A 144,179-nucleotide genomic window follows, 5' to 3' on the forward strand; every position below is an offset into this window, starting at 1 on the left:
GGCAAATATCAAAGTTTGGGGGAGGGGACAGAGTTGTTTTGCTTTTGTTTTTTCTTTCTATTAAAAAAATCTGAAAAACAATTTCCAAAACTAAAATGGAAAATGTTTGCAGTACTTATTTTCTCTTTGTAAAAATCTAGTGGGTCCTTCCTCCCCTTATACTGATAAACGTGTGAGAATGAAATGTCTTATGGACAATTACGCAGGATGATAAAGGAAGGTATAACCTGAAAAAATCTCTTTGAATCATTTTGGAGGACATGTTTTAAAAAGTGAGAAAACCTAAGTTGAGGAAGGATAATAAAGTAGTAGATGACTTGTAAATAACAATAATAGAGCACTTGTAAGTACTAAGTTATCTTTATCCAACATTTCTCCAAACAGACTGAAAGTGCTTTCTCAAGGAGAGTGTGTTAATACAATGCCTTCCCTAGAGTGAGCTGTAGGTGTTGGTCTAAGGGAATCACTTGGCACTGAGATGGCTGAGCACCTGGTACCTTATTCAAGAGCAACTTCTGTTGCCAGTTGAGGGAACAACACTAAATCCACATGCAATGTGTAATGATGCATTTGTTACATAGTATTTTCAAACTAGAATAAGGGGATTGAAAAGGAGGAAATGAGAGACTCATCCAGAACCCACAAGTAGATTCTGTTATCTTTATTAATACTCCTTTTTAAGATAGAAGTTTGTAGTGAAAGAAAATGGAGGAGGAACCCAAAAATAAAAAGATTATGGTGCAAAGCTGTGATATAACACTGCTCTTGCAGTCCAAAGGGATACTTTTGTTAAATAAGTTTTTCTGTTATTTAAACATCCAGGACTCAGAAAGTACATTAAATTTTTGTGTATTTCAAAAAGATTTTTAATGTATTTTGTTATGTTTCTATCATCTGGTATAAAGTGACTGTCACATTAAAATGTATTATGTTAAATTTGCAAAGTAAGGAGTTACAAATGAATCCTGAGCTGTACGATTTTACGTTTTGTTTTCTTAGAATACAGGGTGTTTCTTTGTGTAGGTGATGTTGTTTTTCCCTTTTGTAAAATGTGTCATGTTTATTTATATTCTTTGGTTCTGTTTATTAAAAAGAGCATACTTTTTCTGTGTCTGTAATATTTTGCTATTAAAATATATTTTTAATATCTGTAATTTAAAAGCATTACAACTGATTAATATCATAAATAGCAGCGAAGAACCCATGTCGATTAGACCATGAGCAACAAAGGATTTGGAGTTAAAGTAGTAGTCTGGGTCCTCAAGGGTTTCTTAGTTCAATATGGAAAATATAATAATAAATACCTGATAATGTGCAGAAGTAAACAAGATAAATACTGCAGGTGAGGCACACAAAACTATATGCTGGAGAGTGTGCTGCAGTGGGATGAAGCCATGTTTCGGCGGGTTTGACATGAAAAGGGTGAGCTAACATATCCACCAGGTGATTAGCACTACGCTAGAGGCTTCACCGGCTCTCAGCCACCCTGAAGAGTGGTTGTGATTTCACCTGAGAGGAGCCTGGTGAAGGGCCCTCAGCCACTTCTCCAAGTCCAGGATGAGGGAGAATGTCTTGTGCCAATGCCAGATCTGAGTGGGATTATTTGGGGGAATCGCCTGTGGGGTGTCTGTGCCAGACCACGTCTCCTAACAGGTATGTGGTTATCTTTAAAGGAAGTACTTCTTAAGACACAGTCCAAGTATTAAGTTATAGTAGTCCACCGTTCTCCACGGGAGATACGATCCAAGAGCCCCAGTGGATGCCTGAAACCACAGATAGTAACGAACCCAATACATATTATGTATTTTTCGATACATACATACATATGATAAAGTTTAATTTATAAATTAGGCACAGTAAGAGACTAACAATAATAAAATAGAATAATTATAACAATATACTGTTGTGAAAGTTAGGTGATTGTGGTCTCTCTCAAAATATCTGGAATTTTCTATTTCATATTTTCAGAATGTGGTTGACTACAGGTAAAGGAAACCACGAAAAGCAAGACCACACATAAAGGGGGACTACTGTGTTCTCAGAATTCTGCCTAAGAATATCTTGCCCCCCAGAAGCACTGTTCCCTCTGGACCAAAGAGTCACCCCTGTGGTGGGGATGGCTATTCCTGCCTCTGAGGGAAACTGGCACCCCGTTCCAGGCACTGGACATTAGAACACTGAATGGGCTAGAGCCCTTTTCTTCACACCCGCGTGGCATGCGAGAGAGTGGGCTCTGAGATCGTCACCTCTCCCAAACACTAGGCCTGCAGGTCAGGTAGGTAAGCTGTGTCCATTTCAAGCAGAGAGCAAGAGAACAATAAGGTGATCATCCTACTTCCGTCCCCCTCTACTACTTTACGTCTGCTGCTGCAAACCCACGTTTGTCAAACTCTTCCCAGCCAAGCACAGTATGCAGCCGAGTTCCAGGCTTGAGCCTACACCGCTCACTACAAATTCAGGCTGTGTCGTGCTGAGCAGTGTTTCTTTAAATCATCTGTGGAGAAGGATCAGATTGCCTTTTCAAAAAATTTCAGACTGGGATTTTGCAAAATCCAACAAAACTAAGTTATTAGAAAAGTGAAATAAATAAAGCAAATATCACAATACCATTTTTTATTATCAGATTCTCCAGACGTGAAGTTACTGGGTCACATTGCGGTAAGATTTTAAACACTCGCTCTCCATTTCTGTACTTACCTGGTCACATACTGCTAATAGACAGAACGGCCCAGTTTGTGTGCCCCATTTTGAGGAGCGCTGATCTGACTGGCAGGTAAAAGGAACCAAGAGCCTTCTTGAGAAACAAGGTAGAGAGGGTTGAGGTGCATGTTTTATTGATACGGACATCCATTCTAGGGTGATTCTGAACACATTCTTCCGTGTCTCGGATGCTCAGCAAAACCCAAAGAAGTTGTTTCACTAGAGTCTCAAGGGACAGACACTGAGATTGTAAGTTGTGTCACATTTACAGCTGTGAAGATGGCCCCCTTCACCTTCAGCAGCTTCTAGGCACCCACATTCTCTGTCAGTGGCAGTAGCCATGGCCAGGGTTTGGGGGACAGAGTTCATTCTGGAGAATAGGAACAAGAGCAATTGAAATTGGCAGGTGCCATGTGGCCTCTGTGAAAACTGGTTTCAGAAGTAGAATATGTGTAAGGGGCTCTCTGGGGACTCCCAGAAATATCTGGAAGGTATTTGAGAGGGACTGGAGTTTCCACAGAAGAAGCAAGGATGGAACCCGAGAAGTAATCCAGGGGACTCCTGAACCTGTGGTCATTTCCCTAGTTCCAGAAAGCTGCAATATTGGTATAGACATACTCAACACTGGCAAAATACCCACATTGGTTTTCTGACCCGTGGAGTGAGGGCTATTACAGTAAGAAAGGACAAATGTAAACCAACGGAACCACCTCTACTGAGGATGATGATAAACCAAAAGCAATAGCACATTTCTGGAGGGATTTTGGAGATTAGTGCCAAAGACTGGATGGACGCAAGGATTGTGGTTCCCACCATACCATCATTCGGCCGACCTATTTGGCCTGTGCAGAAAATAGATGAATCCAGGAGAATAACAGTGGATTATCACAAATTTACCCCGATGGTGACCCCAATTGCAGCCACTGCTACAGATGTGATTCCATTGTTTAAACAAACTAACATTCCCTGATATCTGGTATGCTATTGATCTGGCAAAAAATTTTTTTCTTGGTAAGTATTAATAAAGTGCACCAGAGGCAGTTTATTTGGCAAGGCCAGGAAAACACCTTTCACTGTCCTACCTCAGAGGTACGGATGTATCAGTTCTCTAGCCCTATGTCATAATTTAGTCCTCACAGACCTTGATCACCTTTCCCTTCCACAGACAGTGTCACACTGGTCTATGCATCAATGCCATTATGCTGATTGGACAGAGTGAGCAACAAGTAGCAACTACTCTAGACTTATTTGTAAGACATTTGTATGTGTGAGGGTGGGAAATTCATCCAGCAAAAAATTAAGGGCCTTCCACCTCACTGGAATTCTAGGGGTTCAGTGATGTGGGACAGGTCAAGATATCTTTTCTAAAGTCACGGTTAACTTGTTGCATCTGGCTCCTCCCGCAACTAAAAAAGCAGCAGAATACCTAATGGGATTCTGGACTTTGGAGACAATGTATTTCTCACATTGCTCATGGAATTTTTTGGTTTTACCATGTTCTCCATCATCCCGAAGCATCTGGCCTGATAGAATGGTGGCATAGCCTTTTAAAGACTTGGTTTATAGCACCACCTAGGTGGCAATACTTTGCAGGGCTGAGGCAATGTTCTCCAGGAAGCTATATATGCTCTAAATCAGCATTCAATCTACGGTGCTATTTATTCCATAGCCAGGATTCATGGGCCCGAAAATCAAGGGGTGGAAGTGTGCATGACACCACCATTAATCCTAGTGAACTTCTGGCACAATTTTCCCTTTCTGTCTCTGTGGTCTTAATGCTGCACTGGTCTAGAGGTCTTTGTTCCAAAGGGAGAAATGGGGACACACCAGGGGACACAAAGATTTCATTAATCTGGCATCAAGGCTGCCAACGGGCCACTTTGAATCAAAAGGAATTACTGTACTGCTGGGATGATTGATCCTGATTACCAAGGGGGACTTGGGCTGCTATTGCACTACGGAGGTAAGGAAGAGCATGTCCAAAACACAGGAGCTCCCCCAGGGGACCTTAGTACCTCCAAGCCCTGTGACTCAAGTCAATGGGCAACTACAAAATTCAATTCAGGCAGGGCAACTAATGGCTCAAATTCTTCAGGAATTTGAAGGTTTGGATCACCCCACTAAGCAAAGAGCCACAACCAGCTGAGGTGCTTGCTGAGGGCAGAGGGAAAATGGGATGAGTAACGAAAGGTAATAAATCAGCTACAACCACATACCTGGTTGGAGAAACAAGCACTGCGATTGTATTTCTTATTTTGTTATGTACTTTGTGTACACGTATCAAATATGTACACACACACATATGAAGCAAATATCTTTTCTTATCCTCTAACATATCAAAAATAGTTAACATCACAGTATTTAAAGTGTATCAAGGAGAAAAGTGAACAGCTCCCACGGACTTTGCATCCTCTTCTGGAGAAAGGGTTAACATGTCCTCAGTTGTACTCAGAATAGTAGTACCATATTAAGAGAAGTACGACTTGGTTATTGTCTTTATTTGGAAATCAAATATGCTGTAAGATGTGTACATGTGCTGACAAAGGTAGACTGCGAAGGTTAGTTTTATGCGTCTTCTTGGCTAGGCCTCCCAGTCACTGATTTGGACATGAATCTAGATGCTGCTATAAAGGTATTTTGTAGATATGCTTAACATCTATAATCCAGTGAATTTAAGTAAGATATTATCTTCCATAATGTGGGTGGGCCTCGTCCAATCAACTGAAGGGCCTTAAGAGCAAAACGGAGGTTCCCAAGGGGAAGAAATTCTGCCGTAAGACTGAAGCCTCCACTCCTGAGATTTTCCGGGCCTTACAGATTTTGGACCTGCCAGTTCCTACAATCACATAAACCAGTTCCTTGAAATAAACCTTATACATATATATCCTACCGGTTGTTTCTTTGGCAAGCTCTGACTGATACATTCTTCCCCAAATATCTCATCATTTTATTAGAAATTTTGCTTGCTGAAATATTTTATTAATTTATTTAATATTATTTTTGAATAAAAATTCAAAAAGTATAAAGAAGTTTACAGTGAAAGGCTCACTCCTGGGATCCCTGCCCCCCATGAACGTAGTCCACTCCATGGGGGCTACCAACATGACCAGGTTCTGTGTATCTACAGAGATAGTTTATCATATACAAGCAAACATAAATACACAATATATTTTATCTTCTAATACATAATTGTAGCATACCACACCGTTTCACACCATGCTTTCCTCATTGAAGATTATGTCTTAGAGATCACTCCATCTCAGTACCTAAAGTCTTCATTCTTTTTTCCATTGGGCAAATGTAGTTATTCAATCCTTTATGATTAGGGTGACCATATAATTTACTTAAAAATGGGACACTTGAGAGTTGAAAGGAGCTCTAATAATTATACCAAGAAGAGCAGGTATAAACTGGTACCGTTTAAAAAACCAGAACATATGGTCACTCTATTTATGATGGATATTTTAGGTAGTTTACAATCTTTTGGTATTATCAAACTGCAATCAATAGTCTCATAAACATGTAATTTGCACATATCCAAATGCATCAGTAGGATAAATACCTAGAAGTGGAATTTTTGGGTGTGATGGTTAATTTTGTGTCAACTTGACTACCTAAATAAAATATTGTCTGTGGATTGTTTCTCTGGAGAATCCTAATACACTGGATCAAGGTTATATGCATTTGAAAGTTTGATAGGTTGCCCAATGTCCTTCATAAAGGGTATAACAATTTTCACTTCCACCCGCAGGGCATTAAAAAAACGCCTGCCCTACTTATTGAATAATCCTTTCCCTATTGACTTATGTTATCTTTATGTTTTAAGTCCTCATATGTATGTACTAAAGTCTGTTCCTGGGTTATTCCATTCCACTGATTTGTCTAATTGTGTACCTAGTTTTACACAATTTTTTAGAAAGAGTTAATCTAGTTCTATATTACCTTTTCAAAAATTTATTAATTTCACCTTATTTTTTCCTGATGAACTGTAGAATAATTCATTATACCGTCAAATAGAAATTTTAATAGCAGTATTCACCATGTAAAGGTTAAGATCCCCATTTATTAGTGTTCTTTCTTGGGGTTTTTAGCAACATAATTATTAATTACAATTCAAGTTTGGTCTCCTCGTTTATAAAAAACCTACTTCTTGATTCATGAACCATTGCATTGGCAAAAATTTCCTGGACGCTACTAAATAATCCTCCAGGTAATGGAAATCCTAGATTTTAATGGGTGTGTCTAATCTTCATTAGGTTTTAACAATTAACTATTTATACATCCCTGCAGGTAAAACATATCTCTTGCCCCTATTTCTTTGTAAAGGCTGTTGTTCTTGCCCAATTTAAATGCCCCCATTCTGTTTCTACAGCATCCTTTAGCACAGCATTTCATATACTTGTTTCATTTACTGAGCTTTAAATTCTTTTTAGTCTCCTATCATATAGGGTGGAAGGAGGGAGTGAGGGAGGGAAGAGAAAGCAAGCAGCAAACAGGCAGTGCCCGACTACCCGACTCCACAACTCCAGGGAGCTGCATTCGCACACACTGCACCTGACACACACACGCCGGTAGCACAGAAATGCCATGTGAGTTGTGCTCCTTAGAATTCTGCAATGCGGTAGCTCTGGTGAATGGCACACAGGAGGGATTCAATGTACGTGTATTGAACTGTACCAGTGACAACTGCCTGTCAAAGTAGCTAGGAGGAAATTAACAACCTCAAATGATGGGCTGCATGCTTGAATATAAAGGGCATATTCCAGAAGTGTGATACCAATTTCAGTGATTAAATTAGGCTCTTGAATGAGGTTTATTTTCCAACTGACACTTTATGCTAGGTAAAACCATCTCCAAACCAGTATTTACAAGATCCACTCATTACTTATTCATGTGGTTGAAAAGAGTGAATTAATTATATTCTTTAAACTTCTGAAAGAAGTCTGGGGGTTGGGGGAGAACTATATAGTGCTCAAACTACAAACTATACTTTTAAAAATACTATTTTATTTATACTCATGTATTAAAAAATGGCTGTATCATGTTTTACATACATACCAATATTGGAAACAGAGTTCGACAATGAATCAACCAACTCTAAATTTTATAAAGAACACACAAACATTAAAATACTGATTGGTTATAGAAAGCAGAGTGGGGGGAAAACCATTAGCTATCATTTTCCTTTTCATTAAACAGCAGCACCCTCTGAGAAGAATCAAATCAATTAGTAATATTCATCTATACTGCAAAATAATATACATAGAAAAGTTAGTGATTGTACTGATTTTATTACTTTTACTAAGCCATTTTACCTTCCTCACACTCAATGCAACAAATAAAACAATACGAAAAAAAATATGTCCTCATTATTATTCACAACAAAAAGGGTCTGCTCCATTCTGCAGACCTGGGCATATGGTACAATAGGGTCACGTCATGGCTCGAGTGGATCAAAGTACCATTTTGATTCTGACCCACCGAATAGAATCTCATGCAGATTTGATGGCTGGACTAACTCCATGGGAGCTGTGATAGAACCATTTCTGCGGTATCCCCAGATCTCAGTAAATAAGAGCCTGTACAAGAAAAGATAATCAATCTACCCATAAATTCTATCTATAGGCTCTTCCTTTAGTGTAAGGTGGAAGATGGGGCCCTTTCTTAAGTACATGGATACAAGTATTGTGGTCTAAAGATTGCTGGATTGATATTGTGCCTATTATAATGAAGATAAGGTAGACGTCAAAACCAAGTCAGATTAAGAAACTTCCACAACTTGTCTCAATTCTTCAAATAATGGAGCAAGTTCCTTTTCTAGGCTGACAATTAATCCTAAAACAAAGAGATTAAGAAAATTAGAACATTAGAAAACATGCTCCTGAAAAAAGTCTTTGACTTAAATTCCCTCTTGTTGAAATTTAGTTACTAAAAAGTAAATGAGATACAATTTATTCCCCATAACTAAAACAAAATATTCTATCTAAGTAACTAAAGACCCATATTCATTATGAAGTTTATGTATACTTACATGTTTAAAAGAAGCTCAATGATGAATCTGGAAGACAACCTAGCCTAGAAATTAGCATATCTAACTTCTTAGTTTACCAGAGTGAAGGGCTACATATCTTAGACACTGCTGGTTTTATATCCAAACAAATAAGGACCTTCCTCTCTCTCAAAGAATATAAAACAAACATCCGGGATTCTCAAGGAAATGTCCTAAGTACTAAAATATAATTCTGTATATTATCATAATTTAAAACATAAACTCATGATTTAGTATGTGATGGTGATTTATCACAATTGAGGTTTAATATACTTAAAATATTGACACCACTAGTACCCTATATAATTTACAAAGTGTTTTCACATATAGTATTTTACAGCTTCAAAACATTCAGAAATGCAAGACTTAACAGATCATCAAACCTAAAACCCTCATTTTAAAGATGAGTCTAAGGATTAGCTTCAGAGGCACAAGTGGAAATACAACTTGCTCAAAACACTTGAAAGAAAAAAAACACAGAAAAGGAATGTATAACAAACAGTTCTAAATAGCAGTCAAATCTGAAGGAGACAGATTTTTAAAGAAATTCCACTTTATCCAAACAGAATAAAAAAAGAAATTACAATTCAACTGAATATTACCATTTTACACATAAATACCCAGTGAAGGCTACTGAATATAATGGGATGTTACTCTTCTCTATAGCGAGTACAGCTTCCTAGTGTTTGTTCTCAAACTCTTCAACCCTTAAGAAGACATGGATATGTGAATCCCATTCACGCTCTTTAAATTCCCTGTCACATTCATCTTGCTCACTATAGTTCAAGGTTTAAAAAATTCTAATAGATTCGTCTAAATGGAATTTAACTCATCCTTGATCATTTTATGTGGTTTGTTTGGTTATCTTCTCTACTTTTTTTGTGTCTTAAGCTGTTTTAATGTGAGTTATGATGTAGTATTCAAGAGGTAAAGATAACATTTAATTTTCCTTTCTATCTCAAATGGTCACTTACCAAACACTGTTTCATATAAACTAGAAAATAACCCCATCAGATGGAGAAAGCAGACATTAGCTCCATTATACAGATATGGAAAACAGAATTCAGAGAAGTTACTTTTCCATAGAGCAAGGAATAGATGATGGAGCTGGGCCATGAATTCAGGTTTTCTGAGTTTAGATCTACTATTCCTATCACATTAAACTGCTCAGATATGGTATTACAAAGAATTCAAAGCTATATTTAAGGTAATTAAAACACACCTGTATTGGCATTGCTGCTGGCTATGAAACTCACCACCAAAGGTAAACGATTGAATTGAACCACCTACAAAGAAAACAGGATCTAAATAATATGTTGTATTATGAAAAGGTAGTATAATTCAAATGAAATATCTTAATCTTTCAAAAATTTGTAAATGGTCAATGTGTAACATACTAGCTCAACACAATGAAATATTTAAGAGCTGAAAATAAACATTTCCATAAAAGTTACTAATTTTCTCTTAGAGACATTACTACCACTTAGCCTGAAAAGTTTTTAAGGTGGGACTATGTCTTCTTCATGTTTTATCTCTAACGCCCAGCAGAGTGTCAATTACATAGTAGGAGTTCAATAAATATTTGATAATTAAATGGCTACAGGCAGTATTTCTTAGTCATTCAAATACATCTTCATGATTTTTCTGCCTCTTGTGTACCACTATAATTTAAATGAATTCAAATGAACTTTAAATCAACTATCTTTTGAAAAAAACTTAGCTTCAACCTAATCCTTATCAGTGAAATTAAAGGTTAGATAGGTTGGTTATCTTTTGCCTAATACACATTAAAATATGTAACTTTTAAAATAAAAAGATGTCACTTGTGTCATCAGTGGTACATAAATCTTACTCTGGGAAACATCGATTTAAAACAGAAGCAACTAATTTATTCTAGAGAAGAAAATGTAACTGGTGATCAAGAGGTGTGTAGCAACTAATTTTCTTCCCAAAATTAATAACCTCGATTATTGTATATATATTCCAAATCAAATGAAGGAATTAGAAGCAGTAACAAATTTAAATAACTTATCATTTAACTTTCAAGAGAAATTTTTTTTATCTGTCAACAACAACAAAAAAATGTGTGTCATTTAACAACTCAGTTGTTAAGCTAAGGGCACCATCTACTGGAAGTAATAATGACCTAATATACCCTTTTTAGGATAACACATATTTTATTATGAAATCTTTTAAAACTGTTTTTCCATATTAATTAATTCCTGGTGTAAAACATGAAAAAATTACTATAGCTTAACATAACCAATTTGAAGGCTAAGATTTTAAAATTCCATCCCCTTCAAAATTAAAATGTAGAATGACAACACAAGCTATTTTATATAGAAGACCTAATAAAAGTTGCAATCAGTAAACCATTCAATAGTTATGAACTCACCTGGTAAGTATTATAGTAACAGATGATACTTTTATTTTTTGAAAGTCCAAGTTTGCTCCCTTGGTCTGTTGCAAGGGCAAAAGTAGATAAGAAACCAGGTCTCAAAGCATGCTCTGGAGCATTGTCATTGGCCACTGAGAATACAAATGATTTAACAGGTGAAAATTACACAGTGGATATAGTAGGGAGAAGATTTACAGCACTTTTTAAAAATATATATATTTGTAAAAATATCAAGTACAAGCGTTCTGCTTCACAATACTGAAAATCGTATCACTAACTGGGTCTCATCAACTTAGGTGGGAAATACTGCTCAGTCAGAAGTTGAGTGATCATAACAAAGGGAAGAAATGATGATTCTCACAGTACTTTTTAATCTTTAAAAGAATACTAAATGTTTATATTTTCTTAATATTTACCTTAAAACACAGGTTAATCAGTATATTTAATAAATTTAATATTCTTCTAGATATTAATTCTGCAGCTGGCCGTCTATTTTCTTTCACTCATTAAAGTCACCTAGTTAGTTGCACCAGTGTGAGCTTAAGGCTTTAATACAGAGACCTCGGAAAGAACATTTGAGCTGGAAAATCTGAGATTATTTTGTTCAAAGCCCTCATTACAGAACTGAGAAAAGGCAAGTGACTTGCCATGGCTACCTATGTTTTCTGGCGGTTTAGAAAGCACACTGGACCACACATTACGAAATGATGGGTTCTAATATTATCTTGTCACTGACTCACATGTGCAACATTGGACCAACAATTACTCTTTGCATTTGATCATCTTCACTTATAAAACAAAAGAACTAAATCAAATGATTTCTAAACTTCCTTTTAATTCTAAAATCTAAAATTAGATGACATATATGATAACTACAGGTAGAAAATAAATTGGAAACAAAATGTACAGGACATTAATCTTTTTTTGAAAAAGCTATTACAGTCTCCCAGTATAACTATACATATCCATTCTGATAGTAGATAGAACAGTAAAAACGGTATTAATATATAGCAACTCTGTGACATGACACATACTAAAACAAAACAAAACAAAAAAAGCTGAAAATCAGGTGAAAAATTCTTAGATTCTGGTTAACTAAAGTAATTATAAAGTTAAAGTTTAAAAAAAATCTTATTTCCAGTTTAAACAAGTAGAAAAATCAAGAAAGATTAACCAATCAATCTATGCTGATGCAACTGTATGGATATTTATCTTAAAATTACTAGCAATATTGATTAAAAAAATAATATTGGGAGAGTCTGTGTGTGTAACATACCATGTTTCCCTGAAAATAAGACCTAGCTGGACAATCAGCTCTAATGTGTCTTCTGGAGCAAAAATTAATCTAAGACCAGGTCTTATTAAGACCCGATCTTATATAAGACTGGGTATTATATTATATTGTATTATAAACACTTGGTCTTATATTATAATAAAATAAGACTGGGTTTTATATTAATTTTTGCTCCAAAAGACGCAGTAGAGCTGATTGTCCAGCTAGGTTTTATTTTCAGGGAAACACGGCATCTAGCTGCATACATGTCCAACCTCGTCACTTAGGTTTACTAATGGTTTACATTATACCATAAAATGTCTTTCGTGGGAATCTGGGCCTGTTATAAATTAATGCTTAAACTCTTGATGGTAACATTTAACATGCAATAAGTTCCAACACAGCCTTAATACACAAAAGCAAACATTTTCCCCCAAATTAAGACTATCTCCTGAATTTACTGAAATAAGTTTTATATGTTTGCCTCTGTACTATTCTGATATAAATACTGTTCTTTCTAAAGCCAATATGACGCTGACATGTAAGTGCTCAGTTTTACCTTTAATAACAGGCACCCCATCTCTATCTGACACAACAATAGCATGGAGCCCTTCGACACTAGAAAGGAAAAGAAGTTAAAATATTATAAAACATTTCATTTTCTCAAAATATGTACCTTAAAGTCATAATGGTAATTTTCAAGCACATTTCTGAAAAACCACGGAAACTCAATTATTGATAGTATAAGCTCCTATGTTTACCAAAACTCTTCCAGAAATTGAATGAATCTGTATTATTGACATGTTCATAATCTTTACAAATTTATGTAGTTTATCAATGAAGATCCAACACACAGCTCATTCTCCATTAAAATTCCTAATTATCATTCTATGGTTTACAAAAGTATGACAGTTTATCAGTAATGGCTATAGTAAAAAAAAGACAGACTTTTTCTTTCTCTCATTTATTCCAATATCAAGTGTCCAGTATTTGTGGCACTTACTACTCATATAAAACCATGCTAAGCAAAAATAAGCACAGTCACTGCCTTCACGAAACTTAAAACTAAGAGGAGAGCAGCTATCAAATAATCTCATACTAACAAATATAAAATTATAACTGTAGCAAGTGCCATCGAGATCTGTGGGGACATGAGAGCCATTGGGGGGGGGGAGGGGCCGGCCTGACAGAGACAGGTGGGTCAGGAAAGGCTTCCCTGAGAAGTGGTAGCTCAGTTGGGAGGTTATGGTACTGATTAAGAGAAGTGGGGCAAAAAGCTCATTCTAGGCTAATGAACAGGACGGGGAGAATGAAGGTAATGCAGCAATCCTTCCAGCATGCCTACATTAAGCAGCAGTAAGTAGAATGGTCAGGACTACAGCTCTGAAATTACAAAGACATGGGTTCCATTCAGGCTCTCCTGATTACTACGTATTTATGCTACCTTGGGACAGTTAAGAAACCTGTCTAAGCCTCAGTTCACAATCTGAAAACTACTTATTTGGCTATTTGAAATTTAATAAAGTAATGCATGTAAAATAGAGGTAGGTACATAATTAACATTCAAAAATATTAATTATTACTAATTAACATGAGGCTGTCATTCTGTACACACTGATAATGATATAATTTATCAAGGCAGTTTTAATATTAAATTATTAGTGAGAATTCCTAAAGCACAAAAGTACAGAGTTAAAAATTATAATGGGAAACATTCTCAAACTTTCAACATTTACATAAAACCTATAGCCTTGTAACTATCTTACATCTGTAGATTGCAACTCAGAAATATGTTCAGTATTCCCACTACAACCAAGAACTAGCCATTCCTTATTGTGTTAACCTTCATATTTTAACTTAGGAATGAGGAAAATTCTTACTAACTCAAGATAATGAAATTTAAAAAATTCCACAGTCAAAACTTTCAAGTCAGAGAAGTGTTATTAAACTTTGAGGAGAAATGTTACAAAGCCATTTTATCTGCCTCACATTAAAAATAAGAATGATGAAACAAGTGTGTATAAATATTTACTGGTATTATTTTTCATTATCATTCAATTCTGAAGTTATCTATGGATTCAAACATGCTCTATAAAATTAATACATAAGATACATTTCTCTAAGTTAAAACTAGGTGATATAAAAATACATCCTACAGATACTTGCACACCCACAAATCACTTAGTGCAGTTATCGACAGCAATATCACTTAAAATAGAAAAACACTGGAAACCTAACTGTCCATCAAGAACAAGTTAAATCAGTTACAACACCCATATACAACGGAATACTCTGAAGACATAAAAAACAAAGCAGCAGCCCTTTATGTACTGGGAAGGACTGATCTCTAAGTTATACATATTGTTAAGTGAAAAAAAACACATGGTTTTGAAATTTGTACAAGCAACTTATGTAGTAACACATGTAGGCATATGTGTGCACATTGCAATGGACTAAATGTCTGTGTCACCCCCCCCTCAAAATTTGTATGTTGAAACCCTAATCCCAATGTGATGATATGTGGAGGTGGGGCCTTTGGGAGGTAATTAGGACATGAGGGTGGAACCCTCAGGAACGTGAGGATATGAGAAGTTTGCAATCTGCACCCCAGAAGAGGGCCTTCACCAGAACCCAACCATGCTGGCACCCTGATCTGACTTCCAGCCTCCAGAACTATGAGAAATAAATTTCAGTTGTTTATAAAAGAACCCAATCTACTGTATTTTGTGATAGCAACCTAAACTATGACCGCTCTGTATAGGTGTAAATATGTGTTTATTATGTACATGTTTGCTTTTAGGTGCATAAAATATCTCCAAAGGGTACAGTGGGTACTTATGAGAGGGGAACTGTGTGACTGGAATGGTGGATGGGAAGCTTCTCACTCTTATGTCCATCAGATAACTTATGTATTACTCAAAAAATAAACAAATTAAAAAACAGGTTTCCAGGGGCAGACGGGTGACTCAGTTGGTTCGAGTGTGAACTCTAGGCAACAGGGCTGCCGGTTTGATTCCCACATGGGCCAGTGAGCTGCGCCCTCCGCAACTAGAATGAAGTCAATGAGCTGCGGCTGAGCTCCCGGGTGGCCAGATGGCTCAGTTGGTTGGGGCGGGGGCTCTCAACCACAAGGTTGCTGGTTCGACTCCCGCAAGGAATAGTGGGCTGCACCCCCTGCAACTAACAGTGGTGACAGGACCTGGAGTTGAGCTGCGCCCTCCACAACTAAGATTGAAAGGACTACAACTTGACATGGATGGAGCTGATGAGTCCTGGGAAAAATACACTACTGTTCCCTAATAAAAAGTCCTCGAAATACACACTATTCCCCAATAAAGTCCTGTTCCCTTCCCCAATAAAATCTTTAAAAAAACAAAACAAAACAAAAAGAAACCGGTATCAAAAGAAGTCTAAAACACTAATTCGAAAAAAATATAAGCACCCCTATGTTTACTGCAGTGCTATTCACAATAGCCGAAATATGGAAACAACCGAAATGCCCATCAATAGATGACTGGATAAAGAAACTGGTACATTTATACAATGGAGTATTACTCGGCCATAAAAAAGAATGAAATCTTACCAGTTGCAACAACATGGATGGACCAAGAGAATATTATGCTAAGTAAAATAAATCAGACTGAGAAAGACAAATACCATATGATCTCACTTATACGCAGAATCTAAAGAACAGAATAAAATGAGCAAAACAACAAAAAAAAAACAGGTAAAGAGTACTACAAAAATGTTTAGAAATATTTGTGTCACCACAGGTAGCTTTTTTCTTCTCATAGTAATTAATTTACCAATAATTAATTAATGTCAACTAATGCACCAAAAGAGGAGGTAGAAATAAAAAGACTTTATTTTGAATGATTTCAAATTCACAGAGACAAATGTCCAACAAAAGCAGAAAAATTACTCACGTACTTAATGTACCCAATTAAAGAAATCAGGCCACAAATATAAAAAGTGTTTCCAATTCTACACATAGTCAATAAATAACATGAACAGATTTTCGTAGTAATTGAAAACAACTATGATGCATTAATAAGTACACTACACTTTTAGAAGACATAAATTTTATGAAATAGTCTGCAGAAATCTAAGCCTTAAGCTTACTAAAACAAACATCTTTATTCCAAAAAGGTAAATGTTACATTAGTAATCAGACATCATACTTAATTTTATTCATATAATGATGAAACATTTGGTTATTATAAAACACATAAAGTTATGACTATTAAAGCCTGAGACTGCTTTGGGTCATAACTAGATTTTGACATACAAATCCAAGAATTACATTTAACGAAGTATCAAAAAAGAAAAAAAAAACACACGTATCATTAACGCCTGTAGCTGTCGGACTTGGTTGGTGAGGCACAGCAGTACAACAATTAAATGCATGGACCCACAGCTCTGAAGCCAGGCTGCCTGTGTCCAATCCCGTAACTTTACATACATCTAGCAACAAATCAAAGTGCATGTTCTACTACTTTTCTTTGTAAGTGTTCAATATCATTATTTCTTTATCTTTCAGCTCTTAGGATGCAATAAGCCTACTTTCAAGAAATGGTCATGAATAGGACTCAAACTGGCCTCAGTCATTATGAAAAACAAAACCAAACCAAACCAAACATAGTACTAATCCCTTTCCTTCCATTATGAAAAGATTTTCATTATGTTTTTTACAAATATCCTTTTTACTAATATCAACTATGCTTCTGTTTCTGTATTTGTCACCAGCGTGGTATTTCCCACTCCCCAACATCACCAATTTTAGCATCTTTCAATATGCTAAGCCCAGCAAGGTAAATACAGATACAGAAGGCCCTCATTTTTGTGTAGTTCCAATCTGGATGCATTTTAGTTATCAGTTTAGTTAAAGTAACACCATTCCTCTCCAACAGCATGGGTCAAATTTCAGTAAGTATGGTATATTAACTGAATAACAGCATAAAGTACAAACGTGGCTAACTCTTCAGTTCAAAAATCACTATGTAAACAACAGACGCACTTCGTGATTAGTAATCAGTCACATCACTTCTTTCAAAGTGTGTTGGTGATTGGTCACTGAGCATCTGTTATTCAGTTAATGCAAGAGCAAAGTATGTAGTTTTATCTTGTCTTCCAGTAATAGTAAAAAAACAACAACTGAAATAAGGCCGATAAAATAAGCAAAGAAATGAAAAGTGATAATGCTGGAAGTGAAATTCGAATAGAAAGTAAACGGAGTTAACAAAGGAAGAGCTGGCGGAGGGAACGCTGACATTATCACTGTGTGCATGAGAGATGCAGCCAGCGGGACTGAGGGAGGGCGGGCTTATGACATAAATCAGGAAAAGTGGTGTGATGAAAAGGACGAAGATGTCCCAGAGGAAGTGACACTGGCAAAAAACTTCACATTAAAGAACTCTTAGAGATATTTCACAACATGGAAAGCACAAAGGACACAATGTTGGAGGCTGATACAAACTGAGAAAGGGGTATGCCACTTTGCCAAGGCACAGAAAAGATGCCTGCTCCTTATCTTACACATACCTTGAGGTATTTGAAAAGAAGTAGGCAAACGGTTCAAACTACTCTTTAAGTTTTTTGCAAAGAAATAAACACTCTAATTCTCAATGTTTCTACTGTGTTAAATTAAAGTGTATTAAACAAATACTAGTTTTAGTATTCATTTTCGTCCCTCTAAATATAACCAGCAGTAAGAGAGATTTTCATGTTTTGACAGAAACTTTTAAAGGTCAGAAAACAACTGTAAAATTCCCCACTGATTACTAAACCTGCCTTGGACAGTCTCAGCATGTGCGGTCATTTTTATAGCTCTGCAAGAATGTGCAAAGCTAGGGCTGCCTGTACTGCTAATCATTGGGATGAGAACAGAATCAGCAACTTGTCTTTAGTTTGCCAACACTAGGAGGAAAAGAGTAAAAATAAATTTAAGTATTACATTAACATAAAATGAATGGTAATTATTTAACACCTCAAAAGGTTTTCTTCCTGAATATGGAAGAAAAGTATAGATAAATCAAAACTAGAAGACAGTATCACTAAATTCTAGTGGTCTGTAATCAAAGTAAAGGCACAAGTCAACAAGGAAAGCCACACCAAACATTTCAAGAAAAAATCCAAACAAGAGGTTTCTTTCCCTACCTACAGAAATAAACTGACATCCAAAACCTTTTTACCTTCAAACTGATTTGGAAAACAAGAAATAAAAAAAGAAATTAAAAAAAGGATTTCGCCGTATATTCTGCTGTATTATCTCACAGGTTATTCAGTTATTCTGGAATGTGGAAATTGATATCTCAAGTTATATTTCTCTTATGTCCTGAACTCTAAGATATCATTTAACACCAAACACCATTTAACACCAAACTAAATGTGAATTTTAATTCAACTAGAGTGACAAAGTCATTCAATCAGTAAAATTTCTAATACGAAGTTTGCTGTCCTCAGTACAACAGCCTAATTTATAAAATGTTACATCAAATGACATGTGTGCAGGCAAAAGGAAACCTTTTGAGTTTTCCTAGTATGAAGTGCTATCTAGGTCGAGCATTTTTGGGTTATGGACTCAATAATTAGGTCTTAAAAGCAATATTAAAAGTAAAGACAACTTCTTCATTTCTTCCCCTTAAAATTACTCTACTTCAAAGTATAATCCAGTAAACTGCTATGATAATATATCTGGAAGAATTCTAAAGTGGCAAGAAATCTGAGTTCTAGCCCTGTGGCATCCACTAGTTGCTTAACCTTAAATAAGTCTTGTAACTTCTCTAGGTCCTGTGTTATTTATTTTCAAATTCAAATGATATCATTTATGCTACCTAGGGTTATGTTAAGTATTTAAAAGTGCTAAATAATAGCATAATATATACACAGTATTAGTCAAAATTAGCTAGAAACAAAATACTACATAAAATTAACATATATTATGCAGAACTTATGTAGTAACAAATTAGTAATTTTTTACCTTGGTAATTTTTTATACAGGAATCGCTTTAGGTCCTGAAAGAGAATATAAAAAAAAAAATCATATAATATGCCTTGTACTAGTTCTCTGTATCTTGTCCTATCCACATTTCAGATTACCTAAGTAATCATTCATAATCTTTCTTGCATGTATCTTCTCTTTCTCTTTCTGATTTTGACATTTACTAGTTATGTGACTTCGAGCAAATTAACCCTTTTCTCTAAGCCTCAGTTTCATTTTTTGTTGAGTACGGATAATAACAGAACCTACGTCATAATATTATTTTTAAAGTTTACTGAGAAGATGCATGTTAAGTGATTAGCATATCTGGAAATGGGAAACACAAATATGTATTAGCTGTAAAAGTAGATCACACTTTTCCTACTATTTCACATCCTGTTGCTACTGTTGTGTTCACTTACGAATGTATTATGAACATCTTTCCACATCTATATATAGTCTTTCTTATATCACTTCAACAATTCTGGGTAAATTGATTAACTTCTCTGAAATCAAATCTTCTCACATGACTAAAGATATGACAATGTTTGCCAAGTGTTTAGCATGTAACATAATTAGGACAACATAAATAGTAGACTATTTTATTTGATCTCTTTATACTCTCATCTGGGGGATTTCACTGACAATCCAAGTATCAGTTAAAGAGCTCTACATAAACAAATCAGGTATCTGTTGTTTTGAACCTCTAATCCCTACTATTCTCCAAACCTGAATATTCATTTTATTTCATATTATCACTACCAGTTTATCTTTGCTCTCATTTTAAACACACACAAAAAAACCTAAACTCATCATGTTTCATCTGAAACCCATATTTCCTCAATCTCTTTTCGTTTCCACTAATGGGACTACCAAGCCCATTAATTCAGGTTTGAAACTAAGAGTAATACCTAACCCTAACCTCACATTTGTCACTTTTAAATCACTTGTGAAGTCAAATGCTTTTAAACTGATCTCTTCTTCTCCTTTTCAACTGACATTACAGTTTATTTTCATTCTATTATTTACGACTTGCACTAGTTTCCCAGTTGGTATGCTGGTCTCCCACTTCTATTCCATACAGGTCTACACAGTGCCAATAATCCTATTAGTCTCCTTCTCTAAAACCATAATTGTAGGGATTCTCAACCTTGGCTATGGATAACACGTGAAAAGCTGCAAAAAAAAAGAGAAAAAAAAAGGCCACTGATGGCTAGGTTAGAGGTGCTCCCCAGATGACTACCTATTCAGCCACGGTTGAGAACAAGTATTGAAATGGCTCTCCACTGTTTACTGAATTATGTACAAACTCTTTAGACATTTGAGACTCTACAATATGGCCTACAACTAAGTTTACAGTTCTGCTTCCTACCACTCTCTCACACAGATCCTCAGCCCTAGCTAAATTGGACTACTCACAGCTCTTCCATACACACACCTCTCCCTTTCCTATGTAATTCTGTTCATGCTATTCATTCTACTAGCAATATTCTCCTTCTCAATCTTACTTTTTAAAACTGCTACTCATCATTTAGTTAATCTCAACCACCAAACACTCTAAATAGGTTTTCCTGACAGACACAAACCAGATGTAATCCGTCTCTCCTTTGAATTTTCACACAATAATGTATGCATATCTGATCATTTGCCTACTTTTTAAAACTGTAAAACCCGTAAGAGGAATTATACCATAATCCTCTTCATTTCACCCACAGTCCTTATTATAACCTTTTCGTTGCTCAATAGATATTTAGTGATTTGATTATGCCTGAAGAATAATGTCTCAAAAACATAATGGAAGACACCCAAAAACGGAGTGATAAAGGCATGAAAGTTGCTTAATGTTGAAACACATAATCTTGCAATGTAAAAAGAAAAATCAGATTCATATTAATGCTGAATGACTAGCGTAATGGTTAAGTGCACTGACTGGAGCCAAAATACCTGGGTTGGTATTCTCACTCTATGAGTCCTAGAGTAACCTGAGGCAAGTTACTTGATCTTTCTGTGCTTTAGCATCCTTATCTATGACACACGGATAATGATCATGCCTACCTCCTAAAGCTGAGAATGAGCGTATGTTCAATATTTATAACACTCAGGATGTACGTGAGCAAAGTAACATATGTAAAATATAAACATTAGCACTAGTATTAATTTCCCACTGTTTCTAGTAACTAGAACAATTAAGTTCCTTAAACTTAGAAGCTGGCTTTTATTGCTGTGCTCAAGACGTGTCAGTTGAAAATCATCTCAAATTGCTCCAATGAACCCAGAAAGGCATCATGACCACTTGCTGGGGAAAAAAAGGATTCCAAGCAGTAAAGCACCATTTAGAAATTCACATGGTAAATATTCGGAGCCTCTTATGCCCGCAGGGCTGTGGAGTGGGCACAGGCACCTAAGTGTCCTGCAGACCCATGCAAGGCAGAAACTCACGGCCCCGGGAAATCCATTCATATTAATCTCTAACTCCAGATCTTGGAGACAATAACTCAAGGTGTAGAGGGGCAAAAATAAAACAAATTTCTCTTTGGGAAGCACAATCTTTCCCCACCCAGTACGCTCCAAACTCCCCACCACTTGCTTCCTCTTGTGCGGGGGTGTTAACTCACATCCGCCATGACGAACCCCTTTCTCCCGCAGGTTCAATATCCACGCCTGAAAAAGAAACTCCTGGTGAGGAAATCTGGGTTTCAGCGGGCTCAGCTGTCATCAGGGTCAGGCAAGAATCCGCAGCTCTAGGACTGGGACCAGAGAGATCGCAGGGAGACACACTCCCCAGATACCCACAAGAACAGCCATCCGGGATGCCTTACCTCAGCCCACTCCGCCTCCCCAGCCCCCAAGGTCTAAGCCCGAAATAAAGCGGAAGGGGCATCCTCTGCTCTTCCAGCTCACCGCCCGTAACACCCGCGGGCCCAGGCCTGAACACCGAGCAACGTGGCTCCAGTTACCCGGTTTCTGGGCTGCCCGGTTCTTTGGGTCGCAGGGCTCTGGGCTGCCTGCTGTCCTTCAGGGACAGCGTCAAAGACAGGTCTTTCCGAAAGCTGCCGTCACATGACATACGACCTCCTCTCTGCTTCAGGCAGCACTTCCTACGCCTCCGACGCCGGGTACCATGGGATTTCCGGGGACGCGCGGCGGAAACCGGGAGCGCGCGACTGTGCGTCGCACCCCGCCCTCCTCCGGCTCGCCGCAGGCTGCCTCCTGCGCCTGCGCAGACACCAGGTGTTGGAGAGGTGTCCTATCAGGTTGCTGCGCTGTAAAGCTCCCCTGGAAAAGCATGTAAGACATTTTTGTGCGGAGAGTGTATAAATTGCCTCAGTATTTCAGAGTCCGTTATCTTAAAATCTGTTCTTTTAGATCAAAGACTTTGAAGCTGAACAGCAAGCACCAGATGACACGTGATTAGAAGTCCCAGCGCCAAAGATTCCAGACCCCGATTTCTCTCTTGGCTTTCCCGTTTGCCACCGACTCCCGTTTGTCACTGCTCTTTACTCAAGGCCTTGTGTAGATTCAATTGAGGAGCCATCGGGGGCTTTCTGGCGTTCTGTTATGTGTGAACTTCAACATATGCAGCTATTGGGTAACCTTTATTGGCTCTAATTAGAAGGCTGTGCCTGTAAAGACTGTCCATACTGTTTTCTGTTTGGTGCCTTGTGTGCACCTTTAACAAAAATCTACAGTAGGTGGCAGGTAAATGAGGTCTACAGGAACTTGTTCAACACTGATCTTCAACTCCAGCCCCTAACAGGAGTGCAAAATAAGTAACTCTAGCTCAAGACATGGTGAAAAGAATTGGATACTTACTTCCTCGTTATTCTTGAGAAGATGAAATGGTAAACTACAAAGCTCCCAAATATTACAAATAACTTGATTATTACAAGTGAATTTAACAGTTTTGTAGCAACTGACATCACTGAAGATCACTTCCTTTCCCTCATTTAACCCCTTCGATTTCTTAGCTTCTGGGACACTGCTCTTTCTTATTTTAAGTCTTCACTTACTCTAGTTTCCTAACTCTTAAATGATGGCATTTAAAGCTTGTCTAATTTCTCATCTATGTTTTTCTAATTCCACAGTGTCCTGAGAATGTGAGTTCTAACTCTGCACCTTTCTTCTGAGTTCTAGGTTCACATTTTCAGCTGCTTGTTGGATGCTGGATAAATATTTATACATACATACCTTACTGTCAACTCTAATTCAAAAGCTCTAAAGGTTCTCCAATAAATCTGTTTCTCCTGATGTATGTCTATATTGGTTTCATAATTCTAGTTAGGTATCATAGTTGCTTTCCATCATGTTCTCTTTTCTTTCCTAACCATGATGCTTACATCTCTATTTTTTCAATTCTTAGTTCAAAGCATTATTCTATTCCGCAAAACTGTATCAGTATCTACTTAACGGCCAGATAGACCTTCTTAGAATACACATTACTGCTGCTCAAAAAATCTTTAGTGATAGGCCATTGCAGACAATGATCAAGTTTACAATTTTTAATTTGGCACTAACATTCTATTTTACTTCTGAACACATTCTAATGTGAATCCCATACGCTAGCCGAATTACTTACCTCACCCTTCCATCAACATGACTTATTTTCCCACACTGATTCTGGAGGTTACTTTCATCTGAAGTGATTACTTTTCCTGTAGGGGAGGACAAAGTTCCTTCCACCCTCTTAGGTTCTGTGGCTGGGCCTAAGAATAAAACTGACGGATAACAGGAGGAAAATCACACAAATGTATATAGTATTTTTACGTGTACACGGGAGTCTTCAGAAGGAAAATGAAGAAACAAGTCATTAGACCGAAAGCTTATATACCTTTTTACACAGATAATAAATTGTGGGGATGTGACAAGACAAAGGGGCTTAGGCTAGGGGCAGTAAATTGTGGAACAGACACTATTAAATATATGGAGAAACAAATTGGAGGTAAGGGTTATTTTATTAGGTTTGTAGAAGTTCATTTGGATATCAATCCCCAGTCTCTGGTGATAGGAATGTTCTTCTCTTCCTGGTACAGGGAAGGCACCTTTCGTATAGGAAATTTAATGACCAGTTTTAGGTGAAAGAGGGAAGTCAGAAAGCCCTTCATGCATCTATTTCTTAGTGCCTTCATGTCAAAATAGTCAATATGCCAAAGTGGCATATTTGGGGTGGGATGTTCTGAAACCCTTCACTCCCTACTTTATTTAAATCTTGTTTCCCTGTAACTCCTTTTCACCCATCGAATTCTCTTGAATGCTACTATATACTACCAAGAATAACTGATAATTTATTTGTACATAGTTATGTCACAGTTTTGGTTTGTTTCACAAAGAGACCATAAAGTATAGAAGGCTGGGTCAGGTTTTACATTTTTCCAGTTTCTCATGTAAATTTCTTGCACTCAACAGGCACTCAGGCAACATCTGTGGAATAAAAGTGATTAAAAGAAATCATTAATCCTGGCCCTGACTAAAACTTCTTATTCCCCCGTCACTATTCCCCCACCCAAGTTTAGACACAAGTAAAGATATGAACTCTAGCAAGACCTTTTAATTTCTGGAAGTGCTACTTTTCATTTTTACAAAATTCACCATCTTAATGATCTTAATGAATGGTAGTTGACCTGGAAAATATTGACTTTTTTTCTTTGAGTGGCAAAAAGGTAGAGCATAGCTTTCCAAAATCTCCAAACACCACTATGTTCTCAAATGGAAAGAAATAATATTTCTGATTTCCAAGAATGGTGGTTTCTGATTATAGCATGTTAATGGAAGAGTTCCTTATGTACTCTGATTGATCTGTTTGCATTTACTCATTAATACCACTGCTGTTAGTTTAGGACTAGGGTAAATATTTACTGGCCTAAAAGATTATCAGCACGATGTGCCAGTTTTCCAAAGTGGGTGTACCAGATGATCCCTGAGGTTCAGGAAGAAACTAGTGGAAATGGAGCACATACACACACACAATTTTTATCTCATCATTCAAATTTTCTATTTTACTATGTACGAGGTCTGACAATTAAGTTCACGAACTCATCCTAGAAAAAGTGCTACACACCTCATTGTTGACTATCACTACAGTCACCTTTGAAGTACTCCCCTTGGGAAGCTATGCACCAATGCCAATGCCTAGTCCACCCTTCAAAGCAATTTTGGAACTCTTTCTAGAATAGCCATCAGAGCTGTCATAGTATTACCCTTGATGTTCTAAATGTCATCAAAATGTCTTCCTTTCAATATTTCCTTTATCTTCGGGTAAAGAAAGAAGTCATTGGGGGCCAGATCAGTGAGTAGGGAGGGTGTTTCAATACAGTTATTTGTTTCCTGGCTAAAATTTCCCTCCCAGACAGTGCTGTGTGAGCTGGTACATTGTCGTGATGCAAGAGCCATGAATTGTTGGCGAAAGTTCAGGTCATCTAACTTTTTCAGGCAGCCTTTTCAGCACTTCCAAATAAATAGTAAACTTGGTTAACTGTCCAGTTGGTACAAATTCATAATAAATAATCCCTGATATCAAAAAAGGTTAGCAACATCATTGCAACAAGTTCACGAACTTAATTGTCATCAGACTTTGTACACAGTATATTAGTATATAGTTAATAAATACTTATTAAAGTTAACTTTATTGGTTACATTAAAGCCTTTGTTTTTGCTTCTCTTCAGCTTCAATTTCTCTTAGCTGTTGCATACAGCAGAGATCTCTAATTTTTTTTCATTCTGCTTTCCTATCAAAAAATCAACAATTATCTGGATTTAGATTGTCTCTACTGACTGTGTGAAAATTCTAGTTGGTATTCAGACTCATGAGAAGTGTCTTGCTGATTCTCCAACATATAAAAATGAGTTTTATCACTTACACTGTTCAAGTTGTATGTCCAATTTTTATTCTGGCTGTGGTTTGGGATTTGGCCCAATGAGAACACAATTATAAATTCGTATGCAATAACTTTCTTGTCTATACTACCATCTATTGCCATCACACCCTGGACTTGCGCAGTCACCTTAGAAATCACTAATTCCCTCCATCTGTAGTTTACATCCAATAGTCAACCAGTGGAATCACTTAACTGTTAACATCTTAAATTCCCTTACCATCTTTAGTGCCTAACAGAGCCCCAAATTGGAATGAATTAAATGAGTAGTATTGCCCATGCTATGCCTAGACTGCTGGGTTAAGCTGGAGAAAATACAACTACGCAGATTATAAATTCTGTCAACAACCTGGAACTCATAGAAATCCTACTTTTCAACTAATCAGCTGACTCAGTGAAAATGATTCCTTCCAATTCTCTTCTTTCTAAGCCTCTGCTTATCATTCTCCCCCCTCCCCCACTTTACATAAACTGCCTATTTCATCAAGCAAATGCAAGCATAATATTGTCCCATTAACACTTCAAATCTACCTGCATCTGTACCCATCCTTTGTGCAGTCCTTTCTGAAAAAATGCTGGTGGTATCTAGTAGCTAAAGTAATTATTTTATCTTTCCAATGGATCCTATACTTTCTGGACATATTAAGTACTTAATGTTATTATCCCTTTTTCTCTGTCTTTACTCTTTCACTTTCTACTTTCAGCTTTCCATCAGAATTTAAGAAATTAGTAAGGTCTCTCCTGTAATAAATAGAAAGGTCTCATGCCGTAAGTAATAATGGAACAAAATAAAAGCCTTCTTTAGAAACCACACCATCTTACAGCTACCACCCTTTTTTCCTACTCCCTTTCTAGCCAAATTTAAAATTTTAATTGCTGCCCCCATTTAGCCCAAATGCAATCAACCAAATAATTCTCTTGATTCTGCCTCCTGGGTCTCTCTCAGAATCATTCACTTACCCATTCTCCTACTCTGGTCCAAGACGCGATCATCTCTCTTTTAACTTCCTATCCTTCCTACATTAACCTTTGCTTGTCCAGTCTTCTCCATACGGCAACTAAAATGATACTTTAAAAACTCAAATCTCATCACATAACGCCCTCCTTAAAAATCACAAAGGTTTTCTACTTATTTAGAATAAAGTCTAATTCTCATCATCATGGTTTATATATGGTCTTACAGGATTTGGCCCCTATCTTATTTTAACTCTCTAACTTATTACCCTGGCTTCCTTATGTCATAATCATACAAGTTTGTTTTCATCTCCCTAAAGTTTCTTCTATGACTTTATCAACTTAGCACACTCTGCCTGAAACATTTCACTAGCATTCATCTCACTCCTATGCTCATCTTTTGGGTTTCAGCTTCAGCTGACTTTCTTAGAGAAACCTTCCCTAGTCCTCCCAGGGTCAAATCTTCTACATATATGCTCACTATACCTTGTAATTTTCTTTACAGCATTCATCATTAATTATAATTAGTTATTTTGTTGGCATTTATCTTCTTTGCTAGATGTAAACTTCATATGGATTTTTGTCTTGTTCAGTGATTAATTCCCAGCACTCAGTTTACTGTCTGGGATATGGCAGGTACTCATACATTTATTGAATGGCTGAATGTATAAAAGGGCATATTAAGACTAGAAAACATGATAAAAACAAATCCTTTACAGTGAGAAGAGACCTTTTTATTCCTATATTGAGATAAACTGCAGAGACTGAAAGACAAAAATTCATAAATTATTCAGCAGAACATTCATTAAAAATCAAATTCATTTTCTTTAACAGAGTTCTCACACAGAAAATTTTATTTTATATAAGTCTGATATAACATTAAATATTTTACAAATCAGACATTTCATTTTTAAATCTAATTATATAATCTTGAATGCACTAGAGACAAATAAAGTTAAGATTTCCTTTACCAGTTTCACTGCATTTAACTTATACAAGGCTTCCATTAAAATTCCATCACAGCTTGAAAATTACCTGCAGCTTTGAAAAACACATGATTTAAACTTTAAATGGAAAGTCTTTATTTAGCAATCCAAAACCAAAAAACAAACAGAAAAACAAAACAAAAAATAGGTAAGAAGCATTTCTTAATACAAATAAATTATAAAATGTTAATGCGTGAGTTTCTTCTCATTGGCATAGTCACCCAACTCAAAAAGAATTCATTTTGAAATTGATTCTTAAAATACTCCAATGTTACTGAAAAATCCATATGTTAGTGACGCTCTGAAATGGCAAAATAGAATATCAGATTGGAATGTCCCAATTCCTGTGCTAAAGTGAATGAGACTTGTTCTCATTTATGCCGAGTGTCATCTGTTACACAGTTACTAGACAGTCTGGCAACCAGTAATTCCAATTTTCAATAGTAACATACCGTACTAAACTAAGACATTTCAATAAACACTTCTTACCCCTACATATTGCCAGATTGCTAGATACAGAAAGGTACAATTATATTTGAAGTATGGGCCTTATAATAGGAACCTCTGTTTTAAAATATGAAAAATATCAACAGGAAAAATTCACACCAATGAAATTCTGTGGACAGATTTTCAAAGTTAGAAATAAGAATATCCATTGCTGGGGTAGCCGGTTAGCACAGTCGGTTAGAGCGTGGTGCTAATAACACCAAGTTTGCCAGTTCAATCCCTGCATGGGCCACTGTGAGCTGCGCCCTCCTTACAAAACAAAATAAAAAAACCCCATATACATGTATATATCTTCACTGCTAATGGAAGCCCTGCTCTGTGCAAACATAGTGTCGTGTATATTAAACAATCACACATTTGAGGTAATAGCTGGAAAAAAAATATATATGTACAGCTATACATGGACACATCCACAGAATATTCACAAATCTATTGGCCCCAAAACCAGCAGATATTAAAATTAAATAAGGGATCACGTACCAACAGGAAAAAGTGACACACGGAATTTACAAAAAAATGTGGTTACACAATCCTTAATATAAGGAGTATGTTTTGAATAATGTTTTGAGGGAAAATGTTTCCACTTTTATGAAAGTATCTATTTAATAGTAATGAAACCAAAAAGAATGTCTGAATTCCAGGACTGTGTTGCCTGCCAGATTATTAAAAATTCCTTGAAGCTCTTCATTCTACCCACTTTTTCTTTGGAATTAAAAATTAGAATTAAAAATTTGGAAGTTATTATCAGATGACTGTTTTCTTTTGTACTGGTTTAGAGAATTTTATGGATTTTAACTAGGCAGTAGTACAATGTGGCCATTAGACACTTTTTTTTCACCTATTTAGTAAAGATTAAAATTCTGATTTATTGTTCATTTTTGGAAGTTTTTCTGTTCAGGTAAGAAAAAAGATTATGAATGTCCTTTTAGTTTACTCCACTCAGGATGTAGATAGTAATATGGGTAATACTAACCCTAAGCTTCATATGGGGAAGCTAAATAAATGCACAAATTCTCCTTCTGAACCATTTGGTCCTTTTATAAAATACTTATTTAAATGGAAAGATGGCTCATTTGGTCTTCAGGCCAATATCAAGAAATATTTCACTGCCTTAATACAGGCGGGAGATTAATTTGTTTTTTATGAATATGTAGGAATATACTATTAAATAATATTAATATGTCACATTTGTTAAGTAACAACTGCATTTAAAAAGATTACATGTCAACAAAGGGAAATCAAGATGTTAATCATTTCTCTTGGTAACTATTTTACATACTACTGTAACAAGATTTAACAGGATGAAAATGTAAATATGAAAGTGCAATTACAGTAAAGGGCTGGAATTCCACATTACTGTTCCTGTAACACCTGAGCTGACACAAAAGCAGAGTGGCTTAATGCACCGGCATATATATGCCTTAAGGACTTTCTTTTCTCTAGCAAATCCTTGCAAATCATAAATAAGCATTAACGATTATGAAACAAATACTTACTTAAGCATTCAAATGAAATCTGTTTCCAAAATATATTGTTTTCACTTATTAGATGGATTATAATTTGAAATTTTTCATTGATGAGAATTAAATTATCAGATTTGATCACAATAAATTCTGAAACTTAGTAGCACCAGTCTATTTGGGAACTAAGAAATCAAAAAAAGGAGAAGAAATGGTACTATTTTTCCCCAAATCCTCACAAGGACAATAATGTTTATGTGTATGTATAAAAAGGGATAAAAATGTAAAGCATTCATAAATGTAATTGCTGCCAAACTTCTAAAATACCTGTAAGAGAAACAAGTAAAGCAATACTTAAAAGAGTGAGGGCAATGATTAAAATGAACAGTACAAGTTTTCAATTGAAATTGCAAAGCTTATATAGCTAAAAATAAGGAGACAAAATGTTGGGATTTAGGAGTAGCAAACATGAAAATCTTACATCTTAAGATAGCTATAGTCTTCTTACTTTGTAGAATTAACCCAAAATTCTAACACACTTGTTGGCCTTTACAGCATAATATAGGTGACACTAAGAACTTAATCTTTACGTGAATACTCTATATGTAGCTTAAATTGTTAGGCACTCAATCAGTCATTTCCCACAAGTGTCTGAAATTTTTATTTTATCAAACACATTTCCCCGAACATTTTATAAAATGAAATGGAATGCAGCAATGCAACTGAAATATAATACTGTCCAAAAGCCATGTATGACTTTATAACATAACTTCACTTAATTTGGTAACTTCATCTATCCCCTTAAAGGCAGGGTTAAGGGAAAAAGAATCAGTCAGCAAGAGTTCAAGTCATGTAAGAATCAACCACAATCGTGTAAATTTCCCATTAAAATGGAAAAATGAATGGATGAAATTTTTCACTTAAATTTTTATAAGTTTTCTGATGAACATGGAAATTCAAAGTTAATTAGAAGGCTATGACCTTTTTAAAAAATTCGTTCCACAGGCTCAAGAGAATATTTAAAATTGTATTTTCTTTTAAGCACTGCTGTTTTTTTAAAGGTAGTATTTCTAAAAGAAAGTTGGTTAAGCTGTCCAGTTTTCCTAGGACAGGACGTTGTTTAGTTCAACCTACTAATTCAATCAGGTATTTCTACTGACTCGTCTGGAAAAGGGATACAAGAGAACATTTTTCAAAGAATGCTCATTTTAAGTTTCAACAGATGTTTAACTTAACTACATTCAGAAAAAAAATCTTTAAACAAACGAACACTGCCACTCTAGCATTCTCTCACACACAAAAAAACTACCAAAGATGTGTTCATGTCCCATTAACTGAGTATGAAACAAAAATCATTGAAATATTACAACTGTTGAACATAGAAGATTAGAAATAAAAGTTTCATACCCAATATACAGGCACCAAAAACTTCAATTTCCAGCGGACTTTTCAATTTTATATTATGGATTTAACTATAAAGAGCTTATTCCTACAGGATTAATTGAATTATTCAGTGGTGAACAGATTTTAGCTCAGAATTTTGTAAGAATAACTTGCTATAAATCACTATTCTACCTGTTGCTATATTTCTGCTCACTGTTGCATGTGGCCAAACAGATCATGCTTTGATCAAATAAGTGCTGTAATCTACTTACGTGTTTAAGAGTCGGCAATCAGGTTAAAAGGCACAAAGCAAAGTAGTAATTTTTCTTATTATGTATTTGTAGAAGAACCCATTTACTTTTGGATCCTGATTAAATGATTACTAAGAAGAAACAACAAATTTCCATGGGGGAAAAACAGGTAGGTCCTCTTCATAAATTTTAGCAGCCTTCAAAGACACATATATATGAACATTTGGGGGCGTTTTAATTATTGGAATTGCAAATGACGTAACTGCAATTTACTGCTGAAGACTCTTTAATATCTAACAGCCATTTCCTCATATTTTCTTTAAAATTTATCTGTATAGCATTTCATTTCTACACATGGCTTAGCCATTCATAAAACTAAATAAATAGCAAACTGATACTCTACACCAGTTCATTTATCTCGATATATAGTTTGGAATATAATGGCACTATTAAAAATATCAATCCCCTCTAAGCAGATAATGCTACAAGATTTTATACAAAGTTAAAGAGCTTTTGTTTTTTCTTTTCTTTTTGAAAAAGTTTCATTGTTTTAAACTCCACACATTCGATATCTGACAAGGAAAATGTAATTTTGTCATAGAACATTTATTCCATCAATTTAAACTGAAGTGTGTCTCATGGAGCTAAACACTAAAAGAATTTAAATAAAAAAGCAATAACCTGTATGTACACAAAGTGATCATTCCATAAATATTTACATGACAAGGGGAAAAATGGAGAATCACTAAAATTGGAAACCTCTATAGCTGTGATAATCCTTTCTCGAGACATTTTTAGTTAGTAATCATATGAGCTTTTAAACTGAAAATAATTGCAGAAGTATAACTAAAATATTAATTTTAGTTTTCAGTTTCTTACTATTTAAAGGAGTCAGTAGATCATAAACAGTCCAAGATTTCAGGGACCAAATATTCAGTTTAGTTTTTACGTCAAATCTTTTTCTTTAGCTCTCATGATGAAACTAAACTCACAGAAAAAATGAAGAGTATGCTAAAAGATACAAATAAAATTCCAGGTCATCCTCCTCTATAAATACTGGTCAGCCGCTCCAGTTCTTTACAGTTGTCCATGCTCAAGGCATCGGCCTTCCTTCGGAGTCGATCATCACGGTACACTTTGGCTGCATAGTGCATATCTCCTTCTATTAACAAACAAAAATATTTTGCTAAGTGAACAGTAATTTAGGTCACCTATTTGTTTAAACCCAAATGATGTTGTTTCATAGAAGCCTTTCAATATATTTACCTTACTGAACTTTTTTTAAGAAAGAAAGAAATCCAAATGCAACTCCTAAAAGCCATTTGGAAGCCTCGCATATAAACAAGCACAGAGCTGCTTCAGATCAGAAACAAGGATAGAGTCCTACAACTCCTTCCTTCCACTCATGTCTCCAATGGTTTAAAGACTACTGCTCTAAAGCGTCACCTTGACTCCTTATCCTAAAGATATCATATGCTCTTTACTACTGCTACTGATTGTGCTGTGACCCTTTGCTAAGGCTTCATATTATTTAATTATGCCAAGACTTAGAAGTAGAAAATTTTGAAATCTTGTTCTGAGTTTGCTTGAATTCAAAAGTTATATAATGGCCTTACTGAAGGAAAACAAATGAGAAAAAGAGCTTCCTCTACAATCATAGTAGTGACATTCAGCAAGCAAGTACTTCTGAGGCTTCTTCAGTATATGGAGAGCATCACTAAAGAAAAATAAATGAACTAGAAATCAAATATTCTTCAGGGAAGTTTTCGTTATTTTTTCCTGTTACTGTCAGCCACTTCACCGTTTGTTAACACTTCTAAGGGGTGGCATACTTAAAGAAGATGTAACCAAAAAGGAAAAATAATTGGTTACTTTCTGGAAAACAGTGACGAAAGTAGAGGACATCAGTCAGAACCACAAACAAAATATATTCAAAAATAAGAGTGTATTCTATTGGTAAAGATCTTTAGAAACGATCTTTATTCAGTCAATAAAAATCACTCCACCCCTTTTATTTACTAATGAAGCACTTCGATCTGATTCTTATACCAAATGAGGTAGATAAACCAAAGTTCACAGGCTTAGTGAATGGCAGAGTCTAGATTCCAATCCAAATCTCGAACTGCCAGCCTAATCGCCCTTCCATTACCTCAAATTACTATTTGTATTTTATAACACACCTATTTTACCAATCTGGATATAAGCATTAGAAGTGATTCCAAAACAGAAAAACCCTGGGAAAAGAGTATACATTGGCCAATAATCTTTTTAATGACATTTATAAAACAAGATGATCTTATTCTAATCAACCAGTGAAACATTCAATCAATGGATTGTTATACTGAGCTGAGTCCCTCGCACTTCCATCTTCATTCAAAACCACTAAGCTATAGATATGCTGAATTTGTTGAATTTCATTTTGAAAATTTCAACCTACACAAAAATGAAAACTACTACAATAAACACCCTAGAACCCTTTACCTTGATTGATCAATTCTTCACATTTAGTAAAATTTGCTTTAGCTCTCTCTACAAGGGCTGTTATTATTGTTGTGGTGGTTATTATTTTGCAGAACCATTTGAGAGTAAGTTACAGATCTCATGACCTTTCATTCTTAATTACTTCAGCATGTTTTTCTCAAGAACAAGTGCATTTTTATGTAACCACAACACAATTTTCAAATTCAGAAATTTAACAATGACATCTAATATGTAGTCCACATTCAAATTTCACCAATTGTCCCAATGATGGTATATTCTCTTATTCAACCAAATAGTTATTCATAACAATAACACAAATGCCATTTACTACCTTGCTATGTGTCAAATATTGTTATAGTATAGGCCACCTATACATTAAAATATACTTTCTCACTTAAGTATTGAGCTCCAATTATGTGCTAGGCAATTCTAGAACATTCCTTGAGTAGGGAAATGCACAGTAATTAATTTCCAAGACTCTGAATAAGTTTTTTAAATGTTAAACATTTTATAAACTTACTCTGTTGTCTTTCTTTCCAGCAGTTATTTCTAATGTTAGTCAAATAATCTTCTTCCACACTCTTTTCTACCTTTTGCAATAATATTCCTTTATATTCATTTTTAAAGTCCTTGTTGACATAATAAACGACACCCAAGTTTTCGGTCTGCATTTTAATAGTCTGCCCTGAACCACTGTAAAAGAAATGCTTGATCATTATTTTTTTAATTAAAATAGTACATTCTGATCTGCTACTATAGACCAAACTAACAAAAACAATTAAAAATAATTAAAAAGTTATTATTGGTAATCATTTATTTACATGGTCTCAAACTGCTGACCACTATCATTCGTGTCATAAAAAAGTAATCGTATTTTAATACACTATGTTCTTATAAGTTCTTGTAAGTTCTCTCAATTTCTAGTTAACAAAAATCTTATTTGGAAGAAATAAAAGTTATTTCTTAGTTTTAGACCAATATGTTTCTAATACTGGCAGTATGATTCTACAAAATTTCCTGGCAGTATGATTTTACAAAATTTCCTATATGTTCATTGTATTACACTAAAGTTTTCTACAATGGATGCTGCATTAAATTTATTTTATGTCCTGCCTTCTTATATATAAAGTATATAGTATATAGTGCAAAAATATATAGTGCAAAAATATAACAGAAAGAAATATTTGTTTTTATTTAGTCAATATTTTATAAACAGAAGAGTGACATAATAACATAAATCTATATAAATCAATGACAATTCTATTTTTGTCTTTTAAAGTATTTTTTTTGTCTTTAACACATTTTTGTGTTGACACATTTTTTGTCAACACATTACCTATTACATTAAATTGCTATCAAGTTCAAATATAGGACAGAATACTTCTGTCTTTATCCACAGTGGAACTGATATAAACTAACAATATAAATTTATCACTTGAGTAACTATTTTAAAAATTAGACATTTTAAAATCTGATACATTTGTAGTAATAGAAGATTTGGCACTTAAAAGTTTAGAACAGCACAAGACCCTTTAGAGAAAGCCAGATAAGAAACAACAACATTTCTTTTTTGCAAAACTTCACTTAGCTACTTACGATCTGGGATATAAGGAATATGGAGGATTAGAGACCATCAACTGGCTTAGTAATGACACGAGAATCAATACAATAATGGGCATCAGCTGGATAAACACAGAAAAACCTCCCTATAAAAAAATCACCAAAGAATAACAAATTGTAATATAAGTGTAGTTATCAATAAATTGTCATACATTTTTAGAGGCAGAAAGGACATTTGAGATCATTCAGTTCAGTGCTTTCAAATCTGCCTGAATACACCAACTTCCTGGGGTGACTCAAAAATACAGCTTTCCCAGTGCTTCACCTAATGATCCTGACTTAGAAAACACTGATACAACCTGATCTCATTTGACAGATGAGTTCTCCTTTTCTTACACACAGAGACTATCAATAGGCATCATGTTGCAGAACTTTTACTTTGGATTTGAGGGTGGAATATGGAAGCTGATGAGTGGCAGAGTGGTGGCCCAGTCCTTTTCATTTCCAGTCTAGTACTGTTTCCACTTACCTTTCTACTGTACATAATTTAATTGCTGTGTGCATTTAGGTATAACTGCATTAGAACAAGTTGAAAGTTACATCCTATTTAAGTTTTTAATATAAATTCTAAATTCTTTAGGACCAACAGTAAGAAGTTACCTTCAAAACATACTGTATAGGCTATTGTCACTAGAATCACAGAATACCAAATTTGAAGGTGTCATATTGCCCAAACTTCCCCCACTGTGACTTCTACCCCTGCTTCCCCAGTATCCCTAAGGGATATTCTAGTCTCTACTGAACAATTCTGTTAAGAGAAAACTCATTACTTCCTTTTAACACAGCTTGCCCTATTTTCAGACAATCTAATTGCTTTTCCTAAGCTGACATTTGCCATTATATCATTTCTAATCATATCATGAACATACATCTCCTCTTTCTTCTTCTCTCTCATGGCCACTGTGTCGATGTTGGTGCTGATGGCTGTAACCAGCTCGTCCATTAGAAAATGAATGTACATTACCTAAAATATTAAATGCAAGGTTAGATCAGGGAGGGCAGTTACGACTAAAAATTATACTTTCTTTTATAAATAAACTAGTTTTTCATTTTCTTTAATTTTTTTAATTACTAAAATAATGCATGTTTGAGAAGTGGATGCCTATTGCCTTCTCTTGTGATGGAAGGGTAGATGGAAACAGGAATGATCCTTCCCAGACTTTGCTTCCTTTAAAGCAAAGTAGAAGTTCTTTCTTTATGAAAACTTGAATATGCGTTCCTCCCTAATGCTGTATACATAGAGGACTTTTGTTGTGGTTCATTGCTTTTACAAACCTTGGATCATTACTCTGAAACTCTGCTTTCTTCATTTATCACTGTATCACATATATTTCGAAAAAATCAAAAGACAGTGATCTAATTTATTTTTGAAAAAACAGCTGTAGAATATACTATAGTATATGTGGACCACAATTTATTCAAATATTCTCTTGCTGATGGACACTGAAGTTTTTCAAATAAGGTGACCAACCAGAAATGGTTACCACTGACAAAACTATGCTATAAAAGCAAAAGAACTGTGAGTCAACTATCAGAAAATTCACTATTACCTGAAAGGTTTCTGATTGTTCCTAGCTTATCTGTAGTCAAAATTATTATTACTCTGAATAATTTTTCTGTGAGAGGTAATTGTGTAATCTAATAAGTCAAAATACAGATTATATTTTCAATCATTAATTTGTACTTATGCAATCTCTTTCGTTCAAGGATTCTTTACAAAACGCCCTATCAATGACCACAATCTTTCTCAATAATATTCATATGGGTCCACTCAGCCAAATTATATTGCTACGTTCATAAAGATTCTCCGTTTAACTTAGCATCTTAAGGAAATGTAAATGAGGTTGGAGCTATAATTTTAAACACCTTAAAGGAGCTGCTCTTAAAAAAAAAAAAAAAATTTCCATACGAACAACTCACAGTAAATGTAAGCAGAGTTTAATACTTATGCTGGTACTACAAAATCTATTCGCTAGTACCTCTACAGTATTTTACTTTGATAGCCTAGTTCAAGCAATTATTTTTATCTCAATGTAATTTTAAAAACTCACTTTTTATATAACCTATAAACCAGACATTTTAATATTTCAGTAGAAAGTACCTCCACATACATCATCCAAATCAGTAATCTACAATATTATTAATAGACTATCTACTAAGAACTCCAGAAAATCTATGTCAGATAGTCACCCATGGCTGTAATAGCACCTAACTGAGACATTGCCACTGGATTTCTAACATACACATCCTTTCTTCAGCTTTATACAAAATACAGAATGTCTGTACTGATCATTTCTTTTTATTTTCTTAATTAAAATATGTTCTAGGAAAAAGGCATACTTATAGTAAAAGTAGTAAGTCTAACATTTTTCTTCTACCTTCATAAAAAACCATCACAGGATAATAATACTATAAGAAATGAAAGGAAGAAGGTAGATAAAGCTCTAAATGAAGACCTAAATAGCCTAACCAGAGGTGAGAATCTCTAGTTTCATAAAATATTATATTTTATAATTAGTATTAAAATACCTGAAGGAAATCCACCACCAAAGAATATATTAAACAGGTCTTCTGGGGTTATATCAGCTTCACAACCTCTGTGGAAATTAAATCTACCATTGTTTTGGTGATTACACGCTTGTTCTTCACTGCCTGTCAGGTCATACTGTTTTCGTTTTTCTGGATTGCTCAAAACAGCATAAGCGTTTCCAATCTCTGAAAAAGTAATGAGTAAATAAAAGTTGGTAAGCAAAGTTTTACTATTATAAGACTGCCCCATATAAAAACTGCTGTCATGTTAACAACAACAAAAGAACTACTTGAGGCTAATCAAGAAAATAGTAAAACAGTAGCAATTTCTCTTAAAGGTATTATACTTGCTTGCAATTACACATACTACCTCCCAATACAATTTTTTATACTAGGCTAGTCTCCCTACTGTCTGTCTTAAACATAAAAGAATGTCCATCTTGCTTTCTGACACTTGTGCTGCATCTGCTATTATCCTGCTTCTTCATTTTTGAGTATCGTAATCTAGTCATTCATTAGTTCCATTCAAATCAATAATAGCAGTAACTACCAACTGCCAGGCTCTGAACCTAATACCTTATTATATTATCCATTATTATTTCCACTATAGAAATGAGCCCCCTGAGGCTCAAAAAGATTAGGAAACTTGCTCAAGGTCAATTTTATTTTTCAGTACAGCAAGTATACTCTATGCAACCTACATTATAAATCCTTTTTTTTTTTTTGCATACTCCAAACCAGAGTTAGCTACTCTTCATTCTATTCCTGAACAATTTATTCCTCTTAAAACTCTATGAGTGTAGGGACTGTGTCTTTTCATTGCATTATCCCGATGGCTCAGCATGAAGTCTGAATATGTTTTTTAATCAATCCAGATAGTCTCAATTTTCCATTCTCATTTTGCTACTTTTGTGATATTTATTTATAAAGAATTCTATTTTCCCTCTCATACTCCCATGTCCAAAAGAGGTAATGGTATTAGGGCGATCAGCGTGTAATCATTCTGTTGTACACCTGAAATTAATATAATATTGTATGTCAATTGCAATTGAAAAAAATTATATAAATAAAGAGACAATGGTACATTGGTTACCAAAATGTCTTCTTGAGGTAACTTACGAAAGCCTTGTAATGCTTTCATCTAAAAGCAGGAACTATCCTATTCTCATTCTGACACTTCCAATAATTAATCCTTTCATAAATACAGCTTGCTTTTGATCATAAGTCTTATGAAATATGGGCCATTTTAAAAATACTTTTTGTATCCCATGTGTGGTTGCCATAGGTACTGTGCAAGCAAATAGATGCTCATTAGGTAGTTGTTTTTGGTTGATGACATATCACACTTAAAATTAATTATATAGAGATATTCTGAAACTTTTCTTCTGATAGGGCTTCTTAAACCTGGAATTCAGAGATATGTCGCAGATGGTTTGTGAACCCTATTGGATGAAAAAGTAGGTGGATGGTCCATTTATCTGAGGAGATGGTCCAAACTGTCTTCAGATTCTCAAATAGATCTAATTGACTCAGAAATACAGCCATCATTTATAATGTTGCCCCAGTGGGAAAGCACAATCAGAGATCCAAACAATGTACTTACAAACAACACCAAGGTATTAACCCATATCTAGAAAGGAAGCATATCTATCAATATGTGCCAAATACTAATAATACCAACTACCAATAATATTATCAGTTTTAGGATTTAACCTCTATACACTAAAGGGACTATTTCAGGAAATTTCATAATGCTGTTACTTTTAAAAGTATTACTATATTGGCAATCCAATTCTACTTTTAAGGCTTTGCTTTTTTAAAACATAATTGCCAAACATTAAGATATTTTATATTTGTAAAATACTGTTTAATCCATAATTGTATATGTAAGACAATTTGTTCTTTCCATTGTGACTAGAGTAATTTTCTATTCATTTACTTTGTGCTACACCCACAAACAAGAATTTTTTCCTTATTATCTAGAGAATTAAATCCAAAATTTATTATGGTATTTAAAAGACTTATGAAATACATTTTCTACCTCAGTCTCCCTTATTTCACCAAAAGATACCTTCCACTTTATTCATTTTTCTTTACCTAAACTTTTCATTTTCAGGTAACTTTAGATTCACATGAAATTATAGGACATAATACAGAGATCCTCTGTACCTGATACCTGATTTCCTCCAATGGTAATATCTTAAAAATTACAGTACAGTATCACAGTTAGGACACTGACATTGATACAAGCAGGATACAGAACATCCTACCACCATCCTCATGCTGTCCTTTTATAACCACACCCATTTCCTCCTCCTCCATCCCCTCTTTAATCCCTGACAACTGCTTTAACCTATTCCTATAATTTTGGCATTTCAAAAATGTTACATAAATAACAGTATATAAATGGAACCTTTTGGGATTGGCTTTTTTCAGTCAGCATAATTCTTTGGAGATTGATCCAAGTTGTTATGTAAACCAATAGTACATTCACTTTTATTGCTGAGTAGTATTCCGTGGTATGGATATACTTCAGCTTGTTTCACCATTCACCCACTGAACAACATCAGGATTGTTTCTAGTTTGGGGCTATTAGGAATAAAATTGCTATATACATTCATATACAAGTTTATGTGTAAACACAAATTTCCATTTCTTTGTGATAAATGTCCAGGAATGCAACTGCTGGGTTGTACGGTAGCTGAATACTTTGGCTTTTGAGAAACTGCCAAACTGTTTTCCAGAGTGATTGTGTCATTTTATATCCCATCAACAATGTATGTGATTTGGTTTCTCTGCATCCATACCAGTAGTTGATATTGTCACTATTTTTTATTTTAGTCATTCTGATAGGTGTGTAGTGGTATTACTCTGGTTTTACTTTGCATTATCTCCGATGGCTAATGAATGGATGTTAAGAATATGCTTATTTGCCATTAGTATATCATCTTCAGTGGAATGTCTCTTCATGTCTCTTACCCATTTTCTTACTGGATTGTCTTTTTAAAAATTTTGAGTTTGGGGAGTTCTTTATATATTCTAAATGCTAGTTTTTTGTCAGCTATGTGCTTGGCCAGTATTTTCTCCCATCCTGTTGCTTATCTTTTCATTCTCTTCGTAGGGTCTTTGCAGAGCAAAGTTTAAACAAATTTTGATAAAATCCAACTTATCATTTTTTCCTTTTATAAATTGTGACTTTGGTGTTAATTCTAAGAAATCAATGCCTAGCCCAAGACCCTAAAGATTTGCTCCCATGATTCTTTGCTAACAGTTCAAAAAATGTTGTTCTACATTTACATTCATGATTCACTTTGAGTTCATTCTTGTATAAAGCATGAAATTTAGGTCAGGGTTTTTTGTTTTTGTTCCTATGAATATCCTCCAAACCCATTTGCTGAAAAGGTTATCTTTTTTCCATTTAATTGCTTTTGCACCTCTGTCAAAGGTGAAGAAATTAGGAAGTACAAATTGGCAGTTACAAAACAGTCATGGGGATGCAAAATAAAACATAGGGGACTATAGTCAATGATATGGTAATAATACCAGGTGGGTAGTAGACTTATCAGGGGATCCCTTTGTAAATTATATAAATGCCTAACCACTATGCTGTACACATGAAATAAAGATAATATTGAATGTAAACTGTAATTGAAAAAAAACAAAAAAAACAGTTGGGTATATCTGTAAGAATCTATATCTGTGTTCCCCATCCTGTTCCATAGATCTCTGTGTCTATGCCTCTAACAATATCACTCTGTTTTAATAAGTTTAATATACAAAGTAAATCCTAAAATCAGGTACACTGATTACTCCTACTCCATTCTTTTAATAAATCATTTTTATTTATTCAGGTTCTTTGTTGTTCCATATAAATTTCAGAATAAAATTGTGCTTATTTACAAAAAAGTTGTGCTAGGATATTAACAGGCATTGTGTTAAATATGTGTATCAGTTTGGAGAGATTTGACATCTTTACTATGCTGACTCTTCCAATCCATGAACATGATAAATCATTCCATTTATTTAGATCTTCTTTGATTCCTTTCATTAGTATAGTATAGCTTTCTGCATACAAATCCTACACAAGTTTTGTTAAATTTACAACTAAGTATTTCATGTGTGTGACTGTAAATAGTAATATATTTTTAATTTCAGTGTCTACATATTCACTGCTAATATATATACTATGTTTAAATATACTACATCTACTACTTTAAATCAATAGAAATTGATTTTTGTATGTTTATCTTACGTCCTGAAACTCTAAAGAATTCACTTATTAGTTCTAGAATTTTTTTGGGGGATACATTCCTTGGAATTTTATAAATAATCACGTCACTTACAAATATGGACAGTTTGATGTCTTCCTTTTCGTATAGTGCCTTTTATTTTATTTTCACCTTAATGCACTGACTAGAATTTCCAACACTATGTTAAGAGTGGTGAAAGGGGACACTCTGGCTTTGTTCCCAATCTTAGGAGGAAAGCATTCAGGCTTTCACCACTAACTATAATGTTACCCTAGGTTATCTGTATTTGCTCTTTTATCAATTTGAGGCAGTTCCCTTTAATTCTTATTTTCCTGTCAGTTTTTATCATAAATGAGTGGCGAAATGTTTCAAATGCTTTTACTGCACTGATTGATAAAATCATGAGATTTTTCTTCTTTAGCCTTTAATATAATAGATCACAATGACTGATATTCAAATAGTGAACCAGCTTTTTGCATCATTGGAATAAATTCCACTTGGTTAGGGTGTACGTATAATTTGTTTCATAGATTGCTGAATTCTGATATTTTGTTAAGGATATCTGGGCTTATTCCATGAAGAATACTAGTCTGTAGTTTTGTTTTCTTTTGTGTGTTTTTTTTTTTTGTAGTGTCTGATTTTAACAGGGTAATACTTACTTTGTAAAATAAATTGGGAAATATTTCCTCCCCTTGTATTTTCAGGAAGAGACTATGTACAACTGGTTTTAATTTTTCTTAGAAGTTTGAAAGAATTCTGCAGTAAAGGTAACTGAGCATGGAGATTTCCTTTAGGGAGTTTCTTAATTACAAATTTATCGCATTTCCCCGAAAATAAGACCTAGCCGGACACTCAGCTCTAATGCGTCCTTTGGAGCAAAAGTTAATATAAGATCCAGTCTTATTTTATTATAAGACCCAGTCTTTAATGTAATGTAATGTAATATAACATAATATAAATATAATAGCGGGTCTTATATTAAATTTTGCTCCAAAAGACGCACTAGAGCTGATTGTCCGGCTAGATCTTATTTTCGGGGAAACATGGTAATTTACTTATGTTACAGGGTTGTTCACATTATCAACCTCAGATTGAGTGAATTCTTACCATTTATATTTCTCAAAGAATTGGTCCATTTCATCTCATTTGTAAATTTCATAGTATTATCCTTTTAATGTTTGCAGGGTCTGTATCCTTGTTTCTGATACCATTTCTAACAAAGGTCATTTCTTTTTTTTTCCTTTGTCAGTCTGTCAAGTTCATTGATCTTTTCAAAGAACCAGTTCTTTTGTTTCATTAATTTTCACTATTGTTTTTGTTTTCAATTTTATTGATTTCTGCTCTCACCTTTATTTCCTTCCTTCTTCTTGCTTTGGGTTTATTTTGCTCATCTTCTTCTTGGTTCATGAGGTGGAAGCCTAGATGACTGATTTGAGGCTATTCCTCTATTTTAATATACACATTTAATGTTACAAGTTTCTTCTCAGCATTGCTTTAGCTGGTCCTTTCAAATTGTAATATGCTATACTTTAATTTAATGTATTTAAAAAAATTCTCTTGAGACTCCTTGACTCATAGATTATTTAGAAATGCGTTGTCCAGTTTCAAGTGAGTGAACATTTTGCAGTATCTTTCTGTTACTGATTTCTACTTTGATTTCACTGTGGTCAGAAAACACACTCTGTATGAACCCTGTCTTTTAACTTAGTGGCGGTGTATTTTATGACCCAGGATATGTTCTATCTTGGAGTATATTCCGTAAGCACTTGAATGTATAGTCTACAGTTACTGAGTGGAACATTTTATAAATGATGATTATATTTTGTTGGATAATGGTGGTGTTTAATTCTTCTATATTCTTTCTGATTTTCTGTCTAGTTGTTCTATCAATTGTTGAGAGAGAGATGTTGAAGTTTCCAGCTATAATTGTGAATTTGTCTATTTCTCCTTCCGATTTTATCAGTTTTTGAATTACATATTTTGCATTCCTGTTTTTTAGTGCATACAAATTTATATTGTTATGTCTTCTTGAAGGATTGACCCTTTATCATAATAAAACGTCTCTCTCTGGTAAATTTTTTAGTCTAAAGTCTATTTAATCTAATATTAACATAGCCACACCTGCTTTCTTTTGATCATTTGCATGATATATCTTTTCCTACCTCTTTACTTTCAGCCTGTATATATTGTTATAAATGAACTGAGTTTCTGTAGATAACACAAAGTTGAGTCATTTTTTAAATTTACTCTTCCAATCTGTCTTCTAATTGCTACACTTAGATCATTTACATTTAATGTAATTACTGATAAGTTAAGGCTTATGTCTACCACTTTGTTTTTTGTTTTCTGCTTCCTGACTTACTGTGAATTATTTGAACTTTTTATTAGAATTCCGTTTTGACTTATCTAGTGTTTTCTGTGTATCTCTTTGTACACCTTTTTGGTGGTTGCTCCAGATTTATATGTACACAACTTACAACAGCTCACTGGTGTCATTATTTTATTAGTTCAAGTATACTGTAAAAGCCTTACTTCTCTTTGCTTTCCTTTATTCTACCCCATTTATAATATAATTCCCTTATATATTTTCTCTGCATACATTTAAAACCATTTCAGACAATGTTAAATGTTTTTCTTCAAATGTAAAACATAATTTAGAAATTCAAGAGAAGCAAAATGTATTGTATTTACCCATATTTTTCTTACTGTGTTCTTTCTTCCTTTTTGATGTTTTAAGATTCCTTTTTTACTGTTTCCTTTTGTTTAGAGAACTTCCCTTAGCTATTCTTTTAGGGTATGTGTGCTAATGACAAATTCTCTTATTTTTCAAAACATCTGAAAGTGTCTTGATTTCTCCTTCATTCCTGAAGGATATTTTTACTGGGTATACAATTCTGGATTGACAGTTCTTTCAATATGTGAAAAATTTGCCATTTCCTCCTGGCCTACACAATTTCTAATGTGAATGTCACTGTCATTTGAATTCCTTTGCACCTATAGGTAGGGTGTCATTTCTCTTTTGTGGCTTTTAAGACTTTTTATCTTTAGTTTTCAAAAGTTTGACTATGATGCATTTTGGTGTGGATTTCTTTGGGTTTATCTGTTTGGAATTCATTCAACTTCTTGAATTATATAAGCTTGTATTTTTTGCCAAGTGTGCGTATGTGAAGTTTTCAACCTTTATTTTATCTTATTTTTTTTAGTACTTTTTCAGCTATGCCCTCTTTCTGCTTTCCTTCCAGGACCCCAATGATATGAATACCAAATCTTTTGGTATAGGCCCATTGGTTCCTGAGGCTATGTTCTCTTCCTCTTTCTCAGTCTATTTTCTCTGTTGTTCGGATTGGATAATGTCTATTTTTCTATTTTCCAGTTCACTGATTCTTTCCTCTGTCATTCAGCTTATTCTATTTACTGCTAGTTTTTATTTCAGTTTTTGTATTTTTAAGCTGTAAAATTCTCCATTTAATTCTTCATACCTTTTATTTGCTCAGGCTTTCTTTGCTAAGACTCTTATTTTTCTAAATTTGTTTCAAGCATAGCTGCAATTCATATTTTTATGAAGAATGCTTTACAAACTTTGTTAGCAAATATTTCCTGTCATCTCCATGTGGGTATCTACTGATGTTCTTTAAATTCAATTTGAGGTTTTCTGGTTCACAGCATGACAAGTGATTGCTGACTGAACTGTCATCACGTGGGGTATTATCTTATGAGACTTTGACCTTTATCTAAAACTTGTTTTAACTGTCTTCCTCTGACACTATTCTAGTATGAGAAGAGGGTATACCACCTGTTATTCCACGAGGCAACAGAAGTCGAGTTTTCTCCCTTGGTGTCTGATGACATCTGAAAAGAGGGGCTCCTCATTACTAATGGGCAGGGATGGGATAGAATTTCCAGTTCTCCATCAAGCCTCCATTCTTATCTCTTTGGCTAGAAAGATAGGAGTGCCTCATTATTGCTCTCCATAAGGATATGGCTTTGTTTGCCTCTGGTTGGTGGTGAAAGTCCTGACTCTCTACTAGGCTACTTATGACACTAACCCAATGGAGAGGGAAAGGGACACCTTGTTATTGACAGGTAGGAGTGGAAATATCATCTCCTACTCCATCTTCTAGGTTATCAACCTGGGGGAGAGGGTTTAGAGAATCTCATTACAGCCCAGAGAAGGTAGCAGGCTAGGTTCTCTACTCAGCCTTTGTGGGTGTGGGTGTGGGTAGGGCCATAGTTTTTTTGCTGATATTTGGCTGCAGCAGAAAAGTTTTCCTGTCTTGCTAGTTTACCCCTTTCCTGTTTACTTGGCTAGAGATCAGGCTTTTCCTGGGGACTGTTTGTCTGTGCTCGTTGGTGTTTGAGTTGTTTGCTTCTCTAGCACCCAGTCTGAGATATAAAAGGCAAAATGAAAACCCAAGCAACTCACTGCCATGTTGCTCTTTGGGTCCCAATGTTGCTGGCCAGTCTACCTTCTCTCAACCTTCAAGAGTTTTCTAATGTTTGTTTTGTTTTACATACAGTATTAAGTTGTACTTAGTATGAGGACAGGGAAAAGTACATCTCCTTCATCTTCTCAAAAATGGAAGTGCTCACTGATTTTTAAATCGCTTGCCTTATTCTCATACCCAAGTTTCTGCCATCTACTTTCTTCCCTAACCACAGAAATCACACTCATCTTGAGAAAAGCCTTAATTCTCACCTATAATATAAAGGCTTCTCCAATTACTCTGATTATAATGCTACTTTATTTTCCTCACTTTATTTTGGGTGTATTTATTCCATGTTTTGGCATTTAATTATATTCAGTCTTCTGAGAAATCCTGGGTAAATCAGTTAATCTCTCCGAGCCTCAATTTTATTTGTGAAAGGAGGATGACACTGGTCCCAACAATTTCACAAGATTTTTAATAACCATTAAATGAAAAATGGGAATGAAAAACTATAAAATGCTTGTTAAATGTTAGGTATTATTATTATTCCAAATGTTCTCTATGAGACTTGTCTCCCCTTTATAAATGGCAAATTCTTTGAGCAAAAGGATATTTCATATTCTCTTATTGTATTTCTCTATAAGAACTAGAACAAAGGGTAGAACTGACTTCTTCGTTCTTAGAGATACACTCTAGATATTAAGAATATTGAACTACCAGACCTAGCATAGGCAATAACATCTGATTCATTATTATTTACCAAGCAAACACATACACAGCTAATCCCTGTTCCTTGCTATTACATTCATGTATATGTCAACAAACACAGGTATTATTCAAATAGTATCTGAAATACTTGTGAGTCTTTGAAGATAACAGACTGTTTTGAAAACAATCATGTCAGAAGGAAAGGGATCCATTTCAATCAAATATTTTTTTAAAAGTATGTTTAAAAATACTCTCTAGATGTAAATAAAATATTCCCTGCTTTGAGAAACTTACAAACCTAACTGTAAAGAACAAACAGCTGCATGAACTTAAGAGTTCATTTAGTCTACCGTCCTTGATAGAAAGCTTTTATTTTCAAAGCTTTACAAAACACAGAAATGAAACTATCTCTTCTATCTTATTTAATTCCCTAAACCAATTACCTCTCTTTTTCTAAGAGGAAATAAAAAGCAAGTAGTTTCCATGTTCTGTAAAAAGTGTTTTGGTAATTACAGAGCAATCAATCTATACTTACCTTTTACACAAAAGAAAAAGCTATAGTCTTTGCTTAGAATAAACAGCTTAGTATCCCAAAATCAAAAGTTTAAAGCTGATTGGTTAAAATTAAAGTAAGATGACTCAGAAGGTAATGAAAACATCCTGTGTGCTAAATTAATGAAACCTGACATTTCTGTATGATGACACTACACGTAATATTTTCTAAATAACTACCTTTGCTCACCAAGCATCTGTGAATTACAACCTGGGTTTTCTATGTAGTTTACACTCAATGAAAAAGAGGCTCATCAACCAGCTCCCCATTCTGATCCTCTTTGGGATTAACAAATCGGCATTCCGATTGACAGATAACCCCTACATATTGAATAACGTGAGCCTCTCCTCTAGAAATGAATCACCTCCCGGCATGTTGATCAATATTAAGTTTCTAGTTTTACAAAGCAGAGCATTAAAACCTGAAATGTACTAAACCAAAGTGGAATCACCTTTGTAAAACCCCTTCTGAGTGTCTAGCTGGGGTGACATTTATGCTGCTTATCTCTTCAAAATGCAACACAGGCTGTAAAAATACTGGAAGATCCACTTACTGTTATTCCAAAACCAAAAATGCTAACGTGACTTCAGTGCAGAAGTGGGAGAAAGAAGCAGTTTAACATTCTTAACATCAATGATCAATTAATACTGACATCACCTAGCAGGTCATAAATATGCAAATAACTCACTGCCAAAATGTTTTTTAAACATTATAAAAACAATACAAATTTTAAATTAAATGCTTTTAATTCATAATATGAAAATTTATATTAATTTTGGGGGGAATATATGCTAAAGTTAGTGTGCTTTTTTCCATCTGAAATCGAGGTTTTATTTTATTATTATTTTTTTAATTAAAATTTATTGGGGTGACAATGGTTTAATAAAATTACATAGGTTTCAAGTGTACAATTCTGTAATACATCATGTATATGTCAAGAAACTTTTCCTGTACTATCAACAGGCCACTTTTAATTTAAGGATATAGAAGGCTCTGTCACTGTGGCATTTTGCTTTCACCAGGACCACACTGGAGGCTGCTTTTATTGGAATATATTAACAATCCCCAAACGCATTTTGCTTGGCAACTTCCCTCAAGAAATAAAACTGTTTGGAAACTGTTTCGTATGAAAGACCAATTGAGTCATCTATCTTTTAGGAACGTTTGAAAAATAAGTATCTCCTTGTTATTACAAGACCCCAGCATTTCACTGTAAACATACTTGGCTCTATGAGTGTCAAATTTACAACAACAAAAAAATCACAAATTGAATCATTTTCCTATGAATTAGAAGTTAACTATTATGAATAAACTGTATGTAACAAAATATATTATAAAATCAGTTCTTTGACACTTATTAACTAAATGCAAAAAACCGGAAATATTTTTGAGAAAGAAATAAAGACAAATGAATAACAGGCAAGAGAAATGAAACTAATTATTAAAAGGAAAAAAAAGTCACATTAGTTAGAACTACATATAAAAAACACAAAAATTGGCCAGAATTAATAGAAATAGAAGAACACTGAACAGATAGCAATTCCAAGTAATCTCCCAATTCTAGTATCTAATAAGTATCTCAATACCTTAAAAACCCTTAAAAATCTTAAATATCTTTAAAAACTGTATTTTGCTTTTAGTTCCCTTAGAATCACATGGTAATAATACACTAGAAGCTCGAGCATAATCATCACACTACTTGTGTATGGTAAACTAGAAAGCATGCATGGGTATCTATCTATAAGTTACTTAGGACTTTCCCAAAATTGGCATGTTGCTTTTATGAAGCCAAACTACATTTGTTTGGCTCTTGGTACAACAAGTTAATAGTGAAGTTTTAAAAGATTTTGAGGACTCTTGCTTATGCTGGCTTCTAAATGCACCACCAGTCTAAAGGCAGAATTTAATATTCTGAAACACTGTCAGTGGGTTCTAAAAAGAGCTTAGTAAAATTGCTTTAAAAGGTTTACTTTACTTTTAAAAGCATCTGTTGCTCCAGGTGCATGGTTTTTGTCTGGATGAAACTTCAAAGCAAGCTTTCTATAAGCTTTTTTCAAATCTTCATCACCAGCATCTTTGGTAACTCCCAGTACTTCATAGTAATTTTTACATTTGTTTATGCTGTGAACAAGAGAGTGTGTTATAATGTAAATTTCAAGGAAGAAGTTCATGTAACAGCTCACTTTTTTTATTTATTAGAATAATGTACAGAAATGTTTGTGGATTGTTTTCTCAATTTCAAATGATAGCTTATCCCGTTAAGGGTTACTGCTTCATTCTGGTTTTTGACCACAGTCCATTCCTCCAACATCTTCCCAATCTAAGGAGAGTCGGCCATGCGAATGTCCTTGGTACAATTTATCACAACTACAGAGAAACAAAGCAAAGTCCGTAACAACTGTGGATGAAGGACAGAGCATGCACTGTAACTAAAATGAGAGGATAAGGACAATTTTATAGTACTTTCATGAGCATAAAGAAATTCCAATATTCCTCACAAGTATGTAACAGCTAAAGATTAGTATGCATTGCACTCCAAGAGTTTTGTTGTTGCATAATGCAGACCTAACCAAATACCAAAGTAATAGCTTAGGACATGTAAAACAATTACAGTACACTATGGTTTAAATGGTAAGGCAAGTTAATTCAACTTGGCTATGCTAAAGAGAATTCATCTGTGTCACTCTCTGAAAAAGATAAAATCTCATAATAAAATGTATCATGGGACTCAAAAATGTTTGTTACTCCTTATTTTCATCGTGATAAGCACACCATTAAAGATTACAGTAAGTCCTCACTTAACGTCATAGATAGGTTCTACAACTTTAAGCAAAATTATAATCAAACCAATTTTACCGCAGGGGAATTGATATAAACAAGAGTTAAGTTCCTACAGCATCTCATCAACATTATAACAAAACAATTTTGAAACATCATTATTCGAGGACATACTGTACTTACATAGTTTATAACCCTAAAGATGTAACGGACTTAAGCCTGGAATCTTTAAAATATATTAGGAAAAGAAATACTCTAAATAGAGCAGAGAACATTAACATTGTCAGATGCTAACATTCTCCCACAACCTAACAGTTTTTCTCCACTAAAATCCATGTACATTTTACACATTATTTTGTGGCATACTTTATGACTTTGATATATTCCCTGTGCGAGAGGCTTGACAACAGAGGTAGTAACAGGTAAACGGAACCGAGGCACAATTGCTCACTGGCAGCTAACTGCCAGTATTAGCTGGCACTGACTCAAAGTTTTCAAAGAAAACAGACAGGATTGATTTTTTTTTTTTAACTACTGAATCTATATTCATCACAGCACTTGGTACATGGAAGGTTCTCATTAAATATTTCTAGAATAAATGAGCGTCAGCCCTCCTTGTATAACGCAAGCATTCATCATTTGGTATACAAAATAGGAAAAAAAAGATAAGACATTGTATACGATTATAGAAATATTTTCATAATCACATTAACAAAAGTCTGTTACGCAGTCTTTTTTATAGTAATAATAATTAAAATTGGATTTTTCTACTTTAGATACTTAATAAATATTAACACAAGTCCATTTTATTTCATAAACATGACATTTCCTTTACTTAGTCAGTAATATTTATTGAGCACCAACTATGTCCCAGATAGTGTTCGGGTAGTTGAGATACGTATATTGGTGAACACAGAACAATCCCTGCCTTTACAGAGACCCACTCCCCTAAATATGTTTAGAAACTATGCAATTAAGAAAAAAAAAAGGGAAGGGGGACACTTATAGAACAACTACTGTGTGTCAGGCACAGGTCCACAATCCTATATCCATGTTCCAATACCCGTTCAGCTCTGAAAAACTTTAAGTAATTCTGTTACTAATTTGTCTGCAAAACCTTGACTTAAGGTCTTTCAGAGGCAAAATTTGACCTGAATGAATGTGAAACTGCTATATAGCTTAATTTATCCCATTTAAGTGTGAATATTTGTACGTTTTGTTGTAGAAATATTACCCATTAGTTTCTGGGCTGTTTACCAGACACTGCTAAGTTGTTATGTAATGTATAATATATGCTCCTTATTATCTTTCTAAAATATGAAGAATTCTGAATTCCAAACTACATCTGGTTCACACAGTTTTCACACAGAGAATTATAGAATCTTACGTTGATTATTTTACAGGTTATCTCACTTCCTCCTCATTAAGTAGATATTATTCCTACTTAACCAATGACAAAATTAAGGCTTTGAATGGTTAAGTAAATTGTTAAAAGTCATATAACCAAGTAATAGATGGGAACCAGGATTTATTTCTTCAATAAAAATTTACTGAACACCTACTTTCTGTTAGACACTGTTTCAGATGTTATACTGGTGAATAAAACAGTCAAACAAAAAAATCCTTGCTCACATTAAATTTACAATTGGGACAGGGACAAACAATGAACAAATATACAAGTAAAATATAAAGTACATCACATGGTGACAAATATGTACAGAAAAGTAAAGTGCCAAAGGGGAACAGAGAGGAATGGGAAGCCTGCTAAGGTGATTGGGAAAGGACTCACAGGATTCAAACTTCAGTTCGTCTAACTTGAAAATCCTGTTCAGAACCAGAATAAAGAAGAAAAGGATCCTCTTCAGACTCCAGAGTACCCATCTTCTTCCTTTCTTTTTGCTTTTCCAGTCAGTGTTTAAACAGACTCTCTTCCTTCCTAGATATTTTCAAATGTTGGTGTTGGTGCCTTCTAGCTTATAGTAAGTTTCCACAACTTCTTCATATCTCAGCTTAGCTCTTTGTCTCAAGAACTCAAACTCCTCAAGACTAGGTTTGGTGACCTTCTTATGTCCTCTTAAAGCTCTCTGCACTTAGCCTTATTGCAGCAATTACCACAATGTACTGCGGCTACCTGTTTATTTGTCTGACTACTCTTTCTAGACGATATGTCCCCTGAAGGTAGGGATTGTGTCTTGTTCACCATATGTGTTCAATGGATGAATGACTGGTTCAATTTGAGGGCAGAAATGGTGAGGATCTAAGTCATTTTTGGACCAAAGGTGGTAAGGGCTATAATGAAAATGTGGTTGGCACCAAAAATCAATTTGGAATAGAGAAGAATACACTACGACAAAAGGAATAGAGCTACGAATATGACAGACATTATGTGAATGAAGAAAACAAAATGTAGTAATAAACAAAACACTGAACAATTCTAAAGTCATTAATATTTGGTTTGAATGCATAAGATGTTTAATTGTACACCAGATTAACCGTCTAGGTTTGTTTTGCTGCTATTTCCTGAGCACAAAAAGCTAGGTAATAGAAAAAGGCAGCCCAGAAAATGGCTGCTGGAGATTGCAGGGATATTAGATTGGAATTCACAATCCTCTGGGTGAGTCATAAAGCTAAGAATTGCCACAATGACAGAAAACGTAGGAAAAACAATGTTTCACTAATTCTTAGCTTATCTAGCTCTGCCATATCTTCCGAGCAGGAAAGTTTTCATCATATACTAGAGAAATTATTTGAAAAACCAGCAGAGAGGTATAAAGTGGACATCACCAAAGGACAAGCTGAAGACTACGTATTTCAACTAATGCTCAGAATATACTCATTTACCTAATTTTTCACACTTGAATGAGAAATTACCATTCATATATTTATTTTAATTGACATTTTTGTTCCTCATGCTCATTTTCACCAGCTAAACTGCATTTGTCACTCTCTTTACACTTTGCTCCTTACTGAAAGATTCAAACCTTCTCCATCCTCACCAAAGAATTAAAAAAAGACAGAAAAAAATTAATTAAAAAGAGGTAACCCGTTATCAACCCAGAAGGAAATATTGTGTAACAAGACCAGAGAGCTGTCTGGGGGCTCAACAATGGGGAAGTATGTCTGATTCAGCCTTTGTGTCTTCCTCTACGTGCATGAAAGCGTAGTGGGCAGGAAGAAGGGTCTTCTTTCAATTTTTTTTTTCCATATTTTATAGCTGATTTTTTAAACAGATTCCAAGTTTAACTGGTATTTAGGGAAATACCTGTTTATTCTTGAGGCAAAGGATTACTTATTTTATAAATTTAGCAAAATGATTTATTTTCATTTAAAGAACTACAACTTAGATAAAATTCTAATAAAATCCCCATAATTCAAATGACTTAATAGTTGTACAGAAGTGTTCCAAATTGAAAAATAAAACAATGGCCCAATTAATAATTTCACATTGATCTTGTAAATTTTTTAAATGGCTTTTTTCAATGCAATATTAAAAACTTTTTCAAATCAGATCCATGACACCTTTTTCTCCATAATTTTTCAATATACTTCAACTCAAAGACAACAATCAGTGCTTAATTTCACAGAACGTTATTTATACAAAGCTACATACTTTTTCTTCCGTCTTACTGTAAGCTAGCTCTTACTTATGCAATGGATGCAGTATTATTGCATGGCTTCTCCCATTGAGCCAAATTGTCACTGAGCAACTTGTTTGCACAATCGTGCTAACCAACAAGATAACATGGCTTTCTTCAGAAAAATCCCCTGTGTATAGGTATAACAAAAAAAAACATAACAGCATGTAAGTGTTTGCTGGTGATCTGTTATGTCACTAAAGCAACACTTATGAAGGCCAATATAAGGAAAAAGTGTTACATGACTAAGCTAAGCAACTCTCACACAAGGTACTGATTGAAGTATTTTGAGTAAATTAGGGACTCTAATAGAGAATATTCCAATCATATTTAGTCCCCAAAGGGAAAAAAAAAACATTTAATAAAAAAGGTGTAATAAAATTATTAAGCAGAGAAATAGTCTCTAATGCAGGTATACTACTAAGCTAATACTTCCTCCCGGTAAGAATTCATGGTCTCATATCTGGCTGGGTCCTTAATGCTACCCAGTAATCCTTCCATTCCTTTTACCTTTCCCTCTGCAAATATTTCATACTTTTACCACTCTCCTCAAGCTTTCCATCTCATTTCTTTTCTTATAACTCTCAGAGGATAACCTCATCCCCAATTTCACAGAGTATAGAAGCCAAGAGACAAAAAAAAAAAATCTCCCTTAACATTTTGTTTCCACCTGGCCAACTCTGGACATATAGAAAGTGTATCTGCACCATCATATTTCATTCTTCCATTCTTAAGATGTCCTCCGGCCTAAATACTAAAACAGAGATAGAAAAACAAAGCGTTGATTTCCCGTCCTTATTTCTGCCACACCTTGTGCTACTCTTTTCCTTTTAAGGCTAGAGTAGAGAAAATTAAGAAAAAGAGATTTTAAAAAACAAATAACACCAGATTGAGTATATTCCGATTCTTCAAAATTTTCAATTACATTTTTAATGATATTTTCAAATATATAGGTGATTCTATAGTCTTTCTAAAAAATAATCACAAACTGATTCCAAATAAAAATCACACACACACACACACACACACACACACACACACAATTAACTTTAATTAGGTCTTTCATTGAGAACGTGTTCTCCCAATAAAAAGTAATTTCTATAAGAACGTATAATTTGTTTTCAGATACATGTGGTTTCCTGGAACATGTTTCAGCGCGCAGTTTAATTAAAGCTTTTTAAAAAAGAAATTCAAAACAAGTCTCTCATTTATTAACTTATCTCACTTATTCAGCCACCTCTGACACAATCCTACACTTATAAGGTGGCTAGCAACATTATATTCTCAGAGTGCTTCACTACCATTCATTCAAATACCCTCTACCATGGCTTTACCATGATTAAGGAATCTTTTACAACCAAGCTTTAGCATCTAAATGTCTAGGGAAAAAAGCAAAATATAACTACCTTGATATTTGATTTAAAATGACTTTAATTTCAAATTATATGTAGTGAGTAAAAAAGAATGAACTAAAAAAGTAAGAATGGAGGAAAAAAGGGTGAGAAAATAAAGACTAAAATAAACAGATCAGAAAGCAAAAGAGAAAGACAATCTAACTAGTTTGACCAACTCTTCACCTGAGCTAGTTCACTGTATTAAAATGCACTCTTTGTGTGAAATTATCCACTGAATCACTGTTCAGAGTCCTTCATCCTTACACTTTAGTTTCCCTAGAGAGCAACATTAGTACATCAATACAGCTTCCTTAAGCTGTAGTGGTAAACAAAACAGTACTTTCTCTAGTGTTTCATACTCAGAGGTTCATTTCACTTCCTGAAACTTTTTTCTTAATTATAAAATTAGTAAAGTCAAATCCCTAAAACCCAGTTCGTAATTTTTCAACTGTACCTAATTCTTCTACTTTAAGTAGAAGTGTATCAGGAATAAAACTAAAGCACTAAGACAGAATAGTTAGAGTGAAAACAAATTAAAAGGAAAAGATGTTATGGTATTTGAATATATACCAGGGATGCCAAAAAAATGTATACAAGTGGACACTTCGGTCAACGTTGCTCAAGCAGAAGTGTCTGGACGCTGACGAAAACTACTTTGAGCACCCCTTGTAATTCCAGAAGTCAAACGTGACTTGTATTCATCTTTTGTTATTGGTATATATTGAGTATTGCGATTTTAATACAGTTTTCCTTTCTTAATATATATATTTTTTTGGCACCCTCTGTATATAAACATAGCCTTAGGAAACAATACAAATAGAAAAAAAAGCTATCCTTCATTAATATAAGTAGGAAATTGAAAATGCTTTGCTATTGCCCTCAATTTTTCTCTCATATGAAATTCTCGTGCTTTCAAGACAAAACAATTATCCTTTTTCAATACTGTTATCTAAATACTGTACTGCGTCAAAAGACTGAAATAATTTTCCTCAAAAATAATGATCTAGAAGTAACTTTGTGGCTTATAGTTACTTTAAAAGATGGAACCTTCCACAGGGTTGGTACTTTACAGACTAATTTAAAAAGAATATAAAGCATAAGAAACTTCCCACAAGAATCCAACTCCTTGACATCTGTTTTTCTATTGACTTATAATTCAAACACTTCTTTAGGAGTTATCAACATCTTTTTTTCTTTTTTTAAGGAGTGTGAAGCTCACAGTGGCCCATGCAGGGATCGAACCAGCAACCTTGGTATTATTAGCACAATGCTCTAAACAATTGAGCTAACCAGCCACCCAGGTGTTATCAACATTTTAATGTTACATTAGTATCAACTGTAGTTGAGATATAAATCATATTTATTCCTACCTGAGAACTCCATCAACTTGGTCTTTGGTGTAGCCTTTTCCACTTTCACCACTACCAGATGTGCTGTCTTTTGTGCAAGTAGGCTTGCTTTGATCACTACTACCTGATGGTTTTCGGCAATGAGGGCTATTTCCAGCTGTGCTTCCATTTTTCATAATTATTTCCAATAGTGCTGTAGAAAGATACAGAAAGCATACTATGCCTGTTTATATCAAGGTACAAACACATGATCTTGAAAACAAAGTTATAAAGCTTACAAATTAAGAATCATGTACTCCCAAAAGATTTATCATAGGGGCTTTTTAAATAGCAAGTATTCCCTTACATACTTAACTGTTTATAGACCACTAATCACCATTTGGAAGAAGAATATTAAGAAATTTACAGCTAATAACTCAAAATTACTATCATTCAATTACTTATGACATACTTTCATTTGTCATATCCTGGTAAAATTGCAGAATACCGAAGAAAAAGAGATAGTCTTTAAAGGAGCCAATCAGATTATCTACAAAGAAACAGAAAATGACTTCCTATCTATTTCTTAACAGCAACAATGACAGCTAAAAGACACTGGAGTAATATCTTCAAAATGCTCAGGGTAAATAACTGTCAACTTGAGTTCTGCAGTAATTTTTTAGAAAATACACCAAGATTGGAAACATTTTCAAACAAACAAGAACTTAGAAAATTTACTCCTAAGATTTCTAGAGGATACTGTAATATATATATTTGTTTTGGGAAGAAGGAAAACATTTCCAGACAGGCTGTAAAAAGAAATGGTGATAAATGTATGAGTAAATCTAAACACTGAGTTGATAAAGCAATAATAGTTATGTCTAGAATTTGCTTTAAATACTGATGGTGCATAGAAGAGGGGGGCAGACAGAATATATAAAATAAGATTGGCCATATATACTCATAATGGTTAAAGATGGGAGGGTGATAGAGATTGATTATACTATTCTCTCTTCTGTGAATGCTTGAAACTTCCTATAAGTTGAAACTATACATAAAAAAAATTGGGGGAGAGGTGTTATCACTTTGTGAGGGGTATAAATGTCCAACTATTACAGTTTTGTACACCTAAAACTAAAAGAAAAAAAGTAAACAGAAAAGAAAAATTAGCAGAATTAAAAGGAAAAATACGAAGAAACCAACCATGATGGTAGATGACTTTAACGTTTTTAACACATTTCAATCAATAATTAACATTGGGTAAATTTTAAAAAAATCACTAAGGATACAAATGATACAAACATCTAATTTATCAAGCTTGATCTAAGAGACATAACAACATTATATCCAACAACTGGTGAATATTCATTCTTTACAGGCACTCAAGGAATGAAAATTGACTACATCAGAGCTGGAACATAATGTTATCCTCTGCAAATCTCAAAGAATAAGTATCATATATACCACAATCTATGAGCAAAATGCATGTAAGTGAAATAAATTACGAAAATGTAACTAGAAGGATCACAAATGGGTTGGAAAGAAAAAAATTAGACAACTCGTGTATCAAAGAAATAATCATAATAGAGATAAGAAAACAACTGAATAAGAATGAACATACTACGTATCAGAACTTAAGGGTCAACAAATGGTACTGGGACAACCAGTTATCCACATGCAAAAGAATGAATTTGGATTCTTTCTTCACACCATACACAAAAATTAGCTCAAAATAGATCATACACATAAACGTAAGAGCTAAAATTATAAAACTATTAGAAAAAAATACATAGGAGTAAATCTTTGTGACCTTGATTTAGGCAAAACATTCTTAGATATGATAACATAAGTACAAGCAACAAAGGAAAAAATAAGAAACTAGACTTCATTAAAATTAAAAACTTTTGCCCTTCAAAGAATATCACCAATAAAGTAAAAAGACAAGCCATAAAATGGGAGAAAATGTTTATAAAATCATATAGGAAACCATCAATAAATCAAAAAGACATCCTACTGAATGGGAGAAGATATTTGCCAATGATACATCTGATAAGAGGTTAATATCCAAAATTTATGAAAAACTCATACAACTCAACACCCAAAAAATAAACCACCGTATTAAAAAACGGGCAGAGGACATGAAGAGACATTTCTCTAAAGAGGACATACAGATGGTCAACAGACATATGAAAAGATGCTCAACGTCACTAATCATTAGAGAAATGCAAAAAAGCCCACAATGACATATCACCTCACTTCTGTCAGAATGGCTATCATCAATAAATACAAGAAAAAACAAGTGTTGGTGAAGATGTGGAGAAAAGAGAGCCCCCGTACACTGTTGATGTTGGTGCAGCCACTATGGAAAACAGCATGAAGGTGCCTCATAAAATTAAAAATAGAACTACCTTATGACCCAGCAATTTCACTCCTGGGTATCTATTCAAAGAAATCCAAAACACTAATTGCAGCGCTATTCACAATATGGACGATATTGAAATAACAGAAATGCCCATCAATAGACAATTGGACAAAGAAACTGTGGTACATTATACAATGGAGTATTACTCAGCCATAAAAAAGAATGAAATCTTACCATTTGCAACAACATGGATGGATGTAGAGAACATTATGCTAAGTGAAATAAGTCAGACTGAGAAAGACAAATACCATATGATATCACTTATATGTGAAATCTAAAGAACAAATAAATGAGCAAATAAAACAGAAATGGACTCAGAAATATAGAGAAAAAAACTGATGGTTGCCAGATGGGAGGAAGATGGGGATGGGGAGAAGGTAAAGGGATTAGAAGGTACAAATTGGTAGTCATAATATAGTCATGGGGATATGAAATACAGAATGGGGAATATAATCAACAATGTTGTAAAGATCCTTTAGGGTACCAGACGGGTACTGGACTTATCAGGGGGATCACTTAACGGACTGTGTAGATACCTGACCACTGCACTATACACCTCAAGCTGAAGTAGAATAATACTGAATGTTAACTATAATTAAATGTATAGAAATAGATATAGTCACGGGATGTAAAGTATAGCATAGGTAATATAGTCAATGGTATTGTAACGGCTACATACAATGTCAGAGAGGTAGTATATTGGGGGGGTTATCACTTTGTGAGGGGTGTAAATGTCTATTACGTTGCTTTGTACACCTGAAACTAATAAAGAGACATATATCCAAAATATATAAAGAATTATTACAATTCAATAATAAAACCAAAAATTCAATTTAAAAATGTGCGAAAGATCTGAACAGACATTCTCCAAAACAGATATACAAACGGTCAATAAACACACGAAAAGTTGCTCAAGATCAATAGCCATTAGGTAAATGAAAATACACAATGAGATACCATTTCACACTCATTAAAATGACTATAATAAAAAATATGGACAGTAACAAGTGTTGACATGGATGGGGAGAGATTGGAACCCTCGTACACTGTTGGTGGAAATGTAAAATGTTGTGGCCACTTTGAAAAAAATCATCTGGTAGTTATTTAAAAGACTAAACATATAGATACCATTTGACCCAAAAATCCTATCCCTGGGTATATACCCAAGAGAAATGAAAACATACATCTACAAAAAACTGGTTCCCAAATGTTCATAACAGCATTGTTAACAGAAAAAAAAGTAGAAACAATCCAAATTTCTACCAACTGATGAATGGATAAATAAAATGTGATACGTCTATACAATAGAACATTATTCAACAACGAAAAAAATGAAGTACTGATATATGCTACAATATGGATGAACCTTGAAAACATGCTAAGTAAGACCATATTGTATGATTCCCCTTATATGAAATATATAGAGTAGGCAAATCCACAGAGACGAAAAGTAGATTAGTCATTGCAAGGGCTAGTGGAAAAGGAAGAGTGGAATTGGTAAGAAATGAGGAGTGACTGCTCATGAGCATGGGGTTTTATTTTGAAGAGAAGAAAATGTTCTAAAAGTTATTGTAATGTTTGTACAACTCGGTGAATATACTAAAACCCACTGAATAGTATGCTTTAAGTCAAGTAATTGTACAGTATGTGAATTACATCTCAATAAAGCTGATATATCTGAGATATATATATATAGATATACAACTATCTATCTATCTATCTATCTATCTATCTATCTATCTATCTATCTATCTATCTATCTATCTATGACATATATACATATATAGCTGATACCATGTTTCTCTGAAAATAAGACCTAACTGGAAAATAAGCCCTAGCAGACTTTTCGGGATGACATCCCCTGAACATAAGCCCTAACGCGTCTTTTGGAGCAAAAATTAATATAAGACTGGGTCTTATTTTCGGGGAAACACAGTATGTATAATATATATATATATACATATATATATGTGTGTATATATATATGTATATATATATATATATACACATATATTTAAATCTTAGCAGTGTCATTGGCAAATTGAAACATATTTCTTTATATGCGTTTGTGTATATATATATATATATATATATATATATATATATATATATGAACTTTTTTCTACCATATTTTTTCCCTAGCTAATGCATTCAAGAGGTCATCAAAGACATAAGAAATTCAGTTTTAATAACCATCTAGTTGTAGCTGCTACAGAAAGGCTCTTAATTAGACAGAAATCTATTAGTTATTAACAAGATAAGTATAACACATAGTACTTGATTAGCTTAACTGTTGATTGTTTAGTTTTTATTTAATGCAATCACAATGTTAACCTTGATATCAGAAGCCAGCATGATCTATGGGATAGTGGTTCACAACTTTTAAATATGAAAAATTTTATGGAAACTCTCAAAGAAGGCTGTGACAGCAGCTTAAAATTTAAATCTCTGCAAATTCTATCATAAAATCAGATCAATTAGCAAACTCAAAACCTCATGCACAAAAAGAAGAAGGTGGGGATTACCAACCATTAGCTACCAGATCTATGTGGGTATTACCATATGTGTGGGAAGAAGTAGAGGATAGTAATAAGGTATTTGCCAATCCACGGAACAAAAGAACTCTAAAATTATCAATAGGGATTCTGTATGTAACACAGCAGGCGAAACTGAGAAAAGTGTATGAAAATGAATGGATTTTGCTCACTACAATAGCACGTGAATGAAAGGGTCCATAATAACCTCTTAAAGGCATAGAACGCTCCACTCCCTAAACTTTCAAAACTAATAAGTCAAAGTTCTCTTCCAGAACAAAATCACACTGAGGAGAAACTACTGGGAACAGGAACAAAACTGAAGAGGGCAGGGGCAATAGAAAAAAGAGAGAAACTCCAGATAAAGTGGGGAGAGAGAAAGGAGTGAGGAGATCTTATATGGTGACATATTTGCAACCATTACACAAAAACCGAAGAAAGATCTTTGTGTATTTAGAAAGGCTAACTAACTTCATATAAAAATGTGTAAAACAAAATAATAGAAAGGAAATCTGATAGAAAGTTATTATGAGAAAAAAGGAATAGGACTAAAATAACTCTCTGAAGACAATGAAAGCACATCACAAAGACTTGCTGACAAAACAGGTAAACACTATAACCTAGTACTTCAAACCAAGCTGAAAAGACTTTAAGAACGGCCGGATGGCTCAGTTGGTTAGAGCGCGAGCTCTGAACAAGAAGGTTGCCAGTTCGATTCCCACATGGGCCAGTGAGCTGCGCTCTCCACTAGATTGAATACAATGAGCTGCCACTGAGCTGCTGGTGGGGTGATGAGATGGCTCAGTTGGGTTAGAGTGCAAGCTCTTAACAATAAGGTCGCAGGTTCAATTCTCACCTGGGACGGTGGGCTGTGCTCCCTGCAACTAAAGATTGAAAACAGCGACTGGACTTGGAGCTGAGCTGCACCCTCCACAACTAGACTGAAGGACAACGACTTGGAGCTCATGGGCCCTGGAGAAACACACTGTTCCCCAATATTCCCCAATAAATCTTAAAGAAAAAAAAGAAGTTATACATAATACGAAATAACACAGAAATCAGAATTAGGACAATCCCCCAAAGTATCTATCTATCTATCAGAAAAAAAAAAAAAAATTCTAAAAAGACTCAACTAGAAGAAAGAAGGAGTTAATAAACACAACAGATAATGTTGTATAAATGAAAGACACTACAAAAAGGCGGAAAACTTTTTTTAAATGAAAAAAAGGCAAAAAGTTAGAAAGAAAATGGCAAATATTGAAGGTAGTTAAAGAAGATCCAACATAAATATAACAGAAGTCCTGATGAAGAAAAATAAAACAGCTATATAATTGGAGAAAACTTTTTTGATATAAAAACAGAAACATCTGAAGCCATATAATGAAAGAACAAGTCACATACCTAAGAATATTGACCTAGAGTAATGAACACCAAGATATATTCTAGTAAACTTAACTGGGCTTCTAGGAAAAAGGATCAGATATTTATAAAGAAAACTAGACTGTCATCAGACTTTGCTCATCAGCAGTACTTGCACAAAACAATAGCATAACATATTTAGATAGCCAAAGAAAGAAAACTGGAGCTAAGGATTTTATATCCACCAAATTAACTTCAAACATTAAGACCACAGATAGACAGTTTTCAACATTCCAGAACTTAGGGAGCACAACTCCCACAAGCCCTTCCTGGAAATCTACTAGAGAACAAGCTTCAGGAATCCAAAATAATTAGAGATACATAGGACTGATGTGGAGAATGAAGTGTATGGTGATCTATATACGGATAAGATTAAATGATGATTAAATTAGACAGCATATAGTATGTAATGATAATATGTTCTGACACTGTAGATAGGTTCAAATATTTTAAAAATTGTAGGCTGCTTCCTTTGTTTTTCTTCTTACTTGAAAAAAACTATTGGTCTTCTCTTCCATTCCCTTCTCTTCCTTGTGGCAGCTGAGGCCTCAACAGAGGAAGCTTACTGAGACCAAGGAACCAGTCACAGCCAAAAACAGCCTGAGCTTAATAGGACGTGCACCAATGGGGATAAGGAGGCAACTCCAGGCACACAGAGGAAAATGAACAAATAAATTGAAGATAACAGGAGCCACGTTTCTCACTATCTCACCTAAGGATATTGTGAGAGAATGGAATTACAAATCTGGAAATGGAGAAGGCTAGATGAATTCTGTGGTGAACTAAAAAAGAGGCATGTGAATCTTGCACAGATATCAAAAATAATATAGATTAATACAGATTAAATCACTATAGATGTACGTATTCCCACAAACACACATTAACAGAGATACATATACATACATGCATTTATATACGCTGTATCTATTGAGGAGACCTAGAGGCAATGACACTCCTGTTGTAATAAGCTTATCTAGTCTGTATATCTGTTTCCAAGTACCACTGTCCATTAAAAAGAATAGGATACCTTGGAGAAATAGCAGAAAGTAAAAAGTGGGCCTGAAAATTTTTTGTGCCATGAAGTAAGGACACTCAGAGGATGAGGACATCAGAAAGACACAGGGCTCCTACTGACTAAATCTGAGGCAATCTGAGCATCAAAATAAATACTAACATTAAATAAGAATGCATGAATTCATACTCATACACTGAATAAGTTGAATACCAACTAATAAATTATTAAAAGAATGACAGAATTAGAAAACCACCATTTGGCAACCATCAGAAACTAATCCAGGAAAGAATCATCAATGAATGCTAAAAGGAATTGCTGAAAGTATTTTATGGAACAGGACATTTACACAATCTCAAAGTATTTTCCCACAAAATATTTATTAATTATAAAGGGGAAAAAAGTTAAGTTTTAAGTGGCAATCACCAACTTAACTTAGTAACCCAAGTTAACCTCAACAGTGAAGACCAAATTAACATAATGCGTCTCCTGATATGTTACACTAAGAAAATATAACTTCTATAGTATTTCTGGCAAAAAAATTGTATACGGAAATGTTAAGCCCAAATTAAGGGAAATTCTATAAAATAATTGGTCTGTACTCATCAAAAATGCCAAAGTAAAGAAGAAAAGATGGTATCTGGAGAATAAAGCATGCCCATACATGCACCATGTATCTTTTTGCATACTGGAAAAAATGGCAGAATTTAGGTGAGGTACATGCATTGATTTCATGAATTTGATGGTAATATTGTGGTTATGTAAGAGAGTGCCCTTGTCTTAGAAAATATACACTGAATTATTTAAGGGTAATGGGACGTCATGTCTACAATATATTGCTAATCAGTTCAGAAAAAAATATAATAAGAATAAATTGTATGTGTGGGGGGTGGGGTGGGGGGGTACCAGGGAGAGAGAGGACAGGATAAAGCAAATGTAAAATTTTATCCAATAGGAAGCCTGAGTAAAACGTATAAGGAAAGTCTGCACTATTCTTGTGACTTTTCTGTAAGTTTGAAAATGATTTCAAAATTTAAAAGAAAATTAAAATTGAGAGTATATGCAAAGAAAATTTAACTGTTTTCAATAATTATATTAGTGGGTAGTGTTGGTAATATTATTCTGAAACTATTATGTACATGATGTGGCATAAAGCAAATAAATAACCATGTCATAGTACGTCATTTACCATGGCTTTGAGAAACAGAATTACTACTATTTAAGGAAGGAGATAGAAATATAAGCTAGAAATATACAAGCTAGAAATACAAGCTAGAAAAGTTTACGTAAACACCCCACAGTGCTTAACTTGAATCGGAAATAACAGTTATATAAACTCATAAACTGTTTTAGCATTAAAAAATGTATTTCCTAGTCTGTACACTGAAAAGGCCCAGAAACAATGAACAATCTAAAATCTACAGCATCCTTAATGCCAGATGGTGATGCTGAAACACCCTTTTCCATTAAGAGAAAGTAGGGCTATTGGAAATACGTTTGATTTCAGGACTAGTACAGGAAATGTGTAAGAGTCTGAAACATTCTGTTACACCAAAGAGCAAGGTAACCACTAAAGACTACTGGGAGTGTGTCTAGAGGACTCAGGAGCTAACCTAACGGGGCTCCCACTGCTTTTGAAGAAAAAAGGGAACCAATTCCTTTTCTTGAAAACTGATAAAAGTAATTAAGCTTTCCTATATGAATTATAACAGTGTGTAACTCTAAGACAGGAGAGGGGGAAGTGTCTCTTTATAGGAGTATTTCAGCTAATAAGTGAAGAAATTCTTTTTTAAAAATTACGGTGCCAGATATGAATGAAAATGGTTATGTGTTTAGTATTTACAGATGGCCACAAAGTTCATATGCATGCTAGTTAGAAGTTATCTGTACATCTCCTTTCACACTTAGTACAAACATGTTCTCCCAGTGTTTTTCTGGACATCTTCCATGGTAAAAGCTACATGCTCAATACTGCTAAAGCAGGATCATATTATTGTTTCCGATTCAACGTTACTATATTGAAAATTTTTCTACAATTTCATACATAAGAGTTCTGCTTACCAATGGCTGTATGTGTACATGCACTCACACCAAACACTCTTTGGTTCCAAAGAGTGAACATTTGCACAAGTTCCATTACCTCTGAGTCTCAATATCCAGTTTTGTCATCTTAAAAATGGAAATCAGCAAGGTTTTCTATATTAATAATCACTGGAACCAATGCCTGAGAAAGTAATATAATTCAGTTCAAATACTGTCAGAATTTAGAACACAATGGATTTTTCTGACTTATTAAATATTTTAGCTATTATATGAGATTTCATTTACAATAATGTGCAGTATTACAAACATTAGTTGAGCAGATACAGTACTTATAAACTAGATTACTTTTACTTTCAGCTTTAAAACTATCCAACCTCATTTTATAAATTCACTTTCCAGACATACTGCTTTGCTTGGGATTTTAAAGTAGTCTTCATTTACCATGTTTTCCCGAAAATAAGACTGGGTCTTATATTAATTTTTGCTCCAAAAGACGCATTAGGGCTTACGTTCAGGGAATGTCATCCTGAAAAATCATGCTAAGGCTTACTTTCAGGTTAGGTCCTATTTTCGGGGAAACACGATAAGTATATTCCATATTGAGAACCAGTGAAAAAGTAAATATACTATTAAAAATGTTTATGTGGATAATCCAAAAATGAAGAACCAAGGTCTGTTTTCATTTAATAAGTTTCTGCCACACACCTGGATATATATATATATATATATATATATATATATATACCCATCATTAGCAGAATCTAAAATAAGAACACATTTTTTGCAAAACAAATGGATTTTTCCCCTCCTCCTCACAACTGGAAAGAGCTTTTATTTATGTGATTAAAAAGTAATGTTGCTCAGCTCATTAAAAAAAGACATATAAATTCCACACAAGAAAAAAAAATCAATCACTTTGGTATATTTAACTCTAGTTACTAAAGTTAGCTGGCTGGCTAGCTTTTAAGATGTATTTTTTTTAAAAAAAAACTAGAATAATCTACATATGTTTGTAGCCTAGCTTGAGTTAATTCATAATACAGTACGTATATATTTTTACAGGAATAAATATAGGTCCACATAATTTTTTTTTTTTTTTTTGAAGACCTTATTCAGGACTATTGCAATAGAGGCGAGCCATCAGGCTCAACTCAGAATGCAACAAAGACAGCTGGAGATTTATAGCCAATGAGCATAGTGAGGGGTAAGTGGTTGGAAAATTACTGAGGAGCATCATCTTTTTAAAGAGGTACACAATATATGAATGTAATGCAATTTATTTGATCAATTCCCACTGATGGGAATTTATATTCTTTTCAATTTTTTGTTATAGTGACAATCCATATCCATATCCATATATATATATATATATATATATATATATATATATATATACTTTTGCACACTTGTCAGATTATGGAAGAGCTTCATTTTTTAAATATATTACCGTGAAAAGCCTACAGCTATAAATTTTTCATTTAATTATCTGTTTAACAAATCATCTTTATTAAAGGGAATGCAATTATATAAACAAGTATTATATTCTGGAAAATCCAGGCTTATAAATGCTGCAAGTATATGCATAACACTGTTAGGCACCACAGGAATAAAAAGATGGTTAAAATTAAAATAGTTCTTGACAGCAAAGGAGTTTTTAATCTAGAAGAGGGATTCTCTCTCTCTCTCTCTCTCTCTCTCTCTCTCTCTCTCTCTCTCTCTCTCCAAGGAATGAATGCAGCAGGGCAGAGAGCTACATGTTACCAAGCATGGGATGAGTAGTTAATCCAAATAGAGATTAATCCTAATTTAAAGCAATTATTTTGTGCTCAAATAAGTAACTCAAAAATGACAGAAAAAAGACAAATATTATACCGTTAACTCCAAGGCATTATCCAAATACTTTTTCCATAGTAACAATATATGGCATTCTTACAGCACTTCGTAAAATATCCTTATAATAATCTGGCGAATATTAGAGATGGGGAAACTGAGGCTAAGGAAAGGAAAAGGGAATGTCAGGAATCAAGCCATTAATGTCCAGCAGATATTTCACATTTCACTCTTCCAACATGTAAGCTCCAAGAGGACAAAGACTTTGTCTTATTGTTCACTGACTCCCTAGTTCCTAAGAACTGTGCGTGGAACAAAACACTGTGCATTCAGTATGTATTTGTTAAGTAACTATAGCCCCATTTTACAAATGAGAAAATGAGGCTCAGAAAGGTCGTTATGTATGCAGAGTCGCACAACTACTAAATTAAGGTTCAAAACCAATTTCAATACTTTTTCTTCAGCTATAATGTCTGAAATCATTTGGCTATTAGCTGAAATTTGAAAATCATTGTAACACTTACTTAACTTGATGCTATCAAAATAATTGTTCTGAATGTAAGGTTTGTATTTGTCACTAAATTTTAATTAAGTCAGAAACAAAAAAAAACTGAACTGTCTTAAAAGGAATAGGTTGGATAATACTCTAGATGTGTAATCACAATTTCAAAACCTTTATTTTATCATTTTAAGTGAGACAAAAGGTGACAGTACTTTGAATGTTTTTTATCAGATTTAAATTTTAAAATAATGTAGCAAAACAAAGGAAGAAAAATCTACACACATATCTTTCACATGAGAGAAAAAATAAAAACAGGACTATAATTGCTATTGTGCAGATAGATGTTGCAAAATATACTATAAACTATCCATTCGTTAAAGATACAGGATGGCCTTTTTTGAAGTGGGTCATTTGGTTCAAATTACTATGAAATTCTTGAAAACAATAAAAATGCTTTTCTCTGGGAAAAAAAAAATCTATAGTTCAAACTGCCCCCCAATTAGCACTAAACACCAAAGTATTAAAATAGCAATGTAAAGTATTAAGATAGCGAGACTATATCCCGTGAAAGTCCCAGACATATCAATAACTCAACAAATATACAGTTTAAGAAACAAAAATGTAATTTGTTTTCTGTCTCCTGACATTATTTTTCCAGAATATTTGTATTTCCTACGTAGTAGCTACTCGTATATGTCAATGCTTTCACACATACACTAAACTTATAGTATGAAAATATTTGAAAGCTACAAAACTCAATTCACTAAGAAGTTAACTGCAACAAATAAACTGCAAAATAAAATTCTCAAATAAAAGCATAGAAAGCAACAATGTCCTAGGATCCATTTGAAGATCAAGTTTTTCTTCAAGGAAAACTCTTGTCAATTTAAAAAAATGTTTTATCAATCAACCTGGCAAGAATAAAATGTAAAGAGGCCAAAAATTGTGGAATATAGCTAGAATTTAGTTTCGTCATCTTCCCATTCGCTGTATAAGAATAATGGAGATCAAAATGTTTTCTTTTACCTATCTTAGTATGAAAACACATCCACAAGAACATTCAGTCAAAACTCTTTTGAGCTACAAGGGTTTGATGGTAGTCTAGAATAGGTGAAATTCAGGGATAAAAATATGCAATTTCATTTTAACCAAGAGCTTCAATTTCCTTCTCCACTAAACATTTTATCAGGAACTTACAAAAATGTTCTAGCTCTTTCCTTCCTCTGACTTCTTAAATTATTCCAATAAATAAATTCTGAAAACATTCTATGTAAAATACACTTTGCTAAGTAGTTGCACATAAGTTTATTTCAGCTAACGCTCACATCAACCCTGTGATGAAATCTTCACTTTACACATAACTCAACAAGGCTTAGAGAAGCTAAGTAACTTGTCCCCGGTTATAAAGCTGTCAGAGGCAAAGTCTGCATCTGAACTAAGGTTTTCAGACTACACCACAACTGTCCCCTATCACTTTATTTGGTAATCACATACTGCCACATTACAATACATTGTACTACTAATTTTCACTTTATATTTCTTAAGTTTTTCTATATCCACGTCTTTAAGACCAACAATTGTGTTGTGCTTTAATATCTTACGGTATCCTTTAGTAGATTGATTCAAGTTGCTTGTATAGTAGAAGAATAACAGACTACAAGTTTAAAAATTCTGAGAGCTTTGTAAAGTGCAAACGATACCAAAATAATTGAGTGCTTACTATGAATGCTTTCCATGTATTAACTCATTTAATCCTCATAACAACCCTATGAAATCAGTATATTATTGTCCCATTTTACATATGATAAAGCTAAAGGCTAGAAAGGTTCTCTAACTTGCCCAAAATTAAGGTTACAAGTTAGTAGACTTCAAAAGTCAAAGTATTCTGTCTCAAGTAATTACTTGCTTAATGTTCAAACTGTCCATCTAGGACTAGATAATGACTAAATGACATCATGTACTCATACAGTAGGGCGATTAAAAAAATTTTAACTCTGGGCAATGGTTTCTTAGCAATGACACTAAAAGCACAGACAATAAAAGAAAAAATAGACAAACGGGATTACATTAAACTTAAAAACTTCTGTGTATCAAAGGACACAATCAACAGAGTGAAAAACACCTACAGAATGGGATAAAATAATGTGCAAATCATATATCTGATAAGGAGTTAATATCCAGAATATATAAAGAATTCCTACAACTCAACAACCAATAAAACAAATAACCCAATTAAAAAATGGGCAAAGGATCTGAAGAGACATTACCCCAAAGATGATATACAAATGGCCTACAAGCATATAAAAAGATGTTCAACATCACTAATTGTCAGAGAAATACAAATCAAAGCCACAATGAGATAGCACTTCATACTTGTTAAGATGGTTACTATCAAAAACAAACAAACAAGCATAGAGAAAAGAACAAGTGTTGGTGAGAATGTGGAACTCCTGTGCACTGTTGGTGGAAATGTAAAATGGTGCAATCACCATGGAAAAGCGTATAGCATTTCCTCAGAAAAATAAAAATAGAATTATTACCTATATGATCCAGCAAATGGGTTTTTTAGTCTATACCCAAAAGATCTGAAGCAGGATCACAAAGAGATATTTGCACAGCCATGTTCATAGCAGGATTATTCACAATAGCCCAAATGTAAAAACAACCTAAATGCCTACTGACAGATGGAATGAAAATGTGGGATATATGAGGTGTGATCAAACAATATAGTGAATATTTAAATTTAAAAAAATTACAGTAAAAAACACATTGCCACTAATCCTCCTCAAAATACATCCCCTCACTTCGAACACACTTATCCCATTGTTCTTGCCACTTTCTAAAGTAGTTCGGAAGTCCTCTTTCATGAGAGTCTTCAGTTGCGCTGTCATGGCTGCTTCCATGTCTTGAATTGATTCAAAACGTTTACCTTTCAGGGTCATTTTGACTTTGGGGAAGAGCCAAAAGTCGCACGGTGCCAGATCTGGTGAATAAGGTGGATGAGGATACACCGTAATGTTTTGACAGAAATTGACGTACCAGAAGGAATGTGTGACACGGAGCCTTTCTGTTCTGATGACAAATTACGGTGAATGTTGCTGCCAAATGCCATCCAATGGAAAGGAAGGGATCTTCAATACAGGAAGCAGCGCATCCAGTCACAGTGTGTGACAAGTTTCAACTCGTTCAGTGCAGGTGTGAGCTACTGTTGAGAAAAGGTGTGTTTTAAAGTGTGCAGTAAATCATCCTCCATCAGGACATTCCGTGTCACACATCACTTCTGGTATACAGCCAATTTCTGTCAAATAAAAACATTACCATGTGTCCTCATCCACCTTATTCAGAGATCTTATTCAGATCTCTGGCACCGTGTGATTTCTGGCTTTTCCCTAAAGTCAAAATGATTCAGGACATCGAGGCAGACAGGACAGTGCAACTAGACACTCACGAAAGAGGACTTTCAGAATTACTTCAGAAAGTGGCAAAAAAGATGGGATAAGCGTGTTGGAAGCAAGAGGGCGTATTTTGATAGGGGTTAATGGCAATGTGCTTTTTACTATAATAAGTTTTTTATTTAAATATTCACCGTATTGTTTGATCACACCTTGTATATGCAACTTAAAAAAAAATCCTACCACATACAACATGGATGAACTTCCAATATATCATGCTAAGTGAAATAAGCTTCAAAAAAGACAAATACTACAACAGGTCCTCAAATAACATTGTTTCATTCAACTTCATTGTTATGTTGATAAGACGCAGTAGGAACTTATCTCTTGTTTACATTAATTAGCCTATGGTAAATCTGGTTTCATTACACGTCATTTAGCTTAAAGTGGCAGAGCCTATAGACCACGTTCAGTTAGGAACTGCTGCATACGATTCCACTTATATAAGGTATCTAAAGTGGTCAATTTTAAAAGAAAGTATAATGGTGGATGCCAGGGGCTGGTGGGTGGGGAAAATGTTAAGTTGTTTAATTGGTATAGCCTTTCAGTTCTGTAAGATGAAAAATTCTGCAGATCCGTTGCACAATGTGAAAATAGTTATCATTACTGAACCATACACTTAACAACGGTTCAACTGCTAAACTTTATGTTTTTTGCCACAGTTAAAAAAAATTATTAATTTCCCTTTCTTTCACTTCCCTTTTCTGTCCTCTCTGGTATACTATTCAATAGCAATATAATGAAAGGATAGAGAAAAGCAAAGAATAACAGGGATTCACCAATGTAGAAATAAAGTAAGAAAATAATAAAACAGGTAACCATGCATTCTTACTAACTTTTCAATAATTTTCTTCTTAACCTGGAAATACCTTGAACCTCCAGGGAAACAGTATCCTCTTGGAAAGGCAACAGAGAGTAGTGGTTAAAGGCTTTTTGGAGCTGGAAAGCTCAAGTACTATTCTGACTTGGCTATTAATTTCTGTGTGACCTTGGGTACGATATTTTCATCCATCCATCCATCCATCCATCCATCCATCCATCCAAAAGGCAGTCTGTTTTCCTATGGGTAAACCAGATCAAACGAATCCTGTACTTCTACATAAGATTGTTCTGAGGAGTAAATGAAATACATATAAAACACCAGGCAGAAGGCCTGGCACTTTATAAGCGCTCAATAAATGTTAGCGACTATTACTAAGGCCTAGAAAGCAGGACACGAACAGGGTGAATTCAACTAAAAGAAGTCCAATACTCTATTCCTTAGAGACCTGCCTAATTTGTCAATAATTATGGTGTTATCAAATCAGATATTACTTAACAAATCATTACGGACTCTATCATTTTTGCCAAATTTGTACTACTCTCTTCTAAGTAACTCTCTCCCAGGGAAAAGCAATGTCATCTCAGGTATTCGAAAATGTTTGCTTTGGGAACAATGTTCTACCCCAGAGATGGTGGAACCGGAGACCTTTAGTGACTAGAGTTCCCTGTTCCTCTCACTTTATTAGGGGCCTAGGCCTTATTTGGGAGCGAGGATGAGGAGGGAGAGGGCCGCAGGATCTAACACCCAGATATAAAGCCTTACTTTGATAAGATTAAGACAGGACCAGACAAATCTTCCAGGGACATTCTCTTGGAGAATGGCAGCCGGACATTTCCGAAATCGGATCAGGGAACCGGCAACTGTCGCCTGCCAGCTGAGAGCCGGCATCTCGCAAGCAGGCTGGTGCAGGGAGTCCCCGGCAGCCCGTCCCCAGCCCGGCCCGGGACGGTTGGGGCCGGGTCGAGAATGTGTCGGGATGCTCCTCCCCGGGGTCCTGCGGAGGGGTCGGGCTGACCTGAGGCCACGCAGGCTCCCAGTGGAGCGATGGTGGGGGTAGGGACGGGTTACACGGTGGTCTAGAAACCAGGCAGGTAGGGAAGGGACAACCAAGGGCCTCACCGCGGGCTGAAGGCAGTGGGTAGAGCTTCTCCGCCTTCTGCAGGAAGCGCTGGGCCTTTTCGCGGTTGCCGGCGTTCAGGGCCTCCCGGGCGATCTCGACACATTTCTCCGCTTCATCCCTGTTCCCCTCCATGGTTTATGCCTTCTTCCGTTTCCTCTGGGAGTGCAGCTAGAGGGGCGGAAGCCGCCGCCGCCGAGGAGGCGAGGCCAGCCCGATGGGGGCGTGCGGAGGCAAGCGGGGAGGAGCGCAGGGACCGTGGCGGCTGTAGCGGCGGCAGCGTCCTGGCGGGCTCACAGCTCCGCCTCTTCGCGGCGGCCTCCCCGCCCCCCGCGGGCCGCTACGGCGCGAGTCGCATCTCTCGGTCCCGGATCGAGCTCCCGGGCCTGGGCGTCCGTACGCGACGCCGAGGCTCATAGCCGCGCAACCCGAGGGAGCAGGTGGGCGACACTAGCCCAGCGACCAGCTGGAGTGTTCCACCGAGGAGGGGACCGGCCACCCGCATTGGCCCCGCGGTACCCCCCGACCTCCCCTCGCGGCTCGCAGCCCGCCTTCCAGGCCGCGGGGCGACGGATGGGGGTTGGGGATGCTAGTTTCCACGAAAATTCCCAGGGATCGAAGGCCCCGCCTCCAGGCGCCCATAGCCTTAGGAGGAATCGGTCAGGTGAGGACCGCGCCATCAGTCCCTTCCGGTACAGGTGTTAAACACATTAGAGCGTCGTTGGACCCCAACTCGAGCTTGTTATTGCTTTTATTTCAGCTACACACCGTTTTTCTAACCCAGATTCCATTAAATTGTCTCTCAGGATATCCAAGAGGTACAGTTTGCCGTTATTCTAAAGTCTTAACCCTAGTCCTTTTATGACATCAAGGCAGGAACCAGCTCTCTGGGAATGCATTACCGTCACAGAAGTAAACTACTTGGTTTTCTCCCTTCTCCGGTTGTCATGACATTTGTCCCTGTGAAATCGTACCGTTATGCAGGTCTCCTTGGTGGGGGTAGGGGTATGGTGGGGAAGGGCCACTTAATGCTTGGTAATGTGCTCATCCAAATTTAAAGACAAATCATTTGCCAGAAACCAAGTGTCACAATCCACTCAATCACAGAAGAACTATTTTTACAATGGTCAGTCAAGCTATTGTTAACCATGCTAGCAAATACCAAAACTCGCGACTTCCAAAGAAATCTTCTCTTCTGTAAAATGGAAATAGTATTCCCCAAAGATGTTACTGAGTACTGAACAATTTAGGTAAGACTTCAAAACTGTGTAGCACACAGAAAAACTTATCTCCAATCTAAACTAAAAGTTCCCACTGTGGAAGTAGCTAGAGTACTTTGCTACCTGTGCCCCTTCCCCCCTACCACAGCAATAGTGCACCAGTGTAGTGCTGTTACATACAGTAAGCTGTCAAAAGACAAATTAAGATGGTCAAACAGCCTTAAAAACGTGTCCCATTCCAGCTCCTGCCGAAGTTTTAAGTATTTTTAATAGCTCATTACATATTTTAAAAATTTACACTTGGGCCTTCTAACTTTGTTGATCTACAGAATTAACAGTTTAATTCCAGAGAAGAAATATGTTTAAATTATTGCTTGATGAGATCCTATTCAAAATAAGAGTTCTTATTACAGTTAGGCCAATTTAAAACACAACTAGTTTGGGATATGACCTTTATTGAGCTTATCCACCGGAGTGGAAATAATGTCTGTACAAAACCAAATGTTTGTTACTATAACTTCTGCATCACAATTAAAATCCAAACAGTTTTTTAAAAACAGTCAACTCAATCAAAACCCACTACTTCAGAATCAATAGCTTCTTTGAAGCCACAGTAACACTTAAATATGGTTAAGACTCGAATGCAGAAATTTGGTTGGTTGGAAAGCTAATTAAACTTCCAACTTGCTCAAATAGAATTACAAAAAGGCAAAATTGTGTTTTTCACAGAGATACAGTCCACTGGAATCACCAACACTGGACAGCTGTTAGAGTATTTAGAGTCCTGAGATGATAAGAAATCCAGGCATCCTTTAGACAGTCTTCTGTTGTCCTTTCTTCCCAATCAGAGATTTGTGGATGTGTGGAATGACACCTAGGAAAGGAACAGGGATTAATTCTACTTTTTAACACACATTTTTATGATAACACTGTACTTGGACCAGGGCAGTTTACTGTTCAACTTCGAAGATGTCTTTAAATGCGAAGCTCAAGTATGCAGAGTAAAACTTCATTAAGTTATATACATAAATCCTATTTTATGATGTAACCATATTCCGTATCAGTGAAAATATACAAGTGTCCTCTTCTAGGCTAAAAATTACTAACAGGAATTAAAGCAAAGAATTTTCTCTAAAGGAGTTTAAAGTAAAATTTTACTCTTTACATACCACCACCAGCAATTGTAGCCTTGATGAGAGAGTCCAATTCTTCATCTCCACGAATAGCAAGTTGCAAATGACGAGGGGTAATACGCTTTACCTTTAAGTCTTTTGATGCATTTCCTGCCAATTCAAGTACCTACAAAGCAGAGTCTAATCAATCTCCTTTCAAGTCTTAAGGCCAAGATCCAAAGCAGAATCAACCGTCATGAACTAAATCTACCAACTGCCGTTTCCCCCACCACCTGAATGGCAAGATACTCCAAGGCTATAATGGGGGCAACGCAATTTATTTCCAAGAGCTGTTCAAGCTCGGTGGATCCCGTAATGATCACCAGCTCCCTCTAGCGTTCTCAGAGGCTTCTCGCCGCGTTTACGGCCTGGGAGTTTTCTTGCATCACTTTCCTCCTTCTCTCTCGCCGCCGCCACCCCGCCACCCCCGCCCAAACCTTTTCCAGATTATAGGCGTACACCCATTTACCTCTGCGGTGAGGTACTCCAGGATGGCTGCGCTGTACACAGCAGCAGTCGCGCCCACACGTCCATGGCTAGTCGTCCTAGATTTCAGGTGTCGATGAATACGGCCCACCGGAAACTTAATTTTAAGCACACAAACATAAATGCACAAAGATATGAGTCAAAAATGATAAAATAATACGCGCGCCAAAGCAAGAGGCATGGATGCTGGTGCAGCAACTCGCCCCAGTATCGACACACGTGATCGCCCCCCTTCCCCGATATTTATCGTATCGGCAAACCAAGTCGCGACACCGCATCATCCGTGCAAAGACCAAACGCCCATCTAGAGCGATGATAAACCAGGAGGAGAAAAGAAAAACGACACGATTCCCCGACTGCACGGGCAACCACTGACCTGCAAGCCGGCTCTCTGCGAGCGGGAAACCGCCTTTGTCTTGGCCTTTCCGGAGTCCTTCCCAGCCTTACCGCCAGCCTGCAGCGCGCACACGCCCGCGAGCGAAGGAGGAACGGAGAATATAGGATTACCAGGGCGGAGCGCCCCTCCCCCATCGCGGCGCGGCTCGGGCGCGAGCGCGCCCCAGAGCCCTGCCGGGGTCTCCGGCCCGCCGCGCGTCGCAAGGGCGACCCCGCCCGCCCGTCCCCCGCTGCGCGCCCGCCGCGGCCGCGCGCCTCCGTCCGCCCGCTGGCCCCCAGCGGCGCTGTGTGCGCCACCCAACCGTCGCCGCCCGCCGCGAGATCGGAAGCGGCTCCGCTCGCCGCCGACAAATCACCTCCCCCCGCGCTTCCAAATCCTGTCTCCGCGCGTTCCCAACCGTCGCCTCTTCACCCCCACCTCCGTTTGTAACGTTTTCCTCCCGCCGACAAAAACCCACGGAGTCTTCGAGCGCCTCTGTGAAGTTTACCATTTCAAATTCTGCTGAAGCTCAAACAAGCAAGGCAGAGAAAGGACTAGTCAAACACCAAGCGAGATCCCACCGCCTACTCCTTCGTCGCACCGCGATTCAAACTGCGCTGTCTCCCGCCTTCCCCGCTCCCTTTATACTGCAGAATGTTCCCTCATCCGGGAACTCGGATTGCTCATCCCACCAATGGCTGCCACCCGCCTTCGGGACGCGTCCTTGAGGCCTCAGCCAATGAGAAAGCATAGAAGAGGGCGGAGGGGCGGGCGCTTAGCAGCTCGAGCCGCTATTGGGACATGGGGAGGGCGATGGGGAGTGAGGTGGGGGAGGGCGGAGGGATGGGAACCGGGGAGAAGAAGGGCACCGCGGCGGGGGGGAAGAAACAGAGAGAACTACACTGAGGGAGCGAGGACACCCGCTGCCTGTGGTCACGTGTCTGGGAGGAGGAGCTGAGAAGCTCAGGGGAGGAGCACGCAGTAGCGCCCCCCAGCCTCCTAGCGGGATTCCGTTGACCACGTGAAGTCACTTACGGGTCTACAACGTCCTCCTTCCCTTCCCTTCCGCCCCTAGTGCTTCGCGTCGGAGATCCGCTTGCCCGCATCCTTCTTCCGGGGCACCCTACTCTCCACCCCTCTCTGCATCCCCGGCGGCTCCTTTGGTCTGACAGGTGGCGCGAACGCGTCCTGTGACAGGAGCCGCGACTCATCCTCAAACCACAGCCTCCACAGAGATTCCACGTTACTTCTGCCTAGGCCAGTCTCCAGCCACCGACTGATTACGACCCGTTGCCCTCACTTCATTGTCAGCGGTATCTCATCTCTTCTTTCCTCACCACTTTTGAAACTCCCCACGGGAACAAACGGTGGAGCAGTCACCTCGCTGGACACAAAAGACCTTTTGGTCTATGCACGGAGGGCTTGGGGTGAGGCGGTATTCTTTAATCAAATCACATCAATGGGTTATACCTATAGCCTGGTGTCTAAAGTTGATTTAGTGAAACCTCAAAGCTATTATGTGTCAAATTTTTCTATACTAAACATTTTGCTACATGACAAATGTTCGATAAATGTCATTGGCTAATTCCTAACATGATTCACAGGCAGTTACAGATGGTCCATGTAATCAGTTGCAAATGGTGGGCTTAGAAAATAATACTGTACCCACAGTACTAGGTATCATAATCCCAACTACGTAGTCTTCCAACTAATAGATTAATAACACCTGTGTACATCTCCAGTTGCTTGGAAACACTAGTGATTTAAAACATTTGTAGTGTTTAGTAGTGTATTACAGTTAACAATTCACTATTTCTGATGTGAAGAAATTTTCAGATATGTACTCTTAAGTACTTTATATTGGGTTTCAATGTGAAAAATTTTTTAAATTAGAGCACCTCTCTATTTCTGGGAGATAAATTCTAGAAAAGAGGTTGCCAACAATTTTGACACGAGGCTTATTATTTCTTTCCCTTGGAACTGAGTAACCTTTATGATGCCATGAATAGCAAGAGTTAATCAGTTCCCCCACTGAATTGATATAATCACAATAAAAAGCTATGAAACCTTATGTAATAGTTAACCTGGGCTCCACTAAAGCTTCCTGATATATAACTCACAAGCCAACATTAATACTTTTTCCAATTTAGGGTATGTACTCATTGCTGTAAGGCACAACTAAAGGAATTCACTGTTGCCTCCCTGAGAAGTGGTTAAGAGAATAAACCCAGGTGCTCGCTTCAGCAGCATATATACTAAAATTGGACCGATACAGAGAAAATTAGCATGGCCCCTATTCAAAGATGACATGCAAAATTTGTCAATCATTCCAATTTTTTCATTTTGATGGTTGCCAGATGGGAAGGAGTTTAAGGGGTGGGTGAAAAAAGGGGAAGGGATTAAGAAGTACAAATTGGTTGTTACACAGTAGTCAAGGGGATGTAGGGTATAACATAAGAAATATAGTCAATAATATTGTAATAACTATGTATGGTGTCAGGTACTAGATTTGTTGAGGTGATAGATGGGAAGGGGTTGAGAGAAGAGTGAAAAAAGTGGAGAGATTAAGAAATACAAATTGGTAGTTACAAAATAGTCATGGGGATGTAAAGCACAGGGACTGTAATCAATATGGAAATAACTATTTATAGTGCCAGATGGGTACTAGTCAGGGGGATCACTTCCTAAATTATATAAATGTCTAATCACTATGTTGTACACCTGAAACTAATGTAAAACAATATTGAATATCAACTAACTGAAAAGTTTTAAAAAGGGGGGAAAGATAAAGAAGATTAAGAGGTTCAAAGTTCCAGGTATAAAACAAATAAGTCTTGGAGATATATAGCATAGCAAATATAGTTGTTAATATTGTGTTAGCATTGTCAAATGGTTGCTGGACTTACCATGTTGGCCACTTCTTTAGCATAGGGAATATAATCAATGTGGTAATAACTGTATCGTGCCAGATGGGTACTATTGAATAACTATGATGTACACTTGAAACTAAAATAATATTTCACGTTAGCTATTTTTAATAAAAAAATCTTTTAAAAAGGGGGAATAAGCTCAGGAGCAGATAGGTGTGAATTCTGCTCTGCTTCCTTCTCACTGTGTCATCTTAGTTACAAACCTTTTGGAGTTTTGAGTTCCTCTTCAATGAGAAGGGTATAGTAACACCTATTTCATGTGGTGGTTCCAAGACTGAAGGAAAGGTATGCAGTTTACACTTTCACATGTGTTTGTCACACAATAAGCAGTGAATAATAATTGCTTTTATCTTCTGCATTGGATGCTGGGGAAGGGTTGAAATAAAATGTCTTTGATTCCTAAATCTTTTTTCCTATTTCCTACACTGTCTTCCTTTGACATGAAAGCAGCAAGCTGAAACGTGCCCAAGTAAACATAACCAAGTCATCTGACATCCAATCTAAAATCCAAAATTGGTTTAATACATTCAGTAGTTTTCCTTTTCCTTTAGAGAACAAGAAAATATAAGTTTCTACACTTTTCACAGAAGTTTTGTGAAAATGTCTTACTCTCTTGGCTGCTCTGGAAAGGCATGGGGCAAATATAACATTATTTGCTTATTTCTCCTCTACTTGTATTTATGCTAATACATGTGCATAATATACATAACCAGAGCTATGTAAGTCTTATTGTTCAGTGCCATTCCCAGTTAGCTACTTAATATAGTCATGTCCCACTTAATGATGAAGACACGTTCTGAGAAATGTGTCATTGGGAATTTCATTGTCATGATAACATCATAGGGTGCACTTCTGAAAACCTAGACGGTATAGCCTACTACACAACTGGGCTAGATGGTACAGCCTATTGCTCCTAGGCCACAAGCCTGTACAGCATGTTACTGTATAAAACAACACAAGATCAAACACAAAAGCAATGCAATCAAGAGATGCAGTAAACATGAGATGTATGAGGCTGCCGGTCTAACAGCATACAGTTTTACAGCAAACGTTTAAATAAAATAGTAAGAGCACACTCTAAAACAACAATAAAAAGTAGTCTGTTAAATACATAAACCAATAACATAGTCATTTACTATCATTATCGAGTATTCACTGTACGTAATTGATGTGCTATACTTTTATATGACCAAAAGCACGTTAGGTTTGTTGACACCACTATCACAAACACATGAGTAATGTGCTGCACTGCAACAATAAGATGGCTAGGACGACGCCACAAGGTGATAGAAATTATTCAGCTCTGTTATACTCTTAGGGGGCCACCATAGTAACTGCAGTTCTTCATTGACCAAAACAGCGATCATTATGTGGTGCATGCTTATAAGTTCTCTCTTGTCATAAAAACGAAACTAATAAGAAGTAGATGGCCCCACTATTGTTGACTTTCTCCTTACTAGCTGTTTCCTAATTCAACCAGACTTCCTATGACCAGATACTATCTCCTCTCAAACACTAGCATATGTGTTAACTACTGTTCCTGACTTTTTATGTTGAGAATGTGAAAGTCTCACACTTGGGAATCTCAAATTTCTTGAATACATCTTGCTTTAAACAGCAATTTTAAACAAATGCAAACAGACTTCCCAGTTATTTCAAAGGATATTAGCCTAGATAGATAATGGTGGAATTCTTCTCTTCAGGAAATCTACGTTAGAATTTTGGTTCTCTCTACCTAGGGTATCCCAGAAAGTGCCTTCAAGTACTCAGTTGTCAATAGCAGAGTTCGAGTGCAGTATAATAAAAATATTTACCTACAGTAAAAGAACAGGGAATGAGTCTGGGTGGCCACTCACTAGCTATACGGCCTGAGTAAGTTAAACTCTAAGCCATAGTTTCTTCATTTGTTAAATAGGGGTTCATAGCACCAAATAAACCTCATAAAATTATGAAAGAATTTCATGAAGTGTGAAGAATATATGGAATGATGTATTAATGTTTGTGGCACAAAAGCTATTGTTCTCCCTGCATTCTTCACATAAATATGGTTATGTTAAGAGAAGCCCACGTGTTTGACTCAGTTTTCATGAAACCAAGGCCATGGATTTAAATTCCAAACTGTTGAGTTGCAAGCTTCCCATGACCATAGATTACACACTCAATTCACACATAATAGGACATAGGTTACAAAGGGGATCAGCTGAATTTACCCAGATCCACTGCTATTTCAGAAAAACAATTCAATGATTATGGGACCCAAGATCTCTTTTAATACAGCACTAACCTACTCTTCCGATACTCAACAGATGTCAGAATTTTTGGAAATTTGCTGATTTAATATATAACTATCATGGGCCTTTCCTCATATTATCCTTTCATTATCTAATATTGATCTTTAGGATTTTCTGGGCAGAGGAATGGAGTCTATGTGTTGATACTATTTTCCCAAGTAAGATTTCAATTACCCGTATTGGTATTCTATAACTCTTATGTCTCCAGCAAAATTGTAAATCTACTTGCACAGTCATGTCATTTAATACAATTTTATCATTGTATTGTCTTCTTTTGTCTGTCTGTGTGCAACTGAGATGTGATGCAATCCACACATCATAACACATGATACATAATCCCTCCCTCATAAAGGAATAGATGTGATATGTTCTAGGTTCGTGCTGTCAGTCTATTAGGTAAACTAGAATACAGTCATTAAGTTGTAGTACTTGCCAGGCAACATGCCAAGCAATAGTGTCAGAAGATGGGATGTATAGGCCTTAGGTCCTTCCCCCAACCTAGCTGAGAGGATTAGACAAGAAGGAAAATTTAAACAATGCTCTAATCATTAAGACCACATTGATAAGGCTGTTACAAAATGAGTAACTGGCTGCCAAATTGACTGTTGTTTCTCTAGTTTAAAGGACAAAGAAAAGTGTGAGCTGGAGTGTTTTGAAGAAATTATGTTTAAATGGACAAGGGGAAAGTTTGACTAGAATGGCAGGTTTGCATAAGGAAGTAGCAGCTAGAAGGTGGGTGTGGCAGAGACTCCTGGTTATAACCCAATATCTATTTTCCCATCTCTCTGAGTAATAGAACTTCCAGTTTTTAGTGGGATACTTGGTCATCAGAATATAAGTCTATTTGTCCATGGAAATAAGTTTTAACTCAAGGGTGTAAGCAGCAGTGGTAAGTACAATATCCAGGAAGTTTCCTTAGAGAAAAGGCAAGCCCTTCTTGTTGATTGGAGTGAAGAAAGAGTTGGAAGCCATTTTGGGTCATGAAATGACCTTGGGAAGGTAGGCCACACGTGAAAGAATAACACGATAGGAGGATCAAGAGTCTTTGGGACTATGGAATATCAAAACTGCCTTGGATCGCTGAACTTTTACATCTATATTTTGTCTGAGACACTTTTATTTTGGGTTGTCTGTCACTTGCAGCTGAACCCAATCTTAACCATCACAGTAAGTCAACACCCCAAATACTTGCAGAAAGATAGCAAACTTCACCCTGAGGCACTAAGAAACCAATTAATATTTCTGAGAAGGGAAGAACAAAGTGCTCCTCAATTTTAGCATCGGGTACAAGGCAAATCGTAACAGGGAAGATTTTGTTGGAAGTCTGGTACAAATGATATATGTCTTTGGCTATAAAGCCTGACACCAGTGTAAGGCTGAAACCAAGAGAAGGATGTAAAACATCTTGAAAGAAGAATCACTACAATGTATTATAGTAACTGACTGGGTATGACATTTAGGAAGGCAGACGGGGTTGACATGGGCAAATGAGAGATTACATCAAAGGAAATACCCAGGTTTTTTAGATTCATGGTCTGGGATATAAAGTGGTATCCACAGAAATAGGAAAGCCAAGAGGGTAGGTGTGGATGGACAGGAAAGTTATGAAATATTTCAGTTGACATTAGGAGGATCCAAGTGGAATTTTCTAGAGTATTCCAAGAAGTATTCCTAAGAAAAAAAAGTTAGATGATGTCAGAATTATTAAAAGATAAACTGAAACATATTAAAAATTTCAAGAGTTTCTTTGAGCAAAACCTGATTCCAATTGGACAGCACCAAACTGGAAGTGACAGGAGCCAGTGTGAAAGACTTAAACAAGGTACACAGATGGTATGGAAGCAAAGCAAGGACATTATTTGATTGGCTATAGCTTAAAGCCTAGTTGGCTGTCATTGGCTGTCCTTTGGTTTTTATTTTGTAACCTTAGATTTTGGTTTGCTTACACCTCAGCTTTAGAGCCACCTCAGTCTAATGGCATCCAAGGAAAAGGGTGAATACAATTGAAAGCTGAAGAGCAGGCAAAGAAAAAGAGCCAGAGAGGTAAAGTGTGGTATCTCACTAGGTATAATGATTCCATACCAAACTAGAAAACTTCCTATAGTTCTAATATCTAACCAGGTGATATTGAGACCATTTCCACACATGTATTGCTAGCTCTCGGTAAGGAACATTAATCTATTTTTGATCTTTACTACTCTCTTCTGTTTACCAAAGATAATGCTACAATAGATTCTGTGACTAAATCTGGTTTTATCAATACTCTTGGTTGCTATGTACATCTCTTATGCCCAGTGTTACAAGAGAATGATAACTGAGAAAAGCCAGTTGGCTAAATTCTGTAAGTTTGAAATTCCACACAACTTTCTTAGTGTTAGAGGGGTTCCAAATGCCACTTTCATCCTGAGGAAAGGGAGGAAGCACAAAAAAGACAACAGTGTAAAACCCCACAATGTATACTTCACACCCCTCCACAGACTCAGCCCCAGGGCAAAATCCACATAAAACCATTGTCACAAACTTATACAGATAAATGTGACTCCTCGCTTCTCTCAATTGGAAAGAAATGGCTCGGAGCAGAATCTAAAGGCTTTTCCACCCCTTTAGATTTTCCCAATTTCATTTTGGGTGTAGTATGTGTATATGTAGGGTGGGGTGGGGCGGGGTGGGTAGTTTGGAATTGTTAGCACTGAATAACCTAGTGAAAGCTAACTAATCCAGGTAACAATACATCTGAGAATCAGATACCTAATGTATTGTTAGGTATTATAACTCCTCTAAGGAGTTTTTCCACAGTTTGTTCCAGAATTACTCTTATTGAGGTTTAGTATCGTCAGGGCCCAGGCAGAGAATGAAAGAGCAGTGCTTTTGCTCATAGGAGTAAAAATATGGTTATCAGATAATGATTGAGTCATGAGGTTTAGCATGTTTGAAACATAATATTAAGCAAGATAAATTGCTCGAAAATACTTCCTAATGATTCTTTACATTTTTATGGTATTCTATGAGTTTTCAATGGAATTTGACCTAGGGGCCCATTTCAACCTAAAAATGTCTGAGGTAGACATCAGTATGGCTTATCCTCATTTTAAAAGATGAAGAACAGACTTAGGGGACATTCAGGGATACAAGGAGCACATGTAAGTTCTCCATGCTCTTTCTATAGCTTCATACTTCTGAATGAAAACTTCTCAGAAGAGGATTTAGTTAGTGCCTATGACCAAACATACCTGTGATTTTCTGTGTCTTAAACGAAATATATAAACTCTCTAATTGAACAACTTTTAAGACATCAATGTCATTCTTTCTGGATGGATACTGTTTTCACTCTCTTCTAGTGATCTGATGTTTCCTGAAATAGTCATTAATTTCTTTAATACAATGTTCTACTGCTCAGAATCTCAGCAGGTAACAGTCTGAGAGGATCTCTTCCTTCATTAGTAGATATAGGCCAGGGCAGACGGTTAGTTCAGTTGGTTAGAGCACAGTGCTCTTAACAACAAGGTTGCCATTTTGATCCCCACATGGGCCACTGGGAGCTGCACCCTCCGCAACTAGATTGAAACAACTACTTGACTTGGAGCTGATGGGTCCTGGAAAAACACACTTAAAATAAATAAACATTTAAAAAAAACAGATTTAGTCCAAAAACTTTAGGCAAAAGCTGTCCAGGTCTTTTATCATATTTCACCACAGCATATGGAAATTTACATGCTGGCTCTTTGTTTAGATTTTTATTTCCTGTTTTAAAAAATTAAAACAGTGTATTCATCTTACTTCTCAAAATTGGCACAAGTCACTTCTCCAAACTGAGCTGGCAATTCAGGCATTTTACAAAATCTACAAGGAGAGGAAAAAGCCTGGCAAATCTGTGTTATTGTATACTATTATAATGTATAATAGAAATATTTGTTTCATATCACCGATTTTGTGATGTAGTAAAACTACTAATTTGCAGAAAAAGCTTGTTCAAATTAATGAGTATCATGAATTACAGAGCATTTTAAGATAAATACAATATCTTGAAGATAAATACATGATATATAAATATATAACAATTTTGTAATACTTTTACATATAAATACACACACGTGAAACTCCAAGTGGCTGCTAAACAGTATTGCCAAGAACAAATACTACATTTAAATATTTTAAAAAAGAATTTATAATAGTATTAATTGTAATGCTATTATAACTGATACAGGTCTACTTGTGTCAAAGCTCAAGAACTTTTAAAGTATGTATTTGAAACTTTCTATATTTTGTGTTCTCTTAATTGGTTTGTAAACATTTTTTATGGGTAATTAAAACTATAGTTCAATTTCCAATGACATGAAAATTCCAAATGAACAAGATGTGAAATAACCTCTGCTCTTGGTTGCCTCTGGCATCTGAATGGCCTCAAAGACTGGGAGGCATCCCTTGAAAGTGCATTCACAAAGCATCACGTTTTTATTCAGGCAGCACGTTTTGGAGGTGGCCACATCTTCCAGGCCACCCCTGGGTGCTGAAATTTGCCTTGAATGATAGCTCAGGTGAAAATACAAAAATTGTCTAAACTACACCTGTCATCAGCTCCCTCACTCCATTTGCGTTACACATTTCCAAAGGCTATTTTGAAAGAAGGGCACAGGGCCTTTTCATGGACATGATCTTTATATGGGTTATAGCTTCGTGTATAAACACAGGACTGAATATGCTGCAGAATACAAAGGCGGCAATCAGAGCCCTGAAAGGCTGAGACTGGCTCACCGTTCACCAAAACCACTGCTTCCTGAGCTTCCACCAGAACGCCTGCTCCCTCCCAAGGAGGGGTGGCCACATGACGGGTTCTCATCAAGCTGTGTGGAAGTGGCCTGTGTCATTTCTACATCCGGGCTTTTAAAAAGTGGGTGTGCCTTCTCCACCCTCTTTTTCTGTAGTTGACTGTTGTACACAGAGCAGGAGATTTGAAAGGAAGAGAGGAGGCTAGATCCTCAAGACCAATCACAAAGAAGGCCACCCGTCTTGTGCTAAGTCACCACAATTTTGTTGTTTGTTTGTTACAGCAGTTAGCCATACACCAGGTTTACAGCCACAGCAGTTAGCCTTCCCTAACTAATACACTAGGTTTACAGCCACGAAAGAATCAATGCAAAGGTGATTTCGAGAGACCTATATCTGTGTAATCTTTTATTATTAGGATGCTACTCTCATTTGCTACTACTATACAATAGAAGGAGAATTTTTGGCAAACGTTCCCTACTAAAGCATACGTGTTTTCGTTATTCTGTACTTTTAAAAAGATTGTGCTTTGGAAAAATACAAAATAACTTATGCACAAGTTATTTATTGTGGCAGTATTTGTAATAGTAAACAATTGGACATAACCCAGATGGTCATTAATAGAGAACTTATTAGTAAACTGTGGTATATCAACATAGTGAAGATGGAGCTGTAAAAAGGAATGAGGAAAAATCTCTGCACACTGATATATAATGATCTTCAGAATAAATTAAGTGAAAGAAAGTACAGAATGAAAGAGCAGTGCTCTTTGAGTATCTAGTATCTTTTATGCAAGAAGTTGCATATTTGCTCACATTTGCAAAAAGAAACAATAGTGGATGATAATAAAAAATAATAAAAAAATAATAAAAATTATTATACCAAGAGGGAGAAAGGACAGAGATGGAAACAAAACTTCTTGTTTTACAGTTTGTACTTTGGTATGTTGTGAATGTTTTTATATAACTAAAAAATGAAAATGTCATAAGCAATCTGTAAATATTTAAAGCAAATTGAATTAAATAAATCTAACTGGATATTAAGTTGATGCCACATTCTTGCAGAGAAAGGAATTATTCTAACTTGGAAATAGTATTATTCTCAATTTTCAGTGGGAAATACTATAGTCAAAAAGATATACCGAGAAGTCTTACACTTCATTTAATAGTCAATGTTGGAAATAATATCAGTATTGTTACTTTAAAAATTGTTATATAATATGCATATTATAGGATAAAGCAAGTTATTAAGTATGTTGACTTCCTTAAGTTTCAATAATTTAGCATAAGAAAAAAGAGAAATGAATATGAAATTTAAAAAGTTAAGACCCTGTAATCTTATATTTGAACATCGGTGAGAATATATGATTTTCCCCCTCCTCTTTAAAAAAACGTATGTCTTAGCTCCGTCCAAGGAAAAGGCTTGGAAACAATGACATACCAATAGCAATAAATAGCCCTAGTAAAAAGATCCTGGTCTTTAAATACTGTTTCCCACTAAAAGGAATCTTTGGAGAAATGGCTGACTTTAGGACTGGGTCAGAAAATGTACGTAATGAGTTTGTGCTATTATGTTGTCCCAGAAAGTAAGGATACTACCAAAGGCTGGAGTTCTGCTAAAAGAACACAGGAAGAAGTTTGAAGAATCTCTCACTGGCTCAAAAGGGATAATTTGAACATCAAAAGAATAATGACTATAAGTTTAAGTCAAACGCACTGAATTTAGGAAAAGCAATGAATTCAAATTGAAAAGAGAGACGACAGATAGGGTAGGAGGAGGGAAGGAGAGAAACAAGACAAAGGAAAATTTATGGGATGTCATTGGAAGTGTCCACAGAACCAACTGCTTACTTCAAAGACTGATAATTAAAGATGAAGACATGAACATTTATCTCCTCTTTCTGCTATAAACTATATTTCAGTTTCTACTGAACTAATCGATGAAGAAAATTCTTCTAAACAAAAAATTTCCAGCTAATACCATAGAAATGATATATTTAGAAAACATCTCCCATTTATAATCTTCACATGAATCATTTAAAGGTCATCAATCGATGGTAAAACCATCTTGTCTTTATAGTATATTCTAATGAAGATTGAGAGTAATACTATTCCTAAGTTTACTTGGAAAAATTTATTTTAAAGAATATTTCATAGATGGGGCTGTGTGGTTCATATTTGTTCTAGTCTTTAAAACTAAGTTCTGGGAGACTGGAAATTAAAGGACACCAGACAGTCACTGCAAGGGAGCATTAATCACATATAGAATGTGGGAAATGGCCTGGTTTCTTCAGTAAGGAAATAGCATGGAGAAGAGAAGAAGGGGAAGAGAGAGAGAAGCTGTTCTAGATTAAGACATTTTAAAAAAGAATTAAGAAACAGAACAACCGAATATAATGTGTGAACCTTGTTTGGAAGTTGATGTCTTTGAATCCCCAGGTTGTTTTTGTTTGTTTGTTTGTTTGTTTTTTTAAAGTTTTAGATAATTGGGAAATTTTCAATGTGAACTTACTATTAGGTACTATCAAGGACTTAATGTTATTAGATAAAATAATGACATTTGGTTATGTAAGAAAATGTTTCTCATTTTATTATTTTTAAAGATGCACACTAAAGTATTTAGGGAACAGATGAAATGATTTTCTGGAATTTGCTTTAAAATTTCTAATAAAAAAAATTTTTTTTTAAGTGCATGAGAGAGAAACAATATGGCAAAATACTGATGATTGTTGAAACTGGGTATTTACATTTCGAAAATTTCAGGAAAAGTTGAAAAAAAATTTAAAAGTAATGAAATTACTACAAATGGTATCTTCATGTAGGAGAGAAAAAAAATTGTGAAATTTGCGTTGTAGTCATGCAGTTTGCACATTTTTAGGGTCCCAAACAACCGTGTTTCCCCAAAAATAACACCTAACAGGAAAATAAGCCTTAGCATGATTTTTCAGGATGCTCGTAGTATAAAATAAGGCCTAATGCGTCTTTCGGAGCAATAATTAATATAAGATCCAGTGTTATTTGGGGGGAAATATGGTAAGGCTTATTTTATATTACAAGCATCCTGAAAAATCATGCTAAATCTTATTTTCCGGTTAGATCTTATTTTCGGGGAAACATGGTATGTTTTGCATCATAGTTTGCCCTTAATTTTTTTTTTTTTTAAATAAAGGGCAACCCCTATATCTGATTTGAACAAGCCAGGCTGGCTTCTCAGCCACTCTGTTTTCACCACACAAAGGATGTCTTGTTTTTTGAGGTTGTGCTTAGCCGTCTCTAACAGATACATTTATCCATATAAATGTTTTTGTTGTTAATTTTACTTTGCTTTGGTTATACTAAAATAACATGCAGGGAACTTGTATAAGAGTTCACAGGGTATCGATATAGACCACAAAAGATAAGGAGCAATGAGACAGTAGTGGAGAAAAAGAGGAAAATTGAATTCAAACAACATGTATTTGACATTGATATTTCCCAGCTAAAAGCCATTGGTCAAATCAACCTCTGGGAATATGACACTTCTCCTGGGCAACATGGGAATAGTAACAGGGCTATTCTAAAGACTGCATGAGCTACATGAGGGCCTTTTTCTACTCTAAGGCATCAGATCTAGATAAATACTATTAGCATGAAGGACGTATGCTGGTAGTATTTCGTATGACTATTTTCACTTTACAAAAGTGAAAACTTACCTGAATTTATTTTTAAAAATAAATCAAATAAGCACTCCAAAATTTTCCATTAAAAGATACCAGAGTAAAGAAATAATAATTTTATAATACAGATAATTACCTCAATTTTTCTGTTTTATGTATTATCTTTAATGTATCAAGTTATCTGTGTGTGTGTGTGTGTGTGTGTGTGTGTGTGTGTTTATTTTAATTTCAGCACTTAATAAATTCCACGCACCTCTTAAAAAACTTATAGGTGTCGGGTGGCCAGATGGCTCAGTTGGTTAGAGGGTGAGCTCGCTCTCAACAAGGTTGCCGGTTCAATTGCCGCATGGGATGGTGGACTGCACCCCCTGCGACTAAGATTGAAAACGGCTACTAGACTTGGAGCTGAGCTGTGCCCTCCACAACTAGATTGAAGGACAACGACTTGGAGCTGATGGGCCCCAGAGAAACACACTGTTCCCCAATATCCACCCCCCCAAAAAAAAACAACTTATAGGTGAATTTAGTATCATACTAAGTAACAATAGGCAACATTTGTGACTTAGATTGTTTTCAGTAATTTATAATCTCAGTTTGCAGTTAATATTCAGTGCTGTGAATGCTTGTTATGCCCTTGAACACAGCTTTTTTCTAAATTGTTTAAGGCACTTAAGCATCTGTGGGGACAGAGCCAGGAGTGCAGTTTCCAGGCTCTTGGCCTCACATGGAAAGGTGCTGGCTCAGGTAGTAAATGGCCATCAGCTGTGACTAGTTGGCCATCGGCTGTGACTAGTTGGTCGTCAGCTGTAACCAGTGAGCCATTGGCCACTAATATAACTGCTGTGGCTACGCTAGTAGAAAAATGGGGGCTAGCAAGAAGATGGTGGCTGAGCTAGCAAGAGTGGATTGCAGAGAGGCGGATGTCGCCAGCGAGAATATAATGGTATGACTCCCCTATCTATGGCTCCGAGGGTGTTCCTTTTTGGCCTCACCATGTCCTATGTTCTTATGTGGGCAGCGGTAGCTGAGACCCCCCCCCCCCCCCCCGTGACACCCTGCACGACTACATCCTACATTAACAAAAAGTTGTTCTTATAATTGTAAATGTAACCTTTTCTCTCTGCCTTCTCTTCAGAAAAATAATGCCACATGAAAGAACATGAATATCTCTTTAAAGCAATTAATGTTTTAAGAGCTACAGAGTACTTTGAAAACAAACAAAAATATTTATTTCCCTAATAAACAGCAATAGAAAACACATTTCATCTGACTCTGTATTATCATCAGTAGAAGGATTAGATCAGCTCAACAAACACATACTAGTTCCACTTTGGCTTTTTATTTTATGTCTGCATTATGCCTCATTTCACTACAGTGATGTTAGACTTTATTGAGTTAAATTATTATACTGTCACTTGAGGTGAAATGATAGAGAAAACAGATTATATTCCTGTAGAGATTGTCGGCATTCCCAATATCTTCATTGACTGGCTTTTCCATATTTCCTCATCCTCACATATTCTTAATTCTTTCAATCCAGATTGCTCTTTTTCCATTAAAAATTATTTATTTATTTTTGCAAAGGTTAAACTTTTGCACGCTTCAATATTTAAAAAGTTAAAAAAAAAAAAAGAGGTATATAGTGAATATTCTCTCTCCTACCCCTGTCCCTCAGTTACCTAGAAATAAGTGCTTTCCCCATGTTTTCATCAGGCACCTGCTTTGGTTCACACTGCTTCCCCTATCTGAAATGTTCTTCCTACATCTTTCAATTTTTGCCCTTTACTTCTTCAAAATGAAGCTTAATACTCTTTTAATGAACTTTCCCTGAACCATCATCTCTAAAACAGATCCCTTATTTCTCTTATGCTTCACTGAATGTGGCTTGTACCCCGCTTTCTTTAATATGTTTAAACTTGCTAATAGTCCTAAATTATTTTCGTATTTCCTGAACAGATTTGAAATTTCCAAACAGCTTACAGATTTGTAGGCTCCTTCAAAGCAAGAAATGACTCATATTTCTTTTGTTTCCCAGATAGCAGGTAGTCTGGACTTATGCAAATAAATAATTGATGCCTCCTACTTTATCCTCAGAAAACCTGGAAAGGTATGGCTACTCAGCATGGCTTGGCTTCACATCATAACAATTAGACCAGAATCTCTGGGGGTGGGATGTAAGCATTAGTACTATTTAAAATTCTCCAAGTGCAGCTAAGTTTGAGAATCAGTAACTAACCCACCTCCACGCCCTCTATCCCAGTTGATGATCTCATTTTGTGAAAACATGCTCTTCCTACCAATGTCAAATGTGCCCCCTTCTGCAGCTGCACCCCTCTTCTGCGTTCCTCCCCTTGTAGCTAAGATAGAGCTCCTCTTTGTCCCATAGGCTTCCTTCCAATAGCCATATTTTCTGTGCTCTCCTTCACTGAAAACCTTCTCATGAGGCTTTGTTATGCAGATAGTTGTCATTTTTTCACCTCCAAGTTTCTCTTCAACCATCTTATATCAGGCCTCCAAAAATGTTCTTGTCGTGTTGCCAAACCCAAGTGTCAGTTTTCTGCCTTCTGTCTCTCAGCCACATGACAATTCTTGGCTTCAAACACTGTCTTTTCTTGATTTTCAGGATACCACGTTGTCGCTCCTTCTCTCCCTCCATTGCCTCTTCCCCTTTTATTGCCTGTTTGCTACCTGACTTCAAGATGGCAGCTTCCCAGGGCTTCGTCCTAAAGCCTCTGTTTTCTCTATTCATTTCTATATACCACTTGTACATAAAGATGATTTCAGAGAGTAAATGGTTGAAATTTTTTTTACCTTAATAGATAAATATTTCTTTTAAGTGGTATTGGAAAAGACTATAATCTACAAATGAAGCTCACTTGAAGACTATAAAATGAAGGGAGATAAGTTTAAGAAAATCATGAAAAACTTCATAAAACACCTTTTACAGATCTCTCTTCTTTCCCTAAATTTCTTCAGGTCACAGCTTCCTTTCCTCTTCCAAATCCTCCATCAACTGCTGGGTTTCCGTTTCCCTTCAGCCTCTTGCCCAAACATACCCTCCAGCTTCCTGTCTCCATTCTTCCCCCTCACTCATCTCCAGTGGAACACATCTTGCTGATGAGCTTCTGTACACCCTGCATGGAAACTGTCTGTATTATTGAGAAGTTAGGGTTCACCTACTGTACTGGGAAGTCTTCCAAATAGGGAATATTTACATTGCAAGGAAGCCCTAGAAAAATTTGCTTGACATGGAAGAAATACTTCGGGGAATAAAGAAATGTGACAATAAAACAACATAAAAATATATTTCATTATTAAAGACTATCTCACATATGTTTTAATTTTCTAAAAATCTAGAATAATTCGCATTTAGAAATGTTGGTATACTTTAGGAATGGCGAGTCTCAAATGCACCTGGGTCAAGATCTTTATCACAAACTTAGGTACTTAACAGGACTAAGCATTGTCAGAGTATAAATCTATCTAATTATTAAATTTGTATCTCTAAGATTCTAATAGGATAGTTCCAATACAATAAACCTACTATTTTCTAATCGTTCTGTTAGAATCTTTTTAACGCTGACATAATAATGTCTGACATGATATATCTAATAATTCTATTTGTATCTACAGGCTATATTTATTAGATTATAATAAAGCTCCAAGAAATAAACTGTTTCTGTAGGACAGGAAATAAAACAACACAGATGTCAATAACTTAATAAGTAACCAATTTTTATTATTATCCTATTACTGCATTTGGCTTTGTTTTGCAATCTCTAATGAGTTTCTTTAGTATGGGGAGCCATCTCTTTGCAGCGTCACAAACTATATTCGCTGATAAACTGCATATAAGGCAGGTAAATAAGATATAAATCCTCAGTTCTTTGACAATGAAACAATACTTACTTTATGCCTTTATGTAGTGACTTTGAATAAATCAGCCCTAGCATTATGTGCAGGCTCATATACTATATTCCTGAATATTTACATGTTAAGAGTTAACCTAACATTGTCAAATAAATTATGCTTTATCTCCCTACATTGACCAAATTACATTTACAATGATGAAAATGGAAAAATGTGAAAAGCTGTGTTATTTTCATAATAACTCCAACTTAGAAAATGTAAAGAATTACTGATTTTAATTATGGTTGGCATGTCTGGCCTTCTGTTGATAGACCAGTGATGTTTGGATAGTATAAAGGAAATGTATGTGCAATTAAGAAATTATGTATTTGCTCTGTAAGAATTGTTTTTCTGGCTTTCAGTTTAGAAAAATCACTATGTTATGATCAAGATTTTCATTTAATATGTGTTGACAACATACCGAATTAAACAACAATTTTTTGATTCATTAAAACTTTTTGATAGTTTTAAAAATTAATTTTAATTGGGCAAAACTACTTGGCTGAAGCAATAAAATCTGGATTTTTAATACAATTCTTAGAGCAATAATACTTAGATTTGGTAATGAATCGTGAATTTTACATGTCATCTTCAAGTGTTGTAATGGGTTCTCATGTGACAAATTATTGGTACCCCATAAGATTTTACAAAACACTTAAAACTTCATTGCCATTACCTACATAGCAATGTATCCTGTCTCTTAAAGCAATACTTGTATCTGTATAGTAATATAAAGAATTGATAGCAGACTTGACTGATGTTATAGCTAGACTTACATATTCAATTGTAACATGAATTACACAATATTGTAAATTGTTCCTCAGTTACCATGTGCAGCTGTGGTGATTATCATTATCAGCTAATTTGTGAGTGTTTCTGGAACCACAAATGGAACACACACTAAAAAGCAAAAAAATGGACACTAGGCACTACTGGGAAACAATATTTTGTTATGCAAGAAACTATTGTATTGCCCTGGTTTCAGAATTGCCTTGCAAATATGCTTTGCTGTCAATGAGTAGCCCTATTTCTAAACAATGAAGTATATTTCTAGGGCATAAGAAACAAAGCCAAATTTCTATTTTTGTTAGAGTTATACAATAGGGGACAAATGCAAATATTTTGAAATGTCACATATAATTGAGCTAATGAATTACAAATACCTATCTACTCACCAAAAAGTTTTAAAGTTGTCATAAATTATTGATGTTAATTTGTAATTTTGATAACTTTTAGAACAACTTTACTCAAAATAGGCTTAATTATACATAATGGTGCTAAATTTCCGATACTCAAAAATATATTCAACAGACATTGAATACAAGTGAAATTCATAAATCTTAGAAAGTCAAAATTTTGATTTAACGAAAAGTGGTATGTGGAATATTAAGAAATAATTAGTATTCAGGAAGTAGTATATATCAACTATGTGATAAATATGAAGCAAGATATGTATGATTTTTTTAAACATTTTCATTTTCTTGTGGTAAGACCTCTTAACATGAGATTTACCCTCTTTACAGATTTTTAGGTGTACAATGCACTATTGTTAACTATAAGCACAATGTTGTACAGCAGATCTCAAGAACTTATTAAACTTGCATAACTAAAAATTGTACCTGTTCATTAGCAACTCTCTGTTTCCCTCTGCCCTGTGTCCCCAGCAGTCACTGCTCTGCTCTCTGCTTCTATGAGTTTGACCATTTTAGGTACCTCATACAAGTGGAATCATATAATATTTGTCCTGTGACTAGCTTACTTCACTTAGTATAATGTCTTCAAAGTTCATCCATGTTGTCACATATTGCAGGATTTCTTTTTTTAAGGCTGAATAATATTCCATCGTATGTATATACCACATTTTCTTTATTTAATTTTAATTTTATTTTTTTGTTCGTCTCCTGTCCTTTCTCTATTCTGTATCATGTACACTTAACTGCTTTAATCTTGATCTGCCCTTGTTGGCCTAAGATGGCAATTCTCAAAACGTTGGCCTCACACCATCCTCAATGCCAAGAGGAGCTTTGCTTGTGCAATCATTTTCTGAATCTTTGGATTTTTACACTCCAGTCCTGGGGTTCAGCGTCAGATAGTGCCACATTTTCTTTATCCATTCATCTATCGATGTACAAAATATGGATGGTTTTTTAAGTGAACCACATATAAATATGTGAGGTATGGCAATATATTTTATTACAAACTTGTGAGATGTATTTTATTGTTTTATATATATTTATTCATATACTTCCTTTTGGAATTTTTTTAAATTAGAAGTTGGAATGAAGGAATTAATTGAGTTTTAAGGACCCTTAAACACCTATCTTATTTAACATACTTAGACCTAAACTTGGTGAAACAAAATGCCTTCTGGGTGTCTGATGACCAAAGAGTCATCAATTTATAGAGCAAAAATAAACTGTCCCTGAACAGACAACTATATTCAGTAACTTAATGAATTTTTATTAAATGCCCATTATGTATCAGCCACTGTTCTAGATTCTGGTTTACAGGACTGAATTGTTCAGAAAGAGCAAGGGGAATGGGAGGAATAGGGCAAGTAAAGGGAAGACGATGAAAGACAGAAAGTTGAGTATTTTGTAGTAATCAAAAATAACACATGTATGTCATGGTACCATGCTGTCTTGGTCCATTCAAGCTGCTATAACAAAATATTACAAACTATGTAGCTCATAAACAACATTCATTTCTCACAGTTCTGGAGGCTGGAAGTCTGAGATCAGGCTGCCCACATGGTCAAGGTCTGGTGAAGACCCTCTTCTGCATTGCAGACTGATGACTTCCCGCTGTGTCTGTCTCACATGGCAGAAGGGGGCGAGGGATCTCTCTGGAGTTTCTTTTATAAAAGCACCAATCCTATTCATTACGGCTCTGCCCTTGTGACATAATCATCTCTTAAAGTTTCCACCTCCTAATACCATCATCTTGGGGGTTGGGATTTCAACATATTAATTTGGGAGGGACACAAACATATAGACCACAGCACATGACAATCTGAAATTAGCCTTCACTTTGAACCAGACTCCAACTTTTGTTATTAAGCCCCTGAGGAAAATAGTTGGGATAAACCTCAATCCCCTGCTCTAAAATAAAAGAGGATTGAAGTCAGCCTCAGACCACAAGGACTAACATTTTTGTGTAAAATCAAGCTTAGTGATTTAGAAATCCTTAGACTATACATCTGAAGAAGTATGAGGGAGAATGAAGAAAAGCTGATCATAGGTAAAGAATCTGATAGCAAAAGTATAGGACCAATCCATCAACAAATATTTAAAGAGTTTCTACTAAGACACAGGAAGAGTCACTATTGATCATGCTTTTCATATTTCAGTAGTCTCTTAGGATTGCCTTATATAATAACACAAGCAATTAATGTTCACAATACTGAATGAGTCATCTATAAAAGGCAAGGTGATGATCCATTCATTTTGTTTTTAAAGGCAGAAAAGTATAAAGTACACACATTAGTACAGATTTTTAAAAAATGGCTGACATTATTTAGTGTTTAAATTTTAATTATCTGGAGAATTTACTTGTGGAAAAACTCCACTTTATTTATATAGTATCATTAGAAAATAAAGTGCTATTGTGTGTATTAAAGCCAAGCCAAACTCAAGGTCCTGCATTGTCATTGATTCCAGACAGCTGCTGGATCTTGGGGTAATCATTGTATCTCTTTGGACCTTCAGTTTCCTCACTCCAAAAATTAGAGAGTTGGTTTAAATTAACTTAAAGACGATTTTCAACTTTAAAATTCTGTACCTTCAGGTAGATTCAGATACGGGCTTTTTGTCTCCTATAATGAAATTAAAGTGTGTACAAGCCATTAAAAGATAAAGTATTTTGTATTGGGAATTGCCCAATGGGGCAAAAGAGACTGATTATAAATGAAATCTTCACTCACACGCACCTAAGTCTAAGAATCAAGTGTGGTTTTCCTCTCAACTGGTAGAAAATTTGAATGATGGAGTAAAGAGTCCGTAACTAATTACCATTTGAGACTTATGTTAGAGATTAGCTGTTGGAATTTCCCGTAAGGTAATTTCCTACCTCAGCCTACCTTTCTCAGTGAGGAGGCTCCTTAGATTATGTATCAGAACATTTGATTTGTATGGTACTTCCACGATGAGTACCTCTAACCCCAATTTCCCCCTTCTGTCTTAAAGTCCGTTTCATCAGTCTGACTTCTAAAGGATGTAGCTTTAAGGTCTTTGTTTGGGTGTATTTTTTCCTGACTTAGCCCATCATATTTCCTCACCTGGGATTTTGGACCAGAGAATATTGAAACTGATTTAGATATTAAGTGGAAATTAAAAACAAAAGACTACATCAAGAGATTGCAAGAGGTAGAGCTGGAAAGTGACAGGCCACATGCCTGCTTGGATTATTGTGTATAGATCGATTTAAAAGTTTGAGGAGAAAGGAGAAAGGAAATGGACATGGACGAACAAAGACCCATACATTATCTTAATTTAATTTCACAGCTACCATGAGGTAATGTCATATTATTATTACGAACTGAAATTTATAAATTAGAAGACTAATACTCAGAAGAGTAAACAACTTATTTTCCAAAGGTCACATGGCTAATTACCGCTACAAGTTTGTTATGTTCTTTTGACTTCTAGTTCTCTTTCTGCTACACTGTACCAAGAGTATTGGCTCTGCCCTTGGCTTGGCTTGTGACCTTGGGATAGTCAATTAATCTCTCTAAGTCTCAGTTTCTAGGTCTGTAAAGTAGAGCGAAAACATAAGCTAACCCTATTTTTAGGGTTGTATTAATAAGACATAAATAAATATCTTATTATGTTTTATAGTTTATGAAAGGACACTGGTGCATGGTTTCATACAATTTGATTCTTACAAAAGTTCTGTAAACCTCAAATGAGGATGTATAGGAAAGCAATTGCACTGTAATTATCACATATGTCTATCTCCACATACTACTTCCCATCTCTGAAGCTGCTGAAATTCTTGAGAGTTTAGTTAAAATTGAAAGGTTGTCCAGTGAGACATTTCAAACATAGTCCATACCCTCTGATTATGCTTAGAATAAAACAAAGGCATAATGAGAATTTTATAACCTGTGATGTTCAAATTCTTCACACTGACTTTCAGGGGCATTAATATTCTATCCATCATGACTTATAACATTCATCTCTACATCCTCCCAATGTATTATTCCCAGGCCCAAGTGAATTATTCCTCCGTTTAGACCTGTTTGGAGGTTCTACTAATGGTCAGTTCTATGTCTGTGTCTTGACACATTCAGTTCCCCTGCTTAACATTCGCTTTATCCATTGCCTACCCTCCAGGTGTAGTCTACATTCATGGTTTTGTTCTCTAATCATTATTAGTTTTTATTGTGTATAACAGGAGTCAGCAACTTATGGCCCACAATCCTTTTTTATAAATAAAGTTTTATTGGAACTCAGCCTATGATAGGCTACAAAGGCAGAGTTGGGTAGTTACAACAGAGACTATATTACATACAAATCCTTAAATATTTTCTACCTGGCCCTTGACAGAAAGTGTTTGCCAATCCCTAGTCAATAGCAAATTTTACTTACCTATAGAAAAATCTGGATCTTGCATGATGGAAACAGTATATTTTTTCCCCTGAAATTATTTATTATGTATAGTAAGTTTTAAGACGTTTACAATTACAATAGTATGTTGAGTGCATATTTTATTGCTAGCCTTTAAAACACAATTTAGACATTCTATTAAAAGATGAAAATAATAAATATAATTTAGTGCTATAATGATAGAGTTCTAAAACTACAGAATATTACACAAATACTATAATCAATACGGTTGACCTGTGAACAACACTGGGTTCATGGGTGCTGACCCCTCACATAGATGAAAATCCATGTATAAATTTTGACTCCCCCAAAATTTAACTAATAGCCTGCTAGTGATCAGAAGCCTTACCAATAACATGAACAGTCAAGTAACAGGTATTTTTTTATGTTATACGTATTATATACTGTATTCTTACAATAAAGCTAGAGGAAAGAGAACATTATTAAGAAAATCATAACAAAGAGAAAATATATTTACAGTACTGTATGTATTTATTGAAAAAAAGTCACATATAAGTGGACCCACACAGTTCAAACCATGTTGTTTAAGGGTCAATTGTAATAACAATAGGTGGCTAAGCTACTGGGGGAAAATTAAAGTTTGCACTGAATGGAAAGAGCTAAGTTTTGTTTGAACATTATCCTCATTTGCTAGCATTTTTGGTAAGTCATTTTACCTTTCTAAACCTATTTCCCAATATTTATCTTTCAGAGATATTAAATACTAAAATGAGATAATTCACCTAAATTCAGTTTGTGAACTCAAGCACTATACCAATATAATATAATATAATATAATATAATATAATATAATATAATATAATATAATATAAGGGGTTTATAATATAAACTTATAATATAAGGGGTTTAAAAATGTTATTTTACAAACAAAATATTAACATTAAAAAAGATTTTTATTAAAGTATAGCTAACATACAATATTATATTAGTTTCAGGTGTACACCATAGTTATTCAACATGTATATACCTAAAGAAGTAAAAATATTAACATTTTAATGGCCATAAAGAAGTGCCAAAATTTCCCAACATTCTGCTGTTTGTTAAAGAATGTAATCAAAGTTGTACAAATTTTCCCCAATGAATTCCAAAATGTTCCCCATTTTGAGTAAAACAATGCCTTACAAATATTGTCACTGAGCCATGTGCTCAAAAGACTCTTGTCTACCAAAGCACATGGATCTCCATTTCAGCATGAGCCTCTGTGACACCGAATGCCACCCACCACGCACTATTCCATTTCCATAACTTCCACTAACTCGTCCTAGTTCTGCCTCCACAGCCACACAGAATATCGTTAAATAAATGCTCCCTAAATATTTGAAAAGAGCAATCAATTTCTTCCGTTGTTTTTTCCTCTAGACTAGGTTTTCCAAAATTTTTACCAGTTTAACTACTGCCCATAGGATATTTTAGCTTCTTTATATCTCTCATGGTGCCTAGGATGGAATGAAATAATCCAGGTATGGTATGAATAACACAGGGGAAAAAAATCACTGTCCTTATTCTAGGACTTGTACTTCCATTAATATGTCCTAAGATCATATTAAAGTTTTTAGCTAAAATCTTGACTCTTTCACAACAGATGATGGTTGAGCCATGTTTTACTCATTCCATTTTCCCACAATGGCTTTTTAAGATTCAGCTGCAGGACTTTAGCATATTCCTTGTGGATTTTGTCCTGTCAGATGCAAAAGTAAAAGAATATAGAAAACATTTTTGGTTCCTAACTTTCTATTTCACATGAAACCAGTCCTTACTTCTTTCCTGTCCTTGCAGTATGTATAAACCCCAAGAACAGTGCTCCTCTATCCCTCTGTAGTATTGGCTTTCCTTTTACTTGAACTAATTTGAAATGGGTTTCAGATCTTTGCATTCAAAACATCCTTGGCTAGAAAATCGCATTAACCCAACGAGGGCTCACTTCACTCATCCTTAGTCTGTAGGACTGGAAGTCAGCTTAAGGAGCTGTCCCAAACGGAAAGATCAAGGACTATAACAGCCTTCACTACACGACTGCCAGAATAGGAGGGAACCACTCCTCTATATTTTATTTCTCTTGTGCTAAATTGAAAGAAGCAACTGTGTCAAAGGATCATTTACGGGAAGAAAGGCAAAGAATGTGAATATTGGAAAAATCATTGGATTTGGGGTTAGGAAACATTGGTTATTGTTCTGATTCTGCTGCATTCGGGCTGTGTGACTTTGGGCTCATCACAGCATCACAGCTGCCCGAGGCTTCAGCTTCTTCATATGAAAAATTAAAGAGTTAAGTGGATTGTGTATAACATCTTAAGTCCCTTTCAGCTTTAAGTGCACCTCTGGTATTGCACGCTCAGCACCACTTTGTCACTGCCTGTAGCAATACCCTTTATTCTTGCTTTGCTTTCTATGTTTGAAAGACATTTCTCCAAAGTCCCGAAGACACCTGAAGACAGGTCACAGGTGTGTAACCAGGGTTCCTGGGTTCAAGACTCTTCCCTACCCTCCATAACGTTATCCCTCTTTTACTCTCCCCTGAACATATACGAGCTTTCTTCCTCTTTGTTCTTCGACTTGGGACAAGTTCATTTCTGCTGCGAAATCCTCCCAGGCCTAAGGTGAAACCTAGCATCAGAAAGGGTTTTATGTGCCTCATTCTATCAGCAAAAACCAATAGACTTGGGTTGTTTAGAAACAAGTTTATGGCTATTTTCTGCATGAATCCAATTCTTAATAAAACTCTTATTTTTGGTATTTTTTGGTTTATTTTAATGGTTTTGATAGATTTTTTTGTACTTATATATCTTTAATAGTCACATAAAAGTTATTTGCAAATCTTTACATACATATTTGTGAATGTGTTTGCTTTAGTACTTTTTAACGATTTTTAAATAAATAATACGGAAACATAAAATTTGAAGAGAGCAAAAGACATACCTGTCTACCCTGTTTTACATAATCTATCTGTTGTCTAATCTACCTCTCCACCCTGTTTCCTGGACACTTATTTTCCCTATTTAGAAGCAATCACTACTTGCATTAGCAATTTTTTTTTTTTAGTGAGGCCTTCTAGAAATATTCTACCATACATAAGCATATGAATAGAAGTATAGTTATAAACATGAAGGTAATTATAATTATTGTTCGTTCCCCTAATGGTAACATGCTATGTAATAAAGCATTTACCAACCCCTACCCTCCCACCCCCGTTCTGAGTAAGTCTCGGCTCTGATTGCCATAATAGCATTTGGAGAGTTTCCTGGTTTATTTTAATAGCTTCTTAGTATTCCATTGTTTGGATGTATCAGAATTGACTTAGTTCTCTATTACAGTTGCAAATAATGTCCTTTTACTTTTGTAGCTTTTTTCATGTATGTATCCATTTGCAGGACCTATTCTTAGAAATGGAATTGCTGAGTTAAAGGGTAGGTACATGTGTGATCTTGATGGATGCTTTTGAAATTCCCTCCCAAAAAATGATTGTCCCAATTTATATTCCCACAGGCAATATGAATGGGCCTGTTTCCATACACTCATTTCAACACATATTATCAAACATTTGGGTTTTCCAATTTGACAGGTACAATATCTCACTGTTGTTTTAAATTGTATTCTCATATTATGAGTGAGGTTGACTGTCTTTTCATGTGTGTAAGGGCCATTTCATGTAAGTAAGGGCTATTTGTCCATTTTTGTTAATTATCTGTTAATATCACTTGCCAATGTTTCTAGTATTTATCTAACCTAAAGATAAGTTTGACACAGGTTTTTTAAATTATGTAAAACAAGGGCCAAGTAATGGTGAGAAATCAAGACAGAAGGTTTTTAATCTTAAAATAATTTTTTTAAATCTTGGAGGAATTTTTAATGACCACCTTTCCTTCTGCATTTCATTCTCTATCTTCCTTTTTTTCTGTTTACTCTGTACCTTCTCTCTCTTAACTATTCATGAAGAATTTAAATATACGTTTAGAATTTCTACATACTGAGTAGAATTTTATGATGCCTTTCCCTATTGTATAAAAAGAAATTAGAGAATTTTGTATTTGTTAAAAGATAAATTAATACACATGTTCTTTATGTCAGAGTTTAGTTGGAAGCAACAGAACTACGGATGATTTAAACAGAGGGATTGGCTCTAGGATCTCTGCCTACTGCTCCCCTGTGAATGGTGGTTAGAGTCATGTTACAGAATCATGACTCCATCACAGTTGTTGAGCATGGTCCTCTGTGGTTTGATCGCTACTGCTAATAGACAGTAGTGATAATAAACATTAGGGGGCTGATGGGGTGCTGCTGCTCCTGTTACCCCAGAAACTGGTTGTGGCTGCTATCGGTTTCTCTAGCATGGATTTAGAGCAGTCCTGCTTCTTTGGACCCATAACATCTGATTTGGTCAGTCTTGGCTATGTCTGGTCTGTGGCCTGGTTCTGGTGTCTATGCTCTACCTGAAGGGAGGCCCTGGAAACCAGTATTGGCATCTTCAGTTTCTACAGTTAAAGGAAGGTTCTGACTCTTAAGATGGGGAGGCTCTATAAGTGGAAGGGTGTTTAGAGTCTGGATGGTCAAAAAGATTGACAATTGTCATCAGCAGTCCGCAACTGATTTTCTTCTTCTCTGGCAGAAGTCTTTATAAGACTGACACTTGCAAATCAACTAAAAAATACTCTCTCTCTTCTCTTGGCCTGAAATATTCAGAGCTAAAGATAAAATAATTGGCCCTCTTATCACATAGACTGATCAGAGTTTGGGTGGGACAGGAAATAAAGGGATGCCGTTGGAGAAACAGCTACCAAAGCCAAAATTCATGCTTGGAAGTACCAACTTTCAATCCTTTAATCTGATTTTTAAATTATACAATCTTTTTCTACCTGCTGACTTTTTCAAAAATAATTTAACACACTAACATTTTCTGGATGAAAATAGCAATTAGTTGGTTTTGTCTTTTCTAGAGTTACAACAACTAAGTGAGGGTTCGCCTCAGATATACACACATGGCCTAAAGAAAAGTTAATACAACCCCTTTCCCTCAGGCTAATTGTATTAGTTTGTTAGAGCTGCTATACCAAAGTACCACAGACTGGGTGGCCTCAACAGCAGAAATTTAGTGTCTTACAGTTCAGGAGACCAGAAATCCAAGATCAAGATGACAGTGGGTGGGGTTTTCATTCCTTATGTACAATCTGCGAGGGAAGGATCTGTGCCAGGCTTTCCTTCTCGGCTTACAGATGGCTGTCTTCTCCCGTACCTACACATCGTATTCCCTCTTTATGTGTCCCTGTCTAAATGTATTATTTACAAGGACACTATTTGTGTTGGATTAGGGCCTATCCAAATGACCCCATTTTAACTGCCTTACCTCTGTAAAGATCCTCTCTCCAAATAAGGTCACAGTCTGAGGTCCTATAGGTTAGCACTTCAACATATAAATTTTGAGGGAGATACACTCAACGTTAAACTGGTTGCTAATCTTAATGAAATTTGTATTTAGTTGAGGAGAAGACTGTAAAAGACTCTACGGGCTGTATTGGCTTCTAATTTGTGAAGGAAGTAGTGCCACGGGTCAGGAGTCTCACATAATGGCATTTCCAATCTGGCTAGGCCCGAGAAGACCTCTCAGCACACTATCTATAGTTGTAATCTTTTTTAAAGAATAACTTGTGGACATGACCTAGGCAATTAAATAGAAGTAGTTAGGTAGATATATGTCTTATACAAAGCACCAATTTTTTTTTTTTAATTTAAAAAGCACAACTTCTAAAATTTATTCTGGAAACAACTTGACAATATTGCAGTAAAACCTAATACTATTAATTTTACTGAATTTTTCTTTGATGATAAGAAATCATATACAAAATCTCAATATTCATGAGTAGTTTCACATGGATTAATCCAAATAAAATCATATTTTTTGAGTATATCTCAAAATGCAATAAAGAAATGTACTAGAGTCAGAAAATTTTGATGGAATCTTTTCTAATCCATGGGCCTATCTACCTCATAGAACTCAAAATCAATAGTATAAATGATACAAAGCTCTACAAGTCCAAGGTATTTTTATACCAAACTATGAGCAGAGTCTGGCTTTTGCTTTTAGGTTACTGAGACATGTGGCGAATTCTTTACTGGTCTCAAGCACCTCAGAATTAAGATGGAGATAATAGCTGAGACGTTGGAAGGAATTAAAACTATAAGCAAATACTGTCAAAATTTATTAAATAACTTCCTTAAAATTACAGCCTTAAGATTTTGAAAATAGACTGGAGTCTGAGACAAAGTTGACTCTCCCTTCTGAGTCTCCTTTGCACTTGGTCTGTCTTTTTAGGTTCCTACTACATTCCATCTTGCATTTTGGCAAATTACAGATATATTTCGCAACTTTGGCAAATTGTGCATATGTGCTACCATACTCTGCATTAAGCTTATAGGAAGACTGTAGTGTATTCACTTTCATTTCCTTTGGTAGCTTCCTACTTTGTACCTTGCTGAGTAAGAGGTCACTGTATTAAATGTTGTTCTTTGAAACATTTGAATGTGAATGAGAAAAGCAACCACATGATGGCAGCATGTGAAAAGAATAAAGAATTGTTTACTTAAAGGCATCCTTTTAATTTTTAAAAATCTGTAGGAACAAAGAGGAAAAGTTAAGATCTATCTGCTTAGCGAAACCCCTTGTTCTAGTTGATTCTTACAGATGCAGGAGTTAAGGCTAAGTGATGGTTTCCAGATCTCAGAAACAATGAGAAGCAAGAAAACAGAGAGCTTTGAGAGCTGAGAGTTTAAGCTAGAACCAGACAATCAGGCTGTGACTCATCCTTCAGGCTGAATGGTTTTTGTTAACAAGTAAGAGAATTATTTGGCAAATTGTACAAAGAAGAATGATAATTTATGGATGTGACTAATCTTAATGTTTAGTAGTTATACAAGATGTTTTCTGTTGCTCTGAAGATTAAATAAAAAAAGAAAAACCTGTCAGTTATATACGTGTATGTGTGATATATTTTTGAATGAATCACAAAAACATTTCAGTGATGGATTTCAACAACCTCCCATCCTTGTCATCTGTGACTAAGGATTTTTATTTTATTGGTAAGCAAATTAGTGACATTTGTTGAAAACCTCCAACTGCATGACAATTGCCTAGGTAGGGGGGAAAGAGAGAAAAAAAGAGAGAGGTTCTTTTGTTGAAAAAATCTGGGTGTGATTAATTCAAGACCACTAACAATGTTACTAGACATATATTTGTATTTCAAACTCTTGGTTCTGTTTTCTTTTGCATTGGCTTCATTTTCAACGAGGCTTTCCTTTGTGATGGCGAACATGACTCCAGGTTATATTTAGCTGATGGTTTAGCTACTTGGAAAAGACAGTTCTCTTTTCCAATGGTTTCAGCAAATCTTCTGGGGCTGGCTCCCATTGGCCGGGCTTTGGTCACTTGCAAGTTCCTGGGCTACTCATGTGATCATTATAAGAACAGTTTGTAGTTAACGACAAAGAGAAACACAGATATTAAATGATTTGCTTAACTGTTGTTTATCATGCTCAACACAGAGCTTATGTCAAAGCTGAAACACTTATTCATGTTTCCCAAATGACAGTAGTTCTATCTATGTACAATAGCATGGAGTGCCTATGAGTATTTATTTGTGAGTAAAAAAATATATTTATATTATATAATCTAATATGCAATAATCAAGTTATGTGTGACATAAGGAAAACCACCTAGCACAATGTTTCTCAAATTGTGATCTGCCTACATCATAATTTCCCGAGGTATTTGTAATAGATACAAATTCCAGGGCTTTATTCTTCAGACTTCCGGAATCAGAATCTCAAAAGATGGGGTCCTAGGAATTAGTATTTTTAAACAAGAGGCTCACATGATTTTTATGCACCATGATGTTTAAGAATCTCTGGCTTAACATATTCAACTGCATGCAGCCTAGAGATTGTAGATTTATAGAAAAGAAATCAGAGATCCACAAAATTCCTCTCAGTCCCTCCTTCAGGTTCTATCCCTCTAGTCTTCCTTTTTTTTTTTTGCTCTTTTTTCTTTTCTCTGAATTAAAATACTCATAAATTAGAAAGGCTAAGAATTATACCATCATTATGTCTAATCTGTGACATTCTAAAATAATCAGTGAATCAGAGTATTAGTTTTCATAACAAATACCTTAAAATAAAAATTGAGAGTTAGAAAGGAACTTAGCTCTTATTCTCAGATAAGGAAACTGATTTCCAGAAAAGTAAAATGACTTGTTTAGCTAGGCAATTAGTATGGATGGCTGTCTTGAAACTATTCATTTTTAAATGACAGCTTCATCTGGGGAAATGGTCATAAAAATCAGTTAGCATTTAGAATTAAAACCCAGTTTTAGTTACATTTAATTGTGTGCATACTGGAGCATAGAATTCAATTTCAGAATCCTAAGCCATATTTTATGACTTATCTTTATTACTAGTTATTAGACATTTGCTATCACTCTACATGTGTTCCTCATTTAATTCCACAACGTTAGGAGTAAGTACTAGCATGTACATTTTATAAATGAGGAAGCTGGGACATTTGCAGATTAGGTAGCTCACTCTAGACCAGAATGTCTCAGAATTTTATGTGCAAAAGAATCACCTGGGAGTCTTGTTAATAAGTAAATTCTGATTCAGTAGATCTGGGGTGGGACCCGAGATTCTCCTTTTTTAAACTAGCTCCCAGGTGAAGGCCATCACTGTTGGCTTACTGCTCATACACTGAGTAGCAATATTTTATATCACAAAATAGTATGTACATGGCAGACAGGAAGTATCTTAACTCTGGCTGTCTGACACCAAAGACCATGCACTTAACCCCTATGGAGAGTATGAGTTGACGTTTCTCTTTATTACATGACGATTTACATCTTACAGATAAAGGAGTGAGGCCAGTTCTCAGTGCATGCGCATTTATGATGTAACTTTACTCTTGAGGAATATCCAGGGAAACAAAGCACTACTGCGACCATCCTTACCCCAGAAACTATCTGTTCCTTATCTGACTCTTCTGGGGCCGTTGCTCCTCAAAGGAAAGACATAGGTGGCAGTGATAGCTGCCACTTCACTTATCCTTTTGAGTCATAGGGTTTCTCTTGTTCAATAAATGAAGCCATTCAACTCTGATTTACTCCCCCTGACAAATACACACACACACACACACACACACACACACACACACACACACGTTGTCGAATGACAAACTACAACAATTTAGTAACGAGTTTGCTGTCCTTTTTTCAAGGGAAACAGTGCATGGTTTGGGGGAGTACAGTGCCTCACAAGCAGTGGTGCACTGTTCCCTTAGAGATTTGGGGCAAGAGCGCCTTTTATAGAGCATTAGAAAGGCACTGGGGGAACAGGGCATGATTGGCTAGGGACTGGGGAGTCCTTGAAAGGCTCACGGTCCTGTTCTCTAAAGCCAGCTAGCTCAAGCTGAGTGGAATGATTGTGATTGGTGTATGTTAGGTTTCTTTGACAGTGAGGTATTTCCTGTCAGTGCAGGCTGACTTAGGTTTAGATGCCTGACATGGCCAGGCCCCAGGGGCAGCCTCCTTAATGTGGGTCCCAATAAACAAGCTAACTTTATCAATATAATCTAACTATGTGTTACATTTTCTTTATGATTTAGCTTACCTTACTTTACTTTCCATGTTCCTTGGTGTTCCTAGTTCATTTTCTTCTGATGTGTCTTTTTATCCTACACTTTCTTTTTGTCCCCACTTTCTTTTCATCGTAGTACTATAATTTTAACAGTTACTAAAAATGAAGATGATTAAAGTTAGGGACCTTTCATATGTATTACTTTGGTAAAAGCAGCCTGGAGTCAAGGATTTCTTTTCATTGTTTTAGTTTTCTTCCGGTGAGACAGTTTGACTGACTTGGTTTGTTCAAATAGAGGGACAAGGCGGAGATAAATCTGGGTGTTCAACACAAAAAGAGCTAATGGATAAAGCTATTTTTAGGGAAAAGGTCTTTTTTGTCTTTCCTTTGTTATTCTTATGTCTGTTTGATATCTCTGTTCTCTGGTTCTTATCTTTAAAAAGCAGCTGCTTTACCTCAGGCATAAATCAGAGGAGGAAAACCAGCTACCCAGTGCGGCCTGGGCCTAGAGGCAGGATGAAAGGGAATAGAAATGGAGAGAAACAGAAAGAAGAGAAAGGATCCCTGGAGAATCCTTGCTAGGCCAAACACAACAAACAAAAGTCCTCTGCTATTCCGGTGAGCACTGCTCAACTGAGAAGCTAACCAGGTGAGAAAAAGTTAAAGCCCTTCATGGCTCAAAAGCAGAAAAGAAGATCCCTGGCAAGTGACATAAATGTCTTGAGAGTAAATGTGTCCCAGAAATACAGGGTGCACAGCCCGGATTCACGGAATAAATGCAAGGTAAGTGCTCAATTCCAGGACTCAAGACAACAGGGAGAGAGGGAGAGACACTATTGTAAATCATAATTAAAATAGGAACCACACTTTTTTTCCCCACAATGCTCCATGTGTAAGAGTTTATAGATGAAATATTTCAGTTTTCTTGGAAAATATATTGAAGATTTATTCAAAATTATGCCTATCAAAAAACTCAGAATTCATATGTATGCACAAATTGGGACTTCCTGAATTAACCAGTTTATTTATTTATAAACAATTTGCAAAATAAATAAAAAAAATCAGTCAAAATAATTATTTGACACTAGGTAGCTCGCTTTACATGTTTTCATTTTTCAGCCAGTTGCTAGGAATCACATAAACAGTCTATTTTATACAAACTTAGCTGGAAAAATAGACAAGTATCAATTTCAGTTAATGTTTCTGTCTCTTGAAAATTAGTGTAAGTTTGGTATTGACTATTTAGAACTTTAAAAATTGAAATCCTGTGTAAGAAGAATAAAAATGTATTATCAGACTTGCTCAGTAGTGAACTCAGCTCACTCATATTGTAACATAATCTTACCCTGAAGTATTAGAGAGTGGATTATTTAAATACACGTAAATAAAGGTGTTAGGGACTGCAGAGGGGGTGGTAGGAGGAATGTCAGCAGTTTGTGGTGGCCAAGTAAAACAAAAAGTGTTGATCAATAAATGAAAAAGTGCAAATTAGCTCTTATTTTAGACATCTATTGCAGCTAGAAATACAACTTTGGGTTCTTTAATGATTCCAGTCTTGATTTATATTAATCCCGGTAGCTCCATTTAAGTATATCTAACTCTATGTCTCTACATTTCTTTTCTCTTACTAGATGGCTAATGGACATTGCACACATGATATCCCCCAAAGAAGTGAAACTAGAAGGACTTTTAGGAAGCATAAAAATTCAGCTCCTAGCTGTGAACACACACACAGACAGACACACACACACAGACACACAGACACAGACACAGACACACACACACACACACACACACACACACACACACACCCCAGAAACCAAAGGAAGTTAGGGAGAAGCTGTGATGCACTCACAGGAAGAAAAGCCATGGAGCATATTAATTTGCAGAATCTCAGTTTTACAGAATATTCTTGAACAGAAACTATTGTAATTGTTGTGCTAACAACAGGCAACACTGATGTCTGAGAGAGAGTGATTATATGAAGAGTATAAGACTATAAATCTACCTTCACACATAGTGCTTTTAAGATTTAGTTTTTTAAAAATGGTAATATATCATATGGTGCAAAATTCAAGAGTTATGTAGTAAGAAGAAAGCCCCCTAACTTCCTCTCACTATTCCCTACCCCTGTCACTCCTAACCTCCACCCACCCAATCATCCTTAGAAGCGACCACTATTATCAATATCCTGTGTATTCTTCCAGAGAAATTACATTAAAGATTTTAAACTCTCTCTTCTGTCCCTCTGTTGAAACTTAAGAGGTTCTATTTTCCATTGACTTAAAACAACAAAATGGAACTGTAGTCTTTGATTCAGATCTGGAAATGACTTCCACTTTAAGTGCTGGTAACTGAGAACTTGCTGGATAAACTCAGAATGGTCCTGATCCCCTTCCTCAGGAGAGAGTTCTTTCCTCTAGCAACAAGATAAATAGCCAATTCCTACGAAGCTGTCCTCCCGTAATGGGCCCTATTTCATTAGTTCACTGCCTAGTAATTACAGCTGAATCCAAATGAAAATGTAAAATGAATGTGACTCCCTTTTGCAGGTTAAATGGTATGGTTGGCTCTAGCCTGTGAAAGGAAACAGATTGCTCTTTGTTTTTTGTTATATCCGAAGTTTCCTATTTGCTTTGGGTGAATTATCACCAGCCACATGACAATACCTTGATAAAAAAAGACAGGAAGAAGCTACACATCCCCCCTGTGCAGAGTGCTGATAAATTTATATGACTATATTGTCTGTATAAAAATACCAGCCATTAATAATTCAGCCATAGATCTTTTGATTTCTAAGCACTTTAAAATCAATAATGTCTCCAAAATAGCTACAATTTGCACCCATTTAAAACTTACCAGGGATGGTACAGCAGAAAGTCCTCATCAAAATTCCATGGCTCTTATAATGCCAAAGTTTTGTTTGTTTTGGCATTTATAGCAGAGTTCACTAAATGCCAGCACTATGTTAGTTCTCAATACTATGAATGTGAGATTAAATTAGAACAATTGTGACAAATGTGCCAGGATGACAATGAATGATGAAAACACCATTTTCATTTTCTTTTCACACCTAAATTTAGGTGTCCATGTAGCAGACCAAGAGGTGAACTGCCAGGTACAAGCAGGTATCCGCAGCTAGCAGCACCATTTAATTTTGGCAGAACAGTTACACAGTGATGGCATTCAAGATGGGAATGTCACTCTCAGAGTGTATTCTAATAGTATCGCTCACTATGAATTATTATGCCCTTAGTATATGCCAGTCAGAAGTCTAAACCTGTTCAATACTTATTTTCCTAGGTCAACCATCTATGAGATATTAATTTGTTCTTATCTATAAATTAAATTTGAATTTCTGAAGATAAAGCAGTCATATTTCTTCTACTATTTAAACTAAATTTTTATTTTCAAAGCTATACAGATACGTAGTTTAAAAAGCCAAGTATTTCACAAGGCTTATCATTTAAAAATAGTAATCTTCTCCTGCTTCCTTCCCCTGATTATTGCTCCTCAGAGAAAACCACTTTCAACTTTTTCTTGGCGTTTACTGCCATACTTCTAAATAACATTTATTTAATGTAATTTTGTTCAATTTATATACAAGTGATCAATTCCTTATTTCTAATCCCTGTCCTCCTGCCCCTCAAATATGAAGTTACTTTCTCCTCTTCTGCTATAGCTACAGCTTCATTTTTGGCTAAATTAACATTCAGTTTTCATTATTATAGCTATTTAAATATTATTCATAGCTCACCCATGTAGTATATTGTAGGGAGGAAAAAGTTCTCCTTGATCCTCTTAGGGTCCTTTGTTGGGTCTGAAAAGTAAATTGACAAAGACTGAGTAACAAGAAAAAAGCATACAAATTATTTAATACAAGTTTTGGTGACACGGGAGCCTTCATAAGGAAATGACCTGAAGAAACAGTTAAACCTGATTGTTTTTTGGTTAGGTTTGATGAAAACTGGACAGCTGTGGAGAAATACAGTAGGACAAAGAGTATGAGCCTGTTGGGTCGGACTCTGGGTCCAGGAGGTAAAGATGCTCTATTCCTGTGGGTATAGGGAGGGTGCCTGTACAGAAGGCAGTTATGATCTGCTTCAGGGGAGAGGGTTAGGGGAAGGTCAGAGAGACCTTCCTGCTTCTGCTGTTTCTTCAGACTCTTTCAGCTTAAAATATTCAATATGCCAAGCTACCGTATTTTGGGGTATTCTGTCTTGAACCCTATCAATATGACTTTAACTACTTTCTTCTACAACTCTGTTTTCTAGATAGCTAAAATTTCATTCTTTATATGCTTAGTTTTCCATGTGCCATGTCTAATTCATCCTGTGTTGTTTCACAAGGTATCAACTTTCTTTTAAAATATTCTAACACTTCGGATAATCTCTCAGTTTCCCCATATTCTTTAAGACACGCCTTCTGTCCTGCTGCTTCAGTCTGGACTATTTGTCCACTCCACATCTCCTCAGCTGCCATCCTTGGATTTCCCATCGCATCATCCAGGAAACTCCGTTTATCCTCCTCCTGTAGTGGATCCCTCATTCTTGGATCTTGAGACTTCCTCCTTCTTGGCTTACTCTCCCGTTATGAAGGAGCTCATTCTTTAGTAGCTTCCTGCAAAATTTCATGAGAGGTCAACTTTGAGATGTTTTCATATCTGAAAATGAAAGTGTCCTAATTCTACTACCATCACACTTATTTTATAGTTAGATTGGCTGTAGGATTCTAGATTTGAAATATTTTATTCTTAAAATTGAAGGGATTGTTCTACTATGTTTTAGGTAGGTATCAGCTTTGGTGCTGAGACATCTGGTGTCTCCTGATTCATGCTTCTTGATGTGTGACCTTCTTTTATTTTCTTCTTCTTTTTTTTTTTTTTTTACTTTTCTCTCTTTTTTACTTTCCTTTTATATTTTCCTTTCCTTTGTTTTCTAATCTTTCCTTTACTTTTCCTCCTCCTTCCCCCACCTGTAAGCTTTTAGAATCTTCTTTTTTATAGCCAATGTTCTGAAGTTTTTTGGTGATATGTATTTACTGGATTTTTTTCTTCCTATTGTGCTGAACTTTTGTCATAGTGTGATTTTCTAGTCCAGAAAATATGTCCTTCAGTACTGGGAAATTTTCTTGAATTATCTCTTTGATAATTTTCTCCCCTTATTTCTTTATGGAACGCCTATTATTAAAAAGTCAGATTTCCTGAAAAGATGCTCTAATTCTCTTTTATTTCTTGTTCTCATTCTCTTCCTTATTGGTTTCCTGCTAATTTAATGAGGTCAATTTCTTGAAGGCGCATACATAAATATCGGGGATGCCAAAAATATGTATACACATGACTTGTATTCATCTTTTGTTATTGGTGTGAATATTACAATTTTAATACAGTTTTTTCCTTAAAATGTATACATTTTTTTTGGTACCCTCTGCATATGTTTACTGCACCATATTTAACCATAGGTCTCACAATTATGAAGGAGCTGGAGTTTCTCAGAGAACTAGTGGCTAACATGATCCCAAAATACCTGTGATTAAACAAAAAATTGATACGGGATTATCCTTTTTATTATTCTGATATGAAATTATCTTACATGAAAATTTCTGTGAGGTGGCCTGATTGAATTACCTATTAAACAGTCTTGAAAAGCATCCACAAAGTTTAAGGTAGGGAAATAATTTCAATTCCTGAGGGAGAGAGAGATAAATAAAATAAATCCCTTGTATGAAATCTCCACCTTATCTCTAATATTAAAGTGGTCTAAATAACAGTGGCACTCTCTTGGCCATAAAAAAGAAACCCAACAAACAAAATACAAACGGTTTTTTTAAACTATTGATATAATTTAAAAAATGCTACAGTCATTAGAATTTGCTTTTTACACATGGATTGCAGGCACTGCTGGTAGCGTCCTCTTCTAACATGAAGACCAAATCTGTCATTAGAGCTGAGGACATGGAAGGATAGCAGGCTGTGAGTAAAGGGTTAACATCAGGCCTGCCTAGGAATGTCTTCCCATTTCCTTGGCCTTTAAGGAGTTAAGATAATATGTGGAATGTTGTATCTATTTTGCTTTGTTTACCCTGGGTCTGTGTATCTGCATCTGGGCAGGGGGATCTGAGTTGGTAGGCGGGCTTTAGGCTGACAGGACTGGAACAGTTTAAAGGGTAGGTGGGGAATCCAGGGCCACTTCTCTGTGGCAACCCTACAAGCCGTGGGTGAGGGTGGCTCCTGGGCCTCCCCATGAGATGTGGAGACTGTACTTACTGTATCTCCTGTCCTGTTTCCCTCCCTAAAGCTGAGCAAACATAGGGTTAGATTAAGCCTGTTCGTGACTCATGACTCTGATTGTCAACTTGGACTAATAACAACCACTGTGGCACCGCAAAGGCATGTTATCTCAGCTTATGTTTAGGTTTGTTTTCAGTAAGTTTAAGCTAGTTTGGTTTTATATATCCCTGATGTATTTTATGTTTTTAATATTTCTTAATAAATACTTCAATGTCCTAAACTGGTTTTTCCGTAAGAATTGACACTTAAGGACAAACTAGAGATAATAAGTTTCATAAATTAAGTTCAAGTTCTGCCCTACTCAAACTCGGTCATTCGAATGCTAAGGGCAGTGCCTGAGGCGGTTAGCTGGGCAGCTGGGATACAAAGATAAATGAAAACACACAAAACCATCCTTTCCTTTGCGGAACTTACAAAGTTTGGGTGTAAGTGTGTATGTGGGGGGTTATTGTTGATACTGCAACAGAGGTGAGTACATGTTGCTGTGGAAGAAAGAAGGGTCAGCTAAGCCACTGTCTGTGGTCCGTAGAATGGATTGAAGGGCTCAACGCTGGGTGTGGGGAGGGGCTCAAGATGGCTGAATAATTCAGGTGAGAGGGCGGTGGCTGAATTAAGTCTCTGAGAGCCGGGAAGGAGAAAAGTGAATGTATGAGAGATAGCAGGAGTCTGATTAGACAGGACTTGGGATTGATTGAATGTAGGGGAAGTGAGGAGGGGTGAGTTGTGAGGGAGACGATAGGGAATTTAATTTTGGACAAGTTGAATTTTATTTGCCTGTGAGATATTTAAGTGGGGATATACATCAGGAGCCGAAAGGAATATTTGCTCTAGAAATAGATAGTTGGGTGTCATGCACACATAGGTGATATCTGAAACCATATGAATAAGATCACGGGAGGAAAGTATCCAATTGAAGTGGTTTAGAGGTTTGCTCATGGAATCTGAGGGAACATGGACATTTACCAGGTAGCAAGAGAAGACTATCTCATCTATAATAGGAGAAGAAAGGGTTCAAGAAATGAGCAGGTGACATTGATGGGGTTCAGTGTAGGCGACCCCAAAAGATAGCACCATGACATTAAATATTTTAAGCTGAAAATTAAAAAAAAAATTTTCTTTAAATAGTTTATTGATCAAGAGAAACTATTCCTTAGCCCAAATTTTCATGTTTCATAGTTCAGGAACACAGGTCAGTGACAACCTTCCATGGACGTCAATTCAAAGAAATTCTTTCCACTCCAAAATCACTTTGCACTCTGAAAAATACCAGCCTTCCTCATCTCCTCAAAATCTTTCATGGAATCATAATTTCTGTAGAAATCTGCATATGCCTTCTTCCTTGGTTCAGCCATAGCAAGCTTATAGAAAGTTGTGACTCCCCCAGGGATAAAATGATCACCTCAACAATATCACAGACACTTGGCCAGAAGGCCACACATCTGGGGTTTTATCAAAGCACTGGAAGGAGTGGTAACTATATTCTCCCTTAATACCAATGTCCTTCCGGATAAGCTGAAAGAGTTTGAGAAAACAACAGAAGCAGAAAGGCCTCTCTGACTTTCCCTCACCCCTCTTCCCTAAAGTAGTCATAAGACCCTCATGTGAAAGGTACCCTTTCTATACCCTCAGGAAAGAAGCATCCTTATCTTTAAGACCAAGGGACACTGAGAAGAATCTGAACTCACAGGCTTTGCTAAGTTTCCCCTAGTTTACTACATTTGTTCCATTTTATTTCTCCACAACTGTCCACTCTCCATCAAACTGAGCATAAACACGTTTAGGGTTAACTGTTCCCTTGGTCTTTATTTCCTTATGAAGGCTCCTGTGTCAAACTTATATTAAATAAATATGTATGCTTTTCTGTATTTGTCAGTTGAATTTTCAGACCCAGCCAGAGAGTGGGTCTGAAGAGTGTCAAGAAAAACTTTTCCCTCCCTACAGCATCATCAAATGCCATCTTCCATTTGTATAAAGCTTTATGATACGTGTAAGTTTCCATATGTTCTCTCACGTAATCCCTCTGGTGGCTTAATGGGCCATATAATCTATCTTATTTTTACACTTTTTGTAAAAAATTTTAAATGAGGAAACTGAGGCCCAGAAATATACTGATTTGTTTAAGATTATGAAAGTTGTTAAAGGCAAACTCTGGTATTACACACAGATTTTCTGAGTTTATGAGGTGGTTTGAAGAATGGTGTGCCCAGAGTTAGGTAATTACTGAAGAGCAGGTAATTACTGAGCACTCATTTTGTGGCAGGCACTGTGCTGAGGGCTTTGTGTGTTATCTCATTTAATTTTCAAATCCACTAAAGTGATTCACATTATCCTCCCCACTTAATAAATGAAGTAAATGAAGCCCAGAGAGGTTAAACAACTTGCCCAAAGCCACACAACTAGTAAATGGCACAAGCAAAACAAGAATCCATGTCTGTCTATGCATGTCACAAGTGTCGACAATTCCATCCTTATGTACTAATTTTTTCCATTTGGAAGACTTTCCCCGGCTCTGTTTTACTTGCTAACACTTCAGATCTGGATGAAGATAAAGATCATAATAAATAATGCTCATTTCGAAGGGCCTACCATGTGTAAGGCAGTAAACTAAATAATTCTTCTTACTCTTTCCCTTCCCCCGTTACAACAGCCTGAATGGGAAAGGAGTATTACCCCCATTTTACAGAGCAGAAAACTGACTCAGAAATTAAATAACTTGTAAAAATTAAGAAGTGGCAGAGTTGGTGTTCTCATTCAAATGTGTTTAGCTCCAAATCCTTTCCTTTTCTTCTTTTCCTTCTTCTTTCTACCTGTCCCCGCTTTTCTCTCTCCTCCTCCTCTTTTTCCCTTTTCCTCCATTGCTGTCTTTTGGCCTATTGCCTCCTCGGTGACAATAAGGGTTAATTTAGAGAGTGAGCCTTTTAGGAGTGGAATCTAGGCAAGCCATCAGGATTAAGAGAAGAGACAAGGGGTGATAAGTCCACTGCTAATGTAATAATAATATCTGGAACGAACTGCTTAAAATGTTCACCAGATACTCTGGTGCCCTGATACCCCTGAATAGGGGTTATGTGATTGAGAGTTAAAAGGGTTTCAGATGTTTAATCAGAAATATATTCAACTGTATATATAAAAGTTTGTCATTTATTTTGAAGCTAAGGGTTGAGAATAAAATTGGTGTATGTTTAGTTAAGTAATAACAAAATGTATGCCTCATTCCTAAAGGAATAATAAGCCTACGCGGTCATTCATAAGTTTGTTCCTTTTTGTATGAAAATTATTCACTTTCCTACACAAAATCTGAGAGCTCATGTTTATCTATAACATGAAACTGAAGGGACTATGTCTATGCTCTACTTTGAAGGAAGGACAACAGCATTCTTCGTCCAATTCAGGGCTCTTCTCTGTGCCTCAATTAATAAAGAGCATTGCAATGGTACGTCGTAAGGGTTCTCTAGGCAAAAAATATTGGCCATTTCAGTGGCAGAAACTTGGGAAGAAATTAACTAGGTAGAAGCAGATACCATCCTCTCTTCTTTGGAACTTTGTACATTCTGCATCATTATTAAAGCGTTTACGTTGTTTCACAGCTTTCTTATATCTCTGCTCCACAACTGGGAAATGCTTGAGAGCAAGGTCTAGGTCATACTTGTATATTTATCTTTGTAACCACAGAGTTTAGCACAAATTAGGTCAACAAACTTATAGAATTGACCATAGTCAGGGACTAAACCAGAAATGATTCTGGTCTGTTCATCACTATGTAAGGTCCTTTTAAAATAATTTTTCCTTTAATGAATTTCATGTTTTAACAGCTTTCTACTAAACAAACTGCAATTTTAAAACAGTCTCTGACTTCTCATTACTGTTGATGTAAACATACACCATATGGGTTGAAAAAATTCCAACCAAGAATAAAGCTATTTGATGTTTAGCTAGCCTTAGCAATACTATTGTAGTTAAATATTATTTTCATTAAACCATGTAAAATACTAAAATAACTTGGGACATCTTTTATTCTTTCACATTTGTGTTTAAGATTTATCCCAGTTGATATAGCTAACTTGAGTCCATTCTCCTTTAAAAAATTCATTAGAATGTTACACCCTTAATGCAGGCTTAGTGGTTACCTCTGGGAAGTGTAGGGGAGAGAGGTGAGGGTGGATTGTGTTTTTATTTTTAAAATGCTTTACTTTAAAAAAATCTGGAGCAAACACGGTAAAATATATACCTAGCAAATATGGCTGGTGGGTGCATGTGTATCTATTTTTCTGTATGTTTGAAAACTTTATACTTTAAAAAGTAAAACAGTTGGTTTCAAATGCCTCTTTTAAACAAACACCCATATAAAAAGTTGTTAATACCTTTACTCATGAAGAAAAAAAATACTGTGAGCTCCGTGTGTAAGATCTCAGATTGGAAACATTTTCCCTTAATTTTAGAAAGGATAACTTTAAAAACATTAGAGTAAATATAGAATTCTGATCATTTAAAACAGGAAAGACAGATCACAGAAATATGAGGCTTCCAAAAATTGAAATTTTGATGCTTAAAGTTAAGATTTCATGAAAGCCTATATAACCTAAATTACCACTTTACTTAGATGACTCAAATGTTTAGTCTAGACATCTGTAAAATTCCCGACATCCATCTTGAAAAGCACTTAGTCGAGCCCAGTATGGTCCAAACCAAAATCATGCAGCCCTGTGCCCTCTCCTCCACAACACACCCACACTTGGTCCTCTTATTCCAGGACTAGAGTCATGCAAGTCGGAAACCCAGCGTGATTTCTTGATCACCTAGCCTTACAATGTTAGCATTAACTTTATTCCATGTTTTTCCCCCCTTTTTAACAGGAGTATTTTTTAAGATTGTGGCATTTTACAAAGATTATTTCAGTTAAACTAGTGTTCTGTCTATAAATACACTTAACCTAGAATGTATAAACAAAGCCAATATGTGAATACATGAATGGATGAGGATTCCCCAGTCAACATTGTGGAATAATTATACTTTCCTTAGGTTAATCTCAGCTATCCTAAGCAGCATATGACCACCTGACATACAGACTAAGTGAATCCCTCTATTAAATATTAGTAAAGCTTAAGTTTCTGATGTAATAATAGAAATGCAAATACTGTTCTTGCTCTCCAACGGAACATCTTGTGTACTCTACTCTGGGCTGTAGCTCGAAACTGAAGTCGGAGTTATTTTTCTGAAACTCAAAATGATCATGTTCCCCACCATTCCTCATCTGCCCCCACCCCATACACATTAACATTCCAGAGACTTCCTGTTGCTCTTAAAATGAAAACCAAAATCTTTAACATGGCCTTTGATCAAAGCTTTTCATAATTTGCCCCCTCTCTCCCCTTTCAGCCTCATTTTACCAAAACTAATCCTTACTCTTTAATACAAAGAAATGAAGAAATCAACCTCCCTATTACAGGGTTCATTCTAGTACTTACCACAGTTGAAATTTTACTTGCATATTGTATTATTTGTTTAGCGTCTGTCTCCCATACCATAAGCTATGTATGTTTTGGGCTCTTGTTTTTGTTCATCCCTAATATCTAGCATAGTGCCTGGCTCAACTTTTTTAATTTAAATGAGAGAATGGTCCAAAAGAAAAAGAAGATAACATCTTCTCTCAAGAGATGGATATTTACACAGGGCATTTGCCCTATGTAATTAACCCAGACAAAAGAAGGATATGGGGGGCGGGGGGAACAAGCCCCACAGGGTCATATAATAAAGGGAAAAGAAAGTAACATTTAATAAACATTTAACATTAATATAAGAAAGTAAAATTTATGTGCTTACAAGAAGAAAATAGAGGTTTTTAAAATTGGAAAAGACAATAAAAATGCTTAGAAACTTATTTTGGAGAAAGGCATAGACTCCCTGCTTTGAGCTGATGGTATAAAATTACAGATGACAGTGACAAAGCAAAACTATTTAACTTTCATTTCTTTATCACTATTGCCATTTGGGTGGATATACAGATTGTGGAAATGGCCTAGCTGCTCTCTATTGGTTAGCCAATATATATACTATATATATTTTTTGGGCTCAACTGAATTACGTACTTAGAAAAAGCTTGCAGATGGGATTAATAAACCAATTATATATATATATATATATATATATATATATATATATATATATATATATATATATAATTTTACTTAATTTTTAAAAAGAGTTATGATATTGCTTTTTCCATTACAAATTTTTTTGAATTAGTTTCAAACCTAGAGAAATGTCAGAGTAAACCAAAACTCTTGTATCCCCAGCATCTGGTTGGGTGATCAGTTAACATTTTACTGCATTCATTCTCTCTCCTCTCTCTATCCCCCTGACATGATGCCCTATCACCCCCTAAATACTCCAGTGTACACCTCCTCGAAACTGGAATGCTCTGCCTCTGTACTGACAGAAAATACAGCCAACAAGAATAGCAACATTGATAAACACTACCTTTGAGTCCAGAGTTCATTCACATTTTGCTAATGGTCCCAACAAGGTTTCCTTTTCAATCAGGTATCCTGTCTAGGAACTTGCATTACATTTAGTGGTCATGTCTCTTGAGAGTCCTTCAATCTGGAACAGTTTTAATCTTGCACTCTCTCAACTCTGAGTTTAAAGAATACATGGCTTTTATTCTACAGGATGATCCTAACCCTGAGTATGTCTGCTGTTTCCTCGTGCCCAGAGACAAGTCATGCATTCTTGGCAAGAATATCAAGAAATGATGCTGTACTCTTCTTAGTGCCTCGTTATCAGAAGCCACACATGTTGATCTGTTTCACCACTTGATCTTATATTTGTGTCTACTTTAGTAATCAACATTTGGATGCAGAGACTCTAAGATTTTACACTAATGACCTATTCCTCATCAAGGTTTCCATGTTAGCCTTAGTATTTATTAATGACTCCATATTAGCCTTGGTGTTTATTAATGATTCCAGCCCAAAACCATCATACTGAGGGCTACCAAATGGTGATTCCTTGTTTGCATCAATCTTTTTACATTTATTAGTTGACGTTCTACTGTAAGGAAGAGCTTTCCTTTCTCCCTCTTGTTTGCTTGTTTCAGTATGGACTCATGGATTCCAATTGTATTGTGTGGTTTTTAATCTGGTAATCTTATTTATTGTGGTGCAGAAATTGTCTCAGTCTGGCTAGTGTAAGCTCTTTTAAAGCTGGCTTCTGTGTCCTTGTGACATGTCCCCATCATTCACTGAATAGTACTTTCAGGGCTAACAAGATGCTCTCGGCACATTTTTGTTCATTCCATGTTCTAGTTCTAATTAGCCATTTCTTGAAGAATCCCTGGTTCCGTTTAGTGGAAGATGGTATTTAGAAAAAAAGACCTGGGTGCTCAGCATGCTCACTGCTACTGAGGTGTCATTGCATCTAGGCCTTTCCAGTGGCGAGAACTAGGACATTTACATATATGTATATGCATATACATGTGTGTGCACATGCATACAATTTAAACTATTTCTAGCTGTGTGTGTGTGTGTGTGTGTGTGTGTGTGTGTGTGTTAAACGTGATTTCATGGTGAAACTTTAAATTTAATCCTATGCCTTGGGGTTCTTTCTACTTGCTCTTCATATGTGATAGATTCCTTTTCAGCTAGTAAGAAATGTGGTTCTCATTATCTTCAATACATTTTCTTGTATGTTCAACTGTTAACTTGTTTTCTCATTGCGATGAATTTCCAACTACTCACCCGTGCTCACCCCCCGCTTACCACTGGTCTTGCTTGGATTCTGCACTCACTGGCATCTCCCTGGTGGAAAAGGATGGAAGGTGTGGGGAAAAAAAGGTGGGAAGAGAAAGGAAAGATCAGGAGAAGGGAAGAATCCAAGAGAATATTTGATAATTCACAGAGCTCCTGCAGATGGAGTCTTTAGAACCCAATTGAATGTAGCATGATCTATCCTTACTGGATCTCAACTAACTAGCACAACTCATTGGCAACTGACATCACTGAAGAAGGTTACAAAAAAAAAAAAAAAAAAAAAACATAAGCCAAAGCCACTTCCCACAGAAAACTTTAAGTGAATTCCTGTTTTATTGATCATGATATTTGGTGATCAGAGTAATCAGAAAGACTGGTATTTAGACAGGTTGTAAATACTTAGGAAAAAGAAGTAGTCATCAGAAGAAGCAAGCAATACTCCCAAACAAATTACAGCCAACAAATCTTGTCTTTCTAAATGGAATTAACAGCTGTGATATGGGTATCAATTGCCACAATGCAGGTATATTGCTTTTGAATTTTAGCAAACAAATGTCTCATGATGTTTGGAAGACAAAATAGAGAAATGGAAGCTGAGTGTTAGAATAGTTAGGTGAACTGCGGGTGCTGATTTAACTCTATGGAGCTTTCAGTAATTTTGGGGTATAATCAGGGCACAGAAGGCGAAGAATGAAATACCTCTTTCTCCCACAGTCTGTCCCATCTCAGGAAATAGAACCACGCTATGCACCCTATTGCTCAGGTCACAAGCCTTGAGGTTATTCTTGATTTTTCTATTTATCTTACTCTTCATATCCAACTTATCCTACTCACAAATTAGCCTGCCAGTTTTTGGATGCTGGCAGAAGACATGAAACTGCTGGGTCAGAGAGAAAGAACAGTTTTTTACCGCAATTGCAGCAGCCAGAGTATCAGCATTTGTACCAGTTCCTTCCCAGTTCTCATAGGGTGATGCCAAGAGAGTCAGGTAACAGCTGCACAGACAGTGGGTTGCATAACAGGACAAGAAACCTAAGATTTGGGAAGGCAAATATTTTATAACAGACAATAAGCCTGATACACCTTTGCTTTGGCGGGTGTATTCATTTCCTAGGCCTGCTGTAACAGACTACCCCACACTGGGTGGCTGAAATCAACAGAAATTTATTGTCTCACAGTTCAGAAGGCCAGATGTCCAAAATCAACTCTTTGGCAGATTTGGTTCTTTCTGGAAGCTCAGAGGAAGAATCTGTGCCATGCTTCTCTATTAGCTCATGTGGGTCAGGCAATCCTTGGCATTCCTTAGCTTGCAGACCCATCATTCCAGTCTCTGCCTCTGTCATCACATGGTTTTCTTCCCTGTGTATCTCTATACTGCCTTAGAAGGACACCAGTCATTAGATTTAGGGCTCATCCTAATCTAGTATGATTTCGTATTAACTTGTTACATCTGCAAAGACCCTATTTGTAAATAAGAAATAGGATCACATTTTGATATTCTCAGTGGGAGAGGGAGAGAGAGAGAGAGAGAGAGAGAGAGAGGCCACTTTTAAAAATAATCTAATCTCAGAAGTAACATCCAGGGCTAGCTTCATGGATATATGACTTATTCATTTGCACAGAGCTCTGTGCTTAAAAAGGCTCCACACTTGGTTTAATGCTGTGTTGTTGCCATTTTGATATTCCTGATAATATTTGAACAAAGGTCCCTGCAGTTTCATCTGGTCCTGGTGACATCTTTCTCTTTTGAATTCTGTTGGCTAGAAGTGAGTCACAAGGTTCAGCCTACATTCAAGGGGTGGGGTTCACACAAGGTGTAAATTCCAGTTAGCAGTGATTATTTTATAGACTGCCCACCACGTTCTGCCCACAAACTCACAAGGATTCACATCCCTCCCATGTGCAAAATATACTCACCACCTCCCAAGGCCCCCAAGGCCCATCCAATTACAGCATCATTTCAAAGGTTAGAATCCCATTATCTAAAACAGGTCTAGGTGTGAATGAGGCTCTCCAAGTATTGGTCCTTAAGTACAACTTCTTGAATACAGTTTCTCTCAGTTGGTGACTTATGAGACTAAAGAGACAAATTGACCCCATACACCCAACATACAATGGTATAATAGGCATAGGAAGTGCCGTAGACATTTCAGTTCAAAAGGGGGAAAATGGGAGGCACTAAGGAGTTCTCAGTCCACAGCAATTCTGAGTCCCAGACAGGCAAAGACTAGAATTTCCTTGATTGACCTCAAGGTCAGAGAATAAATCTCCATGGCTTTCAGCTCCCTCTGAGATCTTGGTTCCACTATCTGATTTATCCTGCCTTTTTTCATGATAGGTAGCATGTGTTTGCAACTGAGTAGTTTTCTTCGCCTGCTTCCTACAAGTAGAAATTTGAGGTCCAATGCCCTCTTTTCATTTTGTACTATCTGTTCATTTGGGTTAAAGTCAGGAGGGTTTTTGCTGATATAGTTCTCTCAAATTTATCTGGGCATCCTGTGAAATTCATGGGGATTCATTCCATTAGACAAAACCACAACTGCATATCTCTTTGAGATAAGCCCTTCTCTACTTTGCCCGCCATTTTCATCTACCTTTGAAAAAGGTAACTCTTGCTTTGCAACATTCTTTATTCTCCTTCTGTTCTTTCTTGGTGGGGTGGCTTTTATTACCACCCAACATATCATATGTTATATCATATGTTTTACTTTTGTCTATTCCAACATACCGCCAACCCAATTATAATGTAAGCTATAACGGGGTAGTAAATTTTGCTTGTTTATTCACCATGTTATCCACAATGACTAGAATAGTATCAGACACATCTGAAATAAATACTGAATAAATGAAATAATTTCAAAAGGGATTTGAGGAGTTTCAAAACAGACATTCATCTGTGATGCAACCTTATAACATATAGAAATATGTGAAACACCATCTATTTATTAAACAGAATCAATATATATGACTTTGGATATCCTAATAAGAGAATTAAAAAATTAAAATATCCCAACACACACCAAAAACCCAACCAAACAAAAAAATCCATCTTCAACAACAAAGCATGCCACTACCATCCCACACACACAAAGACTGACATATAGACTTTGCCTTACATCGTTATGAGTAACCAACAATTCCTTAATGAGAGGAGAGATATATCGTCAAACCTGGAAATTATTTAGAGTAACATATAACTTACAAGTATATTTACAATATAGGTGTAAAGAGCTATAATTATAAATTATAATTTTGTCCATGTTGGATTATGCTAACAATAATTTTCTTCTCTCTCGTATCTTCAATGTGACCATCAAAAATATTTAATGATCTTTGTTATGTACTTATAATGACTCTGAATTAAAGTCTGCAAAACCCCTCCTGTTGTTCTCCAAGTTTTCAATCCCTGGTTGATTTGTTTGGCTAAAAGACGAGTTAAAAAGTTTATTTTCAAATTTAGTTTTTGGTCTTGGAATCAGTAACAGATCTTTACCTTTCATGCCAGCGCTTGAGAGTTGGTTTTCAGGTTAGAAACTGTATTCTTACCTTCTCCTAGAAGTAAAATCCCACCTGAAAATGAAGATGTCAATACCACCATACTTTTTTCAGAGTATGAATACCTCCTTGGAAACCAGCTGAGTATGGCTAGGAACTGGTCTGAGGATGACCCCTGAACTGTCCTCAAGCACATGTGGTCTTGACATGTGCATGAACTGACACCTTAGAAGGTGTTTGCTATGTCCCTGGAAACACTAACGGCCAAGCTGGTTTTGTTGTTCGACAACGTAAACTGGTTTTGGGCATCCATCCATTACTGATGTGCAAGCTTCTCATGATGGGAAAGGGCCTCACTTAGCAGCGCTTCTCAAAAGAACTGAGTAGCATGTTCAAACTGCTAAAAAGGTGATCTGCCAATGCACTGGCTCTTTTAGGAAGGATCCTACATTGTCAGTGTAGGCTACCAGTGTCAGCTAAACTATTCCCCCCAAAATTCTTATTATTAAAGTTTTAACCCCCAGTACCTCAGAATGTGACTGTATTTAGAGACAGGCTCTTTACCAAGGTAATTAAGTTAAAATAAGGTAATTATAGTAGGGTCTAATCCAATATAACTTGTGTCCTTATAAGAAGAAGAAATTTGGACACAGGATGTACAGAAGAAAGATGATGTGAAGACACATCAGAGAGAAGACAGCCATCTATAAGTCAAGGAGAGAGGTCTGGAAGAAACCAACCTTGCTGACACCTTGCTTTGGAAGATCTAGCTCCAGCTTGTGAGGAAATAAGTTTCTGTTGTGTGAGCCACTCAGTTTGTCTTACTTTGTGATGGCAGCCCTAACAAATTAACACAGCTATGACTTGGGCTGTGAGTTCTCACCTTCCTTCATCTTCTGGAGGCCCACTGGCTTACCTGGGCCTTTTTAGGGAGGGAGCTGAAAGTGCTGTCTATTTGTAGAAGCAGCTGAAGGTATCAGAAAAATGGGCCAAAGCTGTGAGTTCTCCAGACTGTGACAAAGCAGGGCAGGAACCTCCCTCCCCATCTTAGTCTCACCCTCATGTTTTTGCCCAAATAGCAAACATAGTAAATCTTTTTTCTATTTCCTCTTTTGCCTTCATTTTTTACCTTTTATAAACTTTAAAGACCCTATTGGTCAGCATCTAATCCTAGTTAATTACTCAGTATAGTTACCTTGTATCAACCAAGAAAAATGCACATCAAAATGACTAAAAATAAGACTAGTGACAGTAAATATTATTTTCCCAACAGACACCTGTAAAGGATGCATCTCATCTTTAAGTCATATGCTTCCCATCCTGAAATGCCTTTCTTGTAGAATATACTCATTCCTCCCATATCTGAACCATATCTGAAGTAGATCCCCATATTTTTCTTCTCATCTTCCGCCCCTGAACTTTTTTTTCCACAGCTCCTGGTCATAATGGGAACTATGATCTCTCTGCTTTACATCTGTCTGTATTTGTTGTGCGGGAGACCCGGCGGGGTCTCTGGTCCCGCTCCCCACATAAGAACGCAGGATATGGTGAGGCCAAAAAGGAACACCCACTGAGCCATAGAAAGGGGAGTCATACTAGTATATTCTTGCTGGCGGCACTATAGTCTCACTGGAGGCTGGATCCACACTGTCCGCAACCCGCCATCCTAACTGCAATCCGCTCTTGTTAGCTCAGCTGCCATTTTCTTGCTAGCCCCCATTTTTTCTGCTAGCATAGCCACAGCAGTTATATTAGTGGCCCATGGCTCAGTGGTTACAGCTGACGGCCAACTAGCCACAGATGATGGCCATCCAATCATAGTTGATGGCCATTTACTACCTGAGCCAGCACATTTCTATGTGAGGCCGAGAGCCTGGAAACTGCTTTCTGGGGCTCTGTCCCCACAGTATTCCCAGCATTTCCATTTCCACGTGGCACGTCTTTATGCTCGCTTTGGGTACCCCAGTGCCCAGCATATTGTTGGCCAGAGATACCTGAAAGGTAACTTCTCTGTTCCTCTGGTGCTCGTTCTACTGGGGGAAGTGGTTGGAGAGGGATTTGCTGGTTAGATTTCTGTATCTTACTGGTTTATAGAAGATTTTAGCATCAAGCAGTTTATTGAGTTCCCCTTTCTCTATCTCTTTTGGTTTTACCCAGAAACTGGTGTTATGAAGGATGAAGAGATGACAATGTATTGGTTTAGGTAAGAAAGATGACAAATCTACCAAAAGTAGACCTCTAGAGTTATCTTTTCAGGAAGTGCTAAAATATAAAACTTATGATTTTGGTGCTTTTCCCCCTAGAACGAAAATAAGGTAGAGGTCTAAAGTCTCTTAATATTAAAGTCTTGGTATTTTTCTACTTTTTCCACTTGATAGTGGGCTAGGAGTACTAGCAGACGTGGTGTGACTGACTGATACATTTAAAAACAGTCTACACAATGTAAGCAAACAATAGACTAGCTTTAAAAGAGTTAAATGGGAGAACATGTACCATTCTAGGTCAAGATTCAGAACATCAATAATTTTATTAACAGTGCTCTATATTAGCATTACCTTGTTTATTGAAATTTTGAACTCTTGACCATAAGAGATACATTAATTTAAAATTTCAAAGTGGAAACACAAATTACTCATTATTTAGTCCATCCACTGTTGGGCCTAAATTTTATATAACTGATGTGTATTCAGTGTGCTAAATTTTCCACAGGCAGCTTTCCTGATTTTGATTGTGTGGCATTGGCCTGATGAGTCCTCACAAAAAAAATGTTTCATATTATATTTGCAGTTTGAGAAAGTAAGAATAACTTTGAAGACACACACTTCAATATCATACCTCTCACTCTAACTAGAGGTTAAAGAATAGAAATAAATAGGCTTGTAGATCTTAGAAACTCCATTCTACATGGAAACTGTGGTAGAAAATAAGGACAAGTTAGGTGCAAGGCCGAACTTCCATAATAGAGAGAATTGGCTTTGGGTTCATAGAGTCTCAGTTCATTTAAAAATAGAAATCTTCTCAAGTGGAATTTTGTTATAATACTCTTTAAAGCTATATTTTCCAAGATGGCAGCCACATAGGCTACTGAGCACTTGAAATGTGGTGTCTGAATGGAAATGCACTGTACATGTAAGATACATACTGGATTTCCCATATTTTATATGAAGAAAGGAATATAAAGTATCTCATTAGTAATTCTTTATATTGGTTACACAACAAATGATAATATTTTAAATATTATTATATTTAGAATATAAATGTATAAAACAGAACTATATAAAGAGTACTACAGCAAAATTCCACTTCAGAGGATTCTATTTTTGATAATGTTAAGTAAAATTTATTGTTTAAATTAATTTTACCTATGCCTTTTTAAAAATTTTAACGTGGCTACCAGGAAATTTAAAATTATACAAGGCTTGAGTTATATTTCTATTGGATAATGCAGATGTATAGGGTCCCTTATGATCCTGAGAAGTGTCTGGCTTTCTAAGAGAAAATTGAGCACAGCTATGGCTTTGCTATTACTGATGTATTGATGAGCTCATCTTTTCTCAGAAGTTCCCTTTATTCTCTCTAGAATAGTAGTTGACCAACTTGGCTTGTCAAGTTAGAATATTAGATTGACTTCACTGAGCAGGAAAAGCTCCCCAAGTGACTGTAATGTGTAGTGAGGTCAACCGTTAGAAGTCTGTAGTGGTTTATAAAGTAAATGCAAATGAGCAAAGGAAGCCATTTTAAGCCAACATGAACCTTAAAATGGGTATTATGATAAAGTTCTCTTGTCAACAGAAGAAATACCTTCCAGAATCCGGATGGGAATTACATGGCTCCAGAGTGGCAAAGTGTAGTTGGTGATTTAACTATATGTGGGGACAGAGTCCCAGAGAGCAGTTTCCAGGCTCTCAGCCTCATGTGGAAAGGTGCTGGCTTGGGTAGTAGATTGTCATCAGCTGTGACTAGTTGGCCATCAGCTGTTACCGGTGAGCCATTAGCCACTGATATAACTCCCGTGGCTAAGACAGCAAGCGCGGATTGTGGATTGCAGAATGCAGAGAGGCGCGGATTGCAGTTAGCAAGGCGGATTGCAGTTGGCAAGTGAGGTTGTTGGCAGAGAAGCAGATGATGGGTTGAGGATCATGTGGCTCCTGCTTCCTGTGTTTCCAACCCAGCCGCCAGCGATACTATCATGGTATGACTCCCCTACCTATGGCTCCATGGGTGTTGCTTTTTGTCCTCACCATGTCCTGCGTTCTTATGTGGGGAGTGGGCCAGAGACCCCACATGCCACCCTGCATGACACTATACTTGACTGAATCCCTTGCAACTGCAAGTATAGGTCACACACCTGCAGCATTAGCATTACCAGGCAGACACTTTTTAGAAATGCAGCATCTGAGGCTGTGGGGACAGAGTCCCAGAGAGCAGTTTTCTAGGCTCTCAGGCTCACATGGAAAGGTGCTGGCTCGGGTAGTAGGTGACCATCAGCTGTGGCTAGTTGGCCGTCAGCTGTAACCAGTTAGCCAATTAGCCACTTATATAACGGCCACGGCTGCGCTGGTTGGGGAGTCAGTCGGGAGTCGAGAGTTGAGTCGGTTGGTTGGCAGGCAGAGAAGTGGACAGCAGGTTGCAGGTCGTGTGACCCTAGCCTCCAGTGAGACTATAGTGCCACCAGTGAGACAATAGTGGTATGACTCCCCTACCTATGGCCCCGTGGGTGTTCCTTTTTGGCCTCACCATATCCTGTGTTCTTATGTGGGGAGTGGGACTAGCGACCCCGCAGGCTGCCCTGCACGACAGAGGCCCTAACCCAGCCCTACTGAAGCAGAATCTTCATTTTAACAAGATTGTAGGGTGACTAGCACATGCATTAAGATTTTAAAAGTATTGTTCTAAATATTTTGTAAACCAGGCCCTTACATGGGACCACACGATTAAAGGCTAGTTTGAAAAATCTTTCCACTTTTCAGTGATGTCTTCCACTGTCAGGGACAGGGGTGGGGAAAGTGTTACAAAGTCAAGATTTTCCTCTGTAAATGTAATGGCTGTGTGTGATGTCAGAGTGTTGGTGGATGGGGGGAGAGGCGTTGTCACTATGTGAGGGATATAAATGATAAATGTCTAACTAAAAAAAAAAAAAATTAAAGATTTTCCCCTGTGGAATTTATGGTTTATGACTTACAAAATAATTTATGTCTAATGAGGAAAACATAAAAAAAAAAAGAATTGCCTGTACCCCACAGCATAGTAAAACTATTTTTGACATTTTGATGAATATTCTTTCAGAGTTTTTAAAATTAATATATGTGTAATACACTTTACTTGAAGATTTCACTATATTATAAACATAAAGTTCAAGTCCTTTTCCCAGATTCTTACTATCACAAACTGCTGCTGGGAAGAGACTTTTATATACAGTATATATATTGTTGTACATCTAATTATTTCCTTTCCAAAAAAAATCACCTGAAGTGGAATTATCAGGTCAGACAAGGATCATTCCTAAAGCTTTTGATGCATATCGCCAAACTACCTTGAAAGATGGTCCAAGTTCTAGTGTAAATGCTCATAGACTTATCAATATTGTTTTTAATCATTTGTTAATCTTTGACAACTTGAATAACAAGTCTTATTTAAATTTTATCAATTTTGAAGTTGAAAATTTTTTCTAAATGTCTATTGTATTTTTTCTCTCTCTTGAGAATGGCCTATTCGTCCACTCTGTCCATTTTTCTGTTGGATTTTGTTACTTTCTCATTTTCCAAAATTTTTGTGCATTAAAGATAGCAAACTTTTGTACATTTTCTTGTATTTCTGACAACTTTTCCCCTAGTCAGTCATAGTTAATATGAAAAAAACTGCAAAGTAACAAGACAATAGTTATATAATCTGTACTGTCCAATAGGATACCTATCAACTACATGTGACCATTTAAATTTAAATAAATGAAAAGTAAAAATTCACTTCCTCAGTGGCACCATCTACAGTATTTTAAGCATTCAATAGCTGTGCGCAGCTAGTGGCTACTGTATTGGATAGCTCAGGTACAGCACATTTCCATCTTCGCAGAAAGTTCTATTGGAAAGTATTAGCACATTACATTTATATACTTGTATCAGCAATTGGAAACATTAGGTTGGTGCAAAAATAACTGCGGTTTTTGCAATTTTTAACCTTTTGAGCCGCAATTACTTTTGTACCAACCTAATAGTGTTTAAGGATCAGGTTCTATGTTACTGAATTCCTAACATTCCCAGATAGTCCTTTCCTATATTTTGATTTCTTGTGTATTTTAGAAGAGTATAATTGTACTAATATTTGGAAAAGCTGATGAATGGATTTGGAGCAAATGAGATTTGGTTTTTTTGTTTGCTTTTTAAGTACTGTACTTGTTTCAAGTAAGAGAAACATTTTTAATTAGAGAGACTTGTTAACGTTTGTCTAGATATATAAGATGGAAGTAATGGGTGCATATTTTTATTGGTACTCCCCTTGGTTTTATGAAGAAGATGTTTTTCCACAGGATTGTTTCCTTTTTTGTATTACATACTCCCTCACACCTGCCATCAGCAGTCCCTTTTTCTTTTCCTTTTTTTTTCAGATGAGCCTCCCAGCAACAGCATCCCCGAGCTTCCTTTAACCTTGCAGTAGGAAAATTGAAAAACAGGACTGGCTCGATGGAAGTAGGGTGATGAAATTAGCTGTCTTTTCCCTTCCAGCTGATAAGTCATTTCTTCTAAGCCTTCCCCCCATATATTACCTGCAATTGACAGACAAAAGCATTTTATATATAACTCACTTCCTACTCTTGATTTTTTTACGTACTTACATTGCTGTGAGTTATGATAAGAGTCACAACGCAAGGGAATCCAAGATTCATATATGTGCATAGATCCCACTGATTAAATTCTTAAGGCATTCCATGTGCCTGAAAGGCCAGGTTATTTCAAGGTCCTTATAGTCTCCTGTACATTTCTAAGACTTTCTAGAGAACCATCTTTATAGATTTATAGCATTTTCTTTTAAGCAGAATAGAACACATAAAAATAAAAGGTAGATAGATCTCTTTGGGCACAAATTCCCGTGTCTCTTGGACTAATCCTCTCCTGGTTATTCAAAGTCATCAAAAGTAATACTACTGCTTTCTATGGAAAGGTTTTCTTAATGTTTTTAAATAGCTCACGGTCTGTGACATTTTCATGCAGCTATTTTGAGTTAGAGACATTTTGATAGCCCCCCCCCCCAATAAACCATTATGCTATCAGCTTTTTTAAAGTACTGCAACTGACATGTATTTCAATACCAAGTAATGTGTACACGCCCCTCCCCCAACTCTCTCCCTTAATCTACCTTAGGCTGAGAGGTAGACAATGTTCAGAAAGAGGCGTCTCCGAGTGACTGAGGGTTGAGTGAGTCTTGGGAATAATAATAGTATACTCAGGGATGTTGGTTGCATGCATTGCTTGGTGATGAAATTTTGAAGTAACCATTTTGAGGCAGCGTGTCAAAATGGCGTAGTCAATGTATTCTTTTTACAGCTGATGGCTGGAAGTTTTACAGCTGACAGTGGGCAGATTGAATGGAGTTATCTTCTCCAGTTACCACTTCCAAACCAAAATACAGAATTTGCTTGCAGAGAGGGGTGTCTCAGACATTACCTAAGAGTCTTGGCTAGAAAAGCTTCCTAAAATTGGGCAAAAGAATCCATCTGGACTCTGATGTTGTAAGACTATTTCTTTGAGTAGCTCTGCTGTTATTATGAAGACACCCATGATGAAATCCAGATGAAATGGCATGTGTTTCCCTCAACACCTTAGAATGAGTCTAAACAGGTGTTAACCTGGCCCATAGCCTAAACACTTGGGCACACAGGTGCTTTCAGTTTACTCTTTACACTACTAAATAACTACCTCTCCTAGGAACCTAGAGATGCTTCTTAAAGTTGCTGCAAGACAGGGGATCCAACAAGCCCAGGAACTTCTGGAGAATGTTATTTGGACTGAAAGCAAGCTGTTGCCAACTAAAAGATGGGGGGGTTTTTATAAACCAGAACATGTGTCCTGAATGCTCTTCCTGGAACACAGGACGTTTCACTCTCAATCGTCCATAGTGTCCTTGCAATACTTTGTGGAACTTTTAATGGAATCTGCTTCTAGTTACAGTTTTATATGCTGCTGTATCATCAATTTGTTGTTTAAAATCCTTTAAGAGAGGTGTTGCTTATGTTTGCCAGGGATCCAAGTTTGACCTCTTCTGGATAGAAGAACATTTTATTTGAATCTTATTACGGCTCACCTCAGCTAAGTTTCAAGTCAGTGAACATTACATGAAGTGGTGGGAGGAAAAGAAGGAAGAAACCTGTCACACCAGAGATTTGGCTTCTTTGATGTGTTAGTTGACACCCACAGATCCACTAAAGGAGCTAAAGTCATCATTAGCCTAATCTCTGACATGCAATGTGTTGCTTAAAATAAACTTGTTTTCATGTCTCTACATTTCCATTTTCTGCTCTATTAGGTTTCTATGGTATTTTATCATATTCACTTTTTGTATTACAAAAAGTCCTTTATGGTGAAAATGTAAAAGGCTGTGAATGTTATCAACAAAAGGGAAGAGGATAAAGTATAAGACTCACATTTATTGAATAACTGCCATGTGTAAGTTGTGTTCCTAACTGCTTAAGAAATATTTTAGCATTCTTTAATTATAAAAGCCTTATGAGGTGGGTAGCATTATCATTCCCATTTTACAGATGGGGAAACAGAGGTGCAGAGAAGTTAAGCAATACACGCAGGGTAATAGAGTGATGGTAGAATGATGGTAGAATGGGGTTTTTGAACTTAACTTGTTCTACTAACATTACTCCCTTGAACCATTGATGTGCTCCTTCTTAGCAACACATTCCAAGATGTTCCAAGGGCAGATACTTTGGTTTATTACTAGTATATAGTGAGGACTTTAGCCAATAACTCAGCCACAGTTTTTAACTGTATTATGATTTTTTTTTGAGCATGAACCATATATTCCTATTCTTTCAAAGTGGTATTTTTAACCTTAAATATGGTTGCCTAATTTATTGCATTCAGATTATAGACAATTCTCTCCTGGGAATATAGATTCAGAAATATGATGTGAGAAAGACAAAAGTGTCAAACTAGAATTTGATAAAAAGATTAAGCTGTGTTTACTTGCCTCACTTTTAAGTTCAAGTGTCAAGTTTACATCATATGCATATACAAAATGACTGAATCTTAGGCAATCACTTCTTTGTCCAAATTTGAATACAAACTTTTAAAGATATAGATGAAGTGGTCAAGGTTGTTTTTTTTCCTGCTTTCATATTTTATGAAGCAATTACAGACTCTTCAATGTAGAAAATCCAAATCTATAAACTAAATTCTTCACTTGAAACTTTGAGATATTTTTGCCATCCCTAGAACCACTTCAAATTTTCTTACATTTTCCCGGAGGACATATTTTTTATTTCATTTGAGATATAACACTGGAAACTGTATCTTGAGCCACATGCACTCATTTGCGTAATGCTAGGACAATTCTGATCATTGTGTAAATGTGCTACCTTCACAATGATACCCACTTTACCATATTGCATTTTAAAGTAATACCTCAAAGACTTGTTTATCCAAAACCTGTTGTTGTGAAGATATACCATAGGAATAATCACTAAATAGTGTTAAATTTCTTAACCCTTGCACACTGTTGGGGGGACTGCAAATTGGTGCAACTATTATGGGAAACAGTATGGAGATTTCTCAAAAACACTGAAAATAGATGTACCATATGACCCAGGATTCAACTTTTGAGTCCTTATCTGAAGAAAACAAAAACAATAATTTGTAAAGATATGTGCAACCCTATGTTCATTGCAGCATTATTTACAATAGCCAAAATATGAAAGCAACCCAGGTATCCATTGATAGATAAATGTACATACAGAGGGTGCCAAAAAAATGTATACACATTTTAAGAAAGGAAAACTGTATTAAAATAGTAATACTCAATATATACTGATAACAAAAGATGAGTACAAGTCACGTTTGACTTCTGCAATTACAAGAGGTGCTCAAAGTGGTACGATCAGTGTCCAGACACTTCTGATTACAGCGAACTACTGCTTGAGCAACGTTGACCAAAGTGTCCACTTGTGTACATTTTTTGGCATCCCTAGTTCATATGTATGTATACACACACACACACACACACACACACACACACACACACAATGGAATATTAGGCAGCAATAAAAAAAGAATGGAATCTTGCCATTTGGGAAAATATGGATGGATCTAGAGGGTATTATATTAAGTGAACACAGGCAAAGAAAGACAAATACTGTATGATTTCATTTGTATGTAGAACTAAAAAAAACAAAACAAAAATAGACTCCAGAAACAGATGAAAGGGATAGTTACCAGAGGAGAGGGGAGTGAGGGATGGGTGAAAAGAGTGAAGGGGAATATAGTCAATAATATTGTGATAAATTTGCACAATAAAAGATGACTACTAGAATCAGTGGCGTGATCACATTGTAAGGTATAAAAATGTCAAATCACTATGTTGTATACCTGAAACTAATGTAACTAATATAATATTGTGTACCGACTACACTTAAATTAAAAAATTAAAAATTCCTTCCAGTGACTTCTATAAACATCACTAACTAACATTGATTTAGGTTGTTTTAAAGTGCTAATATGCCTTCTAACAGTTCTTTGTTGCTGAAATAAAGTAATTGGAAAAGCATAACTACAATTAAAAAGACTGTAGTGGACTCACTATAAAATCCCTTCCATTCTGACTTTTATATTACCTGAATGTTAAATAGGGCATTACCTGCCAATCCATTCAGGGCGAATCCTAACCCTTCACGAAAAACCATAGAATGGGATGGATCAGGATTTCCTGAATCCAAAGCTCTGCTTCTACCTTTCCTTTCTGTACCAGTTCCCCGAAAATAAGACCTAGCAGGATAATCAGCTCTAATGCATCTTTTGGAGCAAAAATTAATATAAGACCCCGTCTTATATCATATCATCGTATCATATCTTATTACAGTAAAGATCCGGTATTGTATTATATATTGTACTATATTATATTACAGACTTGGTCTTATATAAGACCTGGTCTTATATTATAGTAAAATAAGACCGGGTCTTATATTAATTTTTGCTCCAAAAGACGCATTGGAGCTGATTGTCCGGCTAAGTCTTATTTTCTGGGAAACACGGTAGTTGGTGGGAGAGTCAAGATAGGAAAGCAAGAAATAAGAAAGAAATTGGATAGAGGGTAGAGGGAACGGGAGAGAGGGAGAGAGACTGAGAATAACTTAGTTGGCTCAGAGATACCCCAGGTTTTGCTGCCCTCCTTCGTGCTTCCTCTATTCTCTTTCCAGGGCACGGTGGGTATATGCTCCTTTCTACATGCTCCAAGTTTCCTGTTTCGCTCTTATTATGTCTTAATCTTTTTTTCTTTTCAAGGCAGATCTGCCTTGATGTCAATATAAAACATATTTCACATTAAAGTATGACATACATTTATGGTATACAAATCTTAAGTACAAAACTCACTAAATTTTCCATATATATCACCTGCTTAGCCACCACTCAGATGAAGATATAAATTTCCAACATTTCTTCCTAGTCAATACCCACATCCATGATCATGGATTAGTTTTGCCTGCTTGTGAATGCTGTCATATTTGTTTGTAAATTTGGTTATAAATATTATACTATATAGTCTTGTGTGTGTGGATTCTTTCACTCATACTTGTTTGTGAGATTTATTCTTGTTGGCTCCAAAGTCAGTTCATTTTCATTTCTGTATAGTATTTCATTGTATAATTATACCACAATATATCTTTTTGACTTTTGATGGCGTTTAAGTTGTTTCCACTTCTTGGATGTTATGAAGAAGTGCCTATGAACGTTTTTGTACAAGTCTTTTAATGGATATAAGTACTCATTGCTTTGGAATATATACCCAGGAAAGGAATTACTGGGTTATAGGTTTACATAGTCTAGCTTTAGTTACTTCTGCCAAGTATTTTTCAAAGTGATTGTGCTATTTTACACTCCCACCGTCAATTTCTGAGAATTCCGTTTTCCCCACATCCTTGCCAACACTAAGCTTTGTCTGTCTTTAAATTAAAGCCCTTTTAGTCTGTGCAAAGTGATACCTTACTGTAGTTTTAACTTGCATTTCTCTGATGAGTAATAATGGGGAGCACATCTGTTTGGAATTGTTTGAGAAGGGGGGTTGGATATACAATGCAGCATGCACTGCATTTAAGATCCCCCAAAGGAGCCTCTCTATGATTTTCTGGAGGTGAACATTTTGGTGCGGCCACATTCTCAGAGGGAATTGGAACAAACTAATAGTGCAAACCTAAATAGTAAATAGATGGCTTTCAATGATCTGAACAGAGCTAGGGTTTGGTGGTAGGTTGCCAATCTCAAATTTTCTGGTACAGTGGATGTAAGCTTAGCAAGGAAACCAGAGAGAATTATAGCTAGTAATTCCTTAGAGTCAAATAGGATAATTTTGTTATAATCATTCTTTGTTATATAGACTCTTACAGGGTACAATCTACACATACTATCCCAGTAAGCAATATCAAATCAGGACACATATGTTATTTAGTAAGGTCTGCTGAATCTTGATTCGAGAACAGCAATAATGTGTTTTTAATTTTATTAGACAATGTTATTGGCATGTAATAAAAATTGACTGAAACTATTGGTGCATGGCCTATCCGAGTTACCCAAAGGCAGTGCTAATATCTGAATTAAATTTGGAATCTTTACCTACGATCCAACTTACTGCTAGGAGGTACTGATGCAAGATTTTAAATTCTTGATGAAGACTTTGATATCTATCCATATTGTTTTTCTGCCAAAGAAAGCATAGTAAGGCTTTCTCTTGTTCGTTCTCCACCCCGAACTCACTCTATTCTCTAAAGGAAGTAGGAAAGCTTGTGTGTGTTCCAGGTTTGGAAACGATTGCACTAGCTTTGCCATCGTGAACAAATGGCTTATCCTTTTGGAACCTCCGTTTCCTCAGCTGTGCAATAATAACTGCCCCATAGTGTTGTTGTGAGGACTAAATGAGCTAATGTTTGAAAAGCACGTAGCACAGTATTTCACGTGAAGAAATCAAACGGAAGGTGGTTGTAGTAAAGTTGTCTGATAGGAGAAAATGAGAGAATAGTGATTTTCTGTCAGAGGTGGACTTATAATGAAGCAAATGATGTTTAAGCTTCAGGACGTGCCTAGCAGGGACCCCTCACAAATGTACACAATAACATATGTTAACTACAATTGGCTAGGGTCACTTCCTCTTCTCGTTTTGACTTTCTCTTTTATCACATTTGCCCTTGCATCCACTGGCATTGGAAGGCTGTGGGCATTTGGGGACTTCAGTTGTAGGAAAGTTGAGTTGGGAATATGTTTAGTGTGGGGTTATATTTGACTCACACTTCTACACATGACTGAGTTACTGCTAGCTGTCTTGATGTTGAAATGGCTTCTAGAAAAATTCCAACTGTCCACTGTATTGTGCAAGTATGAGGCCAGGCGCGCGGTCAAGCTTTCAGATGTGTGTATAGTGTCCAGCATCAGAAGTATGTAGGTGGTGGAGGAGGAAATGGCTTGATATGTACTAAACTAGATACAGCTGGTAGAAAATTCTTCTCAAGTTTAAAGATCTCATGTTAAAAAAACTTGATAAAAGCCTTCCTAATATTGACCACGATCCTAAAAATGTATATGAAATTTCCAATGAGTTGTGAAGCTGAAAGCAGTTTTGCTAAATTATTAATTTAAGAAATTGAACCACCCTGCTTAAAGAGATGCTGAAGTCCTTTTCTCTCTATAGAAAGTATTAGGTTGGTGCAAAGGTAATTGCAGTTTAAAAGGTTAAAAATAATTGCAAAAGCTGCAATTACTTTTGCGCACCAATTAATATAAAATAATTGTCATATAACACGGTATCCAAAGAGCATTAAGTTGAAAAAATAGAGGGAAAAAAAGACTACTAGAAGTGTGTCAAGAAGTTAATAAAATTGTTATTTTTCTGGATGTTTGTAATATTTTGTCAGGTTTTAATTTGTTATTTGTTGTGATTTCTTATTTTCCGATACATTTGAATTCACAAGTTTGCATTTTTTCTAACAGGAACCCTCACATTGTGAAAACTTCCGGGCGTACACAGCCTGAATCCACCTCTGCTTGTGACTGTGTCTCCTGTAGGCGATGACCCAGAGGGAGCTTGTTAGACACACCTCACTCAGCTTGTGGCTTTCTGTGGCTCTGAGTTCTGAAGCACCATGAAACTGAGAAACGGGAACTATATATGGCTGGTACGGAAGGGATTTTCCAAAAACTTCGCTTTGCTCTCACATTGCTTCAGTTCCTTTTGCCAAGGCAAGTACCGGCTTTGCGTTACTGAAGGAGAAAAATGGAAGTTTGTAGTCCTCTTCTTTCGCAGTGTAATTACACAGATGACTTGGAATCTATAGATTCTTGATCATGCATAATGAGATGACAAACTACACATTAGATAAAGGGACCTCAGAATTCAATTGCAAGAGAGTACACTATATAGTCATAGTTACTTTATAGGTAAAGAAACAGGCATAAGAAGGGCCAGCTGATTTATCAAGGTACCAGTGATTAGGATTAGACCCAACAAACTACTGGATCAACTAAACTCTATAACTCGTTGCTACCTTGCTAAATGATTCACTTCAAAAACCGGAAGAAAAATTTTTTACCTTGAATGTGCTTAGGTATTGATGTTTCCTTGGCAGCAGATTCTAAATTAAAAGCAAAATATTGGTTGGACATACACAGTTTTGTTAAAAAAAAAAATGAAAAATGTGGGCTCTGAAGCAGCAGTCTGAGAAGCTCCTTCCCCTCCTTTGTTAATTGAAAAGAGAAGTTCTTTATCTGGGGTGCTGCCACGGAGCAGTTATTTTAGAAAAATCTGTTGTCTAGGCATGAAAATAAGAGGCTCTTTCCCTCTGAATCTTTTCTCTCTTCCCCTTCTGCTTTGGCTTTTTAAAATTTTCTCCCAGTAAATCAGTGTCATGTGTGTAATTCGCACTTAACACCCACCTCACTGAGATCTAGCCATCAGTACCTGTATATCTAGTTGGAATGATTAGTTACAATTCTGTTGCAATTAAAGACAAATAGTATGTGCATAAGGTGTATTATTAATAGAATACCCATTTTTTTCTCTAGGTACTTTAAATTCCTTGGTTAGGACAAACCATTCCAGTGCTACATTCCTCGTATAGTTATGCTTTATGCTTTTAAAAACAGATGCTTTTACTGAAAGGCTTTGGTTTTATGCCATCTACTTCCTTTGAGGGCTGCTATAGGATAGAACCTCTCCAAACCGTAGGGATATTGTTTGCCGTGGCTTTGCTAATCACAGGATGGTCCTGGCCAGATGCGTGAGTGTCTCCTGGGAGCAGTTTAGAAACGCAGACTGTCAAGCCCCACCCCAAATCTACTGAACCAGTGTCTGCATTTTAAGGTTCCCCAGGTGGTTTATATATGTATTGAGGTTTGAGGTTCACTGTTCTACATTGTTTGTTCTGCTTTCTTGAGGACTTACAGGGTAAATTTATTTCAGATACAACCTAGTGGTGAAGTTCCTGGGCATGAGGGAGGCAAAGAGTTTTCCTGATTTGGAGGTTGCCAGACCCACTTACTGGTTATGTGTTTTGGGGAAACCCACTTAACTTCTCTAAGGCCCAATTTTCTTTTATGTTTTTTGTTTAATTTTTTTTTTTTTTAATTGGGGAATATTGGGGAACAGTGTGTTTTTCCAGGACCCATCAGTTCCATGTCAAGTCGTTGTTTTCAATCTAGTTGTGGAGGGCGCAGCTCACTGGTAAGGCCCAGTTTTCTTTTC

General features: G+C 36.0%; 3 protein-coding genes and 1 non-coding gene across 11 annotated transcripts; 1 reads left to right on the forward strand and 3 right to left on the reverse strand.

Annotated features, from left to right (window-relative positions):
- Positions 1-7,687: 7,687 nt before the first annotated feature.
- On the reverse strand, positions 7,688-22,517 carry LAMTOR3 (late endosomal/lysosomal adaptor, MAPK and MTOR activator 3). 5 transcript variants are annotated; one of them, XM_019757670.3, is made up of 7 exons: positions 22,357-22,517; positions 22,015-22,060; positions 19,400-19,434; positions 12,980-13,038; positions 11,145-11,278; positions 9,972-10,035; positions 7,688-8,535 (listed from the first exon to the last, which is right to left on the reverse strand). In XM_019757670.3, the coding sequence occupies exons 2-7, from the start codon at positions 22,021-22,023 to the stop codon at positions 8,462-8,464; spliced, it is 375 nt and encodes a 124-aa protein (XP_019613229.1). In that variant the 5' UTR covers positions 22,024-22,060; positions 22,357-22,517; the 3' UTR covers positions 7,688-8,461. The 5 variants fall into 5 exon arrangements, with proteins under 5 accessions (XP_019613229.1, XP_074179233.1, XP_019613231.1 ...); XM_074323132.2 differs by having other exon boundaries at positions 22,015-22,146; positions 22,357-22,508; XM_019757672.3 differs by having other exon boundaries at positions 22,301-22,508.
- Positions 22,518-28,058: 5,541 nt separating this feature from the next.
- DNAJB14 (DnaJ heat shock protein family (Hsp40) member B14) lies at positions 28,059-75,166 on the reverse strand. Of its 4 annotated transcripts, none has more exons than XM_019757667.3 (9): positions 74,669-74,806; positions 67,040-67,123; positions 57,555-57,726; positions 50,353-50,498; positions 38,440-38,625; positions 36,780-36,874; positions 35,887-35,996; positions 34,811-34,983; positions 28,059-32,971 (listed from the first exon to the last, which is right to left on the reverse strand). In XM_019757667.3, exons 3-9 carry the CDS (start codon positions 57,707-57,709, stop codon positions 32,847-32,849), a joined length of 990 nt encoding a protein of 329 aa, XP_019613226.1. In that variant the 5' UTR covers positions 57,710-57,726; positions 67,040-67,123; positions 74,669-74,806; the 3' UTR covers positions 28,059-32,846. The 4 variants fall into 4 exon arrangements, with proteins under 4 accessions (XP_019613226.1, XP_088648287.1, XP_019613225.1 ...); XM_088792161.1 differs by having other exon boundaries at positions 66,961-67,123; XM_019757666.3 differs by lacking the exon at positions 67,040-67,123 and having other exon boundaries at positions 74,669-75,157.
- Positions 75,167-76,321: 1,155 nt separating this feature from the next.
- Positions 76,322-78,587, reverse strand: H2AZ1 (H2A.Z variant histone 1). Its single transcript, XM_019757680.2, has 5 exons — positions 78,429-78,587; positions 77,921-77,998; positions 77,528-77,641; positions 77,056-77,185; positions 76,322-76,760 (listed from the first exon to the last, which is right to left on the reverse strand). Exons 1-5 carry the CDS (start codon positions 78,429-78,431, stop codon positions 76,699-76,701), a joined length of 387 nt encoding a protein of 128 aa, XP_019613239.1. The 5' UTR covers positions 78,432-78,587; the 3' UTR covers positions 76,322-76,698.
- Positions 78,588-80,151: 1,564 nt separating this feature from the next.
- Positions 80,152-80,259, forward strand: LOC141570233 (U6 spliceosomal RNA). Its single transcript, XR_012494244.2, has one exon. It is a non-coding gene; the product is annotated as a U6 spliceosomal RNA (small nuclear RNA).
- Positions 80,260-144,179: the final 63,920 nt, after the last annotated feature.

Source organism: Rhinolophus sinicus, chromosome 1, assembly GCF_057876585.1.
Source record: "Rhinolophus sinicus isolate RSI-liver-muscle chromosome 1, RSI-T2T, whole genome shotgun sequence".
NCBI lineage: Eukaryota > Metazoa > Chordata > Mammalia > Chiroptera > Rhinolophidae > Rhinolophus > Rhinolophus sinicus.

Coding starts and splice junctions, on each gene's coding strand:
- LAMTOR3 (XM_074323109.2), bottom strand. CDS start 22,280: ATGCCCCTTCCGCTTTATTTCGGGCTTAGACCTTGGGGGCTGGGGAGG. Junction 10,036..11,144: donor GTTACTATAATACTTACCAG/GTGAGTTCATAA, acceptor TTTTCTTTGTAG/GTGGTTCAATTCAATCGTTT. Junction 8,536..9,971: donor CAGCAGCAATGCCAATACAG/GTGTGTTTTAAT, acceptor TCTTTGTTTTAG/GATTAATTGTCAGCCTAGAA.
- DNAJB14 (XM_019757666.3), bottom strand. CDS start 74,801: ATGGAGGGGAACAGGGATGAAGCGGAGAAATGTGTCGAGATCGCCCGG. Junction 50,499..57,554: donor CAAGTTGATGGAGTTCTCAG/GTAGGAATAAAT, acceptor TCTTGTTCACAG/CATAAACAAATGTAAAAATT. Junction 36,875..38,439: donor TGGTGGTGGATTTCCTTCAG/GTATTTTAATAC, acceptor TTAATATTTTAG/GTAATGTACATTCATTTTCT.
- H2AZ1 (XM_019757680.2), bottom strand. Junction 77,642..77,920: donor CGCAGAGAGCCGGCTTGCAG/GTCAGTGGTTGC, acceptor CTTAAAATTAAG/TTTCCGGTGGGCCGTATTCA. Junction 76,761..77,055: donor GGCTACAATTGCTGGTGGTG/GTATGTAAAGAG, acceptor TTCCTTTCCTAG/GTGTCATTCCACACATCCAC.